The sequence below is a fragment of the Neopsephotus bourkii genome, unplaced genomic scaffold, assembly GCF_033783945.1.
Source record: "Neopsephotus bourkii isolate Nb327-2 ecotype Australia unplaced genomic scaffold, CSIRO-AGI_Nbou_v1 NB_795, whole genome shotgun sequence".
Lineage (NCBI taxonomy): Eukaryota > Metazoa > Chordata > Aves > Psittaciformes > Psittacidae > Neopsephotus > Neopsephotus bourkii.
Window position 1 is genome coordinate 2,728,865 of NW_026901291.1, and position 101,913 is coordinate 2,830,777.

Consider the following 101,913-nt stretch of genomic DNA (forward strand, 5'->3'; position numbering starts at 1 on the left):
TGCACTAGGTAACTAGATTCACAATACTCTGGGGACACCTCAGAGCATTTCCCAAGGCTACAAGAAGAGATGTAATCAGTAAGAAACAGTAAATACAAAACCGAAGATGAGCTTAGGGCTTTGTGAAAGATACTAAACCTGTTCAGAGCAGAATCATTACTAGGGTCATACTGAGATCAAAAAGCGAATGAAATGGTATTAAAACATGATGAATATTCAGAACATGTAATACTAATGTTCTCCTATTCCAGAAAATGGTTATTAAATTTCCCATTGCCTTACTTTGCTCTACTTTCATACAGGAAAAGATGCTGCTGCTTTTGCCTGGCTTGCAGTGCAGCTTGTAAATAGCCATATTGTCACTAATACCTGGCCAAGACAAACTTATTTTAAACCACATTATGAAGTGTGAGACAGCCTTTAATGCCTTTATTCATGTCAGATAGCACCCTGTAACCTAACAGCTGCTGATGCTGTTTGAAGAGTGAGAGGTAGTGCCACATCGGTGTCACAGTCTGAATTCAGTGGTCGATTTCTAAATAGGGACTGAAGTGATAATATTTTATACCAATATTTGAAAACATTACTACTTTGTTAGAGTGTGTTACCTTTACAGCCTTACCTTGCTCTTCAAATAGCTGGTGTCATTGCTGGATTATAATGGGTATGTAAACAGGGGCTGTAGAGCCAATCATTACTATCAATGGTATTGACAGACCAGAACAGCCTTGTGCCTAAAAGCCATAGAGAGAGCCTGCAGCCTCCTTCCTGCTCAGAACACAAGGGTGCTAGTGCTAACAAGAGTGGGTAAGCATAGGGATTAACCTGGGCATGCATCGCAGTGGGTGCTGCAAGAAGCAAGCACTTGTACACGTTAAGCAGGAAATCACATATTTTAGATGTGACTTCAGGTGACTGCATACTTATATGTATCTTTTGAAGAAAACTGTGGAAAGAAGCTAGGTGGCTGTAGGGGCTGGCAAAGGCCACGCTCCCAGTATGTAAGCTTTTGATAGATTACTGCAGTTAAATTAAAGATTCCCTAACTCATTTCACTTCATTAAAGCCACTAAAATAACAGTGCAGTGTCTCAGTGGCAGGGATTAATTTTTGAAGCAGCGCAGGGGCATTTCGTTTCAATGCCTGATGTAACTTGATTGAATCAGACAAATGAAATAAGTGACCTCTATCTAGCAAGGTTAGAGCTGTAGCTGGACTTAAGGAGATTTGTGCTGAAGTACACAAGAATGGAAATTGCAATGTGAGAAGAATGCTAGAATGTCATGGAAGAGGTGATGTGCCTTGCCCCTGGAGTAGGAAGGGTTAAAGGGTGCCGTGGGGGTGTTTCAGGTCGGGGTCCACATCAATGAGTTCTCAGTAAGCAGATGTTTTATGCTGTTGTTAACGAAATGTGTTGTTGAATTTTAAACAAATGGTTTAAACTAGCTGATTGGTAATGCTCTAGGGGAAATGAAGTTCTAGAATCGTATTTCAGGCACTGGACAAAACAAATGCTGCCCTACATTGTTGGAAAGGATGAGAAGTTTCAAGTACCCTCAATATTTAATACCTGGAATTAGATATCATAGGAATGACACAGAATAGTTACTTGATGAAAATACAGTTCATTTAAAGAGGATTAAAGTGCACATAAAAGTTACCCACCCCTTTAGAGAATGTAATTGGGTTTTGTATCTTACTGTTTGCTCTTCTATTGGTGGCCTTTGTTTTAATAATACACCCTTTACTCTAAAATTCTAAATGTAATTAAGAGTTTGGAAGATCAACGCTTTCCTTTGGCTGTGTCAGGCAGAATTCAAGCTACCTGTGGCCTCCAAGAATACTGGGGCATGTGCCAGGGCTGCAGAGACCTGCTCTTACATGGGGTTTATGTTTCAAACATTAAAGCAACTGGACTTGGACCAACCAGAGAGTAGAGGTGGAAGTTTAATAAATCGTGGAGTGATGAAATCACTTTAGACAACTTAATGAAAAACAGAAACAGCTCAGGTCCCACTGAGCCTCTAATGATTGATTTCCACATGGAAGCACCCATCTCCTCTGACAAGCCTTTGACAAAACTTTTCTTTATTTCCACATGGAATGGTTGTTGACCAAAGGATTAAAAAGACTGAGGGAAGAAAGGGACAGAAGGGGTTATGAGCCCAACAGACAGGAGAAAATACATTGAAAACAGCAGACTGAGCTACTTGTGTATTCATTAAACATAAAGGTATCATTTGTAGATGTTTGGATTTCTTAATACTCAGGAAGAGTTGATGGTAAATGATTTTCAGAAGGAGCACAAATACTTTGAAATCTTCCAATATATTATTTAACATTTTCTTTTGACAGTTGTTTTAAGTCCTGCTATGTCAAGAAAGTTAACAGCAAAACAAAACCAGTTTCCCTGAGGTCACCAAACAACTGCCTTTGCTGATTTGGAGCACTAAGGTTCTGTTAGAAAATGAAATCACAGTGGTCGGATTGCAGATGGCATCCCAGAAGGACGAATTAAGCTGTTGACTGAGCTGAGCTACCAAACTGACCATGGCTGAACAGGGAGGAGTCCTGCAATCCTTGGCACCCCCAATAACTCTGGTAAGTCAACTTTTGTTGTGTTCAAAGATGAATTTAAAGTGCCACATCACCTGAATTATTTTTGGAGCTCAGACTGCTCTGATGTAGTCTTTTCTAGAGCAATGAAACAGTAATACCCTCACAGCCACAGTCATACTCAAGTTCCTTCCTCCGGTGCTTTTTGCTTCCCACCGAGGCCCTCTGTAATGAGTAAGAGCAGTTGCCTGCTAGTGCAGAAGCCACGGAAGGGAGAACAGCAGAGCCAAGGCTGTGGAGCTGGTAGCTGGTAAATCCTTGTTGGTTTAAGCCAACAGCAACATTTTGCCTGGGAGCAGGCTGAAATGGGAAGACTTAACACAGTATCAGTGTAACTAGCACACACACTGGTTATGGCTGCAATGGGAATGTAGAAACAACCTCCAAAAACTGGACTGTATCTGCTTTAAGGCTAATTAAAATGAAATCCCCCTTCAGGAAGCTGTCGTTCCACACTCCCCAGGCTCTAGCTGGGTTTTGCCACACACTACGAAATCGTCTCCACTTCTGAAGTACTTGTGCCAAGAAAGGGAACAGCATAGTAGTACCCATTGTACAGGTCCACTGCTTTCATTCAGTTCCTCCGAATTCAATGGCAGAATTAATTGCGAAATAAAATCCATATAATTGGATTAATTAACATAACATTTTAAGGTCCTGAAATACAGAATTAGCCATGGGGTAAATGCACAATGCAGGTTTTTCCTGTAAACAGTCCAAGTGCTATTTTTGGATCTGTAGCTCATCAAGCTGTGCCTTGCTTAAAAAGCTGCTAGGGTAAGAAACGGGGCTTTGAAGGGGGCAGGATAAATACCATAATTAGGGCTGCAGGACAATAAAAGGATTATTCTTACATATACAACTATTTGAGTGAAGTTGCTTGAAAGATATACCTAAAATTCCTTGCATGGGTTTAATACTTTCTGTACAAGGACTTGCAAATCTCATTGAATATTTATGGAGCTGGAACATAAGAGTGGATGAAATTTAAAACATAAATTCAACAGCAATTTATTGCAATGAAATTCCCTAGCAGTTGTTGCCCCAACCTTTTAGCCTTAATAGACAGGCTTCACGTTGCAGAACACAAGCCCAGTGATAAATGATATCAAAGCTGAATGCCCTTGATTGATGAACGCTGCCTCATTTGATGACTGTGAAACAGTCCTGAGGGCTGAGCTCACCACTATTTTGGTTGTTTTCTATTTTTTTCCCCCTTAATGCATATATCACAGAAGGGTTGTTTGTGCTTCTGTGATGGTTATCACATGCAAATGAGCATGCTGTTTCCCAGATGCAGATTTTGTATTTATAGATTAAATACAGCCTGAAAAATCATATGTTAATTACATTCTGAGGGTGTAGCAGAATTTCTCACTTGAACATGTTTTGTTTTGCTGGAAATAGCACAAATTCCAGATCAATGTATTGAATTGCTTGAAGGTTGGTTATAAATGTATTGTGCTTTAGAAAAAGCTTTCTAATCATTACTATGAGTAATAATTTACCGCTAGCTCAATGCTTAGACTTCTATCACACTTTATGTATTTGGTTTGGGGTTTTTTTAACAATTTGTAGTTCTCAGAAGACATCCAATACTTGATTGTCTTCTGGGTGGAAGGATCAAAGCCAGTACCAGAGATACAGTGGCAGAGATGTTTCGAGAGGAACAGGACTCCCTGCGGTGAGCTCAGTTGGGTCTAAATAGGGTTTTGGGGTTTTTTTATTGCTTGTTACAGTTCCACACCACATACATCATGCTGAAAATCCATATTGTTGGGTTCCTCCTTCAGTACATAGTGGTCAACTGCCATCCTACAAGAGGCCTCAACAGTCACTGGTAATGGAGATGTCCAGAGAAACACAGCTCCTCCTGAGACAGCAGGGAAAACGCAACAGGCTGATTCAGCTGCAGGCTTAGCAATTGCTCAGTGGTAGATGTTGGCTGGTGGATTGTAACCTGAGAACTAGCGCACAGGTTCTTACATCCCAGCATGCCAAAGGATACACCACAAATATTTAGGAAAATTGTGCTCAAAAAGGAATGTAGCAATGCTTGGACTTCAAGCCAGGGCAGATTTGCCCTTGAGGGACTGTGTTATTGAAGGCAATGCTGAGCATAAGCCTGTTACAATAAAAGGTGGGGAAGATTTTGGAGAAGTCAATATATGGCATTCAAATTGCCTTTTTTTTTACTGTCCCAGCAGTTGCAAAACATCAAAAATAAAGAGGAAAGCTTAAAATACACAGTGGACTTCATTATCACAAAGAAAAGTCTGATAAAACAGCCATTACATCAGTAGGAAACATCCCACTGGTTTTTACTGGAAGGATCAAGCCTATACAAAGCAAATAGTTTCCTAATAACAAGTAGTTAAAAATACAACCTTTTCTGTTTGTTTTCTGTAAATGTAAATTTTTTGACCAATTACAGATTCAAAGATCTGTCCAGAAGCACCAAGCTGGAAGGAATGATTAGTATGGACTTCAAACCCAGGTAAGTCTCACTTCAGAACAGCCTGATACAGTATATTGCAATATATCCTGAAAGCCACAGATGAGAACAAACAGTACCAAAATACTTAGTAAATTGAAAATATACCCACCCCCCATTCCCTTTTCACAGCTCTCATAAATCTTTTAGTAAATAAATAAATCACAGAGGTACCAACAAACTGGCAAACTAAGAGGTAGTTCATGTAACAAAGCATCTCTGTCTGCGAGCACGTCTTGCTGCTGTAGGCAGTGCTGTGCAGTTCTGGAATCTGAAGCCATGTACGGCTGCAGGTGCTGTGCCAGCTCTCCTGTTGTGGTCCCAAGATGAAAAGCAGGCACAGGATAGTTTGGTCACATCAGCTAATCTGAGAGCAGTTCAGGTACCCAGAGGGCAGCACAAAACATGCCCTATACTCCTCACTCTTCTGGAGCAGCAACACTCCTGTTTGCTATTTGGCAATTATGCAGTCATTGTATGACTGTAGATCATTATTCAGTCAATAGAAATGTTGCTCTTCCAGTCTTAAGAAAGCTTTCATCCTAATAATTTTATACTCTGCTTATATATCTAATCTTGGCTTTCTGAACATGTATGTGCATGTCAAATGTACCTAAATACATTCAGATTGGTATAATTGGAAAGAAAACTGACACTGCAGTTTGGTTAGGATGCAGTATGATTAGAACAGTGATGTGGGCTCCATGTGGTGGTGTGCTCCACTGTATACAAGAAATCCTCCCTTTGAGGCCTTACAACAATAAAAACTGTGTTCAAAGAGTATACTTCTATGTGATCTTACAAAATGGTGCTGGTCTGTGATGAACTGGTACACTAGAGACAGTGTGCTGAATTAGATAAATTCTGAGTTTGAATAGTAGACAACTCCTGTGATGTTGGTATGTCTGAACAGAATATTAATGCATGTGTTATTATCTCTTCAGAAAAGAAACCAAGAGAAACCCAAATCTAACTGTACATCCTCCATTACAGTGCTTTACATAGATTGGTGGGTATCAGTTGTGGTCTTGCCATTCACTGGAGTCTTAGGACAAGGTTCTCGTACGCTTTTCTTTCACTTTCCCATGAATGATGTTTCTTCACGTAGTCTTTGGCTTTTGTTACAATTTCTTTTTCCATAATGGGGTCATTCATCAAACTCTTGGACAGCGCAACAAACTCCTAAAAAAGATAAAGAAAGTTCTGATGATACTGAACTAGCTTGTACCCACATGGGCTGTGATTTCAGGAAAGCTCTTCAACTGTGAGCCAATAGATACATGAAGTTGTACAAATGAATTTTTCAGGGTCAGGTATCATAGTGTATTTATAAACAGTGATCAATAAATAATTATTCTGTGTATCATTTTACACAGCCCACCAACTAAGACATTTAAAATCACAGACAACCCCAAGAACATTAAGACAAATAAGAGCAACAAATTTAATGACTCAAAAATTGTTTGCCTGCCCAAGTGGTAGAAAACCAGGCTGATTATAAATGAAATAATTCATGTGGTCTCCTGCACAGAGGACAACTGGCAACAGGCGTTTGACCTCAGCTCAGCTAAACTTGTATCTCACTGCTGCTGTGACATCTTTAGCTAGTTTCATGGTAAGACTAAAAACCAACATAAACATAGTTACAGTATGAAGATAAGCACAGGCAGGCAGCAACAGGCTCTTCTGGAGCAGATGCATTTGGGCACTTACAGACACAGCAGTGTTAGCAAAACAAGCTCTGCAATAAAATACATTAATTTCCTTTAACTGTACTGGCCAAAATACAGCTCTTCCTTTGCCTGCTCCTCTGCCACTCTAATTTATTTAGTTCTAAGGAAGAGAAACTGAACTTCAAACATGTGAAAGGAGATCTGATGTCTGAACTAATCTGTTCAGAGCAGCTGGTTGAATTTTCCATCAAGAGACAACTTCCAATACTTTAGCTTGATTATAAATGTGCTCAGATCTTTGCAAAATCACGTCTTGGTTCAGCTCAGAAAAGCAGACCGCTATTGTGTCAATGGAAAATTAAGATATTACATTATTACACAACTGGTAGTGAAGATCAGTGCATAGGGATGAGGGGGACAAAAAGGATGGGAGAAAGAGGTACGTTACTGTATTGACTGTGAAAAGCATTATCACAAACAAGACCAGAATTCATATCAACACTAGGTTAACTACTAAGCTATACTTGAAAATCTAAGTACACAGTGTATATATATACATACACAGATAGAAAATCTTTGGTTACCACGGAATCAATTTCCCTGTTGTAATGCAAGTGATGGTTATACATAATACATAGCTATAAAGTGACCCCTGGGAAACACTGGTATGTTAAATCACATTAAACATGTTATAATCACTGCTTTGGCTCTCACTGATAAGACAAACTATCAATATATGCATCACTGCCATCAAATTTGAATAGTCGGAAAGGTTTGTAACTAGGTAATGGAAAGATTTTCATACATGTGTATTAACAACCCCTTATTTTATGGTACTGCAGTTTTTGCTCTGTCCACACAGCACTGACAAATCAGCCTTTGGACTAGCCAGGAGGACCACATGCTTCACATCCAGCCCACTTTCCATCCACAACTACCTTGGTGTTCAGGTATGTGCTCGTTTAATCAGTATATTCAGTTTCTCCCTTGGAACTCACATGGCCCAAAGAGGGAGTTATCTGGTTTCCTGTGATTCTCACCCTAAAAATACTAAGTAAGGCTGGTCCAGTAAGTACTCTGAGGCTGCTTCTCTCAGACAGTGCAGATACAGTCACTGACTCCAGCTTTAGAGCCGCATTCTTTTCCTCCCTCAGTATCTGCCAAGAATACAGAGCAGGCAAGGTGGGAAAGACTTACATGACTTATGCTGGCTTCATCCAATTGCCTATATAATCACAGTAATAAATACTGTTCACACTGAACTACATTCCAACTTTAATTTTATGTTCCTGTGGAGGATTTTATTTAAAGTAATGTTTAAAATAATTTATGTAAATTACCTAAGATCAGAAGCAGCAATGTAACATTTCTTGACAGGTACTCCTATTAGCATTCTTTTAGAATGTGGATATAGAGGACAAAAACTTGGAAACATGTAAATGATAGAAGAAATTAGATCCTTATTCACAGTTACAATATTTAGTGCTGGAGATAATTTCAGGAAAATGCCAAACTGACTCCAAAGCATAAAGTTGAGAAACTGCAGAAGGGAGAAAAAGCAAATGAAAAAATACCAGGAAGCAAAGAATAAGGACCTCTTAGCTTTATCTCTGCTTCTGCTAAACAAATGTGACCGCCTACAGGTCACTTGCAATCTGACTGGAAGCCAATGGGAAGATTCACTGTGACTTATCTGGGTTTTGCCTCATACCCTCTGAACAGCTGGCTTAGCTTGGTTTGGATGCTCAGCTTTAGAAAGCAGTAACTTCATTTTTCAGGTGTCTCCCTTAACTACAACTGACTTGCATTTCAGTCGCAGTTTTGTGGTAAGTTTGAAGCTCCCATGTGCAGAATGCAGACATTCAGAACTCAGAGGTTTTTCAGAAAATTGAACATTCAATTTTTCTTTTCTAGAAGCTTCTGATACACAAGCTATTTACAGTGTGGTAACATGGCTCTATCAGCTGTCCTGCTGAATTTGTGCAAGCGATATTGCATACAATTTTGTGCACGCTCATATTCTGTTGTAGATGTGAAGTAACCTTCACTCCTGCTGAAAGAGGGGAACAATTCATCAATTACTTTCCAATTATCAAACATAAGGGTATGCACTTCAGCAGCCAGAATAAAGGAAGTGATACGCATGCTAATTTACTATTGGGGGACATCTGTATTTGTAGTAAGCCTTTTATTCACACACAGAAATCAGTATTATTACTTTACATGTGACAGAAAAACAATGTAAAAGCTGAACCTCAGTAGTTAGCCACTACCCAGAACAAACAGGAGAGAAGATCATCTTATGTACCTCCAGAACAGATACTACATGTGCCCTTTCTATGGATAGTACTTCACTTCAAACACAAGCATTTTTCAACAGCAGCATCCCTAATACATTTTTTTTTTTCCTGGTAAACTGACCTACCATCTTTAAAGAAAATGTCAGCTTCTCTATATAGTTCCTAAAAGAAATTCTGTATAATATCTTGCAGAGACACAGCTATACAGGTATCTGGGAAATAAAGCTAGGAAGAGTGTGCACTGAGTAAAAAGAATGGCTATTCCTTCAACTACCATGGGAACTACATCGGAACTGCAGCTCACACATAATGAAAGTAAGATGCATGGTTAATATATTATTTATGTAATGAAAGTAACTGTGCAATTAAACCATTTCATATCAGCTTCAGCAGATAAAGGAACATGATTCTTAAACAACAGAGAATCACCCAAGGGAAGGCAAGCACCAGATGTAAATTCAGAATAGCGACAGATCTACCCAGTGGCGGGCACAGCTCTGGTTAGCTGGCCCATCTGTGTACTTCACAGGGCAACAGGCCAGTATTTCTAGGGGAGTATAAACAGTGATTGCTGGCACTGCCAGAAACTGCAAATTAGGCTGTTCAGTGTGAAGGTTGAAAGCTCTGAAAACTTGGGCAATATTCTGGCTTGAAGCCCTGGTGGCAATGGCACTGACCCATGTTTGGCAGAGGAGAGTAATGTACATTCAATGTCTTGGTGCCTGTGCTCAGCTGAGCTGTGTTTCCCTCTTACCACTTCAAAAGTTGTCACTGCTAACACAATTCTTTCCAGGACCCACTCTCTCAAACTTGGTTGGTGCTTGGCCTCTCTTATTGGCTTTGAAGTTTATTTACCTCCTTCTGTTTATTTAGCTCCTTCTGTGAGCTTTTACAGATGCTGAACATGTAATTTTGAAACTCTGAATGCTGAATAACTGTCTTCCCTTTTAGCGTGGTTTTGCATTATTTATTGCCCTATTCTTATCTATTACTTATTTTTTTATTTCAGGTCTTATTAAGTCAGTGTCAAATATTCCATAAACTTGCAAATTCAAGTAATGGCAGGATCAAACCATGATTTAAAAGTAGTGAGGTAGTATCAAGGACAAAACATTTCATAGCTTTCACTTCTCCATTAACTGTTTCTATGCAAGTGTTGCCTTCAGTGACTGGCAAGGCTTTCTCTAGTTCCAGTCAAGTAGCTTCAGCATAAATGCAAATGGGTAACGATAACTACAGTCATGCACAGAATTTCCTACTTCCCTGTAAGCTGCAAATGCTCACTTTCAGCAAGAACGAAGAACAAAACCATCAGCATTCACAATTTAAACCAGTTCTCATTGCATAATGGTAATTCTATATCCCTCTTACTTAGCTTTCAAAAGATAAGATAGTCCACAGACCATACACCATTGCTCGTACCTAAGCTAACTTTATTGTAAAGCTTTCCCTCCCCAGATCAGTAACGACTTGAAAACAAGCAGTGCTTCCTGCTCTTGAGCTGTGCTACAGTCTGTGGCACCACGACCAGACAGGATCTACTGAACTTGCGTAGCAATGAAAACTTCTTTGACATTTTCTAATCCTTGGTGGTCCAGATTCTTCAAGGCAGAGACTTTCACAAACACCTGAACACAACAGTAATCTTCCCTATATGATTAAAGGCTTTTTCCCCAACTAACCTGATGCAATTGAGGTTGCAGCACAAAATACTTTACCAGATACTTAAGAGGTCAAAATAATCAGAGTAACAAACCCCACAAAACTTACGAGAAGATATGTTTTCTGCTCGCTATTGTCAACTGAATCATCTAAGGCAGTATCCAAAGTGCCATGGGCAAACTGTTCCTTCTTACCACAATGAAAATATGAAACCTACTTTGAAACTCTAAGTGTTTTAACTTAATCACATTTCTTTGATCGAATATAACTCTCATCCCATGATAGACTATGTACAGTGATTTAAAAATTGATATGGTTTGGGGAGATAAGGAACAAGAGTTAAATGGTTACTTTAAAACCATGAGTGATGATGATTGGCATTCTGAGCTCATGAAGGAAGTTTTCAACAACTCTGCAGTGGAGTTAAGAGTATTACCCTTGTAAACGACTACTTTCCTGACCCATTTGCAAACTTTGATAGTTTATACTGTATTTGACAACAGTGACAGGATAAAACGGCTTTTACTAAATGAGATACAATTGATGTTTTACAGAAAAGCAGGAATATTACTTCCTTTCTAAGACAGGTTATCTATCTGCACAAACATTAGTGATTCCAATACAAATATTACCTGTGAGTATGAATACGGTAATGCAAGTCACCATCTTCACCTAAAAGAGATTCTGTGGACTTCTGAGATAGAATAATAGCAAAAGGGGGATCAGAAAGCAGAATAGGGGAGTTTCTGATCTTTGCTATAGCATGGTGCAGAGAACAGATCTCAGACATAAGGGGTTTATATAAACTAAGCTTACAGTATTCTAGACATATTTACAGCCTCTGACTCTAGTTCTGACATAAAAGGAAGTCCTTAGCCATTTTTACAGAGCCACTGATGTCACTGGGCCTACTTCTGTATTTAAATTTGCACTTTCCTTCAAGTAAGGAAATATATAGCGTATTTTTAATTGATCTTGGATTCCAAAGAAACACTCGGAATGTAGGACGCTTGGAGACTGCAAAAGAGGCTTCTTACAAGGATGTATGATGAAGCTAATTGGGTGTGGTATGAATAATGTATTTGAATTACAAGCCAAATGTAATCGGCATATTGAGGGAACCAACAGAACGTATGAGAATTCGTAGCAAGGAAGCTATCAGTCTGTGTGTTCAACATGACCGTATATCCATCAAGTTCTGAAGAAACATATGGAAGTCAATGGGCTTTTGCAGGGAATACAAAGGATTTTATAAACAGCTTTATATCTCAGCCTCCACTAGCCTGGAAGTATCCCATTTCAAGAAGAGGAAAAAATTTCAGATGTTAACGAAGAATTTTCTTATCCGTAGAAGCTATTGGAAACATTGAATATCCCATAAAACCAAAAACCAACCAAAAAACTCAAGCAAACAATAGAATTTTTCCATTAAAAAGCCCCCCAAATTAACTGAGAGTATTCGCCTTCCTGAAGTACAACTTCACAGGAGGCATTAACCACACACACACACTCCATAAAGTAAATAAATGTGATGCATTTTCTACTTTACAAATGGACCATTCTAGTAAGGGCTTTTTTAGTCCTGAGTTAGATAAAAACGCATGTGTAACAGCAAAGCCATGATGCAGGAAAATATACTGAAATGAAAATTTCTAGCATTTAAATAGGGGTAGTGTTCCCTCTCCCCACTCTCACTTATCTTCACAGAGACTCCATTCTAACCCTTTACTTAATTTTAATCATTAATTATTTTCTGACGGAGCAGTATCTTGAACCTAATAGTGCTTTATATTAACACTTACTGCTAGAAATTAGAGATAATGTATTATCTAAAACTTCAGGCTCTTAGTTCTCTTTTGGTTAGTAACTGCTTGTCAAATGTGAGTCTGTATTGCAGTTACTACTTAAATGGAACCGTGACACAAGTACAGCAACTCTTCCAGGGCTGGAAGGCTTATGGAACCTTCAAACCTAAGTGCGCCACTCAGATGGCCCGCTGTACAGCAGCACAGGCAAGGCAAACATTCAGCAAGGCTGACACCTAGTCAAAGTTTGGTGAACTGCAAAGTGAATGCAAAGAAAGGCAGTCTAAAACACAGCATTTTAGGAGAACCTGAGAAAAAGCTGCTGAGAGGAAAAGCCAAGTTTCCCAACACAAACATGGAAAATGAACCTAGGCTTTGGAAGGGAAAAGCCTAAGGATCTGTTGTTTTCTTACCTGAGGATTTGAAAATAGCAGTCCTGTTTCCTTATGTTTTATTATTGCTGCATTCCCAGGAATGTTCCTTGCCAGCACTGGAATGTTTAAATCCATTGCCTAGACGAACACAGAAAGAGGAAACAACAGTTTATTGGGATTCAGGGATTTTGAGATGTAAATGATGAGAACTTTATAATGAAAGGCAGAAACAACAAACCAAACTTCTTTCTTTCTTTCCCATCTCTCCAGATTTTTAGGTGAAAGCTACCATGTCTAAGGTATCTCCTATATGGAACTTCTCTGAAATGTTTTGTTTATCCTTTTGTTAGTACTGTAACTTAGAACATATTATGAATGCAGAACTTTAACGAATAGCTGCTTCATCGTTTATGCTTTTCCATCTGAAAGTATGCAGTTTGTTTCCCATTGGAAGGAGCTCCTGACGTGTTACAGGCTTGAAGAGGATAAAATTAAAGTTCAGATGAAAGGTTGTCACTGTAACTCCTACCGTTATTATGCATAGATGAGAAGATTAGTTCATAGCACAAAAAGCCACTTCTCCCCAACGAAGCATCTGTTCCTTTGTTCCATTAAACCACTCCCCCCCCCCCCCCCATTTTTTGTAACATGCACAGAACTGGACAGAGGTGGCCAGGTCAACGACAGTGAAGGTGACTGTGGAAATCACTTGGCTCCTTCCCTCAGTTCTGATTCCTAGGGGTCACATAGGACTGTGGAAGGAGTTTTCTTTTGACAGCATCTGTGACTATAGCCTGCCTTGGACTTGAGCATTCAGGGACTGCACAGAAGTATGCAGTGATGCGGCTTCTGACTGAACTATACCAAGGAGAGGAGAGAAAAGGTTATGCTTTCAGAACACATTACGCTTTCAAAACATATTATCTACAAAGCTATTGCTATGGGACTCCTCACAGACCAAGGAATACATCTGAAGAAGCAGGATTTGAGTCCACAGTAATTATAGGGAGGTTGCTTGATGTGTTTATTCATTTATTTGTATGCATATGTATGTGTGCGTTTATGCATAAAAAGAGGAAAAGAAGTGTGGGGTCTTCACACGGTAGCATTTCAGGTTGCCTGCAGAATCAGGAGCAGACAGGTAGCACAGCTAATAAACCTCTTCCAAGCGCCCTAATGCCTAGCAACTTTAAAATATGCAGCTTAGATTTTGAAGTAAGTGGTGTGCAAACCCTGGCCATTCATCTCTGTTACTCATGCATATCCTGATCTGAAACTTTAATTACTATTGATGAATTTGGAAGCCTTGAGATGCACTGACTGTAAAACCGCAAAAACTCGTCTTGTACAATTATCACAGTGTCAAACGAGAAACGAATTCACTCCCCCAACCCTTCAATCTGTTTCATACCGATTCCCTGTCACTTCAAAGTGAATGCATTTTTAATTACTGTCATTATACTCCTGGATGGCTAGCAATTTTGCTTCAGTCTACATAGTAAGAAAACAAAACTCCAAGGAGAAAACCATGGGATTTTATAGCTCAGACAAAACTGAAGACAAAAGGACCCTGGCTAATAAAGTATAGAACCAGTTATGTCTAGAACAGTGAGAGGGACTTCTGAGACTTAGCAACATGTCTTAATAGATTAAAATATCTAAGGGAAACACTGCTTAAATCACCACTGCAGGTGAACATACTCTGGACATAGAAATTCTATAGTCCTGGAACGAACATCCGCGTTGCACTAGTTGGCGCTAAAAATAACAACACTTGATGAAATAACCTGTTCTGCTTTTTGTATCAGAAACTACTGGGTCAGCTGGAGGTAATTCAGACAAATAGATTAATTAAGTGAACACAACCCAGATTAAATAAATGAGAAATATAAAAACTACAGACCAGATTTCTGAATTTAAGTGTCTAGAGCTGTTGAGATGCAGGGTTTTTAAAACTAAGCACAAAAAGTCTTTTTGTGAGAGGGAAAGCAATTATTTTGTCATTTGCTCTGACTTCACTGTTAAACAAACCTGTTTTCCAAAGGTAGGTTTACAAAACCAGTATGATGACAGTAAAGTTCACAGAACTTTGAAGTTCACCCAGGAAATGAGACAGATTGGTGCCCCACTCCGCCTGACAGGTTTTCAGTCTGCAGACCAAGGACGTGGCTTTTGCCTCTAATTACCCAACCACGGCCCTAACACAGTGTTAGCTCAGAAGCACCAACATCTTCCAAAAGAGAATGGCTGAGACAGCTCTTTTTCAGACCTTTCTGTTGACAGGCTTAAACGCCCTTGTGTTCAGCCTGCTGGCTCTTGCCCTCATTCACACACGTTCAGTGACTTGGGAGTGTAGACATTTTTTTGAACGTCTGAACTGAAAATGAAGACCTTGACAGTAGCAGTGGTCACTGTCGCCTGCCTAAGGCCTTCTCCTCACCTCTCCGGATCTCTCCTTTTACACAACTGTAACAGTATTTCAGGTCTGACTACTTTCCAAACAAGCAATTGTCCATTCAAGGGAAGGAGCACCAGGAAGAAGGAAAGGAAGAAAACATAAAAACCACAGCGCAAACATGTGAGGGCTGATGGCTGAAAGTGCTACTATCCCCAAGAACAGTTACTGGCAAGACAGAGGGGAGTCTGGATTCAGCATGTCAGTGGATAGTGGACAGTGTGCACATAGTGAACATAAAGTATGTGTGTGAATGGCCTGAGGCAGTTCTGTGTTGGACTGTACCTAACAGTGTGGCTGCATAGGCTGGCACAGTATTGCTGTAGTGAAGTTTAGATTGGACTGTAGCACACACTTAAAATAGATGTCTTCAAGATAAGTTCATTCACTTCTGTTTCTGAATGCTAAATAGTTGATGATTCATTGAAGTTGATCACTAAGTTTATATTTAATTTTCTGTAATTTCTGAACTCTAAAGGGAAACACATTTGTTCTGTCTCATAGTCGGAGAGCGGTAACTGCTTCATAAGGAAGCTTTCAGGTCCCAAAACGCATAGGTAACAATGAATTATAGCTACTGAAAGACAGAACAGATGGCCAAATACATGAGATGAGGGGCTGCCTTTATACCAGCTAGCTTTAAACAAATGGATTGGGCTGTAAATAATTACTGGATGAAGTGGCTTAGAATTTAATTTAGATACTTAGTCTATTTTTAAGCAATAAAAAGAATAATTTACATTGTTGAAAACATGTATAATTTACTGACCTAGGTTCCTCAAATAATAACATAAAATAACAATTTAGTCCATTGGCCATCTGTTTTGTTACATTATTCTGACTGCAAATGTGTTTTAATACTGTTTCAGAAGGGCGCAGGATGTAAATTTCAGCTTTGGAAGCATGTTTATCCAATAAGCATTTCTAAACAGCAGTATAAAGCTCATAGAGTAAATACAGGTTTTATTTACTACTTTGTCTGGACTGTCTCTCATTCCCTTCCTCCTAGCCTACGCATCTTTTTGTTGGCCCCTCTTCAATTTTACTGCTCTATAAAATCCCTTCATTTCTCTTTCTTTTTATTTTTATAGTGTGCTATGGCTTATATTCCAAACTACGAGGCCTGAACTGCACATGACATCTAAGAGTGGATTTTGCCTTACAGCAGAATAAAGTCTGGCCATCTTCCTTTTCTATGATTATTTTCTCTAATTGGCCTTTTTTTTTCCTTTGTAAAAGCCTAACAATCTAATAATTTTTATAACAGTTGGAATAGTCTTTAGAGCACAGGAAAAGTACTCCAGTGAAATGATGCTGGAATCTAAATCTTGTTCTTACCAACTATATAGAGAACATACAAACTTTTCCAGTAGTAGTGCCTTTTTCACCATCACATGCCCAGGAACAGCAGAACTCCTGAGCTTGCTGAGGAAGAGATGTATTTTAAATACTTGCTATCATGCTTGTTTTCTCTTCTTCAAATGCCAACAGAAAATAGATCAGTTACGGCAAAATCTCAGTACCAGATGACAAAGTAATTAGTTACGGCTTCTAGTGATTTCATACCTTAAGGCAGGTTGAAATAGATACGATTATATATTTATCTCTTTTATCTATTATATATCTATCTCATACTAAAATACTGTTGTTTACAGATTCATGACCTTGTTAAATTTTCAACTTTCAAGAGAATGAAAGTTGCATTTCCAAATTCAAGCAAGATGTTATTTCCAGCCTAGGACCAGAAGTCTTTTTATACACAGTTTTCTGCCTTATTAATTTAACGAGAACTTAACAGATGGCTCTTCCTAGTGCTCGCCATCTCAAGCAGGGACTTGACTTTATTAGACTGACACTTCCTTTGAGAGAGGGATTTTTTACAGTAGGGTATTTTATAAGCATGTCATCAAACCGCACTGTACAACTGTCTAGTAAACAGACATGCAATACCAAAACTCTTGTAACTTCAGAAGAAATCAGACAGGTCTGAGGTACTAAAAACCGCAAGCTTTAGGTAGTCTCTCAAGTAGTAACTGAAGACATGATTTTGCAAGTAAAATATCCTGACTCAGCTGGGACTGTAGCTGTTGTCTCACAACACCTATGCCATATCTGCTGAATTCCCCTTACTATAATGCAAGATTTCAGTCTGCACCTGCAATTGGTAACTCATTTACTTGTAGCCCCTGTGCACCTGAACTAGCATGCTCACGCTTCTGAAAGCATACCAGCTGTTTTTATCCCCATACACAACTTCCATGATAAATTCCAAGTTATGAGTTAATTCTTACAATGCTCACTTAGGTCTTACTTCTGAGGACTTTCAGACATGTGGAAGAAAAGCATGCTGGAAATGCAATATGTGATTACTTATTAGAAATAGGAAAGGAGAGTCATTAATACAAATCATGTAGTAGTTGTTACGATCTTCTGAGATTATCACAAACCAACATTCTGCAGTCACCAAAAAAAATGGAATAGTAAAAGGTGTCTGCCCAAATAACTTCCATTTTCATACATTTATTTTTTCCTAGGAAGCATTTGATACTAAGCAGCACCCTACTTTGACAGGTATGAAATAAACCTGTTATTAATTTTCAGTACTGATGGCAAAAAAATAGAGCGTGTCATTCATTCATTAATCATTTCAGAATTAAATAACCAAACAGATCGTATCCTAGATTGCTTTTTTGAAAGCATGTAATAAATGAAAGTCTGTTCTAGCACCATTATAAGGAAGTGTATGTGGAATCAAGAATAATGAATGACAACCCCAGTAGATCAGAATGGTTCTTCTATCTCAGGCCTGTCTCGTTAATTTAACAGGATTAATAAAATTACATTGTCATTTAAAAAAATAAAGCAAAAACCCCTGTCAGTTCAAGAGAAGAAAACCTTAATTACTAACACTTGAAGAAACAGGTATCTTAGTTTTGTGTTCACTAGCTTTGAAACATGGACATAAAATGTTGACACACATTTCCAGTAATAAAAGGCGATTTCAGAGTCACTGTAACCTCACGGAAAAACCTTACCGCCAAGATGCAATTACCTCCAGAATTGCAGCAGACATCCCCTCTGAAATGGAGCTGTTCACCACAGCAAAGCACCTTTTCATAGCAGCATGAAGATCATCTTGGGGCATCTCCTGTAGTAAGTGTACTCCAGGTGCCCTAGAAATAAAATGCACACAAATAGGGCTCCTGCTAAGAACGCTCTAACAGTTTTTCCTAAAACTCATGGCACTGAAGGAAGGTGGTCAGAGCAATTCAGGCTTGGTTCTGGTGTTAAGATTCACTTGCCACTTCACCGTGTCCTGGTTATCTGTCCATTGATAAATGTGGTTATAAATTTGGTACAATATACACTGCTGTCAGTCACTATCAGTTGCTATCAGTCACTGCTATAAGCCTGTTCTTGAGTTTTAGTTTTGATCAATTATGCCTTGCTCTGTTAACCACTATAAGTACTTAAATGAAGCAGCTGAGTTCAATGGATAGGGGTGTGATTTTCTCTTAAAGAATCTGTGCAATATAGTAAGGATGCATGCAGAGACTTAAATACTTATAGACAGTTTAAATACTTAAGAAATGGAGCACAGTCAGAATGGTCAACTGCAGGAGATGCTGCCTTTTCAGCTGCTGGTTTTGGGGGACAGAATGTGGTTCTGAAAGATCTCTTCTGCCTCCTCTTTCATTATAAGTACTTTTCTATTCTGATTGGTTACATTTGTACTGTTTCATCTTCCTCTGATTAATCAAGGCCAACTGAATCAAGGGTGAAGTGTTAAAAAAGACGGAAACTGTGGGTGCAATCTCAGACAGGGTGAATGATATCTTTCAGACTGGTGATCATGTTTGAAAAGCCAGCATCTCCTCCACTTGATGAGCCTGCTCCTGCCTCATTAGCCTCAACATGAGATCACTAAGCCAGATGGAAACACAAGTGCATTTGACATTAAGGCTAGCTCCCTGTCAAGCAGACTTCATTAAACATTGCTTTTCTGATTGTGTATTAACATCCAGCTTCTATAGAGATAAATAACTGTATCAACTGGAGTACAAATGCATGATGGCAGGAGTCATGTTTCCCATGAATAACCTGATAGAAAACAAAGATCATTATATTGGTTTCAATGGAATTGAAAACCACACATCTTAGGCAGATTTTATTATCAGATAGTACCAGATATTACATGGTTGTTCTGTTCAACTCTGACAATTCTCAGTTCTGCAGACACACACAAAGATCTAATTTCTCTAAATTTATATCCTTCAATCAGGAAGCATATAAACTAGGGACAGAATAAAAGCTGTACAGGGTTATCATGTCCAGCTAGCTACTCATTCACCCACCAACAGCAAGCATGCAAAATCTTGCAGAAGCCAGGATGGAAGAAAGGAGAAGACTCAAAAGCATAACAAATATAAATCACACTAAACCACATGTGATTTAACACAAAGCATGAGATCTATTGGGTATTCTAAAATTTAAAATGTATGGAATACCTAGTATGAGAACATTACATGCCAAGAAATTATAACACATTCATTAGCCATAGAGAGTTGTGCATGTGCGTTCATCTGTATTTATGAAGGAGCATTTAAGCACATGATTAAAAAGCTAGTCAGCCAAGTGCCTTCATTTGGAGCAGACAGAAGGCTTAGCATTAACTTCTTACCTTTTAACTTTTTCCTTAACTTCACTGGTAAAAAGGGGATCAACCTAGGAGGAATACACACAAAGGTACGTGGCACCACTTTAGCACTACAGCAGGTTTGAAATACCCAGAAAAGGAAAATAAATTTTAGCACATTTTTTATTAAAATAGTTAAGGACATGAATGTGCTGAGCTTTGAAATCCTACCACAGATCTGTAACTTGGTGGTTACATTTGTCTCTTCAGACAAACACTCTTGTGAGTGATTGACACTCAGAATACCCAGCTAGAGGGGTGAGTGCACAGCACAGCAGAGCATGAATTGACTACTCCACTCTAAACCTTTAAATGACTCCTCTAATGCAGCACAGCTTTGGGCTGCTGTCAGAAGAGGAGGTTCCCTTTCTTCTCCCCTGACATGTCTCTGGCTGCAGGTTCTAATTAGTGCTAGATCTATTTAACATGAATGACTGTTTTCAGATGACTCTGCTAAGGCTAACACGACTCAAATGACCGATTTGACAACTTACTGTCTAAGTGAGGAACAATGTACTGATGTGCAAGCAATTCTTTGTCACTTTATGTATGGAGTAAGCAATGCGAGGAAGAACAGAATTTTTCAGCTTGAGTTAATAGAGGAAGCAATCCGCATGTAAACTGAGACAGGCAGAGGGATGTTATGCACTGACAGAACTGTTTGTCTGAAAATTAACAAACACAAAACTCTAAAATACAGTCTAACAGGAAGGTATGTCAGAGTTATTAAAATGTTGTCTAAGCTGAGCAATTAACTCCAGCAGTTTATTTGCAAAGCTTAGCTATGGCTGCTATTATCATTTAACATGATTAAAAGAAAGAAACAGAAGTTGAAAACCCTTAACTAGACATGAAGAACAGAACTAGATTTTTGTTTTTACTTTTAAGGCTGATTATATTAGATTAATTCATGGTCACGCAGCATGCAGCAGTTGTAAGTACTGGGAACAACACGGCTTGGGTGTTTTAATGCATGCTTACATTTTGTTTTGGGTAGAACACTATCAAAGCGTTTTAGAAAACTTTTGGGGAAAGTCAGAATTTGTTATAACCATGACTGTGTTTTTTTAACACAAGATCAATTATTTCATGAAAACAAGGCTTTATAAATGAAATGATTCAAGTGAATCACTCTTGCACTAACGAATGCAAGAAATAAAAGGCCTGCATTACTACTTAGGAAAGTAGTTTTGGTAACAGCAGGGGAGAAAATCAAGTGCTCTTTACTGATACTGATGGCAGGGCATGATAGAGATCTATCGACTAAACCAGGATGTCATGTCACAGGTTCCTTGGATATTTCACACTGAAATTCACAATTGGTATTTCTGTACAAATACTTTCTCAGCATTTTCCACAAAGTGCTGTTGTGATGCTGAGGTCCTCTCATGATAACCTATACTCTGTTTCCATTAAAATCAATGGAATACTTGCAAGTGATATAATGAGCAGTGATCCTTTGCTCTTCTGCCTTTAAAAGGACAAGGAAAACTACAGCCTGTGATATTAATATTGCAAGATATTTCTATCCCATCTACTTCAGTGGAAGCCAAGAAATTGCCATCCGCCTCATACACAGAACAGTCTTTATGCTGTATTCTTCTATAGATAAATATTCCAAGAAACCTGGCCTGAATATGAGAATTTAGATAAAGTATTACTTTCAGGATGGGTGTAGCAATGACTTAAGAGAAGTGATCCCCTGAGCTACATTTAGGAACTTGAGGGGGCACAGTTATCTAACCACAGGCTCAATATAACAGAAATTAGATGCAACATAAGCTGTTTGGTAAGTTGGAAATGCACTTAAAAGATGTGAATGCTTCCAAAGCCAACACACTATGGCAGGATGCCTAGGAACTTAGCATAGTCTCAGATAACGGTACTGGAACTAAAAGAATGTTACTTCCACCCAAAACGTCTCCATGATCCAGTTCTTCTACAGTTAAGAGTGTTTGTTGGCACATTTTGTTATTACCTGTCCATGTAGCAGGCAGATATGATCATCAGTTACCTATCAACTTTTGTTAAGATACCATCCATCCAGAGGAAGAGCCTTTAAGGAGATGCCAATTTCATCAGTTTAGCAGAGATCAGAAGAAAGCAACTTGCATTGCACGAATATCAGAACAGATGAGGTAAAATGACACATGGAAAGGGGAGTGGGCACATGGCAAGAAACCGTACCTAGCAGGACCAGATGATACACTGTTAGAGAAGTTCTACTCTGCTGACAAGCAAAGAAATATCTGAGACATGTTTGATAGTGCAGAAAGTCACAAATCAAACCCTGCACGAAGATGAAGGTGCCTGTTAAGCACAGAGCCTACCATTATCAAAATCTAGGAAATCTTCTATAAACACACTATATTAAATTGCTGCCATGTAAGAATTAACTCGGAAGCAATGGTCCAGAAACATATTCATTAGAATGCTGGGATGACTCTAGATGTTGAAGGGAAAAACAGGTATTAGTACATTTAAAGTTCTGTCAGAGTATCAGCCAGAGTACTAAAGAGTGAAAAGCTGTATCTGCAACCATATTCAGTACAGATAGGAAGAATTTGCTCAATTGCTCTGGATCGTGAGGTTTTGACAGCATCACTGTGAGAGGAATCACTTTATTCACAGCAGCAGGTGACACTACATTACAATTCTTATCTGATCGATTCCTTGAATAGACTCAGCAAGACCAAGCTTTGCCTACAACTGAAAAACACAAGCATTGTCTGCAACACAACACAATCTGGCTGCAGTGATTGCACCAGAAATGCAAGATCCTTGCAAACATACTAAACTCAACCATCCTACATCACCTTTTCCATACACCAAATGCTTAAGGAAATTCAATGTCTTCTGGCTTGCCCCCCCCCCCCCCCCCAAATTTTAATTCAGCTGAAGCAATTTGGGAACTAGGATCTAAATTAACAAAACTTTGGGTCTAAAAGAAAAATACATAACCTCTTTAAGATACTGGAACAGCTCATTTCACCATTTCTAACAAACCTGTCATTTTCAGGAAGCTTTTCTTGCAGAACGAGCAAACACAGGGTTAGAAGAGTTGTCATCTTACCTTTTAAAGCATCTGTGAGTAGGACACTTGAGGCAGGATGTACCTGGCAGAATTTCATAGTCCTTAGCAGGCTAAAGAATTTGAAATTGTATCTTTGTCTCCTAGCTGGTTTTCCCAGTTACTGTGCTCTAGGATATTCTGGCACAGGTTATTATTAGACTTCCTCTAGTTGCTTAGATAAGTTGTATTCAACAGCTGGTTCATTTTAGAACTAGCCCACAAAACATAGAGTAGGTAGCAGCAATCCAGTATAAAGAGATAGGCTACATGATCAGACAGGTCCCACTATCTGTGGAGGCAAGTTACTCAACTAAAACTGTCTCAGTATGTATGAAAAGAAGTTGGACAGAGGAAAAACAGCTGTCAATGGAGTACAGTATCATTACAAACATAGCAGTATTCTGTACTGCCCACAAGAATGGTTAAGAATTACAAAGCGAGTACGAAGTGGCCTTCCAGAGGTTGCATGCTGAAGGGAAGTTTTGTGGCTTTAACTTTTTTAAAGTTTCATAAGATCTGTTCTTGAAATAGGGAGCTGCTGAAAACCAGCCACTGCTTTGAATCTCATCAGAGAAATGAAGAAAAAAGAAAACTGGAAGTAAAATGCTAAAAATTTTACACCATACAGGAGCCAACATGCAACATGATTTAGATTGCACCATTTGTGACAACTGCGCATGGTAAATGCACTGAAAGGCTGTCACCTTATGGAAGCAATGCACAGAATAGTGTGTGCGCCTTTGTTCTTTACATTCTTATTATTATAATCTTAATGTGTGGGGTTTTTCATATCCACAATAAAAGTACTTGCTTCACACATAATGGTACTGATATCTTTTAAGATTTTGTATTTGAGTAGCAACATGAATAAGAAGAGTACAGATAAATACCAACAGAGCTGAGAGTTACTTTTGTCCTTTAGCAATGTTTTAGTACTATGACAGAAATGTGTTCTAAACTGCTTTGAGGAGGTTCAGTCCTATGCACTGCTACAGGGTTATTTCGGTAGCCTACTGTAAAGACGTTAGCTTATGAAGAAGTGAAGCAAATGTAAAAAGACGACTAAAATGTTTAAAACCCTCATTGGAGGCAGCAAGTGCATCTTTTGATTTAAAGCACAGCTTCATTACACCTGCTCTAGATTTGCCTTCCACACCAGTTCACTTCCACATCATCTTGCGTTTTAGCAGGGAAAAAAAATGCAGACAAAAATGCAAAAAACAGCTTTTAAAAAGAAAAACCTATGTCTCAAAATATACAAAGAACAAAACTGAATGAGAAAATAGAAAAATAGTTATTTGCCAATTCAGATTCTATTTATTTTTGTACAAAACAGACTGCCTACAAGTTTACAGGCTCATGTGAAGATGAATCAGAGAGGAGACTTAGAGGGACATGAAAACATTACCCAGATGCAATGGTGAAGCTTTTAGTACCCTTTTAGCATCAGCTAGAGTTTGTTTGGTATGACACTGCTGCCTACTCGTACCTTTCCACTGCTTAAATTAAGGCTACAGGCTGCCTTCTCAAGACTTCTGCTATGGCTATATATTTAGTACATGTATATTTCTTTTGAGAAGTGCTGCCATTAGTTTTCTTAGTTTAAAGTATGCTCCCTTGGCGTAGGCAACATACTAGAAGGGGAAACAGCAGGACAGTCTTCCTGCAGCTCCACCTGGTCCCCATGCAAGGCTACGGGAAGCTGTGGGAATGAATGTGATTTTGCACAGAATTAGGAGAAGCACTTTGGTGGCTCTGAGGCATCTTTCCTCCTCTCCCTCACCAATTACAGATTAATTCATAATAATGACTGTGATAGCCATCATTTTAAACCCTTTTAGGCACTAGTGCTTCATGAAAAGCAAACCATTGCTGAGAAATTCATGGCAGCATTTTGAGGCAGCAACCCAACTGTGTGTTTTATCTACAGGGAGTTCACAGTCACAGAGGAGCTGCCACTTACCTGACCGACCGTGAAAAGAGAGAGTTAGAATTTGTAAATTCCAGATTTGTTAAACAAGATCTCTATGACTTACTGGGAAAAAGTGAAGTCTCACATTCATATTGGCCAGCACTTTAACTAAAATACATATAATTCATTTGAAGGAATGCTACCAACTCTAAGCTTAATCTGAGATGTGAGTATACAAGAGCAACTCAGTTTCTGATTTTATTTATTTCAGTCAGCACCACGTTCCCTCTCAGGTTCTATATCCCGGGCCTTAGTAGACCCAGGTTCTAATTGTGAAACAGACTACACCAATTTTATTTGTCAGCCCAAGCTCTGTTCTTGCTCTCTGGTGTCAGACAGAAACCTAAGATCATTTTGCACCTGCGGACAACTGTTAACTGTGTACAAATTGAGACTACCAGAAATGCCATCAAAATCTAAATGGAATGGAACAAAGATGCAATCCTCCATGTGAACAAAAGATGTAAGAACAGGGATAATGAGCATCTGGTAGCACCTTCAGAGCATTAAAATTCCTCATTAACAATACCTGCTAAAAAATCTTCTAGATGACAACTGTTGCCTTTCAAAATATTGGATAGGCTCATTTATAAATTATTCATATTGAAATAAGCCTATTATTTTATTAGAAAGAGTTCACATTTTTAGTACTTTCTGTTACACCAAACAATTTTGTACTTTCCCACAGGTATATAAACACACACCAGTATTAGAATCCAAATATTTTGATACCTTTTATCTACGGAAGTTCTTTCTGTAGTCAAATGGAAGACGAAACGTTTTGTTCTAAGAGACCATACTAGACTAATGGCATTATCAAGTCAGACACGAGACTGCAGTAATCCAGCTGCAAATGCTTTTTACAAAACTAGCCCAAGCCTTCTAAACAAATGAAAAATAAAATCAGTGTATGTAAACAAAATCTCCACCTGCTGCAAACTCTTTCAGAGCCCCTCGTAAGAGTCTGCATTATTAAAAACCTACCTGAATGGAGGTGGGCTACCTCACTGTGTATCCTCTTAGAAAAATCCTCTTGGCTGCTTTCCCTTTTGCAATGCAGATGCTGAGTGAGGGAGCCTATTAGCTGATAGCTGAACTCTGAACTTGGCAAGTCCAAGCACGAATTTATTCCATTTCCATAGTTTAGACCTGTTGTGAATAGCCTTTACAAGTGCTAGCTTTGTACTTTTTTATCTCTGCAGCAGTTAGAAGGCCTCTGCCTTAGGTTCAGTTTGGAAAGAATTACTGCGGTTTGGAAAGAATTATTGCAGTACCTCAGATGTGAGTAAACAGAGGCATTTAGGGAAAAAAATGCAAATAAATAAAAATGACAGCAACTTACTGCAGGTCCAATTATGCCCAGATGGATGCTGGGTTCCTTTCTGTGCCAATCTAAACCAGAAGAAGAAAATCTTTTTATTAATCAAAATTATTAATTTTTAATTCTTTCTCTGAAATCAATGCAAACAGCTGCATGAATACAGAAGAATTAGGCAAATATTGTATTACTCCTTAAAGGACTGAATGTGTGCCATGCTCACACTCAGCCCTCATATTACTCCTCAGAATTCCAATTATTAGCATATCAGAAAGTTAGTATTTAGCATTTCTACTTCATGCAATCTCTTGTGATTCAAGGGTTATTTAACTAAGCTCAGATATTAAATTTCAATCATCTCAAGAGAACAATGCTGTAAATAATGCAGTGGCTGTGGCTGCTAAGACAAAATACACAAAATTATTTGAATTTTCTCCTATGTAAAGGTACCTGTAGAAGCAACTCCAACCATCACAATTAATATTCAGTTATATGCACAAATCTGCTGCTTTTTCAATACCAGAATAAAACAAATCCAGTTACTTTAATAAACCATAATTTGTTACAAAGTAAGTGTCACAAGGGGATAAAGGCTTATAAAAGCAAACTGAATAGTGGAGGCTGAATTTCCAACTTGGAATACCTGAACCTTTTAGAAACAAACAGAACCTGGCAAAACATTCATCTATGTGACTATGAGAAAACTCCAGCCTAATTTACAGTGTGGTGTCATAATGATGGGTGGTAAAATTTGCTTGTAACTTCAGTGATAGTAATTAGCACATATGCAAATCAGTGTAACAGCCATGTGACAGGAAAATAAAGAAGTTAAGTTTGAAGGAGGCGGACTCATCTTTTGTTTTCCATTAATATTATATGTAACAGCAAACCCCTTTTTCCAGCAAGCACAATCATCAAATATTGCTTTGATTTTGATGCTTTGTTATTCCCAGCAGGCTGGAAAAGACGCACTACAGAAATAATGTGTTGAACACATCAATGGTTACATGAGCATTTCTTTTTTTTAAATGCAAATATATCATGAAGTTTTCTGCAATGAATAAAACAACTTATGCCAAGCTGATAAACACTAGAAACACATCTGAATTCAGTAACAAAACAAGGGTATTCAAATAGCCGGTACCTACCTGAAAAGGCATCTACTAAATACAGAGGGTCTTTGACTCTTCGAAGTCCACATATCAAGAGAAAAACATGTAAACTGTCTGTATCTGTAGGAATACCTGCAACATACCACAGTAAAAACCATAATAGGGTGGATTCTGAAAAATCTTCCTTATTATTCCCTCGGTTTCTTGCTGTTGCATCAATCCTCAGATCAACTCAGCAGAGAACTTAATCATGTGTATCATTTTACAGGGCACACGAGTTTACTTCTAGAGGCAATGTGCAGGATTTGGACAAAAAATAAAATGATGGCTGTTATTCTGGAACACCAGAACCCAGCTTTGACTGACGAGGTAACCATACAAATTCGTGTGTTTCTCAGTATTTCTACCCATAAGAAGCATAAAACTGCATCCATATAATAACTCACCACCTATTTCAAGGATATTGAGGTTTAGTTAATCAATGGCTGCAGGGATTAGAGCTCTTAATCTGACACTTTCTATTATAGAAGATCAGGTAAATGTCCCATAGGTATCTACCCCTAATATATCCCTATGTAGAAAACAGAATAGTTAACGATAAGTTACATTATTGGAAAGCATTTATACTAACCTCATTGCTAAGAAACACAAATGAAAAATGATTTTGGGGAAAAAAACCCTCAACATGCAAGTTTTTAACATTAAAAATCTTGTAAAAACAACCCACAAAAATAATTTTGTAGGCTATATTAGAAAAAGAAGGTCTGACGTATGATACTGCAGTTGCCATGGGCTCTATGACAGCACAATTAATTCAGAGCACACTTCTGGAGAAGGGTCACTATGTGATGAACTTCTAAAATGTGTTTATAATAAACCAACATAATCCACAAATTGCTGAATGAACACACATAACACCAACATAATTTAATAAACACTAGAAGGCTGGAATGTTCATATTTGATTTACTGTACTGCACAAATCAGTTTGCTGTCCTTCAGTTCACCTATTTATTGAGTTCACGGCAAGGACAGATGACACTTATTATCTAACATTAGGCAGTTCAACAAGGAGCAGCACACTGCTGCTCATCAGCAGCAGGCTGTTTGTGGGACATTAATGCATGGGTCCCACACAGGGCTATATCACATAGGTATCAGGAGGGCTATGCTGTATGGTCAGAATGACTGTCTGTGAGATTTATGATCACCAGGAAGGCCACAAGGACAGCTGTGGTGGCACAGTGATCTGCTGCTGCTGAACACTGCAGAGCTCCCTTCCCTGAGGTCTCCTCCTCCCTTTCCCTTCCACTTTTCACCAGCTGCAGGAATAACTCAGCTGCTTACACAGCATCACTGAACTGATGCAGTTCGTAATATAAGATCAGTCAAACTTGGTAGCAGCTTACACTTCCCTACGGTGTTGTGTAACTTAATGGCAGGGTCAGGCCCTGGAAGACACGCCAGGAGTATCTCCCCTCATGTCAAGGAATTGTATTAACAGGAGTTCTGCATCAAACCTGTATTTTGAGGGAGAGGGAGAATCAGAAGACTCATTACATACTCAAATGTTATTGCTTTTAAAATTAAAATTCATTTCAGGGACTTCTAAATGCTCCCTGTCACAGGGTTCATTATTGAGTCTATTTCATTTAACTTAAATAGCTTGAGTTGTCGAGAGCGGCTGCAGCAGACATGGTAAGTAATATTTTTCTGGCTACTGGACCAAGAAATAATTTGTAATTTCTAATACAGCAACATCTGGATTAAAAAAGCCATTCTTCTGCTGCAATGGACCATTAACAGTTTGTTTTTAAGACATGGGGCACTGGTTTCAATTTACAACATAAATCACACAAACCAAATTACTAGAAAGTGTCATCAAATTTCAGATCACATTTTATCTATCCATACAGCACAAATATTCATTTTTACACCATGAACTCCCACCTAACAGTGTTCTGCTCTGGCTATTTTGGAACAACCTTACAGTTAGCACTGAAAAGTTAGTCAGAAAGTAGTGAGAAAACAGGTCTTCCTGTTCTCACACAGACTATAGAATTACTGCACTCTCAATATGACAGTACCCTGACCATAGAATCACAAAATCATAAACAGGTATGGGTTGTAAGGGACCTTAAAGATCATCTAGTTCCAACCGTCCTGCTACAGGCAGGGACACCTAATCAACATTAACTACACCTGAAATAACCTTTCTTCTCCCTTAACAGTGTTTTGTTTCCGTCTTACAGCTTTCAGTCTTTTTATCTTATTAGATGAGGGTTAAAAGAGTTGTGACAATGAAAAGCCCCAAGAGACCAATTCTGGGCAGTACTGACTGCCATTCTGCTCCGTGTTCAAAAACATTAACCCAAACCAGAAACTGGCCCCACAGATGGCAATTGTACTTTGTAATTTGGGTATTGCCATTCAGTTCATGTGGCATTTATAGGTACTTCTCCCAAGCATCTCATCAGCAAGAATCCTATTATTTCACCAGTGAAATTACCTAAAATAGTATTTATTAATGAAAATAGTCCACTCATCTGACAGTTAACTTTGACAATACATTCACAACCTGAAACTCTCACCGCAGACCACCCCCTTCATGCAATTTTACAAAGCACTACTTTATCACAGAACTCTGTACTTTTCTCCAAAATAGCAGATACTGGATACACTGTTCTAGAGACTGGATTCTACATGGCATTTCTAAAACCTATCATAAAAGGGCTAGGTTTGCTTTTGCAATCCAATTCAGTAAAGTAAGAATCAGGTGGTTTTATTTTATTGTATGTTTTACATCTTAGTCATCACCTAGTTCATTTCTGCAGGCAGACTTTCCCCACTCAATCCACTTAGAAGCATATAAAAACATTCCTGAGAAGACAGCCTTCCCAGCACATTACTGCCACTGTTTAGTGCTGGGAGTTTACTCATTCTCTGTCTACTTAAGATCAAACTTTGGCAGCACTTGCATATCTTACTAGCTTTCTGCTCATTTACTGAAAATGGTTAAATGCACACATCAAGACAATGCCTTGTTTCCTAACCTGTTGCTTTCTCAAGCCTTGCTAGCACGCCTGCTGTGAAAAAAGGCACTTCATTTGTACAAGAGAACAATCATTTTAGTATGCTTTTTCCTCACAAGAACACTGACAAGGGGAACCTATGAAGAGAATAACTGCAGTAGCTGCCTCTACCAACCATAGCCATCAGCTGGATGAAGACTGGAGAAGACAGTTTTTCTTTTTCGTAGAGCTTAAACAAGACTTTTGATACATGAATTTTTGCTGTCATTCTGCCTTTCCCAGATAGGCTACTTTATACACTACTGCCTTGTGTGATTCAGTTCTGAAATGGAAATACATTAATATGGCACAATCAAGTGATTCGTTCTTCTGACACATTCACTATGACTCCATCTTGTTTGACATGCAAACACCCAAATAACAAAAAAAAGAAAGCACTTGTGTCTGTTTCTCCTATTTCTGTTAGTGTTACAAAAGCAGAGGTTTGAAACCCCACACTTTGCTGAATTTTCTCGTAGTTCATACATCCTTCTGTGTGCTTTGCAAAGAAAATACAAACTGGAAAGATTTGTACATAATCACTGGCTATAAAAAAGAGAAAAGACTGCATGGTACATGTTCTCCAGCCATCCTTCAGAATCACTACACACTAAATGCAAGTCAAGTCTTGCCACTGTAATCAACATCTCCTTCAGTGTCAAAAACAATTGTTTAATGCTGGTAAGAGATGTTCCTTTAAACATGCATTGTCAGTACTTGTCTATTGCTATAGTCTGATTTTTTACATTGGCTATATCTATAAAAGCCAGCTGCACATTGGCCACAGCTAGTCTTGAGACTGCAGGGCACCTGCTTAGCAATATGTGAGAGGTCAAAACAAGAACAGAGATCGATGGGGTTATGAAAACTCATTCCTCTCATCAACTTGATGTTATGCTGTCCTCATATGCCATACAGAACCATGGGGATGGTAACAAATAAACTGCAGGTGAGCGGAAATGAGACAGGCACAGCGGAAGATTAAAACTGACATAGAACCCCCATGGTCATGCAACTCCTTTTTCATGATGGAGCAGAGGTGGTATTATGCTGCTCAAAATTGAAACACAGCAATGTAGCTTTAGCATGTCAAATTTCAGAGAGGAATTGCATGATCAAAAGGGTATCCTAGTGCTGTTCCAATGTATTTGTTGATAGTATTGGAACCTTGCACAAAATATACTGGTGAATAGATAATATGTGATTAATACTCAGGATTCACGTTCTCCTGCTGGCTATGACTGAGTCATGGCATGGCCTAGAAGAAGTTTGTCAAATCTAGACTTATCCAACTAGACTTACCCATTATCTGCAAGCAGGCAGTAACAGCACTGGATTTAACTTTTGGTAAACTGTTTTTAGGGCTTCAGTTGCAGGACAGAATGAGAGAATGGAGTATGTGAAACATGGTAAACACTTTCATAACGCAACACTGGAAATAAGCAGTTTGCTATTTAAGATTTCACTGTCTCCTAGTTTGTTCCTTATCTGAAACTGTTTAACTGTTTGTCACATCAACTATTTTACTATCATGACACACTATGATAGTCTATACTTTGGCCTCTATTAAAATCTGTACTTTGATGCCAGGATAGCAAGACATGAACACAAGTAACGAAAACACCCCAAATCATTTCTGCAACATTAGTAAGGACACTGTCTTTCTAAGAAAGGCAAGAATAAGTAGAAGTGTTATCTAACCAGATTCTGAAAGAGTAAATTCATTTAACTCCACTCCCCTTGGTACTACCAGGGAAAAAAAATGTAGTAATCACAGACGTATAGTAAAAATAAATATATTACTGCAAATCCTTAATCTTCCTGAAAAGCTGCAAGCCTCTAAGTGAGAAATATCGAGCATTACCTTGCTGAGAGGTAAAGAACCTGGCACGTATTTTTGACACTCTAAATCTTTCCATTTGTAGTTATGCTTCACATTCATCTCCCTACACACAGCAGAAATACCATCACTGGCTCTAAATATCCTGACATCAGGAGTTTGACTTTGTGTCTCTTTCACAAGCCAGCTATTAAAAACAAGCTGCCCAGACCAGCCAAGTTTTCCAGCTTGTTTGACATGGTTTCCTTAATTGAAGTTAGTGATGACACAGAATTTCAACAATTATTAGCCTAATTAGGTCTTATTTCAGAAATACACGTAGCCACCTGCAGATCTTGAACATTTATTACCATTTTATGAAGTTGAGCTTTTATTTTACAAAGCAATTTGTTTCATAGAATTTAAGGAGAAGTGAAGATAATAACTGTATCCAAAGCGTTTATCCTGCCATTCACATTCAACAGTGAATAGATGCTAGAATTGCTGAGATGCTTCTGAAGACAACAGAAATTACATGAACCTGTTAACTTTCAGGGGCAGGCTATTAATGCAGAGAAATCAGACTGCAAAATTCTCCAGAAATCCTTCTTCTCCCCTGTTTCTCATTACTTCTAACAGATCAGACAACAAAAGTGCTCTATGCTTTCAGATCTGCTGGGGAACACAGCTTACTGCTGCTATGATATTATTTCTATGGTCAACTATATATCTGCACAAACCTTTACTATTTAATTTTTCTCATGTGGTTCTTTATTTCCAGCATAACTTTAGGAAAACATAACGGCTCTGTAAAACCCTGTCTGTACTATTACAGGTTATGTAAACTTTTCAAGCTCTGAAAATAGCCATGCTAGGAAGCAGGTATTATCTGAGAGTAGAAAAATCAAACTACAAAAGTATATTGCATGTCTTATTTGACAGTGCAGTAAGCATCTGATCCTGTGATTCTATGTCACCTTCCAGGAAACCAGTTTTTAGTCTTATCTGTTGGGTAAAAGAGCTTTCTCAGTTCATTAGCATAGATGTTATAAGCTATCTGCATCTTCTAATCACATGATGTCTTAAGTGTTTATTATGTTTTGCATCTCACAAGCTTCAGCCACATTCCACTGAAATCAAAAGGAGCCTTTCATCACAGTATGATGACATCAAGCCTGCCTGTGATCTTAACTAGCTATGCTCAATCCCTAAACTAAATTGTCAGAGAAGATCAGTCTCAGTTTCAGTGTTTACTTAGGCTGTCTTGTAATTTTTTGTCAATCAATTTACAGCAAAAGCCTGAACTTTCATTGTCTCTCTCAAGTCTAAATAGGCATCTAAAATGGCTAACAAAACTGGCCGTGTTGTATTATAGACTCCTGTTTTATAAGGTCAGAGAAAAACATTTTGATCATGTGGTCTGACCTCCAGACTGACACAGGCTGCAACACTACCCTAAACAGCCTGAGTTCCTAACCATACTGAAAACATTGTCTTCTTGGAAGTCTGTGTTGAAATCTGTGCTTGGTTCAACTTCTGGGTTTGACTACAGTCTCTCATCCTCATAGGACAAACTGTGAAGCTGACTGTTAATCAGAATGCAGAATCAGAATGCAGATTAACTTTAAACACTGTTTTTTGTAGATTTAGTCAATAAATGTTTTAACAGGCAGGCACTGAAAATACTGCAGCTAGAAGCTAGCACATGCACACTACACAAACGTCACCTGTGCAACTCAAGCCTGCTACTGAGACTGCGAAGAAATACTAATTCCACGATTTTTGTACTACGATTGTACTGTACCCATAACAATAACATTTCACAGCACTGCTTCAGTTTATCTTAGACTATTGCTATTTACATCAGCAACCCAAACTATGAGATGAAATGTCCAAAAAGCTGAGATTTCTTAGCTTTCGGTTTAGTACCATTCACATTTGGGGGCTGGAAGGTGGGTGGAATCCTCCCACAATAAAATGTATTTGATGTAGTCTGCCATTCACTTAAATTTACCATTAAATTCATTCTGGAGCCATCACACTGACTTAAAGAGACTATTTATGTACTGGTTATATTTAACATGAGTCAGATGATAAGGCTGTTCTATGACTAAAAAATATATATATATAAATCAGTACAAAGAATATTCATAAGAAGTCTGTTCTATGAAGGAGGTCTTGAAATACTCTGAACAGCCTATTTTATTTTAAAGAATAACCTGACAATGTATGGTCTGACCACCAAGGACGTTTAACACTCATGCCTCAAATGTATTATAATTTGCACTGTAGAGCATGTCCTGCTTCTTTACCTTCAGTCTTGGGAATCCTCAATTTGAAAAATTTTCAAGGACACTACTAAAGATACAGACAAGAATTATCTGGTTAAATATTTCCCACAAAAACCATTAGATGTCTTTTAAATATGGAATAGAACTTCATGAGAAAAACCTTTTAAAAAAATCATAAAAGCCATAAGGTGAACGAGATTGGACAGCTTTATCTGCATGAAAGCTAGGAATCTTTTCAAGTGCACTTCATTGTGCAAGCCTACACTATCAAAATCATATTCTTCTCAGCAAAACTGCCTTCTATTTTTGATGGTTTTCTACTGATTGCTCCAAGTTTAGTAGAATTTTTAAGACTCTGAAACTGGAAATACCCAGAAAAGCAATTCAATGGGAAATCCTTATAAACTCCAATTAGGAGTCATCCACTCTGACTCCTAACTGGTACAGCCAAAAAACCTACCTCCTTGGGCAATATTAAAAGAAGTGGAAATTGTAGGCTGCCATATGGATATAGAAACAAAACTGATGAGATGAAACAGTCATAAAAAATAATACAGAAAAATCTAATTCCAGTTTTCAAGTTATTACTTAACAGGCACAGATGTCAGAGTCACATTTTAGTTTGCTTTTCATGTACATTATGAATTATTTTGCACTTTTGCATTAGAACACATTAGGCAAAATACTGTCTAATACATTAGATGAAATGCATTTTAGGGGGAGCTTCCCCCTCTTCAATCTGTTGACTGATACTTTAATCATAAAGTGGTCGGACATGAGATCCAATCAACACTGAGGCTGTGCTAGCAAGTGACAAATCTTTCCACTTCAGAAAATTATTAATCTTAGTGGTGCTGTGCTTGCGTGCCGTGATTTACTGAGAACTAAATAATGTCACAAAGCTCAGTTTAAAACTGGGCACCAGTTTTGAATAATGGCACACATTTACTGATGTGATAAAGCAATTGACAAGTAAGGATTCATTTGTAACAGAGGGAACAGCTGTACTATCAGAGATCAGATTGATGAATGTAATATTGAAATATTTTTACCAGAGTAAAATGCCTACAAATTCTTCATTGGGGAAAAGGCAGCTGGAACGATTAAAGCATTGCCAAGACCAGGTGTCTTTAAATTAGGTCATCTGCCTTACATGCTGTTACTTTGGTGAAAATAGAAACAGGCTCTAGGTCAAGACCATATATTAAAACATCAACACATATTTCCCTTCTTCATCACTTCTCCACTTCACCTGCTCTTCTGCAAAAGACATCCGGGATTTCTACCACACAACTTTAAAGCACAGCATGCTCAGGTGTTCGTGCTTCGGTCTAACTTACTTTCTAAGAGACAGTGACCCACATGTCATGATGATTTTATCTTTTGGTGCTATTCAGACCAGAAATGCGGAGACAGCGCGTGTAGTTTACTGACCAGACTAATCTGATTGATATTCTGCCTGAATCTAATAGAAGATTTTTTTCACTTTTCTTAAGTCATTTTACAACCTAATCAGTTGCCCTTCACATTGTAAAATTCTTTCATCATTGCCATCTACTGAGAATAAATATAATGAGCACAGAAAAAAGTGAGTTTTACCTGCATTTTGTAGAAATCTATACCAGTCAAATGTTTCCTTGGGTGTAGTCTTAATTCCTGTGTAGACAAAACGAGAAACACAACATGTTTAATTGGTCCCTGGATGGCTGAACTATGGCTCTTGAAGTGTTGCCCTCAGAAAACAGTATTTCTGTCAAGCACACTGAATTCCATACACAGCTGTTCTCATCTCAAGCTTTCCCCATCCCAACAGGGTCAGGTTGCCTGCACAGTCCTGTAGTCATCAGACTGAAATTCAGTTGAAAATTTTGCGCAATCACACAGCACATGAAATTCTTTCGCAATCCAGGGAATTAAGCTCACTTATACTTGGCTAATATTTGGCCTTTTAAAATCTATATAGGGGATAGTATTATCTGAGGGGACATATTATTCCTAAACAGATACAGGTCAGCTGAGACCCAAGTCCTTAACATAAAGCAAAGACAGCAAATTAAAATGATATAAAATTAAATAAATATTAAATTAAACTGAATGTTAATTTATTTGGTTTGCCTCATGTTAAAGATCAATTATTTTCCTAATGAAACTATTATTTTTTAAATATCTTAGCTATTACCTCCCAATGGGCTTAAATATAGACTAAATATGGATTAAACAGACCTCATAATAAGCTTTCCAACATAATAGTTCTGAAAACAATTTTATTTTATTCGAAAATTAAATATACCAAATGAGCTTTGGAATCTGTAGATCAATCAGGAGCTGTAGCTTAAGCAATCACATCGAAAATGCTGAGCTGAGTGTCCCTAGACTACTCAAGTACTTTGGATAAGATACTTGTTGGGCATCATTATGCTGGGAACTCAAAGCATTAAAAATAATTTAGTTTTTAGAGAATAATCATACTGCATCAGAACTTCCATATACTTTGAAGAAAGCTCTGTGCTACCTTAGATATTACCTTATCTTTCAGATTCCTACTGTAAGGAATTTGAGAAAGCTTTTTTTGAAAAGAACGAAAAGAGCTGAAAATTTAGGCTAAGAGACTGCAATAGTGCCCCAATTAATGTAAATGGCAAAAAGCTCAACTTCAGTGGAATCAGGACTTCAAATCCCATACCCATTTCAGCAAAATATTTCTTGTGTAACAACAAACTAATAATCTGAATGCCTTAGTCAATATTTGACTCTCACCTTGAGTCTGGACATATATCTTCTTCCTAGCATCTGGCTTTAAAGAGAAGGAGAAGAAAAGTAACTTTCTTAGTTCACCATAAAATACCGATCTTCAAAAAACCCCAACTGGTCTAACACAATGCACATCGGCATGGTTTTTTTGACTATTAAAAATCAAAATAGACAATTAGAGAGATAAACTTAATTTACGCCAAAAGCCAACAGTCAGCAATGCAAATTACATTTACAATGAACATTTACAGTATCAATGAATCAATTTTGCAATTAACACAATGTTGTGCAAATGTATTTTTAGTTTATGTCTGTATCTTTCATCAAAATCATTAACTGCTTATTGCATAGGAAATTAAAATATTGCCCTAGAATAGAAAGATTTGCAACTACAGAACAGCCCTACTTTCCCAAAAATGTTACATCTTGAGAGAAAAATTATAGCTGGTTTTGAAACCACAGTCTACATTTATCCATAATAGAATTTTATACACATTAGGCATGAAACAAACCACATTTACCTCTAACCTTTTCAAAAATTGCTGACAAATATATGTGGACTTGTTCACACAGAAAAACTGTCCAGTAGTAGTTATTGCAAAATATCCCCAAATAAAAATTGCATAAGAAATTATTTTAAAATAGCTATTTTAAAAGTAATTACTTACACCTTCCAAAGCTACTCCCAAAGTGCTACTAAGCTAGTTATTTCATTTAGGTGATTAAATAAGCAAGTTCCTATTTCAGTCTCTTTCTACAACTCAAATCATGAATTTGCGGAATACATTTTTGCCACAAAACCATCAAAGTATTCTTGGGAATGTTCTATATATGACAACAAAACCACAACAAGCCCAAACCCAAAAACCCAATGCCACCGCTCCCCAGGAAAAAACAGAGGGTTTTTGAGCTCACAGTATTTGGGCAAAGCTTTGTGCTAGTTGCTCTAAAAAGCACTGGTTGCAATGCCTGTAAAGGAGTATGCTAAGGAAGGTGTTACTCAACTGGTGTAATCTCCAATAGATTTGCTCAAAACAACCTTGATTGTTTCAGTTTTGAGCTATATTTTTGTAAGAATCTGAATTAATGCTATTGCTTAATCTTTTTTTACATTAAATTGAACCTTCCAATCCTTATGCACTAGTTTCACACTACTGAAATAAAACACTGACCATAAGCACAAGGTCTTTTACAGTATTTCAAACTTACCTGGAATACAGAACATTATAAATACTGCATTATGTAGTTCATAATTAAAGATAATTTATCCAATGTAATAGAAAAGAATTTGTCAGAAGATACAGCCCTCGAGCACAGTGAAATTGCTTACATGTTCATAACTTAAATTGTTAATTGACCATCTAACAAATAAAGCACACATTAGAGGAATAATGCAGTTCACATTAGTGTGAGTTAATATATAAAAAGTGTTAATATTCCGTGACCTCAGTATGGAAAGATGTATTCTTATTCCTCACTGTTTGAAAGTAAATGTGTGGCATTTGCTTCACCCTTTACATGAAGATAACAGCTAGAAAAACAACACAAACCCCAGCATTTAAGACACAGATCAGCAGCTGGTATTTCAGTTTAGGGCTTGACAGACTTGCCTCCAGTTCCCAATCTACTACAGACCTTCTCCAAAACACTGAGAATAGGCCCAGAGCACAAAGGTGTTTAGGTAAAAACCAATCAAAATACTTAAAAACATTCAAGGTGCTGATTTCAAAGGAATCTCGAAGTGCAAGTTTGTTTTTCCCCCTCATACTCTGTTACTTTGTCTTTTTCTGGCATAAGACCTGCGACAGAACCTGAGCCTTTCATGTTTACCCATCATGAGGTTAATGCTAGTAATTATTAAAACCAAGTTATATTTGTAATGTAAATACCAGATCCTGTGCCTGCAGGACTAAAAAAAAAATAAATAATCAACTCATCCTGAAATAAAGTATTGAAAAATTAATCTGAACTGTTGTACAAGCTCCACTCTGATTTTATTTTTTTTTTAGGCAAGGGTGTATTAATGAGTTTGTATTATAATGCAAGTCAGAACTGAAGAGATAGCAAGCAGTTAGTTTCTACTTCTTGCATTTATTCAGCTTCAGCTGATGTTTCATAAGGTGAGGTGAGTGGAGCTAACAACTGGTGGCAGCTGCAAGAGGGTGGTCCTGCTTTGTTGTTCTTATCTCAGTGTGTTGCCCCTTACTGTCAGCCAAATAGTTACTGCTTGCCCTGCACTGGATCTGGTGCTCAGTGAAGTTCTCTATGAACCAGTACAAGTTTTTAGCTAGGAAGTTTGTTAGAAAGCTAACCTTGCACAGAAAATCAGCAAGCCCTGCTGCCTGGTATGGAGTTTTTCACAGGTCACTAGTGCAGCCTGACACTATGGTCTTCAGAAACCATGACTGAGCACTGTCTACTTCAAGGCTTTGTCTCAATTTTCTCCACTGGCAGTCTGCCATCAACTTAACCATGCAGGGGTGAAAATGTTGACCCAGTCTGTTTTCAAACAGGAGCATCAGATATAAATTGCACTGAAGTAGACTTGCAATACAGCAGATGTAATGGTATCTACTATAATGAAGAGAAACTGAACAAACCATTATTACTCCCAGTCCCTTCCTGGCTAAATTATCTCCTCTGAAAACACTGCCAAGTGTATTTAACCACTATACTGTTAGATGAAAATAATTTTATACAGTGTTTTTCCCACATATCATTCAACACAGTGTATTTCATCTGATTTCCAGGAGAGAGAAGTTTCAACAGAGTTAACTGCTATTTATGTGCTACATATTTCTCAAGGCCTGTTCAAGAGGGCTGTACATCACATATTGCTGGGCTTAGCACAACTTCAGTTTTACCTCTGAATTTCACTTTAAAAAGTTCATTCTATTTCCAGTGTTGACAAAACAAGTATTTTGAAATTATTCTTCCTAATTCTTTCTTGTAAGTAAAGCTGTTTACTGCAATTTTAGCAACACAGAGTTTATTAAATGATGCAAAAAGAAACAATATATGCATATGGATGGCATCAGGAGAATCTCGATAACAGCAGCAATGATTAGTTTAAATGTTAGAGAGAAACATTTCCTAAACTGATGTATACTCTTTTCAAATACTAAACGGCTTCTAAATGCCAGATCTATTTGACCTGTCGAAGTATATAAATATGAAATGCTTTCTCTGAAAGGAAAAACAGGAATAAAGAATATGAAGATTATTGCAATTCTCTAGCATTATTTAGAAAACATTTTAGGAGAATGCATAATTACTAATACCGTAAGCATCACCATCATCATGTAAACATACCCACTCTGCTGCTGCCAGTTCCTTCATTTTCACCGTGAAAGCCACTGCAAACCTAGTTAAATGGACAAAAATAGTAGGGAACATCTGCTTAAAGTGTTTAAACATAAAACCAGGAATGTACTTCAGAAAAAATCTCTGTAAGAACAAAAAGCATTATTATAGATGAAAAACAGAAAGCAGGCTTTCTGTTTGTTTTACCAGAAAATACTGGTGAAACAAACGGTATCTCTTCAGGCTTTTCAACTTAGAGCTCTTGGGAGTTAAAGTGAGGATTTCTTAACGTAAGAGAAAACCCATTCAATAGGAAAATACCCCCATTTATTTGATTAATATGTACAGCTGCAGTAGTGAGCTAGCATTTCCCATTTCTACATCATTACAAGCTGCACTACCCCTCTTCCCAAGCAGGAAGCTAGGTAAGAACGGATCTTAATTCCAGTAACTTTCATACTATTATTGTCTGACAATACCCAGCCCCACCATTTGCAACTCACTGCAATTAATTCAAATGAGTAGATGGATTTATTTTTTTTTAAACCTTTCCCCAGTGTTCTCTCCTTCTTTCTAAGTAGTCAAAGCTGTCAACGGGTAACAAACATTTGACAGACAAAAATGTTATTCTTCAGGAAAAAATACCAGAATTAATTAAACTAAAAAGAAGAAAGATGACCCAGTGATTTGGCTTCAGCTCCAAAATCTCACGGGTTTAGGACACTCAGCTCTGTAGCTCTGAATGCTATGCACCTGCAGTGCAGACGAAATTTGCAGTGCTGAGTTAAACGCCTGATATTCCTCTATAATAAATAGGGAAGAATTCAGTGTCCAAAAATTAGAGTTACCACAGTCATCATCTCAAGCAAAGAGACCGTTAACCTAGCCAGACACAATACTTATAGAAGGGCACTTTGACTGTTCTCACCTTAAGACTCTTCTTTGATATGAGAAAGGCCTTTAATTGACAGAACTGTAGAATAGTATATTAACACCGTCTACTCCTCCTTTATAATAATATATAAATGATAATACCAAAATACGAACAAGCAAACCAAAGTATACTTGAATAACTTAATGACTAGAGTTGTCATCTGGCAGCAAAAAGAGAATTTTAATTCCCAATTCCCAACCTTACCTCCACTTTTATGGCTGTTTATAATGGCTCAGCTGGACTTCTACTTATGTGCCTTTATGAAATGGATGTAGCACTCTATCATTTCACATAATGGAAAAGTTACATCAGATACCATTTAAAAGCAGCAGTTTTTATTTTTGGGTTTCTCAGCACAGAGAGACTTTAGCCACAGAAGTCAGATTTTTAAGCAATCTAGATAAACAAGTTATGCTTAATGGGAGCTTGGTCTAATACCAAGAAGTCACACGAGATGTTTTTATGGAGTCAGAGTTAATAAAGAATCCCTATTCAGAAGAGATCTTACGAACATGCTGGGCTTTAATGTAGCTTTTAAGTTGTGATTAAATATAAACACATACTTTGACTTTTCTTTAATGGTATTTTAGTGTTAACGGGAATCACAAATAGGACCATTTTTGAAGACTATCAGTACTGTGGAATAGAAATGTTTGAATGCCTCCTTCATATGAGACATAAAATGCCTGCTAAGCAGAGTTTCTTTTTTTTTTTTTACTGCTTTTATAGATATTGAGCACAAAACAGAGGTTATCACATATTACACTTCTGATTTGATGTTTGTTTTTCATAGACATAATGTTTCTGTCCTGAGCTGACCCTATGACTATGACCCTATGACACCTTGATGGCTAGAGATGATGCACATTGCTGAGTCACAACCAGAACAGTGCTTTTCTATTGGAGACATTATAATCTGGCGACATGAAATCACAATCATTCATTAGAAGTCACATAAATGCTGAATTATAACTCCTACTTTTGTTTGTTGAAACAAACCTTATTCCAGACCTTATTCCCATACATTTGTTTTGTAGTATCTGCTTTATGGTATTACAATGAATTTCTTATATACAACTTGACAGCTTTAAGGTTATTAAAGCCATTGCAAATGCTTGTTTTGTCAAGTTGCACGTGCTCCTCTTCCAGTTTTTGCAATTACACTTTCAGTACATCGCATTAACAAGCAGAAAAAACTCTGTTGCTCCTAAGTCTACAAAACTCTTCCACAGAAAAAAATTACCCTAGAGAAGTACAACTACCATTTAGAGAAATCTGATTAAAAATGAAACACTCATAAAGCTAGACAATGTTCAATACTTTGTTTTATGGAATGTGATGGTATATTGTACTGGACAAGTAATCTACAATTCATGATACTTTCTGCTTAGAACCCTGCAATCAATAAAGAAAAAAACAATAAAATCAATGTTTCATTTAGTAGCTATGCAATGAATAATACTAGTGATAATACTGGGTAAGAGAGGCAATCAGAGTAAGTTCTAGAAAACTGAATTACCTTTCCTGTAGCAGAGAAAATATTATCAACTGAATAAAGATGCAGTAACGTATTCTGAAACATCATGGGCAATCCTTGCTACTAAGCTATACTTCAAGTTCCTAACTTAATTATCATTAAAAAACCCCAAACATTCAGTAAAGCAGTTTTTGCACAGGTATATTAGTTATACTTGTGAGAGATCATATTTTAAACACAGAAATGGATCAAATAGGCACTCAGAAATTCTGGTTTTATATACTCTTCGTGTTGCACAGTGCTAAAATTCAGCTGACACATTAGATACCTTTTTTCTCTTCCTTCAGACCTGTTTAAGGAATAACTTCTGATTATCTGATAACAAAAGCAAACAAGTATATAAACTTTGTCTTGAATGGGTCCTTAAGTTGTTTTCCAACTACAAGTCACACTAAGATGTAGGAACATGCCCTAATGATTTCTCAGTGAGCGTGATTAAGTGCTGTCTTTAAAATCTATTTACCTACCACATTTTATAGGGCACAATAGACAGAAGACCATATCTATGCCAGTGTTAAGCTAGCTAATAACAGCTAGAACATATAGTGCTATTGGCAAAGGTAAAACTACGAGATACAAGCCTGCTGCAGATTCAGTATGCATTTCCTCATTGCTAACATGAACTAAAATCCATACTCCTGCATCTGACCCACTGTAATTATCTGTCTTACCTAGAATGAACAGAGATAGTATCCTGATGAAGCACTGTTCAGCAAAGTATTTAAGTTCTCCTAAAGTAAATATGCAGGCAGTACCACTGGATTTGATAAGATGTTCCAGATGCTTAAATTTTATCTCACCTTGTACACTCAAGGACCCCTTCGCTTATGTAGAGCTCAATTCTGGAGTGATGACTCTTCAGAATACTCAAGTCATCAGAGGCTCAGGCACAGTATGAAGTGTGAGTGACACACAGTCCATGAAGCTGAGTGACCTGCTGTAGCAACTTACTGCCACCGAGAAGACACCCTTCTCGTATCCTTCCACAAGCTGACTTCTTATTAAAGGGGTAGAAAACTAACCCAGAAAAAAAAAAAAGCCAATTTTACACTATTTAGTGAGTTAAACCTGCTCATAAAGCAGTCCAGTCCTGGCACAAGGAAGAGTGGATTACACAGCCACAAGCAAGAGAAAGGAAAAGGAGAGCAAGAGAGGTAGCAGTAGCACCATCCCTGCCATCGGTGAGCTATTATGCTGGCTACACATAAAACGGTAACATTAGCCTCAATCTCAATAAGACTTAAACTATTTCTTAATGTCATCCACTGGAATTTCTACATACCTAAAATGCTTTAGTTTCCAATGAGAAAAGGGCTTACTGGCCAAACATGGACATGATCAAACACTGCTGAAGGCAAGCAAAAGGACACTTCTGGAGATGTTGAAACAATGAGCAATGCTTTTTGGTTCTTAGTCACATTCTCTGATTTCTTGCACTACATTAAATGACTACACTGACATGTCACTAGGAGTTTTATGGACTTTAAAACAGCCTGTAAATAATTCCTTGTCAAGTCACCTAAAAAACTGAGAGAATTTGCTTAAAGACATTTTTCAGTCTGCTTCTTTGTTCACGTACCTAGAGAAAGGATCACATTATCGGGGGGGAGGGAAGAACAAACTCTTTGTATGCGAGTCATCTACTTTTTTATCAAGCATTCTGTCAACAAGCTAAATGCCACGCCTCCAAGAAAGAGGTTTGATTCTGTGATGAACAGGACAAACACCAGTTATTTTTAGTTGTTATCTCACTTAAGTGTGCTGAGCACCTTGGTCTGTATGTGCATGAAATGTTAATTCCAGGATAGAATGTTTTGTATGTTTGAATATATGTCATATAAACCAGAACTTACTAAGAAGCAAAAGTTTAAAAAGAAAAAGAAACAACTTGGTGCAACATTTAGCACTTCTGGCAGAGAGCCTTGGCATACCACCTCATTTCGGCTTCTTTTGCTACAAGATTTAATGAGAATATTCATACCTCCACCACTCATAAATATTTGCTATTTAAATAATCAGACCTCCACCACTAACTCACCATTAACCACCTCCACTACTAAAGATTCACTATTTAAATACCAAATATCAGCACTTCATGGCCAGGATAGTTCTGTACAAATGAGAACTGTATGGATATTGTTTCAGATATTTAGATGTGCATTTCTTTACCTAAATCTCTGCAAATACAGTCTAAAATAATTTTGGTAAGAAATCTAAACTTAATTTTGTAAAATTTTATCCATTACAAACATGTCAAATAAGCCACAGTCAAGCTGCTAGTGTTGAGTTATACTAACCATCAAAGGCTGCCTTTATAACTTCTACCCATAAAGCAGATTATTCTACAGAGTGATATGCTACCAAATCCCAGGTTAAGTACTCCTGCTATTACTCTCATTTCTTTTACCTCCCTTAGAATTTTATATCCTCATCACATGCACAGTTCTATTATTCTACAAAACAGAATTCAGTAGGCAAAGCACAGGATTAGTTAGTAAGAGTACATATTTCATTAGCTTTTAATGGGATTTGCATCCCTTTGAAAATTCACAACCCAAGAGACTAAGTTTCAGCAATATCTCTGCCAACTCTTACACACAGAAATACAAGGAAATATAAAATGAACAGACTGCATTCAGACTATGTTTTATGAAGAAAAAGATCTGCCACTACAAAACCACAATTTCTTGTCATAAACCTTCCACACATAGTTTTACCTGGCTTCTTCTAGCACTGCTCCCATTACCCGATGTTTCTCTTCACATTTGACATCTTCATTTACATCTGTCCCACCAAAGATGATTCCAAAAGGAATTCTGCTACCTGCAAAGCAATGACTACAATGTGAGGTTGACCAACATAGAAACACATAATCATCCAATGGTTAGTTTTGGAAAGGACTTAAGATCATGTAGTGGCAATGATTAGACAGAAACATTAAAATTATAAGAGTATATTGATCATACTGTATCACTTATGAAAGCAAAAGCCTTAGGAAAGGAAACAGAGAAACTTGAACTTCCATGACTCGGGCACTGAAAACACCCCATACAATAATTACACACTTTCAGAGCATGTTATCTGCTGTGTCTCTGTGAGACACTTCTTTGCCTTTTCCATGCTCAGTAAAACCAATCAATTAGTTTCTTGGCAGCCCACCAAACAGCACATATATTTTAAATGCTATTCACATTTAATAAGATAAAGTATTGCAAGGTTTGGTCACAGGTATTTAGCCTCAGCCACTCATTCACTGCCTCCTCAAGCATTCCAACACAGTGGGGTCTGGGTAACCATCCTGCAAAGTTGGTTATTGATTTTTTTAATTTTTTTTTTTTTTATATTGACTTCTGAAGCCGGTTTTACTGCTACAAAAAACATAGATGGACCTGCACCACTGGAAAAGGCCACCAAATTAAATTAAGGTATACGTGAACCTGCAACAAACCCACTGTTTTTCCTAATTCTAAGCCCAGAAGATGGATCTGTGCTTATAACTGGTTGTTCCAAGACCCTCTGTAATCGCCCAAGTTAGGAAGTTGTTTTACAAAGCCTTACAGTGCTCAGAAGAGTATGAACAAAGGAAGTCATGTTGGCTATAAGACATTCTGCACAAGACCTTATCATCATTCAAATTTTAGAGTATCAACAAAATCATACATATCCTTGTGGTGTATGCTCTCTGGTAAAAGCCTAGTTTTGATACATGGCATCAGAATAAATTCATATTTGTGAAAGGGTAAAGCCACCAGAACAGGTAGTGTAGCAGTTCTATGCTAACAGTTGCTAGACTTACATGCACATGGTCAAAGATCACTTAAGAGGAAAACAGAAAAGCCAATAGTAGTGCAAGATACTCCTTTCCAATAGTGTTTCTTTTCAAGTCAAGTAATTTTTAGCAACTGACAAGTCACCAGTAATGTTCTCCCCTTAAACTAATCAAGATAGCAGACAATAATGTTTACTGTTGATTGTTTCAGCACTGAAACCAATTAAGCGGTCAGTTTTACACCACATTAAGCTAACAAATAACAGCGTCGCGGTGGCTAATTACTACATGTGGAACATTGTTTTAAATTCCAAACAGGATTGCAGTTTTGCAAAGGAAGCAGTCTCCAGTAAGACAGCCTACAAAACCTGTCATTAAGATGACCAGTTTTGTGGATTTTGCAGACCTCTCATTTTTTACAGATGAAGCCAAGGTTTCCTTTTGATTGGGAACAAAAATAGGCAGTTAGGCCATACTGCCACTACAAACTGTGTATCAAGAAAGGCAGAAAATGTGCTTTGTTTTTTCACATTTGCTATTGGATGGAAGGGGAGAGGGATCAGGGACTCAGTAGACAACACTATCCTCAGCACTGGACCAACAACCAGGCATGAGGGGTTGCTGTGTTAGTGCGGGTTCTTCCTTTTGAGAGATAATATAAATGACCTTGAATGTTCATGACTGTGGAAACTATCAGTGAAACTTTCTATAAATATCCAGTGTCTTAAGGGGTTGGAGAGAAATAATAGGTTAAGTTCAATGAGCTCTTATAATTCATGATTAAAATTAATGGTTAAAATCAAGCATATAAAGAAATCTTAAAGCAAATGAGGAACATAATAAATATGTTGATAAAAATAGAAAAGGTACTCTATGTTTCCCATTTATATTTGAAAATTAAGTGAGCTTTAAGATGAGGGTTTACTAGCATTGCTAATGCTTCATTACTAAATGAAAGAAACAAAAAGAATGAAAGACTAATTGCCATTCTGGCTATTTAAAGGCTTTCTTCGGCATTTTTACATCTTATACTCTAATGTTTGTAAGTACTTAGGTTTAATTTAAGGTTTTTAGGAAAGCACCACAGCATTAATCTTCAAGAGGCTGACTATCTGTAATACTCTGTCTCTCTAATAAATAAAACAAGTAAATAATTACTGTAATCCATTATATGTGTTGATCACACATCCCCAATCATGTACACAAAGTTTCCAGAATAAGGCCCAAAAGATTGGTAGTATGGTAGTAATGGCAGTAGGGCTCTAATCACTGGATTTCTTTATGCTAATTCATCATATAGAGGGTATGGAAGAACACATATTCCATGAAACAGGAATGCCTTTCAAATAACTCTTTCCCTCCGAGAAGTCTACAATAACTTTTATTAGGATCATCCCAGCTATCATATTATTTACTGCCTTGCTTTTCAGATTTCTTTTATTTTTCTCTCAGTTATTGCAGATGCTTTTTGGAACAGTGTGATTGTGATTTATTTAAATTACTGAGCTTTTTTAAAATCACTCAAGTATCAAGCTTTGCAGGTTACTTGCAATTTTGAAAAGGTAACAGCAACAGCACTTGGGCAATGCTATGCAAGTCAAAACTGCAATACAGTTTTACAGTAAACATTTAAAATCCAACCTTCTTTTTTATTCCTTAGCAAAAAAAAAAAAAAAGAGAGTTCTCAGACCTTCCATAAGCATCTTCCAAAACAATTCTAGATCTTGTCAGAAAACCAATCATCTCTATATTCCAACAAGAGAAATCTTAATACATGTGTTAGCAGAGATCATCTTGGAGAATTACTTACTTTATTTGTATTCTAGGATCCCTACTGGAAACAGAGCTTCTTTGTATCACAAGATACACAAGCATGAGATGTAATAATTCAGGCTTTCTAAAAACCCACCAGCACAAATTGCAGGGGGACTTCTTAAGTCTAAAAACCAGCATAACAGAACTTATACTGAGATCTGATGAAAGTATCAAATTACTTGTCTATGTCCAAGTGAACAGATTTGTACGACACAGAGATGATACCAAAAATGGATCTACACCTGCAATTTCAGTAGGTGACTGCCTGTAATTTTGAAAGCCAGGGCTTCTAGTGTATTGTTAATGTCAGGCTAAATTTTGTGCCGTGTGACTAGATACAACAGAAAATTTTATTAGTTTTCTCGTAACACCCTGTCTCCTATAGTTTAGCTGGCATGAACAACATCTTAAATTTATTTCATGTCCAAAAAACCCTGAATCTTTTTTGAGCAGAAAAATCAAATTAGCCTCTATACTTTCTATTTGACCTCAACTATACTTAGCCACGCCATTATCCTCTGATGGAACACATTTGCTGAAAATATCTTAATGTTAATATAATTCTCTTATCTTAATGTAGTTAAAGTACATAATTATAAAATGCATTATGTGCTTTAAAAGTACATTTATTTAGTTCTCTCCTCCCTCGATCAGATCTCCCACAGAGAAAGATTTACAGCATTTCTGAACATTTGTTTAACTGAATAAACAGAATAACTACAGTATGTGTGGGTTTATACATTTATAACTATTCATTTTCTTCTCTTTCAGTACCTTCTTAAGAGGCATTTTTATTGCAAAATAGAAAGAGGATTACCTTGCAGAAGTCTGCCTCCTTTATAAAGATGAATGGCCAGGGCTCCATCAAACTTGTCTGTGGAGATTAGGTTTGCTATTTCAGTTTGACTTTCATACATGAAAGCATCTTTAAGAACACAGATGTGACCTGCAGCATGTAGATGATTCCTTCATTATCGGAACAAACACAAAAAGAACAAAAAAAGACACTATTAACATTGTAGGCATGCTAATATATAAAATAAGCCTAATAAAAATGTTTTTCCTTAGTAATTTTGGTCTGAGATTCACATTTATGCTCATTTTGTTCAAGCAACCATGAAGTGATTCACAAGGTTGTGGTTTTTTTACTGGAAAACGTTTATTACCTTCAGCATTGTGAAGACACAGGCACACTTCCAAGCAACAAAATCTGCATCCATTTTAAAGCCCAAGCCTACAGCATCACCTCTGGAAATCAGCAGAAATGACGTACAATCAAGATCTTTCCTGACTGAGCTTCTGCTTAATATGCTGAAAAGACTCCTTTTGAATTGAGTGTGTTAGATCTTTGCCTTAGTTTCTTAAATTCTTATTCTGTAGAAAGGCCACCGAGTGAAAATAGCACAAATACATCCAGCTGATCAATGCTACTGAAAATACAGAATATGCAAATAAACGAATAGCTAAATAAAACTGGAGAGTTAAAATTGTATCCCCTTTTTGTTTGATTGTGGCTTTAACTGCGTCTTGTCTTAGTTTACCCATTTGTAAAAAAGGCACAGGATAATTGAAGTATAAGAAAAAAAACACGCAAAAGTTAATTACACATTTTCACAATCTTTTTTAAACATCTCAATTGCTAACAAAGAAAAAACATATAACAACAAAACAAACACCCAAACCAACAACACCACACCCCCACACCTCCTTAGCTTACCTATTCATCCTTATGGTTCCTAATATTAAAACACTGATTCAAAGACTGCCAAAGTCAAGAAACGGATTGACTATAGGGAGCTTTACTTTAGGCATTTTGGTGAGCTTTGTTTTAGCCTTTTCTTTTATACTCAGGCTCACAATTCCTCCCACCAAAACCAGAGTCATTTATCAATGTTTCCATTGATCAAACCCACGTTTCTGAGAAAATCCGTATTTTGATAAAAACTAGCACATTGTATCTTCTGACATGTACTGTTTACATTTTCAGTATTACAAAAAGACCACAAGAATGCTTTCTGCTTATTACATATTGTTCCAGTTGATTTATTTCTCATAGCATATTAATTGTTCTGGCATTAAAATCCTACTAACTCAACAGCTTCTTGGATAATGTCGCTGTTTCATTTCTTGATCATTTTATATCCTCCCAATGAATGTAATTTTCTGTCCTGCAGAAGTTAGTCATTACTGCAGAAATTGGTGCTAAAAATGTTGTAAAATGTCTAGAGGCCTTGGAAGGAAAGTATTAGCACTATATCAGACAGAGCTCCATTGGCACAACATATGGTCCTGTATTTCTTCCTTATTCTAAAAAGAAACTCATTTTCCTTTTAACTTCACCATTTGAAACAAGACCAATAAATTGCAATAAGTACTAGTAAATAATAAAGTACAGCCAGATTGTAAGCTCCTTATTTACACTGTTGAGCAATTACTTACATCAGCTGTCCCATGAACTTGTTCCAAGTACCTGCTTGCTTTTTGGAAGAGGCTCTCAATTTATAACTAAATAATGATGCCCAAATCTCACAGCTGTGGAAAGAAACTCTCTTGGGCAAATAGTTGGGATGCTCATGCATGTATTCCATAATTTCACAGGTGCTCATTAAATAGTCTAAAAGATTTCTTTCCCCATCAGTATTGCAATTACCATAAATCACGATCATGTACAAGCAATATGTTTGCATATTACAATTAATTTGAAAATAACTCTCTCAGGACATCGGGAATCAAGAAACTCAGCTAGGAATGTTGATCTAAAGCATCTTTTCTAATACACTAGGAATGAATACTACTTCTTTCCTCCACTGTTTCCACAGCTCCAAATCTCACAGCTGAATGGCAGCTGTATCTGCAGTAAATAGAAGGGGACTCCCTCAAGTATTCCAAGGCTCACAAATTGTGTTTTACCTCTATTACTTCAACTTTTTTTCTATGCATAATGACTCAGGAGCATGTAAAGAATTTGCATATAGCTTAACAAGGAAAAAAAATCAAATTATTCCCAGAATCATTCAAATTCCCAGATGTAAAGAGGCTTTAATCTCATAAACATACTATTGAGCTCAACATGATTAGTCACAGGCTTCGGATTATGCATATATGGAAATATATGTGCATGGAAGCAGAGTTATTGGGCAGTATTTAAATACTGAAATTTGCAGCGATATTTTCATATTTGCTAAATGACTTTTCATCTTTATAATAAAAAAAGCAGATTTTCACACATATGCTGTTATCAAGAAACATGATAAGAGGGTGCTGCAAAGTTACTGCAGATTTTTTTTTGAAGGCTGATCTGTCTGCAAAGTCACAGATGTCCCTGAATCAAGCCAAGACATAAGAGATATATTACCCATCTTTTCTCCTCCTGGCAACTATGTATTCACATTATTTTGCCATTTCATAAACAAATACTTTCTGAACGAAAAATAAAAATGAACATTCACAGTCTCCTGCTGTCTGTGAATCTAAGATAACACTGAAAATGCTAAATCTCATGGCCGCATTTTATCTCCGTCACAGTTTTTGTATGTGGTAGATAAATTTCCAAGTGTCTTACCAACCACTGATTATTGCTTGATACAGAATTTGCCTTGCTCTGCCTTATCTTTCTACTGAAACTCTCATGGAAGCCAATACCACTGCTTAGGGATATTAACGTTTCTAAAATGAAGTTCCAGTTTTGGGGTGTTATACTAAGAAGTAACCAAACAGGGAAAACTTCAGTCATTCAATGAGTTTGAAAGGTCATTTCTTAGAGTATGTTATATTAGTCAGTGCTTACACTGTGATACATATACACATCTGCACAATGAACAAAATATTTCCCAGCTCCAGGGATTTTAATTTTCATGGAATCAATATATTTCGTTATATTTTTTAAACACTTTGGAAATCATGAGGCTTACAAGTGAAACTTCTGTCTGCTCTGGATCTATACCATCTGCAGAGAGATATTGCCAAAAGGTACAACCATTTTCTGACATATTTTCACTTCATTAAAGATTTTTATAGAAAAACATTCTTCTCTAACATGACTATGAAATACCACATGATGTTTTATAACCAAGCTTCAACCTGAATCTGCAGTTCACAGGTCTTCATATACAGAAACAGTTTTATAGTTCCAAACATAGCATGGCTGAAGCTAAGACACAAATGAGCAAGATGTATGTTTACTTCTAAAGTACTGTAGTTTTGAAACTTGCTTCATTTTCTGTGATGTGTTCCTCTCAGAAACATTTATATTCTCATTTTCAACCAGTATTTCAATGGAATTACTTGCAGACAAAGAATATTTGATTTCCAAAAAGTTCCTGGTAGGCAGATACACTGACACATCTTGAATAGCACAGAATAGGCTTAATCCAAAAATATTAATTATCTCTTTCCCCTAGGCTGCCTATGCACCAACTACTGTTAATCTATAGAGCCCAATGCAAAACTTATTAAGTCAGCAGAGTCAATATCACTGCCTTTCTGAAACTCAGCCATAGCTTAATACTCACAATTCCCACTGAAGTTGATCAAACTGCAAGAAAACCCTGAAACCCTGCTCGATCTTCTCTGTTTGCATTGCAGATTCTGTTTTTTCTTATTTGTTAAAGCAAAGCATTCTTAATTTTATTTCTCTCTCAAATTTCTCCCTTAAACAACACAGAGAAATTGTGTTGGCATGAATGAAGTATGAATAAAATCCACCGTGAATAAGAATAGAAATTAAAACACAAGTGAAGATGGGAAGAGAATCCTTCTGAAGTCAGTAACTGCCCTTTGGAAGGACAAAATAACTCTTCAAAGTTTATTCCTGCCTTATAAACATTTTGGGATGCAACATACATCAAGTGCAGGCCATGTAAGTGACTGCATCTCAGTTCCAAAGTGGAGGACGAATGCCTGCCTTGCAGCTGCCTGCTCTGGGAATGGTCATGCAAACAACAGCAGGATTAAATTTGCACAGCACATATGCAAACTGACGTAAGTAGGTGAAACACCTCTTGTGATCTACCACGAAGAGAGGAGGATCTCCTGCTGTACAAGTGCTCAGCTGTATGATTTTAATGGTGGCAGATAGGGTAAGACTAAACAGAAGAAAAGCTGCTGTTCAGAATTACTCCTATAAATGTCTAAGCCGAAAAATAATTGCAAAGAGCATTACTGAATTTGTGGGTTTAATTCTTTTGCAGTTGATTACCTGGAGCTTTACTGAATGGCTCTCTCAACTCTCCCATTTCAAATGCAAGCTGAAACCATCGCTCTCTCTCCAAAAATATTTAATTATTGACAAAATGCTTAATCTAAATCTTTCTAATTAACCAATTAATTCAAGATTTCTATTCCTCCTTACTACCAAATAATAGAAGATGAACAGAACATTTCAAGGCGCAGAGAAGATTCATCTACTTTCTTTCCTAACACCTTCTTTGATCTCATTTCTAAGGCTGAAGAATGACAGCCTAACCAAAGACTTTTGCTTAGTGTTTTATTCTCTACTCATTGCTCATAGTTTTTAAGGTGATTAAAGATTATGCACACCAATACAGGAATAAAACCCACAGTGCATTCATTATATTACTTGTTCTAGCAAGCTGATTTCTAGCCAAATTAGATTCTGGTCAGTTTTGTCACCAGTTAATTTAAACTCAGGAAATTAGTATTTTCTTTATGAAAAGATGAAGCAGTTATAGGAACAGCTGTAATATCATAAACATGGTACACCCAGTGATATGAAACCACAAATTTATGCTGGCAAATGTCCAACCTGAAGACACCTTCATTGTTTCATTTATACTTAACCAAAAGTTAAAAAAAAGGTGAACAAACACATTCATAAGCATGTACTCAGATACAACTGAAGCCCAATATTAACTGAAATATATATTTCCAATGCACTATCACATACACTACAAAGTTTGCCACGTGTACCTTAGGCAAGGCAGATCAGTGTAAGAAGTGACATTCCCCAGGCCTTTGGCCATATACAGAATCTTATGTAAATTTATTTATTATTTTTAAATGGCATAAAGTCATAAGAAAACCAGTATTAGACGGAAGTATCTGAGTTGGATAGTTTTAGTGATAGCTGTGACTTGACTAGCCTCTTTGCTTGCTTGCCTTATCAGACTTCTTTTTCCTGAAGAGGCACATTTATATTATTATGACAAACAATATTTATGGTAGGTGATAAGACAGCAACTGAACATGACAAATTACTGACTTTCAAACACTATTTCTGGTAGAATCCTTTATCCACTTTTATAGTGAACATGAATTAAACTGACTTTTCACTCATTTTCTTTCTGTTTGAAGGTGTATGTGAAAGCAGTATCCACTTTGTACACAGTACGCCTATAAAGCAAGAGAATGCTAAAGCATGATGTACTCTACACAGATCACTGCAGATGTGTTCACATAGCTGCAAATGATTGCATTAACGTGATAATATGTTGAACCATCTGCCAACTGAACTGTTGCATCTCACCAAATCTTTCATACTAAAACACATTATCTCAGGCCACCATGCAGGAGTCACAGCTGGAGAAGGTTAACCAAAAGTGCTCATTACTATGATTCACATAAGGGCACCTTGCTAAACCACTATGTCTTGATAGAGTATGCTTACATGATCACAATCCATTTCAGTGTAATTAAAAAACAATTTGAAATAATATGTGGACATTTGTTTTTCTGTGTTACTCAGGCTTAACTAGAAATAATGCAAAACCTGCTTTCCCCTAGCTGATCTCCAAACGGCTCCACAGTCTAAATGTTTGTCTGAATTTCCACAGTTCACGTGGAAGATGAAGTTAAGTGAATATTTAATTTGTAAAGGTATAAGAAATAACCTTATGGAGGAAGAATAAGCATTGATGTCCCCAAGAATAACTACTTTTGTATTATCCAGCGAGAGCAAGAAGAGAGCGATGAAAGGAAATGCAGAATGCCACACAAACCACCACACAGAACTCTGTGCTGGTATGCACAAGTATAAGAATGTGTTATAAACATAACATACTTGTTTTATCTCAACATCTTATTAATACTTATTGTTCATTAATATTTATTTACTAACTGTAAAAGTCAGAAAACTTCAGCTTTATCTGGTCTTTATGCTCCATTTGCTTTAAACCTCCAACACCTGCGTGACCAACATAAGGCAGCAGGTATGCTCCACCATTATCTTATACAAAGCAGTAGGCCTACACAAATCCAAGTCTGAACTTGGTATGATACAACTAGTGCAAACACTTAGTGTCAGAGGACTATTTTGAATGCATAACATTAAAAACATGACACTATGCAGACTGAGGTCAGGGGAAACTTTACTACAAAAAGGCTACCCTAGAAGGTGCATCCTAAGAGAAACAACTAAACTGTGGCTGACTCAAACAGGTAAAAAGCAACCAAGTCCTTATTTCATGGCAAAACCCATTCTGAAACATTTTAATTTTCATTGTCTTTCTTTTAAACACCACCCCCATGCAGAGCAAAGCCCTAGGAAATGCTGTCAGCCACATCCTTTTCCCCAGTGTCATGGAAAACGTTAAACAGGGATAATAAGAATATTTACACAGTTCTGTTAGTCCAACTATTCCAAAGCACTACAGATTCGTGTCCGTAATCCCCAGTGGAGCTGCATGTGGAATCCCCACTGCAAGGGCGCTGACTGGAGTAGCTCTTGTACAACTACTGCTGCAGGACAGTTTCAGTTCAGACCCTCATCATAGCTCCTAGAGCCTCCTGCTCTTCGCATTGACTTGGGTATTCCCCAAAACAGGCACCTCTCAGAAAAACCCACTGCTCCACTAACACCGACTGTACAGGGGCTCTGTGGGGTGGCCAGTGAGGGGAACTCTGCTCCTGGCTTGTGAGCCTGGGTCACCCTTCAAATGCAACCCAAAACCTGCCCTGAGCAGAATCAACTTTGGTTTGGTTAGGGGGTATTTTCTGTGGGGCAACCCCTCAGCTGCCCCTCTCCCTTACCCCCCAGTAACGGGGCAAAGGGGGGACACGTTGCCCTGGCTGAGCCACAGCAAAGACTCATCGGGGGCCGCCCCCGACACTCCTCCAGCCTGCAGGCCCCGGCCGGCGGTACTGGAGGAGCCCTGCTTCATCGCTCTGCCACGGCCCTCTCACAGACCCCCGGCAGCCATCCCCACAGCTGAGGCGAGAGACGAGGCCTCCGTGCGTCAGCGGGGGCAGCGAATGGCGGACGCGTGACCCCCCCCTACCCGCGGACCCCAGCCCCGCCACACCAGCCCGGAACCCCCTCGCGCGCCAGGGAGGGCTGCGGCAGCTTCAACGTGTGGGGAAACCGCCCCCATCCCTCCCCGCCGGCTCGCTGAGGAGCGGGCAGCGCAGGCAGGAGCAGTGGCGAGGATTCCAAGGGGTAAGAGCACGCAGCGGGAGGCCAGGTACTGGGATCCCCGCTCCCCCGGCACCGCGAGCAGGGGACGGACGCCACTTACTGTATCCGGGCCGCGGTGGTCGCGTTGCCGGTCCCCGCTCGGAGGCACGCCAGCAAGAGCAGCCTCATAGCGGCCCCTCCTGTCCGCCCGGCGGGAGCCACCTCACTGACGGGCAGCGCCGCCGCCCCCTCACCTGCCGGCGGCCCGGACGCGGCCCCGCGGCCTCCCGGAAACCGCGCCGCGAGGCCGGGGTGCCACCTGCCGCAGCCCCGGCCCGCCCTGAGGGTGGCGGGACTCCTCTGGGGAGGGAATGGCCTTGCTCTGGCCGGTCCTGAGCCAGCCCCTCACCTGTAAATAGCGCCGTGTGTTTTCATTTAGCGGCACAAAGATGATGGGCTCAAAGCATGGCTTCAGGGGAGCCCTAAATTAAAGGCCTTCAGAGAGAACATGGGGAGAAGGTCGGTCTCAGCCACCATCTCCTCAGGCTACACTGCAGTTGCCATGTGTCTCAAAAGATGGAGGTGGTTCATATTATGTGCAGGAATGAGGAAAATACTAATTGTGGGTAAGATGCATACAAGTAGAAAAGCCAGAGGAATTTGCTAGTCTAAAGAACAAGGCAGGGGGATGGTCAAAGACCATGCTAAATGTCAGGAAGGCCATATAATGAAGAGCCAAAGGTGTGTAAGTCCAAGGGAGAGGTTTGGTGAAGAACCTCAAGCTTCCACAGCAGCAGGCAGAACCCAAACATTCAACAAAGCAGGGAAGAAAAAAAGGAAAAGCCTAAACTCAGGAGGGGAAAAACTGTATCCAAATCACCAAGCCAGTCTTCAGGACAAACCCCAATTGGGAGCACAGCGAGCAGCAAAGACCAGATGAGTGGCGCAGCAGGCACCAACACTGAGCTGAGAGAGTCTGTTGGGAGACTGATAGGGGCCAGGCGGCTGACTGTAGATACGGTCTTGAACTTGGGTCAGTATCTTGTGAAAACATTGAGAATACAAGCAGGACATTTGTGGCTGGGAGACACATGAGAAGGAGGGCGTGATCTGACAGAAAACTCACTTTTTTTGCTTATATATTCACAACCTGATCTGGTTTCCTGGTGTAATTCACTACAGGGCCACATGGATGCTTATGTTTGCCCAAGGCTGTAGGAAGGGAGGTCTACAAACTGCACTGCCTGTGTACTGGCTTAAGTTGTTCCTCCAAGTTGTTCCTCCAGTATCAGGTAGAGGGAGAAAAATATGCCAGATGCAGAGAAAGGCTTTTAAAGTTAATAATTTTAAAAACAGTACTTCTTCAAATAACTCATGTGGATCTCTGAGAATAATTGCAGGAATTGAGGGTTTAGAAGTGATAAAGATATATATTTGAGTATATTCTGGCAAATTGTAAGCATTTTGGTACACTTGCCTATGTTTTGCTAATGGGTCTTAATGCTGCAGAGCTGTGTTCAACTATCTGCATCTCACTGAGTTATCACATAGAAATAATCCAGCACAACATTGTTCAGACCATTTGAAACTCCATCCAAGCTAAAAAGAATGGTTACAACCTGAAGGAGCAACAAATCTTGTATAAATACTAATTTAAGGTTAGGCAGGACCAAGCTATTTTCACAACCATTTTCAAAGGCGTTACTGGCATGAAATCCCAGCTCAGTTGAAATTTAGAGAGCTTTTGTCAGTCCAGTCAGGATTCTAGCTTTGCAGTTTGTTTTACTGGAAACAGGCTATATGAAGCAAGTTTGAGCTTTTGAGAGCACTTACCACCCTCAGATCTAGCACCAGTCATCACTGCTGCACAACTGTCAGTTTAACAGAACTGTAATGTATCACACTACTGCATGAAGCTTAAGCAGCTTTCGGTCTCCTGATACACTGCTACTCTAAATCCTGTCCTAACAGATGCTCTTTCTGGTTCTAAGATCTCACACACACAGTGTAGCTTATCCAGCTACCGTCCGGCTGCATGGCATCAGTTGGCAGCGTGCATGCCAACCAAGAAACATATCTTGCCCTGTACCTAAAACAGCCTACATCATCCAAAACAGGGACATTTCCTAGCTGCATGACCTAAAGCAGGATATGTGATGATGCTCAGAAAGACATGTTTTGCGTTAAAAGGAAGCTGCGGTTTTGGTATCTGCAAGACAGACCTAATTACAGAGAGCTTGGCCATTGTAACTTTTCACCACTGCTAGCTGTAAAACCAGACAACAGCTATCCAGCACATTTAGTGTGTGACACAAAAAAGACAAAAACGCAAAAGTAAAACAAGGCCTGCTCCATGAGACAAATGAGGAAACTTAACCAGTCATCTGGGAAATAAAAGAGGAAATAAGGGAAATATTCAAAGAGGTCTTAACATTTTATTACTATTTATGGTGACTCTGGTTTTCATGCTATATAGACCTTGACTGAAAACAGGTAAAAATGATTTGCAGCATTAAGTATTGTTGTGTCTCTGGAAACATGTATATGCACTAATGCGTCACTATATAGACATAAGTGTATTCATTGTATTCAAAGAGTCACGGATATATCTTAATGAATAAGTTTTACATATACTGTAACTAAGTGTTCTTGTTTAGAGGAAAATTTAAACCCACCTTCCTGAAGCTGCTGTACTTCCAGAAATAATGTTTGGGTTCTAACAGTAGCTTATGAATTTCAGTAAGAACACCTGCTTTCTCAGTACCTGAAGATTTAAATAACATTTTATAATGTACATTTCAAATACTACTCAGCGTTGCTAGGTGTTTGTAACAGTTGTTGGGTAGTCCAATATAAAAATCTCGCTCCACTCACAAAGTTAAATTATCAAGGGCATCTAGAATGTGGCATCTGCACATATTGAAACAAACAATAATACAAAGTGTGCCAAATTACTTTGTAGTCTCCAGGAAATACTATTAGACCCCTTAGAAAATGTAAGCTCAACTGATATACTGCATTAAGCTGGGCAAAGCTGACACATACTCTTTTAAATGACAGAATTGGTCATGTTACAGGAGTTCACAAAATGTGATCTGTACAGCTAGCTGCATTTTCCTTATTGTCCTATGTCACAAAATTTAACTACTTGAGAGTAAATATATTTAATGAGTCATTTTAATGGCATGTTATTTACGAAGGCCCATCATTAAATTAATATTTACTTTTACAAGCATTGCTTGCTCAATTACCAACGCTGCTCCAAAAATGTTAAGTCATACGCACACGTTGGGTATAACTATATGATGGCAATCAATTTACTTTTTGTTTTCATCAAAAACACACAACCAAGAGTATCTTTCTCACTTTGTTCTGGCCAAAATATGACTTTATGATCCGCTGTTGAGGACAATTACGTATTTCCATGACCTTTACCTCAACATACGTGGTGGTGGCGCAAAAGGAACATCTTAGTGCCTTGATCGTGCAACCACTAATTTATGTTTTCTCATTTTAATCATGCCCTTTGTTCCATTCAAATCAGTCTTCATTCTCCACATGTACTTACGACGTATTATTACTGCAGGTACACCTCAGATAAACCTCACCTCAAACACCAAATGTAGGACACATCCAGCTGGCGCTCTCCTGTCTGGTGGGACAAGTACCCACAGAGCAGCTCCAAGCACAGATGTGTGCATGCTTCATTTATCAGGGGTAGTGTAACGCGGGCAAAAGAGTCATTAACAAGGCACATTTGCGGGTTTTCTGCAGGATGGACAGTTTAAAAGGCACACTCCTCGCTTTTGCTTTTCCGACTGAGAAGCAAAGCAGGGAAACAAACCGCGTTGTACTTTCATTGTTATTGCTGGATAAACCTAAGCAGAAAAGGAGGGCTCTCATGGAAGCCAGCACTGAACCTGTGCCATTCATAACGTCTCACCCAGCTCCAGTTAACGCCTAAAATGTTCATTCTCAGCCTGAACTATCGCAGGAAAGAACCGTAAAATGATGTTTACTTTCCCCGCGCCGCCCTCTTTACCATCTAATGCAAGCGGCGAGGGGATCCCTGCAGGCGCAGAGCTGTCATCCCCGTTCCCCGGTGCAGCTCCGCACGCCACCGCTGTAACCAATGCCCAGCCCAGCGCTGGAAGCACCGCTCACCAAGCCCCAACCCGGGATTCCCCCTCCGGTAACTCCGGGCAGACCCACCCCACAACTTCCGGTCCTCACCATCCCGCCCCCACTGGCCCCGCCCCGTTTCGCCTCATCAGCCACTCCCTGTAGCCCAGCCGCCCACGTGACAGCGCTGCCAGTGGAGTGACGGAGGCCTCAGCCAATGGCGGCGCGCTATTCCCCGCGCGGGTGGGCCGTGCCGGGCTCCACCGTGCGGCCGCGGTGAAGTTCCCTCGGGGCGGGCCGGGGCGCTCGGTGGGTGCGCGGCGGGGTCGGGACGGAGGCGCTGCTATGGAGGAGGCCGAGCCGAGCGAGCGTAGCCCTTTGCTGAGCAGCGCGGAGCGCGGCCGGGCGGCGAGCAGCGCCTTTCATGGGCGGCGCTTGGCCTGCGCTGCCGTGCTGCTGGCCGAGCTGCTGGAGCGAGTGGCCTTCTACGGCATCACCTCCAACCTGGTACTGTTCCTCAACGGGCCTCCCTATGGCTGGGAGGGTGCCCAGGCCAGCCAGGCCCTGCTGCTTTTCATGGGCATCACCTACCTGGTGTCACCTTTCGGTGGCTGGTTGGCTGATGCCCTCCTAGGCAAGTTTGGCACCATCCTGCTCAGCATGGCACTCTACCTGCTGGGCATGCTGGCCTTCCCTGTCATCGCTGCACCGCACACCCGCCAGGGCCTCTGTGGGGACATCCCCCTGTTCCCTGTAGAGAACTGCTCCTCTCCGGCCGCCAACGCCACCATGACGCCTTGCTCCCAGGTGGGAGCCACCCGCTACTGTGCCACAGCCACCTTCATCGGACTGGTACTCGTGGGGCTGGGCGTCGGGTCAGTCAAGGCCAACATCACCCCTTTCGGGGCAGACCAGGTCAAGTATTATTTGGCAGTTGCCAAATTGTGTGTGGGTGCAGATCTGAACCAGGAGATAGCTGTCAGTCATGTAGATGGGCTTACCTTGGTGGGGTGGATGGTGTGCCTATTGATGCACATCGCAGTAGGTATTAAGTCTCAGAAGATACCAGATCATGCAGCTTTGTCCTTTGTGTAACGTAAGCTGTTAAGCTGTACCCTGTTTTTGATAACAATTTTGGTGTCTGTGGTGTCTGATCTCTTAAGACTCTTGGTTTCCTCGTAGCCCTGCCTTACTTGTGGTACCTGGTTTGGTTAAGCCATCACTGTCTTGAAGAGTTGGGTTGAATAATTAAATGGCCATTAAGTGGATTGCCTGCATCCTGCACTGAGGAGTTAATTTGGAGCTCATCAGGTGGAATATCTGATACATATTTTAGCTTTGACAAGGATAACACAGGCCTTGTATGGCAGTGGTCAGGTATCATCCTGATAAGTGAGCATCCTCTGATAAGTGAAGGCTAGAGAGACGTTTTTTATGCTTTAGACATTCTCTGTGTACTGCACTGCCCTTGAGTGATATTTTTGTGCAGGATAATACTGCACCACATGGTCAATGGGAAGGTGCTCTCAACATGGTAAACATATTACCTGAGCTGTTCTCATAAGGACACGTCCTGTCAAACGACCTTATTCACATCATCATTTCAGTGATGTCATTCATTGGATCATCACTGCAGAACCAGGTGGCTTTACGGAAAACATTTGAGAGACAGCTTATAATTAAATATCTATTGGAATGCACTGTTGCATATATATATATATAAAAACTTATTCATTTTACAGTCTTCTGCTAAGGTAGTGGATATTGGAGTATAATTTCAGCTTTACAAATTGAGAATTTCAGATGGTTGGTAACCATTGTTCTTGGTGACAAGGCAAGGAAAATACCTTTATAGAGTTCTGGGTATGTTTAGTGACTCATTAAGTTCTGGTTAGAGCAGGTATCAGAAATGCCATGAAAGTCTTTGTGAGAGGTAGAATCTACCACAGGATCTTTGCCAAACATACCTCTGTTATCTAATTTGTAGTTTACATCTGTAATTCTTTGCATTTGATACATTATACATTCTGGAGTTCTGGGTGAAAGGCAGTATATAAATGTAAAACATTATTATAGCCTAGGATTGCGTGTCCCCAGTGTACTGGTTCTGTTTAAGCCAGCATGAGCCCATCAAGTGAAACAGCTTTAATATGACTTTATCTTGTAAGGTGTTTTTCAAAGCTGACTGCTTATCCCCAGAACACTTTATGAACATTAAATATAAGAGATAAATAATGGCAGGAACAGAGCAAAAGAAGAACCATTGCCAATGGAAGTGTAGCTGTTGTAGCTGGATTTTCTAAAGGCTTTCCCCCAGGATTTCACAGAAAGCAGGTTTTGGATAGGGTTGCAGATAATTCACAGTGATTTATGTAGGGTGAAGCAAAAGAAATACTCCTTTCTGGTTCACAATAATCAGTAGAGCTCTGCCAAATACTGAATTTTTTCCCCTTCTCTGGTTTTCTGACTTATCTATTATTAAATATGTTAGAGCATACCACTTACATTGTTGTGCAGTTTGGGGCCCTCTTGGGTGCCTTCTCCATGCATCGAAATGCAGCAAACCGCTGGGTAAATGGATATGTATTGCTGAGAACAAAGTCTGTCTTCCAGAGTCACATCCTTGGGAGGCCAGAATACAATGCAGATGTGTTTTGGCTGGACACATGCTGATGAGATTTGTCCTCTTTCCCTTAAATACCAAAGGAAAAAATGAATTGTATATAATGTTGTTTAGCTGACACGACCCAACTTTTAGATACTGTAAATTACTGCTTGCAGATTTCTTAAAAATTACAATGTAATTTTTTTTTTAGTTTTAATATATGATCTATAATTTAAACCCAAATATAATGAGGATGTTTTTCTTTAGAAATTCCAGTATTATTTTCCTCTAAAGTTAAAAGGATAGAGTGTCTTAACTTCTGTTACATGGATACTTTTAGAACTGCTGTTACAAAGTGACTAAGTAGGCTTAGTATAGAGTAACTTCTCCCAGTCAGGTTAGCAAAAAACAGTGACTGCAAACTGGGCACAGACCAGCTTTACTTTAACTGTGTTTATAAGTAACAGCTGTTTTTCTAGAAGTTCAGATTGATCTGTCGTACTGGACTAAATCTGAACTGATGGTTCTCAGAATAGTGTTCATAATCATGTGATGTGTATAACCTGGCACTTTCCAGTTCCCCTTTTGAGTGCCAGTGTTTTGCTGTCACTTCCTGTTCTATGCAGCAGTTTGTGACTTTCTGTACTTAGGAAACAATATGATTTTCCCTCATTATTGTGAAAGCTGGTTTAGCTTCAGCATTGAAGCAGACATTAGTAGTAGGCTTCTGATCTGGTATCAGCCATAATAATTGAAGTAATAATAAATGAATCTGGTTTTGGGTTATGGTGATTAGAGATGCTAGTTTTAAACCACATTGTATCTTCTTTATGAATTGGGCCACATCCACTAATCTGTCGGTCCATAACCTTCAAAAATCTATCTTTGCTAAAATCATTGTTGCAGTAGCATCACCAGACACAGAGTGCTATTGGAAATTGCTGGTGGAAAGATGGCTTTAGAGTGATTTTTCTGCATTTACTTGTAGAACTTAGGTTTGCCAGCCTTTGGGGAAGGACGCAGGACCATGTATAAAGAACTGAACATCACTAACTGCAAGTTACTTTGTTGTTGAGCTTCTTGGGAGACTGCAACCATTTAAGACTGTAGATAACAGTTTAAAAACTGTAGTTGTGGCACTCACATAGGCTGTACTAATTTGTTTCTGTTTCCAGCCGAAGCAGAACAGATGTGACATTAGTGACAGGAAACAAACTTTAAATGTGGACTAGCAAAATTTTAGTATAAAAATGTGAAATTATGTAGCAGCTCTGGTACTGAGCTTTCTCCAGATACTCTCAAAGACTGTCTGGTGTCTCTAATGATGGATTTAGTGGTCAGAATTGTCTAAGTGTGAATTTGACTGTGGAAAACCGTTATTGTGCTTTCTTCTGTGTGCTAAGGACAAGGGCAAGCTTCTGTGTTTTCATCCTTTCTCTGTTGTGTGGCTGTTCACATAGCTGGCCAGGACAAGTTTGGGGTTTTTTGTTACATTTGTCACTTGTGACTGTCAGTTGATTGCAGAAACTGCTAATGTCAGTAACTTCTAATCTTTTTCCTTTTATGGGAGTCAAACAGGAGGTCATAGCTTTGGATTTGTTGTGATGTGAAGAGGGAGAGAGGGAAGATTATGACATACTGGAACTCTGAAGTGTTGTGGTTTAAGAAATACTTGAGATGATGCCAAATCAGATGTCGCAGTGGAATGGTAGGCACCAGATAGTCAGTAGCTGTGGCAAAAATAAGAAATCCTGTGGATGACCATTTCTTTGAAACTGCCTCAGAGAGCTAGGAAACTACTTTGTGACAAAGCAAAGCATGGAGAAGACATAGTGCTCATATAGATGCGTGCTTCTTTACATAAAAATCAGGAGAATTGAATAGAATCTTAATGTTTGAGCTTTATAAGATTTTTAGTTTCAAGCCGTACAAACTGCTTTGGATCATCTCCTAAGAAAGATGTTGCTGTTTAAAATTCCAGGGGAGGGATAATTCAGGAAGGGATCATCTTTCTTCTAAGTCAGAATGAGGTCTAAGTATTAACCTCAGGACAGCTGTGCTATGGAAGTTGCCATTGGTTAGGTATCTGTAATGACATTTCATCAGGTGTCAGAACTAAAGATCTATTTACTCTTGTCTCTCTTTGTTCTAGTTGTGTTTAAAATTTTGTTCTGATTGTAAGATGTTAATCTATATCCTAAATGAGTTCAGTGCTGCAGTGCAGAGTTACGCAGCTGATGTGTCCTCTGCTGAAAGTGGCTGTAAATAACCTAATGACTACACAATTCCCATAACAGTATTCCAGGCACTCAGGATTCTTTATCATGAAAACCGTGGTTGAAATTACCTCTTATCTGGCTATAATCAGTCTGATATATGTTATGTATTAGAAATTCTTATTCTGAAAACTATTTCTTTACTATTTTGAAATGCAGTGCTGCATAGGTCCCAGTTATAAAACTCAGAATGTCGTCGTGCTTTTCTTTCTGCATTTGGATTAACTACATGTAAAGGATAGTTCTCGGATATAAAACACCTTTTTGACTGTAGAAAAATAAGAGTCAGGTTAGATTTTCTTTTGCAGAAGTTATGTTAGATGTTTTGAAAGTAGCAGGATTATTTTATTTCCTCTTTAGAGGCCCACCTGAATGCAGGCAGCATTGACATGTGGCCAAAGACCAACAGAGCAGCTGTGGCCAGACTGCTTAGAGCTGCTCATTTCCTTCATTTCTTTGTTCTTGGAGTTTTTTTGGTGTGAGTTTCTTGTTTAATTTTTGGAAAGGTTTGGGAGGTGATTGTTTTTAATAATTCAAAGTTGGTCTAAGGAAAGATTAGGGCAATTGGGATGCTCCTTGTATGGTACAATAGGTCATTCTGTATTTTTATTGAAGCAGAAGTACTACTGGATTGTTTCTTCTTGTTCTTGGGGAATGATGTGTAGGGAAAACAGCTGTGTAAGGTTTGAAGAACGCAGAACAGTGAACTGGAGACTCAGGACTGGATATTATGCAGTGGGATTTGATTAAATAAGTGACAGCTGTCCATCACTGGTAAATTCTGTGGAAAATGTCTGAATGTCAGCTCATTTGCAAAGCCATATGTTACCTAGAACAAATAAATTGTGTGTATTAGATATGTGCTGATGTTCATTTCAGGCAGAGCACCTTGGAAGACTTTTACTGCAGTGTTTTTGTGCTGTGATAGGAGACCTTGCACTCTAGCCAGGGCATTTGGCTAATATTTGTGTTTTCCTGTTGTAAGTAGTTCGACTGAAACATGGTAAGTCTAAGAAGGTAACCTTTTCCATACCTTCGTGTTTGCGATGGGTACGGAATCTTTCAAACATACCTATTTTGACTTTCAGTATAGGGATGTGGAACCCTTAGCCTACAGGACAGATTTGATCTGGGACCCAAACCATACTTATGCCATTAATGTGTATCATTTTCCTACTGCAGTTGCTGGTAGGATAGTAAGAAAACAATGAAGCTGGTGATGCTGGTACCACAATGCAAGTGCTGCTATGCTTGAGCACAGATGAAATTGAGCAGAGGGAGAGATAGATTTTTCTTTGTGCTTGAGTGACTGAAAGCAATGCAAGCATAAGGGGGGGAAGGAGAATTCCTGCTGTTTTGTGAAAAATACTTATCGTTGATAAAGTAATAGAATTGTGGCATTGTTTTCTTCTTGGTCCCTTATTGGAATATAGTGTCTATTTATGAAGAGTAGACTGATGTATTTTGTACTGTCACACAGCTCAAGTAATAGCCCAGAGGGGAAAATTTTGAGTAGTTCACTGTAAATGCAATACAGCTCCTATTTTATGTGGCTCATGTGATGTTTGGAAGGAGCTACAAGGATTGCCTTTTAACTCTACCATGTCTTTTGGTTTTGGTAAGACTTCTTCATAGTTCTGCCACTTTGACAGGATATTCCACTGGCTAATTCATGGTAAATTTTATTAATTTAGTAATGTTTGTCAATGAAATACCATAGTGGCATTTCAGATGTGGCTATGACATTTTTAGTGTGTATATATGCTTTGATAAGGAAGCAGAAAATGGATTCTATTCTTCGTAAGAAAGACAGTGTGTCTGTCGTTTGAGCATTGCATTCCTTTTTTGGTCACTCTGTTTCAAAAAGGATACTGGACATGGAGAAGAAAGCTTCACAGAACAGCCACACACATGGTCATTGGTTTCCATGCAAGGAATCGTGAACCAGTCTACAACTTCCTATCTCTGAAAAGACAGCTGAAAGAAAGATGTGACAATGGCTTGTGGAAATAATGATTGGGGGAAAGGCAGAAACGGATCAGGGATGGGATAAAGCTCACCTGTCTTTTGTTGTTTCCTGGAACTAGGTAAAATGAGTGATGCTAGTACAAGGCAGGTTCAAAACAGACAAATGGAGGTGGTTCTTCTCACTGTGTAATTAGCTGGGGAACTTTTTACCACAGGGTATTATGTGCTGACCTGAGTTCAGAGGTGGGATGGATAAGTTCATGGAGAGGTGATCTGCTGTGTTTGTTATGTAATAGAAGCCATCTTTGGTTCAGGAAGTTTCTCATAAGCTAATGTTTGGAGGCAGGGGTAAAACTTGATGGAAGCATCATGCTGTACTTGTCCTATTCTTACCTGTATCAAAGTTTGCTTTCATCTCATAACTTTTCTTTGCATAGATGTGAGCAAGGTCATTTGTAAGAGGGAGGATGGGAAGTCATCCTCCTTGCAGAAACTATAAGAGAACTGAGTTTTTATGGTGAAGAAATGGAAACTTCATGAAGTAGACTGTTAGCTCTATGTAACTTAGAGCACTGTGTTTACGATGTAATTGTTTTCTAATACCTGGGGTTCAGAAGGAATTCCTAGTTTGATACACTACTGCACGTGCTGACTGTTAAAATTAGGAGATGAGTACCAAGTTGAAATTGGAAAGGCAGAATTTCTTGGGTTGAGGCTCCAAGATTGTATCTGACATGCTAGCAGGCCTATCTGAATGCCTAACAATGCTATTAACCATGCACAGGAGTAGATGCTTTAATGTTTCTTTTGTTAGGCATGGTTAAATGACACAGATGGGTTTATGCACCACTGAGAAACCTGAAGCTGTAAATCAGAACTGACAACATTAAAAACTTATTTCAAGGCATAGCCTGCTTTTCATATTGCAAACTAAACACAGGTCTTTTGAAGATCTGGCAAATGAGGAAGGGAAACTTGCAATTAGAAATCAAGAACAACTGACTCAGCAGGACTGGTGCATAGCATTGAATTGCTAGTCACTATTAATGGCCTTTCAGTCATAAAACAGTGACAAATAGAGTATTATGAATTCTTCTACAGACTAGTTGATCTTTTTAATGTCTTTCAAATTGTAACTTGCATGATTTCTCTTGCATCGCATCTTATAGGTGATGTTAGGTTCCCGTGACTTAATTACAAAACAGGTGACTTACAGTAGGCACTACAGAATAAAGAGTGATAATGAACATTACAGGATAGTTTTTTAAACCAGGGATGTCTTTACTTTCAATTGAGAGACACTGAGAGCTCCAAGCAGGAAGACAGCACTACCAACACTGCTGTCTTAATAGAAGGATAAATGTTTACTGGGACTTTGTGACACCTCAAGTAATCCACATTTATTTATTCAGTTTTTAAATGTCAGACTGGCAAGTCTTCAGTTTATGTTCTGATGAGAGGCATTAGGACTGTGCTAAAGTTTAAATTTGTGCTTTAATTACCAAGCAGTCATTTGAGGCTTATAAAATGGAATAAGGTTATCGGTTAGGACATGTTAAGAAGCAATTGTTACAATGCTAATAATTACTTTTTAGGTAGGTTAACTTTGTTTACCAAAAAAGATAGTTATTTCAACTTCTGTGGACTATGGGATGTTAATCTGAGTGAGCTTTGTCTAGAGAAATGAGCAAACGAGAGACAATGCAGTAGAAATAATAACGGCCTTAATGGGGAAGCTACAGTATTGTATGGCTTATTTTAACCCTATCCTAAACTGCTAGCAGTAGGTTACTGATATAATGGGGTAGCTCATCAAATATCATGCTAAGCCCAAAACACTTCAATGATTTCAGTATGACTCTAAATTAAACCCGAACTCTTCTGTGCATTGAACTTGATGGAATCTAATAAACAGGCTTCGTTTTCTTCAGAAAGTGAGTGACTTGTTTCTTTAATTTTTTCCAGGTCAAAGATCGGGGTCCAGAAGCCACAAGAAGATTTTTTAATTGGTTTTACTGGAGCATTAATTTGGGAGCTATTCTGTCTCTGGGAGGCATTGCATACATTCAACAGAACGTGAGCTTTGTTATCGGCTACAGCATCCCAACAGTTTGCATTGGGATTTCGTTCATGGTTTTTTTATGTGGTCAGAGTTTCTTCATCACAAAACCACCTGATGGTAGTGCCTTCACAGACATGTTTAAAATCCTTGCGTATTCTTGTTGCTCAAGAAAGAGACATGTGGAACATTCAACTAATAGGTGTGTATTGAGCTCTTTTGTATAGTCTGGATTCAGTGAATCAGCCTAAGAGTTGGAACTAGTTAGGTCAAACTAGATGGCAGGAAGTCACACCAGGGAACACACTGGAATATACAATTTTGCTTTGAGAACTGGAACTGGAAAATTTTAGTCCTGGAGATACTTTCTGGAGTGAGAGAGGGGCACATCTTGAGATCACTGGATCCGCTTGCTGCAAGGTCAAGTCTGCTGGTTTTGATTGAATGCTGTGGCTTGCCAGATCATTCTGAAAGCGTAACGTAACCTAACCAAGCTGCCTTTAAAGCATTAGTTAACTTTCTTCTCTGCTTAGATATGTCTATGGGATGAGTTCTGATTTGAAAAACACTTTAATCTGCATTTAATATTCAGAGTGGCTTGATGGACAGCTAAAATGTCTACTGACGTTTTGCTTCCCAAATGGTTACCCCACTCTTAAGAAGGCCATGGAATACTGTTGGCCTTCTATGTATTCAGATTACAAAACAATTAATTAGAATAATCTGCATTTTGTGATCCTCTTCTTAAATTCTGAATTTGCAGTGCCAGTTATTCATGTGTGGTGGTGTGAGGATGGGAAATAAAGAAATCTTCGTAATAGAAGCGTTCAGCTGATGCGTTCACCTGCTGATGATCCATTCTGATCTAGTTGCTCTAATGTAACTTGCACAAGTAACATTTTTTGGAAATGGGTGACCTTTTTATAATGAGATACTGAGGTTTTGTTGCTGCTTTACTGAACGTTTCAACTTCTTTTCAAAAGCGAAAGCCAGGGAGTACTTCAGCAACCTCGCAAGCAAAGCCTGTTTGAGATGGCCAAGCTGTCTCGTGGGGGCCCATTCAGAGAAGATAAAGTAGAAGATGTGAAAGCTCTTGTCAAGATTATCCCTGTCTTTTTGGCTTTAATACCTTACTGGACAGTATATTTTCAAGTGAGTAGTTCCAAATAATTACATTTTTATTTTATACATCTAAAATCATAATTTAAGGGCCATAACTTCCTCCTCCCAGTTGCATTTGAAAGACTGCTTGGCAGTTGCAGTTGAGTCTGTTACAAATCTAACTCCTGTCTGAAAATTACCCCCCCGAGCAGTTACCTGGAGGAAACACACAAAAGCTTTTGAGGGGAAGCTGTTCTATAAGGTTTATTTACAGTTAGCATTCAGTAGCAGTGATTCTAAAGAAGACGAGTACCGAAGATTTCTTCGGTACTCTGGTATTGGCAGTTTGACTTGTTTAACACCCGTGTGTTCAATAATGTTAACTGCTTGTCTTTCACACATCTGGGATTGCATCTCAGGAGGCACTTTAATAATGTTATATTAGCAACAATAATTCTATGTGATGATAGCTTCTGATTTTTTTTCTTCTATTTGCTAGATAGGATTGTGGAAAGCTATATTAGTTTATCAGTGTGCCAAAGCATCTAATTTCACATTTCTCTGAGGACTCTTATAAATATGAAACTCATCCTGAAGTTGAGAGATGAAAAATGGCTGCTAAGAATACTTTCAAATAGTATTTTTACTTGATAATAAAAAAGAAAATAAAATGATAGTTAAAACTATCAGTTGCACAATTTAACGTGTCTCAAATATTCGAGCTGTGTTTCATCTTGTAGTTGATTCAGATAGGTTAGGGTAAGTGGTTCAGATTTCATTTTAATTAATTCCTTTCTGTCTCTTCTGTCTTAGTAAGAGAAACTGGGATAGCAAATATGTTTTGGTAGAGAAATACACAGAAGTTGTTTTTAAAGTGACATGAATGATTCTTTGCTTTTAGTAAAAATAAATGTAGGGGTTAAAAAAATCCTGCAAGGTTTTGACACTAAATTTTTTTGTTTTGCTATAGTAGCACTTTACCTCTGTTATCATCTTTGTTAATGATTAAAATGTAAAAGTATCTTGTTCTCAGTAGTCCTCCTTCAAGTAATCTCATCTTTCCTACTACTAGATGCAGACAACATACGTATTGCAAAGTCTCCACCTGAAAATCCCTGAAATATCAAACGACACCAACTCTATTCATACGGTAAGCTGGTGAAACAGTGAGAAGTTTCTTTTGAAATGCAAAACAGTATTGTACAAAACTTCCATGAAGTTAAGGTAGCGGCTAAGGAGAATCAATGACCACAGGTATTGGGTATTTAGAAACGTGACACATAGTACAGAGACTTTGGCGTGCCTACAAGTATATGAAGTTCACACCATCCTGTTTTGTATGTATTCAGATTGCTTTCACTGCTTCAATTAAGAGTGTCTTTATCCTTCAGTAAACAAAGTATGATCTGTGAAGAAAGCTTTTAAATCTAGATGCCAAAGTTTTCAGAGTTGCTAGTAGCACAAAAGCATTCATACAGACTCAGTAGGAATACCCATACTTAACGGAAACATTTGCAAACTCAGAACTGAATACATTTGTAACTTTATACTGTCCAATTACTATTTATTCACTTTACCTTGAATCAGTTGAGCATACTGAAGGTAGTTGTTCAATCAGTGTATTTCAAGAAAGGCTGGCATCACATAATTGCAGAAATGGTACTGAGAATTAAAAACAGAAGGTATGAATATATTAACAAGCTTACTGGAAACTGTTTTAAAATTAAGTTTGGAATCATAGCAGAGTTTGGGCTGAACTGACCTTAAAGATCAGTTTCTTTTATTTTAGATTAATATCAATAATACAGAATGGCTTCAGTCTTCTTAGAGATCAAAAAAAATAAATGATTGTACTTTATTTTTGTTTGAACTTGCTTGAAAACTGAACTGCTTTGAATCATAGCTGAAGGCTTAATGGAAGTTAGTTCTTATGGTCAAGTAAGACTTCTAAACCAACCCACTGCTAGTTAGTTACTTTTACATAGTTAAAATAAAGAAAGAGTAGTCTGACACTTCTTCAGTTAAATGCATCAACAAAAGGATCTAAGGTCAGTTTCTGCAGCTGAGTTCTCTGTGTAATTTTTGTTGCATAGCTTTTGGGCACAGAATGCCATGGCCACTTTTCCCTCAAGGTTAAGTTTTGATGTGTTTGAGTTACATGTTCGTTTAAGCGTAAGATATTTTCTTGTTTAAAAAAAAACCTAATAAATCTGAGGCTTCTGCTTTAGTTGCATCAGTTTTGTGGATTACATTCAAGGTAATTAGGGTTTTTTAGTATGTTCATTCTTCAATACAGGTTAGTACATTTACGCTTTGATATGTAACCCATTTTGTTCTTTTCATTGAGCTTTTCGTATTTATTTATTGCTTTCATTTAAGAGAACTCAGGATTTTTTCTGTTATTATGAAACGTGACTGTCTTGTTGAAACAGTCAGTTTGACTAGAGAAGTGGCTTTTCTTTCTTGTAACAAAGTGGACACAGGACTTCAGAGTCCCATTGTCAGTCTGAATGTTTATTGTATAGAAATGAATGTGGAGCTTTGGTTATCAAACTGAGCCTTTCCCATCACCTTTTAGGGCATTAGAATTGTTTTCAAGTTGTAAGTAGAGTATTATGTTGGAATTAGTTCAGAAAAATTATTTTTGCTAACAAGACTAAAATACCATTCATGCCATGTAGCCACTTTTTCTAACTTGAAAGTGTGGCTTTAAAAGTTAGTTACCTGGTTTTAGTGTTTACTTAGAGTATGCAGAATTTGATACAAGGGTAATGGAACAATAATCCTCATCTGTCTTGATACTTCTAAACCATGATTTTCTATCTTGCATAAGAGTGACTGGCTCCTTTTTCTGCAGTGCATCAGTTATGTTGCTCTTCTTGGTTTATTTTGAAATACTTTGCTGTGGTTTAACAGCATTAACAGTAGATGTCAATAATAAGTTAATTTGATTTTTGCTGTCTTCCTTGGTATGTGGTCTACTTGAAGGATGCTGACCTGCCGCCTATATTATGTAGGCAGTATCTTTGAAAGCAATTCTGACTAGTTTGGTTTCTCCAAATGAAAGTGTTTGGAGATAATAAAGGAGTGGTAATATGTTTTACCTGAGTAGCTTTGTACCTTACCAGGTCTAGGCTTTCTTGAAGCTCTTTTAGGTACCTCTGCCCAATACTAATCAAGTATATTTACTAATACATTTCCTCTTGCTATGAAAAGAGTGATATATGTGTATGCCCTTTTAATTTGCAGGCTCGTGATAGAGTAGAAAATGGAAAAACACAGATTTTTAAATAAACAAAAAAAACCAAACCTCCAGAACACCAAAGAACCCCAAACCCAACTGATTGATTGTATGAAATGCAGCAGTGCCAGAGGCATTTGGTATTTCTCTTCTTTCTTAACAGATTCAGCAAGGGCAAAAAATTCCTACATCCTTGACTCTTATTACACAAATCAGTCTTTGTACAAACTTACAGAGGTTAAGGTTAGTGTGGTATTTGAAGCAAACAAAAAGGTGGATGGGAGAGGGAGGGAAATTGACAGGTTTGGAGTTTTGCTGAATATTTTAAAATAAGCCAGAATTTGACAAACTCAGCAGAATTCACTGTGCATTTTCCAAAGTAAGTGAAGATGGCTAAGAAATGTATGTAACCTTGTGCAGCAAACTACTGAATATTTTTACATAGCCAAATGAGCTTATTACTCCCATTTTCAAATGCATGATCTTGAAATGCCTGGAAAACATTAAAGAGAGGTTAGGATGAATTAAGTTCTACCATCATCATTGTACCATTCTTCAATTCATATTCTACCATCACCACCCACTTCCTGGGGTTTGCAGACTGAACCAGAAAGCATTTGTCTGAGTGCCTTGGAGAACTAACTGTAATGCAGAGCAAGAAAGCAGTGGTATGTTTAGTGGCTGTTACAGTATGTCTACATGCAGAGGGTGCTAAAAATGTCCTCATACATGCTCTAATGGGAGCTTTTGACAAAGCTGAATATGAACATGGCTTGATGTCAGTCAAAGACTTGGTGCTCATGGTGCAGACTCCTGTGAAAGTGCCAAGTCATGCTTAGCTTATGAAGATCTAAAGTTTCATATTTTGCTAACTCATGTTTTTGCAGTTTGTCATCATGTCAGCCATGCTGGAGTGACCACAACCACTCAGTGAAATAGGGTTCTAATCTCCAGTGAGCGATACATGCCCACACTGTGTTAAAGGCCGAGGGCTTGGGTTTTTGAGACACTTGCAGTGGTTGAGATTTGCAGCCTTAAAGGAATGTGGCTGTCTGCTTCTGTTACTCTGGTTGTAGCTTTGAGTTGCCACAGGCCCCTTGGTCATCCTGGATAATCTCTAGAAAAATATTTATCTATTTTAACCTTGCGCTTCCATACACACAGAAACAGTTTAGTACCAAAAACTGAATGCATCTGAAACACGGAGATGAGGCAGCGCTTGTGTTTTGGGTCACAGAGTCAGTGCAATGCATAGTACAGTATCGTGCTGTTCTAAATGCAATATAAAACATACCCCCAAACCTTCCTGTATTGTCTGTTTGTTATCTCTGAACAGATGCTAAATATTAAGCTTGGTAGAAATTGTCTCGTTCATACAGATGGGAGTCTTACTGTCAGTTACTGATTCTTGCAAATGAGAAATGCATGTATTCCACCATATTATTTGTTCATTTGACAAGTGTAATTTAATCTTAATTGAATTTTGTATTCCATTAGTAAAACTGTTTCTACTATTCTGTGGCATATTTCTAAAAGTTCTAAGCCTAATAATAGATCTACAGAACCTAGCTATTAAATATTTCTCGTAACTGAAGTAGAAAAAAAGTTTAATTCTGTCAAACTGGAGTATATCACTGGAAGCAAAACAGTAGGGACTATTTAATTGCATTAAATCAGTTCCTGACTTGTGCACCATTAATGTTGACTTTGAATGCTTTTAAAGATGTATCTTGGGGTGTATTCATTTAAATAATTGCACAATTTTGTTTACTAGATTTGAGTGGCACAATCAGTCATTCCTCAGACAGGTTTTCTATGGCTAAAAAAGGCTTAATGGCAGAAAATCTCCCAAAGGATAGTGATTTTATTCCATTAAATGTATTTCAGGATGTATGCAGAAAAGCTTGGCTGTTGCAATAATGCTAATGGCTGTCTCTTCTTTCAAAAGGAATTCATGTAGTTTTAGTTAACTTTTGCATTAACAAAATTAAATTAGAGTAAGGTTGTAAAATATGGACCCTCTGAAGCTTAGAAATCTTATAAGAAAACCCTTTGCAAAAATCTTTGAGTTCTCCATCTTGCTTTCTTAGAGTACTCTTCATCTGCCCAGTCCTTTTCTTATTCCTCATTTTCCGATGTACAGTATTACTTGCATTTGTGAAAAGAACCTTTTCACTCTGAATAGTTGATGTTGTTCAGTTCTAGCGGAAAGCTCCTACACCCCTGCACCTTTCCTCCCCCCCAGGAAAAGACCCCAAACCCAAAACAACAGCCCCAACACCCACCCACCTCAGCACAGCTCAAGGTGCATCTTGGAAGCTAGAATATGCAGTACTGTTGGAGTTACTATGGTGAGGAATGATTTGTGCTTCTGAGCTAACAGAATCGTGAGCTGCCAAATTAAATGAAAACCTGTATAACCTATTGTTTTCCTCAGCTTTTACACACATTTATTTTTCTTTTCACAGTGTCTATCACTGCAGGTTATTTTGGCTGTCTGTGTTCCGTCAAAAATATTTTTCTTTTGTAAAAAATAATAGTAAAAATCAATCCTTGAAGTATGATAATGCTAACTTAAGTCATCTATCCTTTCAGTTTCCAGCAGCCTGGTTGACTATGTTTGATGCAGTGCTTATTCTCATCCTAATACCCTTAAAAGACAAATTGGTGGATCCCATTTTAAAGAGGAATGGCTTGCTTCCGTCCTCATTGAAGAGGATTGCAGTTGGAATGTTCTTTGTAATGTGCTCTGCATTTGCTGCAGGTAAGAAAACAACTTTAGAGATCTACTTACATCGTTATTTTTTTTTCAGCTCTTTGCAAGAGCATTTTTAAAAAACCTTTGTGAACCTTTAAGATTATTCAGAATTCTTTTTCATAGGATAGTTAAATGGAACTGCATGGATATATTTCTCACAATGAAAGAGATTTTACCCAAGGACTTACTAAACTGTTTTGAATGTTTGTGATAGAATTGGACCACTCTTCCTGCCTGAAATACACTTTGAGCATACCTTTTAAAACCAACTTGTTAGGTAAGGTTTTCACATATAGTGTTACTTTCTGGTATGCTTGATAGAAAAGAACTGTTTGGTTTCTGACCATATCTTCTCAACAAATCTTTAGCTTCATGATCAGTGCCTGTACAAAGTGTCCAGTGTTTATAAGGCTGTTAGTCATCTTAAATTCAACGTTATGGTATTGTGGAAGTCCATGTTGTCTGATTTATCATCAACTTATCTTTAAGTTGAAAATTCATTTAATCTGAAAAACAAATTAGTTCAGAAACAACTATGTTTCTTCATACAGCCTGACTTCTGCGTATTAAAAAAGTGAAGTTTCACCTAAAATCCTTTCCCTGTATCTGAAATAATAAAGTTAGGTTATGGCTGAACAAGAGTTTCCTTACACTTCAGTTTTTTTCTCCCCTACTTTAATGTTCCCTAATGTTTAGGAATTACTGTAGTGTAAAATAGCTTAGCTATAGCATGAGAGGAAAAAGATGGCAACTCTGTTCAAACCATAAATCAGCTGCTTTTGAGATGATTTAAAGTTGTTAAGCACTGCTGATGTGGAACTGAGCAATGCTTCATAGAACCTATAGCCTTCACCTAGTATCACTGTAATGAACATATTGATAAAGCATTATAGCATTAAATAAATTAATTTCAGCACTTGTAATCTCCTATATTTTAGAGAGAGGGACATTTTATACGGCTATTAAGATTTCTCTCAATAAGAGAGATAATTATCTTATTAGGCCAAGGTCACTTTCTATGTAGGCAAGGAAAGTTCTTAAAGCAAAGTCATTTAAACTTTAAAATAGGAATGTTTCTCTTATTCCATATTACTTAGGACACTGCTACCAGCAAAAGAAGATGATGTAAAACAGTTAAATGTCAGCTCCTGAAATAGAACCTGCTGGCTCACATATAAGTGAATGCAAAACCAGCAGTATCTGTCTTTATTAGCACTGGGGAAGAAAAGCATATGAAGCTGTGATTGCTGATTTTTGGGAATGTGTTCATATAGCAGAGTTCTTCAAAATTTCAAATGCCACCTTGTTTTCTCCATGCCTACAAATGTAACTCATGCTTTTGTTGGTTTCATCCTCTCCTGACTCTTCCATGTAGAAACTGAGAAGATGAATTCTTTGGGTGGTTACCTGCAGTCTGGTTGGAAAGGTTAACCTTTTGGAGTAACTTAACATCCCTTCATCATAACAGCAGTTTAAGAGCTTCAGTTGTGACAAATTTGGGGCCTAGGAAAATCTTTTTATTTCTAGCAGCGTGGAACACTTCTGTTGGTTTGTGTTTCATAAAATTTTTATAAGTGTGTTTATAGAAGCCATATTTTCATATGCATAAAATAAAACATTACTTCCAACCATTTTTTGCCTTGGAGAGGGAGATACTGATTAAAATCTTAAACATATGAAGATGTTAATATCGTAACTTGCAATCTTGGAAGTATCTTAATTTGTTTGTGCCATATTTCCATTTTAAGTTACTTATCTAACTGACATGAATTGTGGACACTACCTAGGCTGCCTATTAGGTTGTTTAGATTATTTTAAATATCTTCTAAACTGTGAGAATAAAACTGATTAGATTTAATGAACATCTGCCAGTGCTTCATGCATTTTATCGTAAATTCTAAGCAGCAGTATTTAAGGTTATTCAACTGGAAAATCTACTTCATTTATAGAGTTTAAACAATTATAGCAAGACCTTAAAATCCCTTCAACTACTAAAACCATAAGATTAAATTTGAAGCTTGTCTATCAAAGTGTGAGAGAGAATCAATACATACTAGATTCCAAAGTACTCGCCTTTGAAGATAATTTATGGCAAAGTTTGGTATTGTGTAGTTATGCTTGTATGTGGCTCAGTGCCTCCTAAATCTGCATATATTGTGAAGAGTATCAAACACATTAAGGATCATTTTGAGATGCAGTCATTTTTTTGTGTTGAATGCATACGAACGGAATTACGTCCAGGTTCTTAGCTGACTGCATTGCTTTGTTTGTATTTTAATTAAGCTCCCTTCTAAAATGTTTTGCAGCTATATTAAAACCAAAACATAAAGAAAACCAGCTTTAATTAAATTAGCTCCTCATAGTTCAGAGGGCACAGAGGTGGCTGAAGAACTAAAAGATGCTTAAGATGGGTAAGTGGTCACCTAGAAAGTGAGGAAGGCAGAGGAAAAAGCAGTGGCCTGGCACTAAGAGGTATTAAGTTCAGAACAGTCTTTGCCTGAAAAACACTTATTGTTAAGAAAACACTCCTTAAGGACCTCAATGTAATATTTAAACAAACTTGAGTCAGTCTAACATGTTTTCCCTCTACAACTCGTCTTTCAGAAGATCAGACTGTAGAGCTATTGTGAGATTTCAAGGTGAATCGATTCTGAACTGCTATGAATGAACAAACATGAGTTATAAAAATGCAGCTTTCCATCTTTTTCAAAGTACTCTAAGTCCCTTTTTAATGTGTGCTTCCTCAGTCTGGTTTTCAGAGCTCTGCCTCCAACTCTCTAAAATGATGAAATACAATGATATCCTTAAGCATACAATTTCTAGAACTTCTTGTTTAGTTACGGCCTCACCTGCAGACTATACATGGGGGCTATATACATGAGCAGTCTGCCTCATGCTTTCTTCCAAGCTTGGATCTCTTGCCATGACCAGGGCTAATAAACTTCATGTCATGGTATGAGGTGGTTTTTGCAAGTATTAGCCATTTCCCTTGAAACACTGGCACTTAGCAGAGAGACAGTGATCTGGTTGGCCCCCTCAAAGTCTGTATGTCACAGACTTGAGAATAAACAGGAGAACAGATATTATGTTGTGTTTCAGAAACTGATTGTGCTTGTTTATATGAAAAGCGCTGTCAATAGGTTCAGCCAACATCACACTAAATATCTATGTCATCCTTTGGCTGCTTCTAGGAAAGAAAAGCTAGAAGTGAGGAAGCAGATGTAATCCCTTGTACCTGGTATGGTACCCATGAAGCAGTGTGTCTGTCATCTAAGCCTTGTACAGTGGTGGTGGTTTTTATTTTGGTAAGAGGAGTGATATTTTGTGCCCCAGGATTAGGTCAGCTCTTGGCTCAATAAGTAAAGAGAGACCAAAACTGACAGGCGATAAATAGGAGGCCATGTGTGTAACAGGTTCTGTAGGAAGTAGTTTCATTCACTCAGTGCTGCTCCTCTGAATTGGCAATGAATAAATCCACCTGATTCCCAAGGATATTGAAAGTTCTTTTATAGCCCTTTTTTTCGGGTGAAGCAGGAAGTTTCTGTGCATTTTATATAACAGTGAGGCAGATCCCCTTAAGGTAGGCAACTTCAACCAAACCCCGACAGCATTATTTGATTCTCACTTTCTAGTCTAAACTGTTGTGAGCTAAAAATGGTTATATTTTACCATCTATAGTACCTATTTTTCATTTTCCATGAAGTACTTCCTATGCAAAGAACTGCTTGTAAATCAAGCTTTAATGAGCTTTTGGATCACTTGGGATGGTAACTGTCACATAAATGTCATGGTCATATTCATAGAGGGTTTCTGTAGTTGAACAGAACTAGTGCAGCTATTTAGGTAAGTGAAATGGTTTCTAAATTATTAATACTATGGTGGCAGAAGCAATGGTTCAACACTGCAAAGTAGTAGTTTGTGAAAATGAAATTGCCTTTAAAAAACCCAACATAGTTATATGAGAGAGAGCTCTCAGCTAATGCATCTGGAAAGGGGTTAAGTATTTGTATAATTATCCCTACTGAGTAATAATATAATCACCAGTTCTGTGGCAGAAGAACTGTATGTTTTGGAAAAACAATAGCAAAAATAGTCTGAAATGCTTTATATTAGGAAATAAGGAAATACATATTCCTATTTTATAACTTGTAATTGCAATGCAGGACTGAATCCTCATTTAATTCTTAATATGAAGAAACAATGTTCGCATCTTAGGTCATTATTTTCCCCCCCTTTCATGTAGGAATTCTGGAAGGCAACAGACTGAAAATCGTAAAGGTTAAAACAATTAATCAGACAATTGGAAATGTTACATACCATGCTGCAGATATGCCAATATGGTGGCAGATTCCTCAATATGTGCTGATTGGATTCAGTGAAATATTTGCAAGTATAGCAGGTAAGAGTCTTTGTGTGGTTTAAAGCTGCTTTCGTATCTATCATAAATAATGGATTCTTAGAAAATAAATATTTCCTTCTCAAATCATTATAAATAAGCTCTAATGTTCCCAAATACAATATTATACAATATAACTTAATATAAGTGTCAAAGCAAACTATTGTCTTTCACATTTGAAAATTGGCTTTTATGAGAGTATGTTATCAAGGCTGAATTTCAAGAAGAGCAACACTAACAATATTCATGTGTCATCCAGTTAGCACAAGGTATTTGCAAACCCTAATAGAAAACAATATACTCTTCCAACATCGTATTTGAAAGGCTACTTTCAATGCAGTATTGTCTCCTCTGAATCTTCCTCTGTTGCAGATAAAATTTGTGCTTTGTAATTTTTTTGGCTTAAAACTGAGCCAAGACAATCAGGAAGTGGGAACACCTTTCTGAGGGTAAAAAGGAAGAAATAAGCCATCTCTAGAAAGGCTTATTGCCAGCTTAAATTCATGTTACTTGACTTGTTACATCTCTGATTGAGTGTTACATAACTTCTATCTAAAGTTTTTTGGGGAACATTAGTAATGAAGTAGCTATTTTTTATACAGTTTTATCTGCTTTATTTATAGATCTTTTTTTTTCTGTAGTTGTTTTCGTACTTCAGTGTGATACTGGGCAAACCAAGACACTGCTCAAATCCTCCCTTTCCTGAACAAGTGCAAGAAACCTTAAATTTCTTAATACTGTTCTGTGTGATGCAGTGAACAGCCGTGATCATATTGATTTTTGAAAAACTGAAAGTGGAGTGGGAGGAGAGGGTGAAGAGGACTATAAAATCTTATTTTCTGCTCTGTTTCATTTACATGCAGGGCTCATTAGAGGAGGGGAGCAGAGGCAACATATCTCTTGTCACTGTGGTATGCCTAACACTGGTTTACTGTAGCTAAACGAGTGAAAATCTGCTGTGAATCTCTTAGCACAGTGTTTCTGTATCTAGTGCTTGGAAGCAATGCTTGGTCAGCAGTAACAGAAACCTTTCATGATCATAGAAGTAGCTATTCTGATACTACTTAGAGAATTGCAGAGCTTCCTGATGTAATATATTGGAACTCTTCCAGAGTCTTGATTTAAAAATCATTTAGTATTTGCTTAACTATAGTTAGTTATTAATGTGTTGAAATACTGTTTGAGAGTATTGAGCTTTGAAGATCATCAGTTCAAACTGGCATTACATATAGCTCTTTTTCTTCGATTCCTTAGGGCAGAATTGCCTGGTTTCATTTCCCCTGCAGGAGGTTACTTTCATTCCTCACGCTGGGCAAGCACAGTGGGTTAAAATGAGATTCTCTAATTCTGTAAGCTCTTGCTGGCTGGAGCCCCAGCTGTCACATGGCCCATTTGTTCCCCTCTTAGTGGAACAGAGAACCTCCGCTCTGATGGGTTTCTGGTTACACATGTTCTACTGTCATCACAGGTGTTAGGAAATAAAACAAGGTGGTTGGATTGCTCAGCAAGTAAAAGTGTGCGCTTGGTTTCCTTTCCTATCTAAGGAAACCCCAAAAATCTCTAAGCTTTTCTACCAGCTGTCTGGCCTGTGATTTCGTGTGATGGGGAGAGGTATACATAACTATCACGTATTAAACTCCACCTTAGTTATTTAGTACATTGGAGGAATTGTTTTGTGATATGGCTTTGCCTTGTGTGTATTTGTAATTTTGTGATATGCATTCAAATACGTCACTAGCCTACTCTTTCCTTTCTGGTGAACGGTAAGTTGATGTCTCCCACCAGGTTGGTTTTGGGAGTGTCCCATTTACAATGTGAATGCAGTTAGCTCTCTGCTTGCACGTAGCATGTACCTGGAAACCAGCACCTCACACAAACTGTCTAATGATAGTAAACATAAGATTTGGACATAAGGGTCTTACTGGACTGCACCAACGGAAATCTAGTTCTTCATTTCTTGTTCTGCAGTAGTCAGTATTGTAGATGAATGGGTAATTGCCAAATGGCTGAAGGTCTCAGGTAAGAGTCTGATATCTGATAAAGGTTTCTGGTTTCCACCACTCTCCACCCTTGCCAGTGATGTATAGACAAGTCACTGAATTAATTTGTTTCAGTAAACACCTATCATTCATTATCTTTAAAAGACAAAGAGCTATCTTTAGATATATTTATCTTTGAAGATAGAGGGGATAGTTCATGATCTTTAAAGCACATTATGACTCAAGATGCTACACACTTTAGATTCTTCAATGGAAAGTATGCTTTAGCAGTGCAGTCAACATATCCTCTAACAGAGGATATGTATTTTAGTTTCTCTGTCAGGCACTGTTACTAGTTCATAGGTGTTTGCAAGGAGAAAATAACAAAACCTGTCTGCAGGCTGTGGAAGAGTCAAAGACTTGATGCAGTCCCTGGTTGTTGAACTCCAAATCGAGGGTGGGGTTTTTATTTATTCAGCTGCTTTAGTGGACTTCTTCATGAGAAGTGTTTAAGGCTCTCACTATTCTAGGTGAACACTTTGCTGTTATACACTTGCTGGGTCTGCACCAGGAGCTTTTTAATTTCAAAACCTGTTGATCAATGATGGGAAAGGCAAATGCTTCTCTTTTTCATTAAACCAGCCATTCTATGCAGATCTTAATTGCTTTGGTATTCTTTCATTTGATTTGTTTTACAAAGCTTTTTTTACCTGCTTTCTGATTATTATCTAAACTGAATTCTTAGCATCTTTAAGAATGCTTCTCAAGACCTGAGAGTATACTTTACCAAGTTGATATTAAAAAGTTGATAAAGGTATCTATTGTGCTATGAAATTCAGCTTCAAAGTAAGCAAAGTGTTAATGGTAACAAAACTATAGTAATTTGGAAATGTTTATTGTGAATAAAAAGGGACTAAATATCACTTGTTTACTGTAAGCCTAAGCATATTCTTATTAAGCCACATTAGTTACACTTGAGGCACCTTCTTTAAAAAGATGACACACATTGCATTAATCTTTTGTATTATTCTGTCAATCCTCTTAAAGGATCCTTATTTAACTGGGAATTGTAATCGCACATGACAACACCAACTGGAGGGTTTCATTGCAAAACTGCTTGTTTGAGGTAGCATGAAATCGTTATCAATGGCTGCCAGCAGGCAAAAATAGCTCTGAAGGCAAAGGAAAGATTTTTATGTTCCTTATGCCAGATTAAATATTAGGGCTGCTGGAAACATTATTCAGGTTTAGAAACATGCCTTATTTTGTTGCAAAAAGTGCACAGTGTTACACCCATTTTGGTTTTGTTTTGTGTCTTAAGATCTTTGTCTAGCAGTAACACTCGCATCCAGTATATGTGTGAAAGAGAAGAAATGGGCCGGATCTTTTTATGTGATACACTTGAGATAACTTGTGCAGACTGGATAAAAGCCTGATGACCAAAACATGACTGATCCTTTGGCGACTTGTGGCAGCTATGGTAGCTTAACAAGAGGTTAAAAACCAAGCTACTGTATCTGGAAAGTAGACGACTTGTTTTTTCTTTAAGTGAGATTAGCCTTAAAAAATCTGCATTGTTAGGTTAGTGGCAAGGCCTAAAAAGAAAACCTTGTTTTTAATTCCCCAAATAAGCGTAATTTTGCCCTCCCCCATGTTCCGTTTGCAGATGTCTCTCCCTCACTGTAGCGATTCTCTTGTTATGGCTTGAATTTACAGGAACCCACATAACTGAGTTGCATGAAGAATGTTTCAGTTCCCTTCTAGACTCACAGACAGGTTGCTGTTGGCCCATGAAAACGGGTTTTGCAAAAGAAAAGAGAAGCAGTGTGTTGGTTATCGGAGATTTCTCAGGTGTCAGTGCAGAATGTCAGATAAGTGAGAACATAGTTCTGTTTCTTTTAGAAGAACAAAGCTCCTCCCTCATAACAGGCACTATCTTGAAACATCAAGCCTCTTCTTGGAAGGAAATGCTAGTGTGTTTCTATTAAACCCTGTCTGGAGTAGTGGAAGTCAAATACCAGTAATGATGTAAATAAAGCATACCTTTATTATGCAGGACATAAGGTTTGTGCCATTTTCAGGTCTATAATGCTCTCTTTGGCAAGAAAAATGCTTATGAGGTAGCATTAATTTTCAGTATGAAGCAGACTGTTTTGAAACAAGCATTTCACCTGTCAGAAAAGGCTCTGCAAAGAATGTATAAGACTGTCTCTTGCGAATAATCCCATTTGAGTTTTGACAAGAGTATTACTCTAAGAAAGAGAGTTAATCATGGGCATTAGTCTTTGCAAGGCAGAGCCTAACCCAGTGTGTTCTGTTGGTACTCAAATTCAATAGCACAGATTTTTCACACTGATGTCACTAGTATGTTTTTCTTGGTTTTATTGGTTGAAATTTGAATAAGGACAATTTAATGTTGAAGTCCCATATCTACAAGTCTTAAAAAGAACAGGGTAGCAAGCAGTGAGCTTGGAGAGTTCTAGAGGGAAATGAAATTAAAACTAATTACTGCTTTTCCAGCTACGTTTAATTTCTGTCTGGATATTCAGAGATACAGACACTGAGTCTGTGAGAAATAAATGCTTGTGGTCAATGCAAGAGTGACCTTTCAATTCCTGAGTACTTTGTTCTTCAGCAGGGAATGTCATGTGCTTTGTAAATACTGCACATCATATAGGCAGTATAGAAACAAGTGAAATGGGGAACATGGAATTTGCCAGCTTACAGTTAGTGTAATGAATTTGAGGATAATTTTGGACAGAAAAAAAGAATATGTTGCCTCAGAAGATTTTTTGATTTTACACATCTAATGTTAATAAACTCAAAGTGAATGTCTTAAATGTTGTCTATTTAATAGGTTGATACATTCATGACCTTTAACAGGGTTCGTAAAACAATTAGAGGGAATTGATAGGGATTCACTACCTCATTTCCCTGTCTCCTGATATCCAAGGTTGGTTTTAGGTCTTTAACGTACCACAAATAGTATACAGCTGCAATTTCTGTGGCACTAAATGAGAACAAGTCACTACTGTTTCTTAGATCTTCTAATAGCATTTTTTATCTTTTAATACAGGTCTAGAATTTGCATATTCAGCTGCTCCCAAATCTATGCAGAGTGCCATCATGGGGCTGTTTTTTTTCTTCTCGGGGATTGGATCATTTGTTGGCTCTGGCTTATTGGCACTAGTGTCTATTAAAGAAATTGGCTGGATGAGTAATCACACAGACTTTGGTAAGTTATTTTCAGTGGATTCATAGTCTTATCAAGTAGAAGGCTTCCTTCACAAGCAGTTAAGCATCAAGAGTGTGGAACTGTTGAGTCTTGGCACAGTTCTTATTAAAAAATAAATAAATTTGTTTACTGTTTTGTTAAAGATAATATTTCATTTTACATGTAAGTATGAAGTAATTGTGACTATGCCAAATGCCACACTGCCCTCATGAAAGCATGGGAAAGATGCACTAAGTATTTTGCCTCTGTAAGGCCTGTCAATTACCTGCTCAGCTGTTACTGCATTTCATCACTAGAAATGACTTAGAAACTTTTGTATTTTAGTAAAAAATACTTAATTTCTGTGTGGAAGAAGAATATATTTGGTATAATATAGGACAAGGGGTAACAGGTTCAAACTTAAACAGGGGAAGTTTTGATTGGATATAAGGAGGAAATTCTTTCCTGCTAGGGTGGTGAGGCACTGGAATGGGTTGCCCAGGGAGGCTGTGAATGCTCCATCCCTGGCAGTGTTCAAGGCCAGGTTGGATGAGGCCTTGGGTAATATGGTTTAGTGTGAGGTGTCCCTGCCCATGGCAGGGGGGTTGGAACTGGATGATCTTAAGGTCCTTTCCAATTCTAACTATTCTACGAGTCTATGAAGTCCTGAAATTACTTTCTGTGGTTATGGGGAGTAAAATGTACCCATCTCTCTCAGTGATTATTCAGCTTCCTAGTTTCAAGAGACTTCATCAAAATTACCATGAGGTCATTCTGTCTGCTAGCTAGACTTAAAAAAATCCAATCTGCTTTGTATTGCCAGTTAAAAATAATTACTGGCACCAGTAGGTGGCACCTTGGGAATTCCAGAAAAATCCCATCCTCATTGGGCTAATCAGTTCCAACAGGAGGTGTGAGTTCTTAAAATGTATGCTAGACCTACTGCATATACAGGGCTTAAAAGCACAGCCTAAGCTTGCTTTAAATTGTTATGATTTGCTGTTTAAACCCGATTAGCATGCTACCACAAAGTAATGTTGTCTGGAACAGTACATATGCCTCAAATTGCCATCTTTTGTTTCTAAGTTACTCTTTAAGAAAACCTGCAAAAGGTGACAAGTAGCCTTAACTTTATGGAAGTGTTCTCACCAAATGAAAAATTCATCACATAGACACTTTTTTTTTTCCAAATTCCCAGTCAATTCCAAAATCAGAGGAGCATCTTTTTCTGCAATTCTGTATAGAGATAATTCAGTTAATAAGGGCTCAATAGGAGGCTAGGATTTCATACAAATTAATAAGTGTGATATTTGTTGTTGCTTTTTTAGCCTCTTGCCTTTGTTTTCTGAAGTAACCTAAGAAAAGACAGTAACGAATGTTTTCTCTGCAAGATATTTAGGTTGTGGTAAATATATCCAGATTTGGCTAGAAATGGAAGATGTTGCCTTTCATGACTTGCTGGTCATCTGTTTTGAATAAGCTCAGTGGATTGTCCTTTGGACAGCTGTCAGAACTGGGCATTTCTCCCTTTCAATAGCACAAAGACAGCATACAATTGAGCCCTCTCAGCAGCTATATTCATCTGGCTCAAGGCTGAAGAACTCAGTGGGTGATTTTGATCTGTATCCATAGTAGCTACTGGTTTAACTGTTAATCACTAATTTTTCATTTGGTAGAACATTATTGGGAGTTATCAAATTCACACAGTTTATATACTGGCCATGACGTGCTGTGGTATGGAATACCCCTTGGGCTAGTTTGGATCAGGTGTCCTGTCTCTGCTTCCTCCCCACTTCCTGTGCCCATCCTCACTGGCAGAGCATGAGATTGAAAAAGTCCTTGATCAGAATAAACATTACTTAGCAACAACTAAAAACATGGGTGTGTTATCAGCATCGTTCTCAAGCTAAATTAAAAAACACAGCACTGCACCAGCTACTAAGAAGAAGAACAATTGCTACAGCTGAACCCAGGACACAGTAGATGCTGTATAATAACTATAGTCACATGCACCAAGTTTCTGCTTTTTATGCTAACTTGTGACACTATATGAGAGGTAACTGCCTGCCTCACCTCTGCTGAGAAAGTTCATTCTCTGCTGGCACTGCTATGCTGCTTGCTGCCATTGAAATGACTGTTATTTCTCTGACAAAAACTGAGATTGCATGGGCTTAATATCCCATCTCATAAAGGATAATTGCTACTCTTTAAACATGCCTGCTATTGAGATGGAGATTCACATGTATATTGTATTTTAAATGTCAAGGAAAGACTGTTTAATTTTACTACATTTTATTATAAGTTCATTTAATTGGATCTTAAGTTTCAGTAATTAAAGTAATTTAATCTTAACAGTTATAGGCATGCTGCATGAACAGCTTGTTAGGATCGATGTATACTCCAGTTTTTACTCTAACCTTTTTGATAATCATAATGGTCCAACTGGCTGTGGCTTATGTGGCATGTTGGAAATGAGCCACAATACATTGTTCTTGGAAGTACAGCAATAGTTAGTACATATTGCTTAATAGAGGAATAATATTTTAGCAATGAGCTTTCTTAATTTAACATTATTTAATCTGGTACAAATCACTGTAACAACTTTGAGGGAGTGTCAAAGATGAACTGAACCAAAAAAAAGCCATGTATGCTTTCATAAATTCTAAACTTCGCCCTAAAAGAAGGTTTAGACATCTCAGTAATCACTTTCTTTGTATCTACAGAGTTGCCAAACTTTTTTCCCTTTAAAAACATTCATCTTTTTGTTCTTATTTTGAGTTAGCAAAGAAGGGAGGTGCAGGCCTCCAGATGCAGAAAGACCATACAGTAGGGGTGAAAAGGGTGCTGGAGGAGACTCCAGTATACATAGTATAAAAAAAGAAATTGTACATTTACCTGTTTCAGTTAATCTGTAAAACATGAGAGACTTCCTTTTTTGCCTTCATTAAAGCCATATCATTGCACTGTTTTCTGCAGGCTCCTTAAAAGCACATCTAGAAAAGATGGTAAAGGCTTTACATTACTAACCTCTATCAGTGTGATTTTGCTTCCATCTTGAATCCAGAGCTTTATTTACAGCAATTTTTTTCTAGTCCATTTGGCCACAGCACAGGGATGTTTTCTTTTTTTCTACATTTGAAATCAGGCATGTCCTCAAAAATTGACAAGTGATCTTTACTGCTTACCATTATGAAGTAAATCATGTATGAAAATACACATTGAGGTTTATCTGAAGTCAAGGCATTGCAAGTTTGCAGCACAAGAAACCAGACTTAGAAACATGGCAGAGGGGGAAGAAAGGAAGGTTATTAACCTATTAGCCCTTAAAATTGTTGACTTTCACAAAGCATGCCCACTGTTATATGTATATAGTCTTTGTTTGCACAAAGGCCTTACAGTGGTAGGAGAAGCTTCCAGCAATTTATTGTAAGAAATACTGCAGTAACAGCATACCAGTGTCTTCAGGGACATTGCCTGGTTTGAGGCATTGAAGCACAAAGGAAAGCAATCCTTGTACTGTGCGCGTCTTCCTCAGAAGCTCCATCTTTCGCTCTGAATAATAAAAAATTAAACTGTGCTGTCAGATGGAGATGTGATTTGGTTTGGTTTTGCCAGAAGTCTTCACTAGTTAAGCTTGAAGGGAGTGACATTTTAATTTGTGTAATCTGTATCAATCTTTTTCTTTCTAGGTAATATTAATGGCTGCCAATTAAACTATTACTTTTTTTTGCTGGCTGCTATCCAAGGAGCAACCCTCTTGCTTTTCCTTATTGTTTCTGTGAAATATGATCACCAAAAATCAAAGATTAATGAAGTGGCTGCCAATGGGAGGATCTGATACCTGTTACAGAGCAGACTATTACAGAAGCTCACAGTGAAGTGGCAGTGCACCCCACGTCTGCAATATCAAGGTTTTCTCCAGCGAGACTCTTACTAGACTTGCATGTTACAAGAGTTCTCTCCCTTGCCCTCCTCTCATGTAATGTCAGTAAGTGCCTTATGTTGGCGGGGCTGGTTTCTTGCACTACTACTATGTCCTGGCAGAGGACAAATACAGATCTTGGAAGTGTATTTACTCTAGCCTAGGCATTCAAGTTGCTCTTTGTTAATCGTGAGATTACTAAACTCCTGGAAGCCAGGACACTTACAGTGGAAACTGAGTAGAAGGACTCGTGATATGAATTGTTCCTGACTGAAAAACTCCGCTTAGTGAAGAACAGTGGATCTAGAGAAACACTCTAGAGTCTCAAGCCTACATTTGAGGACACAAGAAAGAAAGTGTTTTAATAAATCTCAAGTAGTGGTTACAAGAATAAATTTTCAATCCTGAGAGTAATTTTTGGAGGAGAAACAAGGACAAATTAAATTGCAGATTAAAAAGAAATTAAGTTTTATAATTGACCTTTCACTGGCAGTGTCTCAAGGATTTAAGTCCAAACTTGCAGTCACAAGTATCCAATACTGAAGCCTGAATTATATATCACAGTAGCTTGTCATATAACTGGCTGTGACTTTTGGTGCACAATGAAACACTTGTTTGGACTGGAATGGTTTAACTTCAGAAGTACTTTTGTTTTTTGGATCTGCAGTAGATGTGTTGGGATAATGTGGAAACAAATATCTTTTGAAAACCCCCTGTTCAATCTAATGCTGTTATTTCCCTAAGGAATATATAAATATTTGCAGAAGAAAACCGAGATTGAATTCTCAGAAGATGAATACACAATAACAATTTAGAAGCCTTTCAGCCAGTTCTTCAGTCTTGTGTCTTACTTCTAGCTAACATGCTACAGGGTTTGTATCTTTCAGCAACACATTCCTATAGCAGAGCAAATGGTTTTTATGTTCAGCCTCTTGAATTTTAATGATTCTTACAATTGTAGTTAAGATTGTGTGCAGATGGTATGGAAGATGCAGGGAATTATGCAGAAAGAAAATAAAAACTCAACTTTTTATTAACGTGTTGAATTTTTATCATTTCCTTTGTCTGCATTTACGTTGTTAAAATATCCTGGTTTTGTACATGGACATCTTTTTAATGAGTTTACAAAATAAAATGAAGTTCCATGCTGTGACTTTTGACCCTTTGTTTCTAGATGGATAAAATTATATTAAGCCTTTATTTCCTAAATATATAGTGGAATGCTATTAGATTTCTAAGTGTACACTGGCATCCTATTAGTTTTGTCAGATAACTTAGCTGAATGCAAGCTGTCCTCTCTTTACCAAGGTAAATCAGTGTAGATGCTATTTAGCTATTGCATTTTTTCAGTTATTCCAGTTTTAAATCATACTATATAAAGAAGTTAAGTAAGTACTATCTCATATGAGGAAAAGCTGATTTCCTTTTCTGACTTTAAGAGCTCCATCTGCTATATTTCTGGAGTATCCCATTTATAACCAGCTAAAAATATTAAGATTGTATAAGCTGCATAAGGAACATACAGGGACAAAATCATTTCTTTCCATGTATGCTTTTTCAATCAGGCATTTATGATACAAGGATGAATCTGTAGTGTTTCATGTTTATTTAATTCACTTCTAAGGCATATATAATCACATGAGGGAACTGGGTTGTGTCCATTAAGTTATTCTACTTATATAAAGATCTTGCTTTTAAAAGCATCCTTGCCTTAGATGGAAGGAACCTCCAGGAGTAATATTGCTTCTGGTCTTAGAAGTTACCACCTCTGGTCCCTGTTTACTTATCGCTGTTGCGGTAACTGAACTTAATTCATTGCACTATTTTTCTCCCACAAGACCTAACATTTTTCAGCAAAATTAATAGACTTTCCATCTGAGATGGGTCTGCCAATTATAGTTAAAACTGAGCTTAATGAAGAACGGAGAGTAATCTGCACACGACTATAAGAAATGAGGTGTCTAATAGCAGCCGTGGCAGTCTGTGCAGGCAAACTTTAGTGAAACTGTCAAAGGAAGAAGATAACTAACACTATGTTAGTCCACTCAACATTTGGGCAAATACCTTTTACCCTGTTCCAAGCATACAGTAAATGTCTGTATGTTTCTGTTGGTGGTTCTAACACTCTGGAGATGAGACTGCACATGCAATCAGTTGTATAATTTAACTTTTCTTTGGAACGATGTGGCTGAGCTCCAGGCACAAGCAATTATGACCATTTACAAAGATTAATCTGACACTTGCATCAAGAGGATAAGGCGTTTTTGTGACTCAAAGGCTTGGCTGATTCTTCCTCCTTGTCTTTTAGTGTTTCTGCTCCAGTCACAGAAATAGGACTAATCAATTAACTTTGTGACTGAGCACTGCACCTTATTAATAAAATACCTTGAAGCGTATAGGTTGAATTCAGTTACATTCACTTCTCAAGATTGTTCCAGGGTAATAGAACATTGTGACAGGAGTCACCCCACTGGACATTTCACCCCACTGTCTTTCAGGCATGTTAAATTCAAAACACAACAGTGGAAAGGAAGTACTCATCACCTGAGAGCAGGTATCTGATTCAAGTTCATTACTTTCAGTCATAAAGAATTATGACGAAAATGAGCGTGTACGTTACAAAGCCTATGCCAGCTATAATCTAATCATGCATGACGAACAGATGCCTGGGCCCCTGTCTTTCATTTGAGATTATAAGGTGGAGGCATTATTCATGTAATTGCAGGTCTTCCAAGAGTACAGCAAACCCTGGTTTCTCATGCCTTTGTGGCTGCAGCCTGTACTGAATAGCCCTCCTCAGAAAAGGGGAGTCTTTCTCATTTATTCTGCTTATGTAAATCTCCAGAGTGAGTTCAATTACTTTAGTTGAGGCATCTATCTGTATTTCCCTTGTAAGTCTGTAGTTAACTCTGTAAGTCTTTTTTCTTTTGTTTGGGTGTTTTGGGTTTCTCACCCAAAGTTGCTCAGAGCTGACACTTGTCACACAAGGATTCAGCTTAACAATAAACCTGTATCAAAAGATGCATGGAGTTCTTAACATTTTGTGTGTGTTTTTAAATTGCTTTTTGAAAAATGGCATCCTACTGATTTTGGTTATGTGCAGGGCAAGTTATGCTACTGCAGACAAGCCCTCTGGGGAAACAGATTACAATGCTTTCCATTTGAACAGTCAATAGTTTGAGATGCAGATTCATTTCTGAGGAAGCAGAGAATTTGTAGACAAAACTCAGTGCTGCTGGAGGAATAATGCACATACCTGAGAGCATGGCACCTGCTGGCCTTCCAGAACAACGATGTAACTGCAGTGAAAGAACAGAGAGGAGAACCAAGGTCAGAAGCTACACAACAATAAGGATGTAAATAGACACTTTGGTCCAAGTAGCACAAAGTTCAGAATAGCAATAAACAGTACTTTCAGTCAAGATTGCCTAGTGACAGCTCATACAAGGTGGCTGTTGGCTGTTTTTTCATGTCATATATGCAGCCTGGTTTCGTAGTCTTCTCCATATTGGAATTAACTTTTCCATTACAGTATTCACAACATAGGTTTTGTTCTGTAAGTTCGTGGAGAGAAGAGCTGTCAAAACCTAGTTACACAGTAATTGGATCCAGTTACAGTGGTTTGCAAACAAGCCTTACTACATGACTAGTGATCTCTAACCTAGAGTCTGTTGGACTTAAAAGATCATAAAGAGGGATGAAAAACATTACACTTTTACAAGGATGGAATTGGGAATTATTTACAATCCATCCCACTAACTTCAGTCTGCCAGTGGCTGGAGTAATGCTTGAAAAAGGAAGTAAAATAACCTAGCATTTTGAGGAATCATCAGAACAAACCAGAACATTTAAGTGGCTACTTTATATCCTGAATGATGAAAACTTGCTTTTGTTTCCATTCTTTGATTCTATACTCCCTTATATGTATTTTTTTTAATCTTTCTTAAACATGCTTTATTTATCAGGATATTCTCCTACAGCAAGTTGAAAATATGTACATAACATTAACTAATGCCCTTTAGTGGAAGAGCTGTGACTGCATTTGCCATAGACAGTCCTCAGCTAGCTAGATACAGATGAAGAGCTACAGCACAGGTTGATACAGATGATCCTTAGCTGGCTTTGTGGCTGCAGAGCAGGTAACAGTACATGTTATCAGCATCCAAACAGCAGTCTTAGGTCTATGCAAACTGCAGGCACTTTGAGACTGCAGGGTAGACACTTCAATACTGTACTCCTCCTTTGGTGCACAGCTACCATATTTGACTGGTAAGATTTCTCATCCACCTTACTAAGAAGCATTAGTCAGCAATAAGACTTAGTGATACAAGAGTCCACAGATCACTTTTGGCAGGGGATAGAACACTTTACTGAACAAGGAAAAACAAAGTAAATATTGCTTAGGCTTTTGAAGATAGAACCAAACAGGTAATAAGTTTCTGAAAGCTGTGAGATAGGCATGACTATTCTCCACATCTGATGCTGTACATCACAATCTCTTCCTACCTATCCCATCACCTTTTCAACAGTGGTTTTCTCTTGGCTCTGAACTCTCAGGACACCCCAAGGTCTATCTGCTGTAGGTGCGAAAACCAGTAAATACCGTGTATCAACACAAAATGACTAGTGTATTTAAACAGCGATAACTTTATCAGAATGACAACTGAGTACTGCTAGGCAAAGATGCTATAAACTGCTAGTCTGCAAACTAAACATCTGTGAAGAGCAGTGCTCTCCTCAGAGGATGAAGGTGCTTGAGGGAGAAGATACTAAGGGCTGCTGTATAGCCCCACATTTTAGGCAAATTGCTATGCTGACACTGCAATAATTAAAATGCGGGGAAGGGTCACCACTAATTAATTTCACATTTTAGAACTTAAAGTGATCCAGAATTCAAGCACAGCTTCCTAATGCTGCCTAGCAAATCAATACCCTGCACAGGAAAATCTGGATTAAGGACCTGAAGTGAAATAATTAAAACGACACGTTGGCAGACGTTGAAGCGAGCTTTCATCCTGCTTGTAGCTAGGCAGAGGGTAATGCAATTGCAGTAATTCTGGAGCCAAGGAACAGGAGTGAGATCCTAGCAACTCCCGTGAAGAGCAACTTTACATTTAAATTCTTGTTTTTTTATTTGGAGGATGTCCCAAGCATTTGATGAGCTCTATCCCCTCAATTCCTGACACACTGCGACCTCTGGGGAGAAGGGTGGTAGTCAGAAAATGCAAAGCAGTCAGTCAAAAGGTGGTGTCAAGCATCCTTCATGGCCTGTTACAACAGAACCTGTACTTCCCTTTCTGGCTTTGTCCATACGTTTGGGAGAGGTGCTTTTTTCTGTCGCATTAGAAAATTACCTGAAGGCGGGGGATGCCTGCAGAGCACTGGCTTGGCTATCTTATTTGGAGGCTTAAAAAGTAAAGCTGCGCTAATAACACATTTCTATTAGTGAAGTTATAGTTATTTCTTTTAAATGACTATTCCAGTGTAACATCATGTCAGTGAAGCTCCTTGACAGCTTGATGACTCAGTATGCTTTCACAATAACAAATACACCCTACATTGAGCGCTTGGCTGGATAAATGCAAATGCCCTCATTGACTTCAGCAAATCCCAGTATTGCTCTTATGTTAAGCATCAGGAATTTTTCTGCTTGTTTCTGAAGACATTACTGATGATAACCTTCATATTCTCTGAATATCTGTCAGCTCATTACAATTAAAAGAAATGTGGGTTTTGGTAAAAGTCCCAAAATTTCCTAGGATTTTAATGCAGGATTCAGTACTGTATCAGAAGTCACTGATGGAAGGAATTTAATTCACTTACTTTACAAACATCACTGATGTGGGTTTCTGCTGCCTCTACCCATGAGCTGGCACTGACCTTGGAAGCAGTAGTGTTAGGGCAGACAGTTTATGACTAGAGGGGATAGCCTGGGTTTGGGACTAGAGTTCCTGGGGTAAGGCAGGGAGTGCGCCCTTCCCCTTCTCTTCCAAGTAATTAGAGATTTCTCTGGTTGGAGAAGTAATCCTCTATGGGGGCTCCATTTGTAGGGTTAGTGGGAACAAGACCTGAGGATTGCCATTTGGGCTCACTCAGACAAATGCTTTTCATTTGTATGGCATCTTGTGCAAATATGTTTTGAGACGTCTGTCCTCAAGCGTACAAGCCTGAAGAAGGTATTTCAAAAGGCTGAATTTCTGAAGGGCTGAAACCCTGCAGACTGGTCTGGATGAAATAAGCTGACTGTGGATTTCATCTGTTTTGCATAGAAAAGAAACTTCTAGATGCTGCAACCTTCAGTTTAGGGCTCATAAATTTAATCTTGATTCATCTAGAACTGAGTTCAAAACAACCCAAGTGTTTCTGTGTAAAAGCCTGAAGGACTAAAGGGAATCATAGACTCATAGAATAGTTAGGGTTGGAAGCAGATGATTACTGTCAAACAGCAGACATTTCACCTCAAAGGCATAACTCTGAAACACAAACCAGGTGTTCCTCTGCTTGTAAATACAGCACAAGGGCTGTAAGAGGTAAATTACTTAAAATGGCAGCAAGAAAGTTGAACAAAAGCAGCAGAAGCGATCTCTGCTGGAACCCGAGATTTTACAACATCATACTTCATTAGAAGGTGAACGGCTTTAGAATTAACGAGTATTACTGCATCTTCCACGTTTGTCACTGTTGCTGCATTAAAGTCCTTTGGAGATACTTCCACAGGGCTGCACTGCAAAAGGTGCACAAATGACTGGCCATGCTTTGGTTTGGTTTAAATTGGTGCTGCTGGATTATACAGGTAATGTTTGGGTTTCCCCCCCTACAGTTACAATGAGGTATAATCCTGCAGTAGTCATGTTACACTGTTAGTTATACTGCCTTCTCTTACTGCTGTAGATTACACAACTCCTTGTTATGGTAATTATTTATGTAGAGTCTGGGCAACACAGATCATAAAAATAACTTCTATTCCAATATAGAACCTTAGCTTGGTAAGTTAGTGATGGGAATCAGGGGCCACTGGGTTATACCTCTGCTCTGTCCCATCCTTCAAAGGCCAACTACAATGAAAAATTACTCAGGAGGTTGTTTGGATATGATGCTGCAGAGGTTCTCTGTGATGATTCAGCAGCAGAGCTGAGCATGGTGCTCAAATCTTAAATCAATGCCTGAAGACCTCCTCTAAAGCAGACCAGAAGAAAGAAGTAGAGGGAGTAGTCCTGAAAGATGGAGTAGGAGCTTGTGCTGGGGATTGCCTGCAATGGCCAATATCGAGGAGCACATCTAGAGGATTAGTCTGGCAGTAGGTGTTATATGTTAACTCCTCCTATTGATACTTATTCCATATGGACTACCAGTTTTACAAGTTTTAAACTGGATTAATTTAAATGAGAAAAGCATTTTAGTATGAAGGAGAGAAGGAGAGCTTAGAGAGCTAACTCTGTCAAGCCGGTGATCACCGAGCCCCCGCTAATTGCATTTTAATCTCCCAATTGTGAAGCAATGTAACTGAACACAAACTTTTCCCTTGCCCTGCAAGTGTTCTTTTCACTGTATCCAATGACATGGAGGGCAGGCTGAGAGCCCTCCTGTAACTACTGACAAGAGCTCAACAGACAGGTAGTAACCTGCTTTGTGCTGCAATGCAGTCTTGCCTCTGAAATGAAAGGGTCAATGTAGCAAGTGATTACACCAGAAAATAAGCAAAACCATGCATTTTAAAGCACTTCTGCAGTCTAGGGAAACCAAACAGCTGCTAGAAGCCTAGAGAAGCACTCAAGTTCTGTTTCAATAGACTTGAATTGTGGTAGTTTAACCTTTACAACTCTCCCCTCTTTGCTGTCTTTGGGTAGCCCACACTTCAGTTGGGTAGTGGTTTAATATCATTTGCAGCTACTAATGTAGCTCAGGAACAGTGAAGGGCAGTGGGCAAAGCCTGTCAGTGATGCTACTGCAGGTTTTAAGAAGTCTAATAATTTCCAAGATCATACTATGCATGTCCACAATGCTCATCACTGCTAAATTCTAACTCATCAAATCTGATGATCTCTGACATTCTGAAATTGTTCTACATGACCCAAAACTGTCCCAAATCCATATAAAAGCATGAAGTCCTACGACAATTTAAAATAGCTTCACAAAGGGCTCATATTGCTGAAACACTTCACATATTTGTATAAGGTTGTCAAGCTGGAATGTGGTCAAAAAGCCTTTTGAAGTGAAAGCAGAAGACATCAAAACACACTCCAAAGCCTGAGAAAAGCATTTGGAATAGCTTGAAGAAATAATTTCAGCTCATCTTCAGCTTGAAGCTTTCTGAAGCAGAAGCCTGTTGTTGATGCAGTTAAAGCAAGATATTTATCCCCTATGGGTGAGAGGCCAGGTCCTGATCCTGCAAACAAGTGTTTGCTTAACTTTTACAGGAGGGGTACTTGTGACCCCAAAGCCCATGTTTGGGGCTTCCTAGAGGCTGCCACCTTAATCAGTTCTTTCAACAAGCCTCAGATGTTAGTGGGAGTTCATGCCCACAGTCAGTGTTATCTGACCAACACGGTGAACCCAACTGAGCAGGGAAGAAGTAGTGCTCTCAAGCACCAAGGAATGCAGTCCAGTATCTCCTTCTGCTGCACTAGAAGGAGATAGGACATAAACTGAAGATTCTACATTGTCTTAACTCTTACAGATTTCCACACTCAAGACAGCAGCTGGCTGTCAATGGAGGTTTATCTGCTCTTAGCTATCACTGGAATATGCGGTCTTAACTATGTATGCCCATGCACATAGTGTGCCTGCCTGCACGTACACCAGAGACTTTCTAAGACACTTCACATGGTTTCTCAGCAGTTAATATTTGCTGAATCCAGCAGCCTGATTTTCATGCTTTTGGAAGAGGTGGCTAATTTGGGGTTCAAACTGCACATGCGAGTGAGACTTGACAGGAGCTGCCTCTAATTAAAACTGTGCTACTGCATCACTCAGTCCTACAGACTGTGTAGTGGGGAAAACATGCCATGATGACATCTTCCTTCAATTTCCTCTTTAATTTTTGGTACAATAGATGTATTTTCTTCTGCCTTCTGAAGAGGAGACTAATGCATCCCTGAAATTAATAAAATGATATGGGGTCGTTTTTATTGAAAGCTAAACATCTGCTGTATCTATTGCAGTATATTAAACAATATTTTATTATTCTCTCTTTCCTGATGTGATTCATGTCTCTGGCAGGCAAAGAACCCTTTTGTCTGCTTTCCATAGACATGTAGCAATTTAAAATGTGCCTGTGAAATGAAATCTAAAGATACAGACCAACTGCAGATACATGCAGTCAAGGACAGGCTAACTAACTGTCCCTAACTGTCCTGTGTGTGCTCACCCAGCCCATGAGTCCTCCCTACTCCCATTCTGTGAAAGGGCACATGGAAATTGCCTCAGAGACTACCTGTCTGCTCGTGTACCTGCAAAGCAAGAGGTCTGCCCACAGAAAACCCAAACTGAACCATAAGGAGCAGAGGCACCATCTCATTCACAGGAGTTAGGCTGCAGTCCCTGCACTTTGCTGTAGGCAGATCTCCTGAGTTTCTTAAGGTACAAGCAGAGAAAGGCAAAAAAGTTTTGGGATGAGGAAACTGTTTTGGGGATTCTTTTCTGAATGTGGGAAACAGGGTAGTGCTGGAGAAATGCTGTGATTTGCTTTCCCTTGAGCTTTGTTGAAGTTACAGTAGTCTTGGTAATGCTTCGTATCTACTGTGGGGAAACACATGGGGAAAAGGGAGGCAGATGAACATTTTTAGCCATTTTTCATCCAGTTCTGATGGAGGTTGGATGCTCAGGGACAGGCATGAAAGAAAAACACTTCACTTCATATTAACATTTCCCTACACCCACTAAAAGCCCTGTATGTGCCAGCAACAAAACTAGAGCATCCGTGGGAAGAGAGCACAAAAGTGATTTGAGCTTAGCCAGAGCTGTGCTCAGTGCCATTTACAGAGGGGAGGGAAAGACTGGCTGAGGCATCTGCCCAGCTCTAGACATTTTAGAGATGTTTGCCCCTACTTGCCAGGGTTTAAAATAGATTTGTTTATAGTGAGCAAAGCGAAGTGACTGTCTGCTGAGAGGCTGACAGTTACAATTAAGCCATCACTGTTGGCATGAGCTGAAATTAAAATAGAAGGCAGGTTCAAATGGTATTAGAAAATGTCCCTTTGTTCCACTACTGCTTTTTCTTCAATAAAATCAACTGAATTCTGTTCATGTAATGAAGCAAGATAAAGTAACACCTATTCAGGCCGATGCCTTGTCACTGGGCAAATCTGCCTCTGAACTCCAATTCTCATGTCAGCAGCGGCATTATTTCAAGCTCAACCCCCCAGCCTCTTTAGCACCCTAGCATGGAAGGAAAAGGAGTCCGAAGACCCGCGGGCGGCTCCGCATGCAGCCAGCACCCTGCAGTCCCCCACCAGGGTGCCAGAGAGGTTTAACTTACTGCCACCAGTTCCTATCTACTGAATTTGAACCTGCTGTTGTAACCCAGCAGGCTGATGCTTGAGAGCTCTTACTGCTGTGCAGGAGAACCAGGCTGGGGTGTCTGCAGCCACAGCCAGCCATTGCTTCCAGCCCAATTTAAGTGGCACAGAGAGATGAAGCATTTCAGGACAGAAGAGAACCATTACCCTTATTCCATCCCTCTGTCTATTAGGGATCTCCTCAAAACAATAATATCTCTGATGGAGGAGTCTCAGGAGACTGGGTTTGGGAGTGACCAAACCCACTGTTTTATTTGTATTTTGTCTTGTTTCCAGCTTAGCAGAATTCTACACATTTGAGTGACATTGAGTGGCCTCATCTCCCCTTACCAATGTGGTACAATTGCATAAAAGCCTGCACTCAGCATAAGCTGGGTATTCTCCTTCCTCCCCCAGTCCCCACTGCAGAAAGGCTTCAATCTACTCACAGACATCTTGCAGCTTCTTCATGATGAACCACTGAGCACTTCACCACTCACTTCAACGCTAATTCAGAAAGTAACTGCTTTCTCACTGCCTCTGTCTCTGTGTCCCTCTAGGTTACACAGCAGCCATAGCCCAAGATG

At 38.4% G+C, this 101,913-nt stretch overlaps 2 protein-coding genes and 1 long non-coding RNA gene across 9 annotated transcripts; 2 read left to right on the forward strand and 1 right to left on the reverse strand.

The window, feature by feature from the left end:
* Window positions 1-4,788: 4,788 nt before the first annotated feature.
* On the reverse strand, window positions 4,789-64,126 carry GLT1D1 (glycosyltransferase 1 domain containing 1). 7 transcript variants are annotated; one of them, XM_061355401.1, is made up of 13 exons: window positions 57,311-57,555; window positions 49,657-49,805; window positions 45,973-46,078; window positions 40,794-40,845; window positions 37,488-37,524; window positions 36,330-36,386; window positions 27,587-27,682; window positions 26,463-26,512; window positions 20,061-20,104; window positions 18,432-18,552; window positions 16,738-16,804; window positions 12,964-13,062; window positions 6,156-6,292 (listed from the first exon to the last, which is right to left on the reverse strand). In XM_061355401.1, exons 1-12 carry the CDS (start codon window positions 57,376-57,378, stop codon window positions 12,995-12,997), a joined length of 915 nt encoding a protein of 304 aa, XP_061211385.1. In that variant the 5' UTR covers window positions 57,379-57,555; the 3' UTR covers window positions 6,156-6,292; window positions 12,964-12,994. The 7 variants fall into 7 exon arrangements, with proteins under 7 accessions (XP_061211383.1, XP_061211386.1, XP_061211382.1 ...); XM_061355399.1 differs by lacking the exons at window positions 16,738-16,804; window positions 57,311-57,555 and adding an exon at window positions 63,817-64,126 and having other exon boundaries at window positions 4,789-6,292; XM_061355402.1 differs by lacking the exons at window positions 16,738-16,804; window positions 57,311-57,555 and adding an exon at window positions 58,070-58,091 and having other exon boundaries at window positions 4,789-6,292.
* Window positions 7,252-10,692, forward strand: LOC133213255 (uncharacterized). Its single transcript, XR_009725742.1, has 3 exons — window positions 7,252-7,733; window positions 9,276-9,398; window positions 10,093-10,692. It is a non-coding gene; the product is annotated as an uncharacterized LOC133213255 (long non-coding RNA).
* Window positions 61,594-91,983, forward strand: SLC15A4 (solute carrier family 15 member 4). Its single transcript, XM_061355397.1, has 8 exons — window positions 61,594-62,226; window positions 70,126-70,421; window positions 71,203-71,371; window positions 72,393-72,470; window positions 77,157-77,325; window positions 81,563-81,718; window positions 86,771-86,929; window positions 90,598-91,983. Exons 1-8 carry the CDS (start codon window positions 61,657-61,659, stop codon window positions 90,744-90,746), a joined length of 1,746 nt encoding a protein of 581 aa, XP_061211381.1. The 5' UTR covers window positions 61,594-61,656; the 3' UTR covers window positions 90,747-91,983.
* Window positions 91,984-101,913: the final 9,930 nt, after the last annotated feature.

Coding starts and splice junctions, on each gene's coding strand:
- GLT1D1 (XM_061355398.1), bottom strand. CDS start 57,378: ATGAGGCTGCTCTTGCTGGCGTGCCTCCGAGCGGGGACCGGCAACGCG. Junction 46,079..49,656: donor AGGAGGCAGACTTCTGCAAG/GTAATCCTCTTT, acceptor ATTGCTTTGCAG/GTAGCAGAATTCCTTTTGGA. Junction 40,846..45,972: donor GCAGTGCTAGAAGAAGCCAG/GTAAAACTATGT, acceptor CCATTTAACTAG/GTTTGCAGTGGCTTTCACGG.
- SLC15A4 (XM_061355397.1), top strand. CDS start 61,657: ATGGAGGAGGCCGAGCCGAGCGAGCGTAGCCCTTTGCTGAGCAGCGCG. Junction 81,719..86,770: donor AATATTTGCAAGTATAGCAG/GTAAGAGTCTTT, acceptor CTTTTAATACAG/GTCTAGAATTTGCATATTCA. Junction 86,930..90,597: donor GAGTAATCACACAGACTTTG/GTAAGTTATTTT, acceptor TTTTCTTTCTAG/GTAATATTAATGGCTGCCAA.